At 35.3% G+C, this 119371-nt stretch overlaps 16 protein-coding genes across 30 annotated transcripts; 7 read left to right on the top strand and 9 right to left on the bottom strand.

The window, feature by feature from the left end:
- Positions 1 to 1102: 1102 nt before the first annotated feature.
- On the top strand, positions 1103 to 1543 carry LOC109158916. Its single transcript, XM_019306831.1, has one exon. The coding sequence runs from the start codon at positions 1103 to 1105 to the stop codon at positions 1541 to 1543; it is 441 nt and encodes a 146-aa protein (XP_019162376.1).
- A 14730-nt stretch (positions 1544 to 16273) lies between these two features.
- Positions 16274 to 17620, top strand: LOC109158908. The gene has a single exon (XM_019306821.1). The coding sequence runs from the start codon at positions 16274 to 16276 to the stop codon at positions 17618 to 17620; it is 1347 nt and encodes a 448-aa protein (XP_019162366.1).
- A 2459-nt stretch (positions 17621 to 20079) lies between these two features.
- Positions 20080 to 20922, top strand: LOC109162868 (transcription repressor OFP1-like). The gene has a single exon (XM_019311588.1). It carries the CDS (start codon positions 20177 to 20179, stop codon positions 20891 to 20893), a length of 717 nt encoding a protein of 238 aa, XP_019167133.1. The 5' UTR covers positions 20080 to 20176; the 3' UTR covers positions 20894 to 20922.
- A 1275-nt stretch (positions 20923 to 22197) lies between these two features.
- Positions 22198 to 24425, bottom strand: LOC109162876 (40S ribosomal protein S26-1-like). The gene is made up of 5 exons (XM_019311598.1): positions 24336 to 24425; positions 24151 to 24243; positions 23480 to 23564; positions 23256 to 23389; positions 22198 to 22471 (listed from the first exon to the last, which is right to left on the bottom strand). The coding sequence occupies exons 1-5, from the start codon at positions 24336 to 24338 to the stop codon at positions 22406 to 22408; spliced, it is 381 nt and encodes a 126-aa protein (XP_019167143.1). The 5' UTR covers positions 24339 to 24425; the 3' UTR covers positions 22198 to 22405.
- A 2988-nt stretch (positions 24426 to 27413) lies between these two features.
- On the top strand, positions 27414 to 28301 carry LOC109159265 (RING-H2 finger protein ATL73-like). The gene is made up of 2 exons (XM_019307368.1): positions 27414 to 28095; positions 28209 to 28301. The coding sequence occupies exons 1-2, from the start codon at positions 27648 to 27650 to the stop codon at positions 28217 to 28219; spliced, it is 459 nt and encodes a 152-aa protein (XP_019162913.1). The 5' UTR covers positions 27414 to 27647; the 3' UTR covers positions 28220 to 28301.
- A 412-nt stretch (positions 28302 to 28713) lies between these two features.
- LOC109159439 lies at positions 28714 to 30233 on the bottom strand. Its single transcript, XM_019307552.1, has 3 exons — positions 29667 to 30233; positions 29153 to 29256; positions 28714 to 29066 (listed from the first exon to the last, which is right to left on the bottom strand). Exons 1-3 carry the CDS (start codon positions 30147 to 30149, stop codon positions 28826 to 28828), a joined length of 828 nt encoding a protein of 275 aa, XP_019163097.1. The 5' UTR covers positions 30150 to 30233; the 3' UTR covers positions 28714 to 28825.
- A 1116-nt stretch (positions 30234 to 31349) lies between these two features.
- LOC109159421 (B3 domain-containing transcription repressor VAL1-like) lies at positions 31350 to 35658 on the bottom strand. The gene is made up of 10 exons (XM_019307537.1): positions 35543 to 35658; positions 34495 to 34576; positions 34301 to 34417; positions 33667 to 34163; positions 33476 to 33572; positions 33222 to 33396; positions 32885 to 33015; positions 32527 to 32793; positions 32353 to 32440; positions 31350 to 32164 (listed from the first exon to the last, which is right to left on the bottom strand). The coding sequence occupies exons 1-10, from the start codon at positions 35656 to 35658 to the stop codon at positions 31656 to 31658; spliced, it is 2079 nt and encodes a 692-aa protein (XP_019163082.1). The 3' UTR covers positions 31350 to 31655.
- A 3133-nt stretch (positions 35659 to 38791) lies between these two features.
- LOC109159347 (two-component response regulator ARR17-like) lies at positions 38792 to 40149 on the top strand. 2 transcript variants are annotated; one of them, XM_019307474.1, is made up of 5 exons: positions 38792 to 39179; positions 39267 to 39339; positions 39427 to 39501; positions 39572 to 39642; positions 39723 to 40149. In XM_019307474.1, the coding sequence occupies exons 2-5, from the start codon at positions 39325 to 39327 to the stop codon at positions 39847 to 39849; spliced, it is 288 nt and encodes a 95-aa protein (XP_019163019.1). In that variant the 5' UTR covers positions 38792 to 39179; positions 39267 to 39324; the 3' UTR covers positions 39850 to 40149. The 2 variants fall into 2 exon arrangements, with proteins under 2 accessions (XP_019163019.1, XP_019163017.1); XM_019307472.1 differs by having other exon boundaries at positions 39424 to 39501.
- Positions 40150 to 41213: 1064 nt separating this feature from the next.
- Positions 41214 to 42574, top strand: LOC109162842 (CST complex subunit STN1). Of its 3 annotated transcripts, none has more exons than XM_019311547.1 (2): positions 41214 to 41304; positions 41847 to 42574. In XM_019311547.1, exon 2 carries the CDS (start codon positions 41991 to 41993, stop codon positions 42504 to 42506), a length of 516 nt encoding a protein of 171 aa, XP_019167092.1. In that variant the 5' UTR covers positions 41214 to 41304; positions 41847 to 41990; the 3' UTR covers positions 42507 to 42574. The 3 variants fall into 3 exon arrangements, with proteins under 3 accessions (XP_019167092.1, XP_019167108.1, XP_019167101.1); XM_019311563.1 differs by having other exon boundaries at positions 41250 to 41927; positions 41958 to 42574; XM_019311556.1 differs by having other exon boundaries at positions 41286 to 41304; positions 41398 to 42574.
- Positions 42575 to 43345: 771 nt separating this feature from the next.
- LOC109162834 (trans-cinnamate 4-monooxygenase) lies at positions 43346 to 45960 on the bottom strand. Its single transcript, XM_019311538.1, has 3 exons — positions 45176 to 45960; positions 44464 to 44597; positions 43346 to 44001 (listed from the first exon to the last, which is right to left on the bottom strand). Exons 1-3 carry the CDS (start codon positions 45958 to 45960, stop codon positions 43403 to 43405), a joined length of 1518 nt encoding a protein of 505 aa, XP_019167083.1. The 3' UTR covers positions 43346 to 43402.
- A 10841-nt stretch (positions 45961 to 56801) lies between these two features.
- Positions 56802 to 61815, bottom strand: LOC109162804 (protein NETWORKED 4B). Of its 5 annotated transcripts, none has more exons than XM_019311511.1 (6): positions 61568 to 61815; positions 61420 to 61481; positions 60928 to 61122; positions 60156 to 60228; positions 59752 to 59863; positions 56802 to 58782 (listed from the first exon to the last, which is right to left on the bottom strand). In XM_019311511.1, the coding sequence occupies exons 4-6, from the start codon at positions 60168 to 60170 to the stop codon at positions 57062 to 57064; spliced, it is 1848 nt and encodes a 615-aa protein (XP_019167056.1). In that variant the 5' UTR covers positions 60171 to 60228; positions 60928 to 61122; positions 61420 to 61481; positions 61568 to 61815; the 3' UTR covers positions 56802 to 57061. The 5 variants fall into 5 exon arrangements, with proteins under 5 accessions (XP_019167056.1, XP_019167042.1, XP_019167049.1 ...); XM_019311497.1 differs by having other exon boundaries at positions 60156 to 60247; positions 60952 to 61122; XM_019311504.1 differs by lacking the exon at positions 60928 to 61122 and having other exon boundaries at positions 60156 to 60247.
- Positions 61816 to 76248: 14433 nt separating this feature from the next.
- LOC109164142 lies at positions 76249 to 77481 on the top strand. Its single transcript, XM_019312932.1, has 4 exons — positions 76249 to 76548; positions 76639 to 76715; positions 76812 to 77034; positions 77174 to 77481. Exons 1-4 carry the CDS (start codon positions 76470 to 76472, stop codon positions 77215 to 77217), a joined length of 423 nt encoding a protein of 140 aa, XP_019168477.1. The 5' UTR covers positions 76249 to 76469; the 3' UTR covers positions 77218 to 77481.
- Positions 77482 to 77930: 449 nt separating this feature from the next.
- LOC109164104 (eukaryotic translation initiation factor 2 subunit beta-like) lies at positions 77931 to 90095 on the bottom strand. Of its 8 annotated transcripts, none has more exons than XM_019312869.1 (10): positions 89991 to 90095; positions 89679 to 89737; positions 89073 to 89181; positions 88857 to 88909; positions 88705 to 88759; positions 79072 to 79160; positions 78849 to 78994; positions 78572 to 78726; positions 78386 to 78471; positions 77931 to 78170 (listed from the first exon to the last, which is right to left on the bottom strand). In XM_019312869.1, exons 2-10 carry the CDS (start codon positions 89727 to 89729, stop codon positions 78093 to 78095), a joined length of 822 nt encoding a protein of 273 aa, XP_019168414.1. In that variant the 5' UTR covers positions 89730 to 89737; positions 89991 to 90095; the 3' UTR covers positions 77931 to 78092. The 8 variants fall into 8 exon arrangements, with proteins under 8 accessions (XP_019168414.1, XP_019168423.1, XP_019168406.1 ...); XM_019312878.1 differs by having other exon boundaries at positions 89679 to 89745; positions 89999 to 90095; XM_019312861.1 differs by having other exon boundaries at positions 89679 to 89745; positions 89976 to 90088.
- A 10014-nt stretch (positions 90096 to 100109) lies between these two features.
- On the bottom strand, positions 100110 to 101391 carry LOC109162860 (pathogenesis-related genes transcriptional activator PTI6-like). Its single transcript, XM_019311575.1, has one exon. The coding sequence runs from the start codon at positions 101268 to 101270 to the stop codon at positions 100317 to 100319; it is 954 nt and encodes a 317-aa protein (XP_019167120.1). The 5' UTR covers positions 101271 to 101391; the 3' UTR covers positions 100110 to 100316.
- A 6354-nt stretch (positions 101392 to 107745) lies between these two features.
- LOC109162795 (ubiquitin-conjugating enzyme E2 28-like) lies at positions 107746 to 110675 on the bottom strand. The gene is made up of 5 exons (XM_019311485.1): positions 110546 to 110675; positions 110171 to 110266; positions 109006 to 109133; positions 108599 to 108703; positions 107746 to 108197 (listed from the first exon to the last, which is right to left on the bottom strand). The coding sequence occupies exons 2-5, from the start codon at positions 110238 to 110240 to the stop codon at positions 108054 to 108056; spliced, it is 447 nt and encodes a 148-aa protein (XP_019167030.1). The 5' UTR covers positions 110241 to 110266; positions 110546 to 110675; the 3' UTR covers positions 107746 to 108053.
- Positions 110676 to 115371: 4696 nt separating this feature from the next.
- Positions 115372 to 118415, bottom strand: LOC109162788 (root phototropism protein 2). The gene is made up of 5 exons (XM_019311474.1): positions 118213 to 118415; positions 118050 to 118119; positions 117578 to 117955; positions 116780 to 117511; positions 115372 to 116019 (listed from the first exon to the last, which is right to left on the bottom strand). Exons 1-5 carry the CDS (start codon positions 118275 to 118277, stop codon positions 115522 to 115524), a joined length of 1743 nt encoding a protein of 580 aa, XP_019167019.1. The 5' UTR covers positions 118278 to 118415; the 3' UTR covers positions 115372 to 115521.
- Positions 118416 to 119371: the final 956 nt, after the last annotated feature.

The raw sequence follows: 119371 nt of genomic DNA, 5'->3' as shown, positions 1-119371 counted from the left end.
GGAGCATTTGCTGAGCTACCAGGCTAAGATGCAGGTTTTGGGGGTACGAGATCCGGTCATGTGCCGCACTTTCTTACCCACGTTGAAAGGGTCAGCACAAAGGTGGCTAGTGGCGCAGCCCTCGGGGTCGATTCACAACTTTGAAGAGCTGGCAGACCGCTTCATGAGCCATTATGCCGCTAATATCAAACCACAAAAGGACCTAACACACTTGGGCGACATTCGTCAGGATGAAGGCGAGTCCTTGAAAACCTATCTGGCCCGCTGGCAGAAAGAAATCCAGTCCATAGAGGAGGTCGAGGACCAGACGGCGCTCACCTTCTTCATCGAGTCCTTGCGGTCCGGCCAGCTATACCGAGACCTGAGGGACAATCGCCCAGCCACCTACGCAGAAGCCATTCATATGGCCAACAAGAGGGCCAACACAGAGCAGGCTATGAAGTATAAGAGGCAGCGCGAAGTCGGCGGATCCACCAGCGGGAAGAGGACGCGAGCTGAAACCAAGGAAAGGCGCCCGGACGTAACTCGGCGACCCGAGGTCAGACGGCCGTACGACAGACCCGTCGTCCACGCCTATCGACCGATTCCCGAACATCCGGTCCACGAGATACAAGCGGTTGCCCCGCCTCCGCCTCCGCCGACCGACGATCGCGCGACGAACAAAGAGATGGGTAAGACCTCTAAGTATTGTCGTTATCATAAATCTTATACTCACAGCACGGAGGAATGCTTCTACCTGAAGAAGATCATGGAGGGTATCATTCAGCAAGGAACCCCGCCTCCTAATCAGTGGAGGCAGAGATCGGTCAATCGAGGGGATGAGGATCCCGCCGCCGTTGCCGAAAACAGTCGAGGCAAGCAGCCGGCTCCCGAAGAGGAGGAGGCTCAGTGGCGTCAAAAGCCGGTTATCAACATGATAGTCGGCGGGCCGGAAGGTGGTGACTCAACGAACACCAGAAAAGCCTGGGCCCGCCAGTTGTACGTCGGAACGGTGTACGGACGCGAGGAGAACCCTAAAAAGGTGTGCCGAGAGCCCATCGTGTTTACCGACCGAGATTTACCAGCCGGGGAAATACCGCATCGAGAGGCGTTGGTTATAGCCATGGACATCAATGGCGTTGTCGTTCGACGAATCCTGGTAGACACCGGAAGCAGCGTCAATGTGCTATACCTAGAAACTTTCATCAAAATGGGAATGACTCGAGAACAGCTGAGTCCTGTCAAAACTCCCCTCGCCGGTTTCACAGGGGACTCGGTGGAGGCGGAAGGATCGATCACACTTCCAGTTGAGGTCGGCAGTTACCCAGATGTACAGAAACTCAGCATGAAGTTCATTGTGGTGAACCTGGCCTATTCGCATAACGCTATACTCGGCCGACCGGGTCTCGAGGATCTAGGAGCTCTGATTTCGATCGAGCATCTTTGTTTAAAATTCCGCACGCCAAACGGAATAGGCACGGTGCGCTGTGACCGTAATGTTGCCCGCGACTGCTATCTACAGGCATGCCAGGGGGATGGGAAAACGCGAGATACAGGTCCATGAGATCACCGAGAGGCCCCAAAAAAAAACGATAATACTACGTCTAGAGCCTGCCGTCGAGTTGGAAGAAGTCGAGATCGACTCCACACAGCCGGACCGACGGGTCCGAATTGGAGTCGGCCTCCCCGAGGAAGTAAAGGAAGAAATTATAAAGGTGCCCCGGGAACACCGGATGGTCTTCGCCTGGTGCCCGGAGGACATGCCGGGCGTCGACCGATCGATCATATCGCACAGACTCGCCGTGGATCCCGGGCATCGACCGGTTGTGCAGAAGAAGCGATACCTGGCCAACGACCGAAGAGAATTTGTGAAGAAGGAAGTGAGCACGCTACTAGCAGCCGGACACGTCCGCGAAGTTAAGTACCCAGAGTGGTTGGCGAATGTGGTCCTTGTACCCAAGCCCCCGGCGTGGCGGATGTGCGTGGACTACACCGACCTTAATAAGGCCTGCCCAAAAGACCCGTTTCCCTTACCTCGGATCGATCAACTGGTCGACGAGACGGCGGGGTCGGCACTGTTGAGCTTTATGGACGCCTTTAGAGGGTACCATCAGATATTCATGCACTCGGCGGACGAAGAAAAGATCGCGTTTTTGACACCGGACGGAGTTTATTGTTACCGAGTCATGCCCTTCGGGCTCAAGAACGCCAGAGCCACATATACCCGAATGGTGGCCTGATTGTTTCAGCACCTGCTGGGAAAATCGATGGCCGCGTACGTCGACGACACGCTCGTCAAGAGCCGAGAGGAGAGCAAACACGCAGAAGATTTGGCCGACTGCTTCAAAGTGATGATAAGGTACAACCTCCGGCTGAACCCTAAGAAATGCGCGTTCGCCGTGCAAGGTGGAAAGTTCCTGGGCTACATGGTCACCAAGCGAGGTATCGAGCCTAACCCTGAGAAAGTACAGGCCATCGTCGACATGCAGCCTCCCAGCACTATAAAAGACCTGCAACGGCTGACCGGCCGATTGGCCTCCCTTAGCCGCTTCCTAAGCAAGGCGGCAGATAAGACCGTGCCTTTCTTCGAAGCCATGAAGAAGAAGGAAGGATTCGCTTGGACCCCGGAGTGCCAGCAGTCGTTTGAAGAATTGAAACAATACCTCTCGACGCCCCCGGTATTGTCTACCCCCCAGGCGGGCGAGCCCTTATTTCTGTACTTAGCCGCCTCCTGCAAAGCGGTGAGTTCGGTGTTGGTCCGAGAGGAAAAGCGAGTCCAGCACCCGGTTTATTACATGAGCCGGTCTCTGAAGGCTGCCGAGTCAAGGTATACCGCCTTGGAAAAGATCGTATACGCGTTGGTGATCACCGTGCGCAAGTTGGCACCCTACTTCCAAGCCCACACCGTCCGAGTACTGACGGACCAACCACTCGGAAGCGTTTTGCGAAACCCATCGTCGTCCGGCCGCCTGGTAAAATGGGCCGTAGAACTAACCCAGTATGGGATTGAGTACCAGCCCCGGCCTTCATAAAAGGGCAAGCCTTAGCCGACTTCTTGGTCGAATGCACGGCGAGCGAGGAAGAAAAGGAACACGCCACGGAGAACTGCTTAGGCGAGTGGTGGGAAATGCATGCGGACGGAGCATCAAGTCGACAGCACCGTGGAGGTGGTGTTGTGCTTATCACTCCCGAAGGATTCCGACTGTATTATGCCCTGAGCTACCTGTTCCAAGCCTCCAACATCGAGGCCGAGTACGAAGCTGTGTTAAACGGCCTCCGACTCGCCAGGGCCCTAGGGGTCGAGAGGTTACGAGTCAAGACTGACTCTAGGTTAGTAGTCGGGCAGATCTCAGGCACGAGCGAGGCCAAGAATGCCCGGATGACTTTATATAGAGAGCGCGCAGTCGAGATGTTAAAAGAGTTCGAAGCCTACGAAATAGAGTATATATCCCGGACGAATAACATAGAGGCGGACATATTATCCAAGATTGCCTTGGAGGGAGTACCGGACCACTTGGCAAAAATCTGTCAGAGGGAGGAGCTAAGTCGACCAAGCGTTGAAGAAACACCGTTAAGGATCCAGCAAGTGACCGGCGAAGAATGGAACCGAGAGAAAAACCCCGAGATGTTCTGGATAGAGGACATCCGGCGATTCATAGAAAAAGGCGAGTTACCGCTAGACCCGGGAGTCGCCGCAAGGGTTCGACGAAAGGCCCCCTCTTTCCAAATCATTGATGGGCAACTATATAAACGATCATTCGGATGACCTTTGTTAAAATGTTTGCTAAGGCCCGAGGCCGAGAAAATAATGGACGAAGCCCATAGAGGCATTTGTGCCGCGCACCAAGGCGCCCACACGCTTGCTCGGAAGTTGGTTGTCCAAGGATATTATTGGCCAACCATGATGCGAGACTGTATTGAATGGATATCCAAGTGCAGCGTTTGTCAGGCATTCGCCAAGAAAGACACTCGGCCAGCTACTTTTTACACGCCGGTCACCACCGCTATCCCATTTGCCAAGTGGGGGATTGATTTGCTGGGCCCATTACCAGTCGCCCCCGGAGGCTTAAAGTTCTGTGTCGTAGCTATCGACTACTTCACCAAGTGGGTTGAGGCGGAACCACTGGCTACCATAACCGAGTACCAATGCCGACACTTTTTGTGGAAAAGGGTGATTTGCCGCTTCGGCCTGCCCGAGCACATTGTCAGCGACAACGGGCGACAGTTCGATTGTCAGGCATTCGCTGACTTCTGCCGCCGGCATGATATCCGCCACACTAAAGTGTCGGTAGCATACCCGCAGGCCAACGGACAAGTCGAGAACGTGAACCGAACGCTGGTGGATGGGATTCGGAAGAAATTGGAAGATATTCGAGGGAATTGGGCGGATGAGCTTGACTGAGTCCTATGGGCTTATCGCACTACCCAACGACGAGCAACGGGAGAGAGTCCGTTCTCCCTCGCGTACGGCTTTGAGGCCAAGGTCCCAATTGAGGTGGTCGAGCCCACTCACCGGGTCCGTACCTATTCAGACACGGAGAACGAAGAGAGTCTTCGAATTGAGAAAAATTTCTTAGAAGAAAAGAGGGAAGTCGCGAGTGCGCGAATGATTGAATACCAACAGGCGGTAAAAAGATATCGCGATCGAAGGATTCGTCCGCGATCCTTCCAGGTCGGCGACCTCGTACTACGGGATCGACAGGCCAGTCAACCCACCGAAGGGGGCAAGCTTGCGGTTAAGTGGGAGGGACCATACCGCATCACCGCGGTTGTCCAAGCTGGAACCTACAAATTGGAAACCATGGAGGGCAAGCCCGTGGACCGGATTTGGAACGTTATCCACCTGAAGAAGTTCTACCAATAGAAAGGGACAAAACATGTATGGGCCCAAGGGTCCTGAAAGACTTGAATAAAAGTACAAGTTACAGTTAATCACTCCATGGACTCGGCGAGAAAGAGTTAGGAAACAAGGGCCCAGACCCTTAGTCGTTTCCGTGAAAAAGCCAAGAGGAGTCGCCTCGACTGAGGTACTCGGCGAGTATATAAAGAAACAACGGGGCACTGACCCTAAATCATTTCTGAGAAAGAAAAAGCCTAAGGAGTCGCCTCGACTGAGGGACTCGGCGAGAAAGAGTTAGGAAACAAGGGCCCAGACCCTTAGTCGTTTCCATGAAAAAGCCAAGAGGAGTCGCCTCGACTGAGGTACTCGGCGAGTATATAAAGAAACAACGGGGCACTGACCCTAAATCGTTTCTGAGAAAGAAAAAGCCTAAGGAGTCGCCTCGACTGAGGGACTCGGCGAGAAAGAGTTAGGAAACAAGGGCCCAGACCCTTAGTCGTTTCCGTGAAAAAGCCAAGAGGAGTCGCCTCGACTGAGGGACTCGGCGAGTATATAAAGAAACAATGGGGCACTGACCCTAAATCGTTTCTAAGAAAGAAAAAGCCTAAGGAGTCGCCTCGACTGAGGGATTCGGCGAGAAAGAGTTAGGAAACAAGGGCCCAGACCCTTAGTCGTTTCCGTGAAAAAGCCAAGAGGAGTCGCCTCGACTGAGGGACTCGGCGAGTATATAAAGAAACAACGGGGCACTGACCCTAAATCGTTTCTGAGAAAGAAAAAGCCTAAGGAGTCGCCTCGACTGAGGGACTCGGCGAGAAAGAGTTAGGAAACAAGGGCCCAGACCCTTAGTCGTTTCAGTGAAAAAGCCAAGAGGAGTCGCCTCGACTGAGGGACTCGGCGAGTATATAAAGAAACAACGGGGCACTGACCCTAAATCGTTTCTGAGAAAGAAAAAGCCTAAGGAGTCGCCTCGACTGAGGGACTCGTCGAGAAAGAGTTGGGAAACAAGGGCCCAGACCCTTAGTCGTTTCCGTGAAAAAAGCCATGAAGAGTCGCCTCGGCTGAGGGACTCGGTGAGCAGTTAAAGAAACAAGGTTAAAGAAAAAGCGTCGAGCTCAAGATAATACGAAAAGGAAGAGAAAACGGGAATTTTATTAAAGTTAAAAAAGGCCCGAGAAGGAGGCCAGCCTTTACAAAAGGGACTATCCCAAAAGAATAGCCCTAAACTACTGGGGAGGGGGTGTCAACATCAATCCCTTCGACTTGAGCCCCTGCCGTTGGTCCAGTCAGGGGAACAGAAGAAGGGTCCTCAGCCTGAAGAGAGGACTCGGCGAGCTCAGAAGGTGTTGCTAAAGGAAGAGTCGCCGGATCAGAGGCTGCCGGAAGAGCTGCCGGGTCCACAGTTGCCGACGGTCCTTCAGTCGCCGGAAGAGCATCTATCACGGGCTTGAGGCCCCAGCCCTCGGGAGTGAAAGAGGAGTCGCGAACCAGCAAGGCAGAATGGATTTCTATCTGCGCCTCGCGAAAGCCAAGGCGATAGTCACGCTCGCCCAAGTCCAGGAGGAACTCGTCACCATCCGGCGTTGACAGCCACTCCTTAGCAATTTCTTTTTGGCGAGCCTCTATCGCCGCCTTCACCTCCGCCTCGAAGGCGGCCGACTTCTTGTACTCCTCAACAGAGGTCGCAGCAATCGTCGCCACCTTGTCCCGCTCCTCCTCCCACTGACGGGTGACCCTCAGCATCTCGGAATTATGCACTTCCACCACCTTGAGTTGCTTCGCCTGCTCTTCCAGAAAGGCCTCCTCCGTCTGGCGCAGCTTGAGGGTCATAGACCGCATCTCGGTCCTGTAATTCTGCAACCGCTTGCTCATCTCCATCTGGAAGGTGAGGTTCTGCGAGACAGTAGCGAGTTAGATAATAAGACAAAAGAACGAACGAAAGGAATTAAGTCGGGAACACTTACGCGGTACGACTCGCGCAACGAGGCCTCGATAATGTACTCATCCCCCCAGAGCGTGAGTCGCCGACACGTCCTTAGGCAGGAGGACGTTAGCACACCACTTGCGGACGGAGGAGGCGCCCATCCAGATCTGGGCATCCTCCTCTACTTCATGGCACAGCCGGATTCTTTTCGGAGCCGGCTCATCAGTTTGACCGGCCGGGCGCTTAGAGCTTGGACTATCTGTCTGAGGAGGAGGCGGCTGGCGAGTGGGCGACACAACGGGCGACGGAGTCAAATCCACCACATTGCGAGGTAGTGGGGGAGTCGACCTGGGGGCAGGAGACGGTTGGGAGGAAGAGGCGGCAGCAGTGCCAGAAGTGCGCTGGGTCAGCCGACGCCTCATCTTTTCGGCTTTATCCGCCATCTCTGGAGTCGGTTCAGCCGCTTCGTCGGAGTTGGAGGAGTCGGAGTCGTACGGACCTGCGAAAGGGAGGAAAGTCATAAGTGTTCCGAGTCGAAATGTGACAAGATAAGAAAAGAAGAGGAACGAGGGGTAACGAAGACTACCTACGGTGGCCGCACCCTCCGGCAGCAAGCCACGCTTAGCCATGGCCCGGACTCGGGACTAGTACTTGACGGAGTACGGCCCAAAGCCCTTCAAGAACTCGCCGCCCAGGACCGCATCATCGGAAGGGACGGCACGCCGATAGCAAGGCTTGAATAGAGCAGCCGGCCACAAGGTCGGAAAGGTGAAGAAAGAGAAAGCAAGGCGGACGAAGTAGTAGAGGAGTTTCCAATCCTTAATGGAATCGGACAGCCCCTCGAAAAGCTGTCGCCCCGGGCGAGCGGCAACTTGAACAAAGCCCGGCGAGTGCGAGCCGACCTTGTTCACGGTGAAAAGATACCGGAACAGGTTTAGGTCCGGCTCGCACAACCACCAGTGGCAGAGGTTGACGAAGCAGGTGAGGAGTCGGTGAGAATTGAGCACTAATTGGCCCGGAACTAAGTTATAATGGCGGTAAAAAAGGGAAAGGAAAGGACACGGAGGAACTCGGAAGCCAAAGGCAACCGAGTGCAGGTGAATGCCGACACAACCCTCGGGGGGGTCGTAAATTTGCCGGCCCTCCGGGGCGAGGACTACGGCTGAAGGCCCAAGAAGGTATTGGGCCATTTCCAGGTCCACCGCATTAACGACGGACGGTGGCTCGGAAGGGCGGACGATGGAATCGAACTTGCCCCGCGGCCGTCCGATGCCACCCGGCAGAGCCGCCACCGTCGTTAAAGGAGCGGGGCTCAGCGGAGTAATCGCCCCGAAGAAGAGGGGGTCGGAGGAAGAGAAGACGTCGATGGAACGTCCGCCGGAAGTTCCATACGACGAAGAGAGGACGTCGATGGAACGTCCGCCGGGAGTTCCATATGACGGGGAGGAGAAGAAGAAGACGAAGAAGGAGAAGAAGAAGAGGGAGAGGTCGCCTCCGGGTTATCAACCGAGTAACGACGGGAAGAATAAGAATGTGAGGAAGAAGACATTACCTAAGTCAGGAGAGAGATCGGAGGAAGTACAGAGTGGCCGGAGAAGCTCAAAGTTGAAGTTGAAAGGAAAGACTGGAGAAGAGAATGGAAAGAGAGACGAAATGGTTATTTAAAGGGGAGGAATTTCAAAGGACGGCCACGTGCCACCTTCTCGTTGGAGGAAGTGGAGGTGACGGGATGTGAAGGGACGCCGCATTTAATGCCTCAAAAGGCGGGGCGACGGTTCAGGCCTAGGGTTAGCCCACAGACGGCGCGTCTGCCCTAGGCTAGGGTCGAACGTCAGTGACCCGGCCTGCTAAGCCGGAAGCCCGTAGTGGGCCATGACCTCTGAGCCCACGAGATACGAGCTGGAAGCTTCTAGAACGACCCAGTAGAACCCGGCTCATCGAATGACATCGGCCGAGTTCACGAAGAGACTCCGGTCGCCAGGTCGGCAATCAGACCCAGCGACTCCCTCACCAGGAGGGTCTCGCCATAGCGAGACTAGGAGTCAGTCCCATGGACCCGAGGTCGGGCGACAAAATAATAAGAAAATGTGGGGTCGGACAGAAAAACACACAGTTTATTTAATTAGTACGAAGATTACAAGGCCCAGAACTCGGCCGATGCAAATTTCAAGAGAAAAACGGGTCAAGGCTTGGCTTCTTTCTCTGTCGACGGGCGAGCAGTCGGAGAGCCTTCCAGGAGATACTGAGAGCGGAAAGGCAGAGGACTCGGCTCAGGCTCAGGCATTTCGTCCAGATACACGGCGGGCTTCCCGTCATCGATCATTTGCAAGGGACTCTCCAAGGCGCTCGGCGACATGGCAACACCAAAGATGGGAGGAGCCTCCCACTTCTCTTCCACCATCGGTTCTGGATCCTCCACCACAGGCTCCATCTCCACGTCGATAGGCTCCCTACACATCAGGTCCAGCATGTCTGGAGGCACCACAATGGGGTCTGAAGCCGAGTCGCCCACCAAACGACCTCCGTTAGCCAACCTCTTCTGCCTCAACTGCTCCAGACGAGCATGCTCCTTGTTACGAATGGACCAGCGGCGATCACCATCCCTGTAACTCATAGCGCCGTACCTTCGCAAAGTAGAGAGTGTTGCGATTTGCATCAACTATGAGGGGCCTTTATATAGCCCAGCGGAGGCAAATATCTAGGCGATAATCGCGGAGGAGATTATAACTGACATAACTGAGCCGGATTAGACGGATGACGCGAATCTCTGTCAGAGATTAGTTCCATCAGATTCGCTCGGGAAGAGCGAGATTCGCACGCCAACGCAGAGAAGATTGGATTCGCCCAAGATACGGGGAATCTTGCAGGTGTCAGACTGAAAAGATTCTGATGACGTGACCGACTCCTTGACCAGTCGTCCGGATGAATACGCAATAGAACACAACAAAACATAAGGCAAGGCGAAAATAACATTTCTTATTATTATTATTGTAAAAAGGAGGATACAAATGGCAAGGAGCTTATTACAATAAGGAATATGAAAATGCTCCTAAAAGAAATTCCTCCGAACTATGGCCGACTCCGATACATACGATCACTCGCCAGGCGAGGAGGAGTCGCCCCCAAAGAACCCACCCGATGGTCCAGGCGGGGATGGACAGAACGAGTCCCAGAAAGCTGGCATGAGTGGTGGCGCAATTGGCTCCTCATCATCCGGATACACCTCCAGGTAGCGGGCGTAATCCTCATCATTCATCAGGCCCGTAACCGGCCCGTCCAGGTCGTCCAGCGGAATTGAGAAGGTCATTCTGAAAGTAAGTTGCTCTGGAACCGCCACCTCAACAAAGGATCCATCTTGAGAAGTCACTCGGGCAGTTGTGGGAGTAGGCGGATGGCGTGAAGGCGGAGCGACCTCGCGTCGAGTAGGAGTCGGCGGCTGAGAAGCTGAAGACGTAGCGCCGGCAGGAGACCTCTGAGGGGCTGGGCGAGGAGTCTTCTTTTTGTGTTCCCGTTCAGGCCGAGTCCGCTTGGAGGGCAGCGGACGCCAAGGAGACCCGAAGTCAATCCGTTTTCCTTTCAGAGGAGAACGACCCATGATGGACTTGTGAAGGTAAGAGAGAAGGGAGGATGCCATTTATAGGTGCCAAGTTTAGACAGAAGAATCCAAACGGCCCCGCGAGATCCGGAGAGAATGGCTGAGGATCTGGACGTTACCGAAGGCTATTCAAGGCGTGGATACAGTGATTGAAGGATATGGACAGTTGCTACTTTTCCAAACCCAGGCTAGCGTACCGGGTATGAAAAAGTGAGGGACTAGTTGATGGGGTAAGGACCCCGGCCCAAGAGATAGGGGCCCAAAGGAAATGGTTCAAGACAGGAGAGGTGGGCCAGCGTATGAGGAGCCCGAAGAGCAATTGGGCTGAGTCCTGGAGTCGGCCCAAGCCCAAGCACGGGGCCCGGATCAGAACTGCTAAAGAGGAGCCCAGTGGGAGCTCAGGCTAAGACGAGGAGTCGACCAATGCCCAAGCCCAGGAGAAGACTCGGTTCAAGGAGCCGTTGAGAGCATTGAAGAGGCTTGTTTAAAAGGGAGCCGTTAGGGCATTGAAAGCAGGACCCGGTCAGGCTGTTACAAACCTGGAAGAGCTGTTGGTCAACCGAGTAATGGCATCCAACGGCTCCATATTTTAATTAGTCTTGAAGTTGGCCATTAAGGGCCTTCAAGTCGGTAGAGGAGGAGTCGCTATATAAAGGCTCCTCCATTCTTGTAAATGGGGACAACTGAACACCCAGGGAGGGGAGAATACCAAAAAGATTCCGAGTATTAGCATTATCTCCGAGAGAGGCATACATTTTTACTGAAAGGTGCGCCCTCCAGCCAAAGGTTGTGTTGGACCTCCTTGGGCCTGAAAACCCTAAAACCATCAAAGTGCATCCTCAATAGCAATAGTTTTGTGTATGGTTTTTTAGGTGCCAATTATGAGAGAGAGGAGGGAAAGAGAGTAAGGAAAAAGAGGGAAAAAAAGATGTTTGCTAGACCAAGAAAAAAAAAAAAAAAAAAAGAAGGCAAGCTACGGTAACGTGTCCGACTAGGTTTTATATTGGAGTTAATTCTCAAAATGTTCTTCCGACTACGGTCTTTTATCAAATTGGTTCTTTGACTTTTAATTGCATCCAATGTGGTCCTCCGACTATTGAAATTTAAGTCAAAATGATCCTCCGTTAGTTTTGGTGTTAAGTGAGCGTTAAAATGAGGGGTAAAACTGGTAATTTTGGATTTTCACTATAGTCAAACGACTATTTTGGGTGCAATTAAAAGTCAAATGACCAATTTGAACTATCTAGTAAATATTTTAAAAGAAAATTTCATTTTATGAACTATCTAGTAATATAATCTAAAAGTTTCAATTGTGTATTATCGTATTTAAATTAATATAAAATACTTAGAGTTGATCTAATTAAATTAAAAAATATTTATGAATATAATATTAATAGCGATGATATACAATTTATTCCAACCATTTCATATTTTATTATAAATATTCTTTTATCGCGTTTTGAAGTTTTTTTTTTTTTAAAAAAAAATTCGCCTCCACTGACCAACATTTTTTGTATGCCCCTATAAACTAATATTGTATTTTTGTAATAGACAATGATTTTTTTTTAATCTTTCTTATCCGTTTGTATTTAACTGTTGTCTTTTTATTTTTTAATTTTTTTTAAAGCAATGGTTTATGTGTGTTGTCCATTTGGTTGTAATTTTTCACAATAGTATAAGTTTTGTCATTATATGTGATGAGGTGCGGTCCCAATGGGCCTAGGGCTCGAAGAAGAAAGAAGATAAGAAGGGATGAAGATTGGGCCCATGAAAGATCAGGCCCCAACAAAAGGGAAGGAAAGCCCAGAGATAGATTTAGCCGAGTCCGGGAGGTCGGCATGAGCAGAGGTCGGCCCAGCAAAATAGCCGTTGTCATTTAACAGTCCCTTCAATGCTTGGTCAAACAAGCCGTTGGGAGACCCAGTAACGGCCGCCCAACGGTCCCTAGGTTTAATAAGCCTCATTATGACACTTCAATGTATGCATTTAAATTAGCAAGGGCACTTAACTATAAAAGGGGCCCTTGGAAAATGTAAAGGAGGCAGCCAAGTTGAGATTGCTCAAGAGTTATACAAGAAAAATACTAAGATTGATAGCCATTTTCCTTAAAAGAATTCATAGCTTTGTTTGAAAAGGTGAATCCACCTACCACAGGGTCCACGGTTGTGTTGGACCATCCTGGGCCCAAAAATCCTAAAACCAACAATATGTATGCCTATTTATGATTATAGAAAATCAAAATCCAAAAATACATCATGTCAAACATTTATGAATAATAAAGAGTTAATCCAAAGTTAATGTTAGTTTGTACAACTATATATAAGTACTGACAAATAATCAAAATTATTATTCTAAATTATTTTTTAAAAAAAATTTATAGCTAACAATTAAAGTAAAATGATTGTTTATTTAGAAAATGAAAATAAGTACAAGATCAACCATTTTTTAATCAAAATGAGTACAAATTATGTTTGAACTGCTAGGACTATGTGGTCTAATGGTATCCGGGTTGGACTTCCATTTGGAAGAATATGAGTTCGAGCCTCAGTGGAGGCGTTATTGGTTTTTTGTGTTTCAGTAGGTTGAGAAAGTATATGAACTGTAATAGGGCCAGCAACATTCAAAGAAAAAAAAAATTATGTTTGAACTATGACTTTTTCTCAAATTGATCCTTTGACTTTTAATTGCACCAAAGTAGTCCTTTGACTATAGTGAAAATCCTAACTTACCAGTTTACTCCTCATTTTAACACCCACTTAACACCAAAACTAACGGATGACCATTTTGGTTTAAAATTCAATAGTCGAAGGATCACTTTGGGTGCAATTAAAAGTCAAGGAACCAATTTGAGAAAAGACCATAGTCGGAGAATCATTTTGGGAATGAACTTTTTTATATTACAACTCATGCGAGGACAGTACATCTGCTTTTCAATTTTGGTGGGGCCCATGTCAGAGGCCAAAACCACTCTTTGCATTAGGCTGTCACATCTTTCTTCCTTACTTTTTTTTTTTTTTTTTTCTTCACTTCAGCTATAAATTCGTTAAAAACTTAGCAAAAATTATAGAGGATGATGCTTTATGAAAAATTGAGGGATAATCCTAGTCTTACGTTTTCAGTGTTGCATACATAACTTGACAAATCTTTTATAAAAGATTGGATTTACTATTTGAATGATAGACCCGCTAAAATGTATTGTAACAAGTGAGTATTATCCATGTCACAAAATCTTTTTGGGAGGGACGGTGTAGCATTTTTAATCACAATTGGTGCTTCAAAAAGCTCTAATGCCCAAATAGAAAAAGGAACTTTATTGTTATAATTATTTAAAAAAAAAAAAACTTTTACTACTTTTTCTCTTTATTTGTTCACTTTGGATTGGATGGGGTTGAAGAGCAGCGACAACAATGGCAGAAAATTGCAAACTTTTAGTTCCCGTGCCAATTTTTGGAAATTCAAAATGCACTTTGCTTTTCAGGGAAGTAGTTTTCTTTTGCAGCTTTTGTACTACTAAAAAAAATAAAAAAGGGTTTACTGAGTAAATTAAATATAATTTTTATATTAAAATTTTATAACTTTGATTTTGATTAATACTATTTGAGTTGAATCCTTTAAACAAGTTATTCATAGTATGTTAGTACTCTTTATTTTTATTGTGTGATTTCTGGGATGAGCACATCACACTAATTTTTTTTTAGTGCAATTTATATTTCTTATGTGGTTTACGTGTCATTGCATATGAGTGAGCAGTTTATTCAATAAGAAAAATAAAAATAAAATATAACAAGACTAATGTTGAATATAAATTAATTAAAAATTAAACTATATAAAACATAAATTTAACAATAGTTAAATATCAAAAAGTGACAACGCTGAAAAAATTATTTTGTTTTTTTTTTTAGAATAAAAAAAATTATTTTGATTTAAAAAGTAAAAAAAAAATAATTGGAAAAGTGTTGCTCTACACTTTGAGAATAGTGTTACTCTACATTTAATTTTGTATGTTACTCCTAATTTTTCTCTATGTAATAAAGAGGATAATTTTTAAATTATTATTTTTTGAAAGTTTGAAGTTCCATCGGATTTTAAAAAATATATATATCTTATTCTTAAATTGTTTTCTTTTTTTAAAAATATTCTTAAATTGTTTTTAATTAATAGAGTAGCATGAATATTCTTGGTTATTGCGGGGATTTCGAAAATTAATAAAATATGATATGAGTTTAGGTAGGAACAATACAGTCCAAACTCCCAAGATTAAAATTTTGCATTCTGCAGCGCATCCAAGAATTATCTCGGTGGGGCCCCACTGACAGAGAAGGTACTCGAATCTCCATTGCTAACTTTTGAAATTTATACATTTGCCCCAAAAATAATTTTATCCTTTCCACTTAGAGATTCTATCCCATTTTATGTATTCGATTTGATTAATAAAAATTTACTCAAGTTAGTTATAAATTAATTTATAATATTTATATCGTTAAATGTAATATTAGTAATTATATTAAAAGTATTACGGAGTAGTATTAAGCATAAAAAATTAAATTTACATTTAAAAAAAAAAATAGTGATGAAAATAGAGTTAATTTGATCAATAAATAATAAACAGGTAATGAGGTAAATAAGACAGATGGAATAGTTGTTTTCTAAACGCATAATTTTACCCAAAAAAAAAAACACACACGCAATGAAAAGTGTAATACATGTTCTAATCCCCTTAATGATAAATTTAAAAATTAAAGAATAATTTATTTGTTGTCTGACCATAAATTTTTTCAATTCAAGATATACTAAGATTCACATATTGAGACTAGTCATGTTTGGTAGGACTTCAAAGAATAATGAATTAAAATATTTTTTGATTAGTTTTAAGGTTGTTGCATTCACACAACTTTGCAAGAGATCTTTTGTTAAGATTTAAGATTCACACCGCCTCATTTACACCCTGGGTCAGAAATAATAGTTGATATAGAATTTTTTGGGTGAAATCAATGATGCTGGGAAATCATATGGGAAGAATTTGTATTTTTGAAATTTATAGGGATCTTTTATAAATAATTCAAAATCTGTGTCTCCTCTGTCCTCCCTCTCTTGCTCTGTGTCAGAATAGTAGGCAGTACACCCTCCTAAAAAAGATTCCCTCAATTTTATTTCTTCCATTTTTTTTTTTCAAATTTTTGGTGTAATTTTTAACTTTTTTTTTTGGGGTGCTGTTCTTCTTGTGATCGTTATCTCCTCCCTTGATTAACTCTCTGTTTAGCCGTAGCTGAACAGAAAGCTCGAGAACGGTAATGTGACAGGCCCGGATACCCAAACCTGAAGAAATCCTGAAACAGCCCATTCCCTTTCTATTCTCCTGGACTTTTCTGATTGGGACTTCTTTATTTGATCCTTTTTTGCTTCAAAGTTCAGAGCTTTAGCTCAATCTCCTTTGCTCTGCACTGTGGGTTTGGGTGTTCTTGCTCAGTTTCAAGCATTTTTCATCCCTGAAGTAAGCTTTTCCACCCTTTAAGTGTACACAAATCTTTGCCTTTTCTGTTTTGGTTTCGTGTTTAAAAGGTGTAGAACCCTAGATCTGCTGTGGTTGTTGAATATTGGGGATTTGGGGTTTAAGCATTTGAGTTGGTAAAGCCGTAAAGGAATAGTTTTTTGTGTTGTTTTATTATTTTTAAATCTGGGTGTTTCACTGTTAGGATGTTAATCGGACATTGAGCCCTTAAACCTCGGGGGGTTTGGTGAAGCCCAACGTAAGGTCATTTGTTTAAGGTTATCTCAGCGGGAATCATGGCTGTTCTTTCCCCAATGTAGTAACCAACAGGTTTCAAGATTAAACCCCAAAGTTTGATATTATTTTGAATTCTTTAGCCTGCATATCAGAATCAAAGTCAGTGGTTTAGGTGTGGGGTTAGTGGCTAGATCCTTAGTTTTAGATATTCAAATGGGTTTGGATCTACAGAATCAGGGAATGGAATGTCCAGTGAAGATCTCTAAGCCCCAGTCCAACAATATTTCAGAAATTGTTTCCAAATTTGCCAAAGCTTGTAGATATAGGTCCATTGGGGTGTTTAGCTCTGAAAACCCTAACTTGAATTACCATGGTCTATCATATGGTCCCTTGGTAACTGAGGAGAGTGGTAGTGATGCAACTGAGGAAGGTGAATTGAATGCGGTTAAAGTTCATCCCGAGCCCGTTGGGGTTCGGGGTGAAGTGAAGAGTAGCGGTGACGGGGAGATCTTGAAGGTGTTTGATGCGGTTTCTGCGTTGAAATTGGCTTATGTTCAGCTCCAGCAGGCTCACGTGCCTTATGATCCCGATAAAATCCGGGCTGCAGATGAGGCTATTGTGTCTCAGCTCGAATCGCTGTGCAGGATTAAGCAAGCTTACAAAGGGAGGCAGATGAAGGGGTCGAAATCTGCCTCTGCTTGTTCGACGCTTTTACATGGAGAAGAAATCCGGGTTCGAGAGAAGCTTTTGAATGAATTGAAGTTCGGGGTCAAAGAAAAGGAGTCTAAGGTGGTTGCTTTGCAGCAGGAGCTTCGGGATTCAGTGTCGAGGAATAAGAAGTTGGGTGAGGAGCTTAGGAATAGAGAGGAGGATGTTAAGGTTTTGAGTTTCTCGTACGTGGAGGAAATTGTAGGAGCGGTGTCGAAGGCTATACACGACTTCGCCAAGCCATTAATCACCTTGATGAAGGTCTCGGGCTGGGATTTAGACCAAGCAGCTAACTCGATTCAAGGCTCGGTTGTTTACTCCAAGAGGTCCCATAAAAAATATGCATTCGAAGCCTATATTGCTCGGAGAATGTTTCATAGATTCTCATTCCAATCGTCAAGTCTTGATACTCCGAAGAAGTATGACGACCCAATTGATGCCCTAATCGAAGATCCAAACTCAAGTTTCGCCACATATTGCCGAGAAAAGTATCTATCAATAGTTCATCCCGCAATGGAACTAGCCTTCTTTGGCAATCTCGACCATCGCACATTTGTGAGCAACGGATTTCATCCACCAACGCCTTTCTATGCAGCATTCGTCAAAATGGCCCGATCTGTTTGGATTCTTCAAGGCACCGCTGCATCGGTGCAACCAAGTTGTGACATATTTAGAGTAGAGCGAGGGCGCGAGTTCTCGAATCTTTACATGGAGTATGTGGAGGAAATAAGCGAAGATAACGTTCCATCAAACAAGGAGCAAGAAAGGCTCAAAGTCGAATTCATGGTCATGCCCGGATTCATAATTGGTGACAACATTATCAAGTCTCGGGTTTATCTATCAAAAACATGACTTTTTGTGCTGAAAAAACATCCTTTGACGAAACCGGTAAGTGCCCTATTGCCAATATATGCAATTTTGCGGTTTTGAAATATATGAAAGCTGGCATAGATCGGGTAAATGCATTGATCTTATTGTAGTTGTTGGAACTTGTTTCTTCAAGGTAACGCTTTCATGTAACGAGCAATATGTTGCTTTTCCCATTGTAAATAAATATATATATCTTAACTAATACTCCATAGTAAATTTCGTAGTTATTTCGTGTTCCCCATTACTCATCATTGTCCTTTGTTACCTTGTTTATCACATTACAACCTGTGCATAGAATGTTTGTAAAAACTATAAATCGATTCGAAGATTTGAAATCCTTTGTAGGAACGAAAAGTATTATTGCTGTTGTGTAGAATCCCGGGGAAACAGATCCTTGCATAGCTCGCCATAGAATCTCGACACGAGATCAATGAAAACGGGAGACTTGAGGCTCTTCCAGCAGCGAAGAAGCTCTTCTACATCGACCAAGTCTCCCGTTTTCCCTTCCTCCAGGATCATCTCGACCAAGTAGTTCTCGAACCTCCTGCACGCGTCTTCTGTGTCATCCCGAGCAAAACCCTCCCCCCTTATTGTAGCCTCTGTGCTCATTCTTGATTGTGAGATTGTGTTATCGGTTTTTTTTTTTTTTTTTTTCCTGTTTTGGATGTTGAGGAAGTTGAAGCCTTCTTATAAAAGGAGGGGCTTGGAGGCTTCAACTTCATCTGTGGAACATTTAGGGATTGAGAATGAGAGAGTGTTGATGAAGGAAAGGGAGATGGTGGAGAATGATTGTTGGGTATATATGTTGCTTTCAGTATCGTTAACAATGGGAAGAGTTGGTTGGTGTGTTTGGGTATTTGATTAGTTTAAGGAATACAAAGTATAATTGATGGAATAAAAATGTTACTTATAATTTATATATATATATATATATATATATATATATATATATATATATATATATATATATATATATATATATAGGCGGGTTCAGGTGCGGCAGTGTCTTACGGTGCGGTTATTTCTTACGGTGCGGCAACACCAATAGTTCACCAAATATGCACCATCAACGTTAGGAAATACACCACACAAAATAGAGTAAACAGAGCCCTGCATCACCAAACACACACCATTAGGTGTGAGTAAAAACACCATACACTGTTCGGAAATACACCATTGGGGGTGGTGAGTTATATGGTGTGTTTTTTTGAGTCTGTGGTGTATTTTGTGATGTTTTATTACATTTCATTGGGATGTGTTTTTATTACACTGTTGGTGCATATTGTTAACACTGTTGGTGTATTCTGAAATTTGACCGCACCGCCGCACCGTAAGACCCCGCCGCATATGAGGTATATATATATATATATATATATATATATATATATATATATATATAAAGAATAGCAAGAATAATTGGAAGGAAAATATGGCCTAAGATTGGAATAGTCATGGTAGTTCATAATTGTGTAGTGTAGCAGTACGAGGTCTACGTTTGAGTAGAACAAAAATTACTTGTCGCTTTACACATTACACATTAGGCTTATAGCCTACTCCTCTATTTTGAATAAAGAATTTTACATCATGTCACTTTATATCTCTCCAATTATAAATAAATGTTATATATATTTTGTGAACAATACTACATTTCTTCCTTATTTTACCTTCTTACCTGATAATATTGGATGATTAGTTTTTATTCAATATCTTATCCGCGTAAGGAGAAATTCCTCACACTAAGGAACTTACACTCTGACCGTAATAAGATGATAGATGGATAATTACAGACACATTCAACAGTCTCTTAAATGGGAGAAACCGTGCCTAATTTAGATTCGATCAGATAGCTTTTGTGGAGCTTTAATTCTTCTTTAAGTGAAAGTGTAACTCAAAACTCTTTAACATGACATATTTTTTACCCAAATTGAATTTACTATGGCCCTGTTTGGTAAAAAATTGGCCTATAGACCAATTTTAGCTTATTTGATCACTATAAATTGTTTGATTTAGTTAAAATATCAATATAAATGTTTGGTTAATTAGTTTTTTGCAACTCCAAAAGGTTAAAATTAAAAAAGCTACTCCTAGCAACTTTTTCAATTAGCTTTTTGAGAAAAGAAATTATACCAAACAGCTATTAGCTAACAGCTAATTTACCAAACACTTTTCTACAATCAACTAATGTTATCAACTATTTATACCCTCTAATTAACACAATCAGCTAACAGCTAACAGCCATTTTACCAAACAGGGCCTATATAATCTTGCAATTTAACGGTTCAGACTGGATGAGCCAACCCATTTACAAATAGTCAATAAATATAATGAGTTTTATAACACTTATGAGAGTGTTGATATATAATATATTCGAGTCTCTTTCAACTTAACCAAAACTATTGAATTTGAGTGGAGTGACCCTATTGATTAGAACATATAACAAAAGGTTTACTCCAGCAAAGTCATCATTTTTCATACTATAAATTTCCCCTTTCAACTTCAGTATCAGATATAGAGAGAAAAGCACAAGGAATCTGTGAAATGGGCAATCACAGGTTTAGATTATCAGATATGATCCCAAACGCCTGGTTCTACAAGCTCAGAGATATGAACACTACAAGAACTAGAAACTCTCACCCCAAGAAGAAACACGCGCCGCCGTCCTCCTCCCCCACCTCCACCGCCACCACCACCTTCTACCACCTCTCTTCTCCTCCACACTCTTACTACCACACCACCGCCTATAACCCCTTCTCTGATCCACCCAAGAGGAAAACAGTATACAAACCTTCTGAAATTCAAATTGCTCAGACTGGCAATACGAGTAGTTCCGATGAAGATGATGATGATGATGATGATAGTTCTACATTGCCGGAGCTGATCGGATTGGAGGAAAGCGTTGATTTCAGACCGAGAAAACCGCCTGTTTCCAAGGTCACCGGAGTGAGGCTGCGAGGCAACAGTAGTAGTAGTTCTCCGAGAATTGCGGTCAGGAAGATCCGGAGAAGCTCGCCGCGGGCGGAGAAGATGGAGTTGCCGGAGAGCGGCGGCGTTGCGATGGTGAAGGCGTCGGTTGATCCGCAGAAGGATTTCAAGGAATCAATGATGGAGATGATCGAGGAGAATGAGATGAAATGTTCTAGGGATTTGGAAGAACTTCTTGCTTGTTATCTTTCTTTGAATCCAGAAGAATATCACCACCTCATTATCAAGGCGTTTGAACAAATATGGTTTGAACTGCCTCATCTCGACTTGTAAGTCTAGCTAAAATCTCCTTTCATTTTCAACCTACATTTAGTCCCATGCATTGTAATCTGTTACTTTTTTATTTAATATCAATTGTATAATATTATTATGAAAATTTTCTATTGCATATGGCCTCCAATATTCCCACAAAATGTAAAATTAATTCTGATTCAGGTCAGGTCATATTTACAAAATTTGACTCCTATTTAAGAAAAAATCTGATGCAAAGATGCCAACCTTATAATTACATTAATAGTTTACTAGGTGATGCACTATTATTTACATCAAAAATTAAATTGACCGTAACGCTAAAAGACATGATAATGGAATTGTAGTAGAATTGAAGCTAATGAGTAGCGTTTGAGTTTGGGTTGTCGTGGATTGAAAGCAAGGGTTTGTCATGGGAAAGTTAAAAGATACTTTTTTACATGAAAGATGATGATGGTGAGGTGCAATATTTGGTATTTTGGGGTAGTTTTTAGGTAAGATTAAAGTTGATATTATAGTGAAGCAGGTTAATGATTAGGTTGGATGAATTCTTGGTTTTTAAGATAAGCGTTGTTTGTACCGTTGGAAAAGTGCAAATTTGAGTGGCATATAATAACAACCAAATTAAATCTTTTTTTGTAATGACACCAATTTTTGATTTCATATGAAACTAAATCATTTGTCCCATGAATCCATCTTAAGTGATGTTAAGTCCATGAAGAGACCAAACTCTTAATGTTCAAGTGCATAAAATTGAACTCTCACTGAAAATAAGTATTAATTTTAAGGTGTTCGTATATACTAGATTAATGCTCGGACTAATGAACTAAATCTTTGATTAAAACTGTTTGTTGATAAATTGGGTCAGCATCAATCACTTCCCGAATAGTTGCTAATAATTAGGTTGCATGTGAAGTTACGACTCTATGCTAGCATTGTCGGGTTAATGGCATTTGCCTGTCATTCTAGCCAATTTGCAAGTCAAGCCAAACACAGCCCTGAAGTTTCGGGCTGAAGGGACTCTAATCCTGGGAAGCTGTAATCAACTCATCCCAAAAGTATAATAATAATAACTTAATAAGAGTTCAGACTATTACACAAAAACAGTCACATTTTCTGTGCAATATATAACTTAGATAGTAATTACAGATTCCCTCATCATCTAAAAGATAGACGAGTTTAAAATAAGGATAAGGGTATGATTCAAGTAGCGCAATCAATCATGATTTCCAATAATTTCACTTTTAAAGATTAACAAAAGAATTTGGAAAACATTTTTTTATAGAAATATATATGAATAGAAAATGAGTCCTTAAAATAAGCACCACTTGAACAAAATGGAAAGAAACCACTATGGAAATTGACAAAATTCATAGAACTGTAATCTTTGTTGTGTCACCAACATAGAGGAACAATGTGACATTTAGTCCAAAACCTTAACAGACAAACATCAAAACCAACATATATTAACTCCATAGCTTCCCCTTGAGAGTAAAAAGAAACAGTCTAGTGAGAACAAAATAACACAAGGGGCGTCTAGGTACGGGCAGCAGTTGGTGGTCCTGCGGGTCGTGGGGCTTGACCTGGCTTTGGCTGATCATCCTGCAAAGTCAAAATTTTATTATAGAATTTTCAGTGCTAACTTGAACAGATTAAAAAGTACAATCAACATTTTATGAAAATATTTTTTTAACAACGTTTTTCAAATGTCAACTTTGGAATACCTTATCCCACCCCTTAATCCCCTTCCACAACAATCCACCCTCCTTGCATGTAACCTATACCCTACTGCATATAACTAACCCCATTCACCATATACCCTATACCCACCAACACACCCAGCTGAAACGGCTGAAAGCAAAACCCTACCTCAAGTCCCCACTCCCCACCAATAATATATATGAAATTATGAATACCTATGTACACAAACAAATGCACAAAGATTTGGAAGAACCAATTGTGGAAGAAGAATTGGTTTAGAAGGATATCTGCCATTTGCTAAGCTGTAGTGTTTCACTATTTTGCTTTCCTCATAACCTTTTACCCAAGTTTTTCAAAGGAAGGAAATGATAGTTAATGTAACACATGTGGATAGAGAATTTAAGCCTAGCTCAAAAACAACACATATCATTAGTTTCATCCAATATAAAAGTTTAAATAAAATATGTAATCTTACTATATAAAAGAGAACACAATTACAGACAGTATAGCACAATCATTACATGATGGCAAAAGTTCAATGCATAAGCAGAATAGATAAACAGCTTTAAACATGAATGCAAAAGGAAAATGGATTAAATATTTAAAAAGACAGATAAACTAGGTGAAGTATTCGTATTTCAAATGTAAAAGCTCAAAGGTGAAAATAAAGAGAAAATAAAAATACCCTTGGGCGCCTGAAACGCTGTGGAGGCTCACGGACCCTTCTATCAGTTACTGAACGAACCCTAACCACCTTGGAGTGAATTGCACAAGACACACAGTATTGCATTTTCACATACAGCTTGGGAAGTGTGTACGCTAATCAGATAGCAAAGCAAATGTCAACTTTTTATCAAAAACTGAAAACAATAGAGTGCAATTGTATGGTATATTACAGAAGAATCATACAATCAAAGGCACAAGCCTCCTGGACATCCCTGACAGCAGCCTGTTCAACAATATTCCTGACAAGGAATCTCTTTATGGCCTTATCCTGAAGGAATAATTTTAGTTAGAAAATACGATATGATGTTTATTGCCTCCTCACAAACAAGGAAGATTAATCAAAAAGAGCCTGTCTCGTGAATTTGAAACTATACTGCAATAATGTACATGACTGCCTAGGCTTGTTTAATATGGCACTGAGATTATAGATAGAAGCTTTTACAAGTTAAGCAAAGATTACTTAAAATATATTATAAATTTTAAAACAATTTTGCCTTATTTAAATCTAATGTGCCATATGTATGAGCTAATAATGGATTAATTATAATTAATTAACACAATCAACAAGAATATGCAACGACAAACATGATCAAGATAATGATACTCTCAACTTTCATTCTCTATATCTTAGTTATAAACAAATCCACAGATCATGTGAAGCATTACAAATCAGATGACTAGTATCAATGGTTGAGCTGAATAAAAATTGATCTAACATCTAATAGATAAGCATGAATTTCAATCCGAATGAACCTCACTACAACCATACATAAGCTAGCATGCGCAGAAATCATATACGAAAAGTACAGACAACGGAACAACTTTTTTTCAATAGGGGAGGGGGGTTTACGGACCTTCGGGCAACATTTGCCGCAGTTGGAGCAGCGGATGAAGTTGACATGGCCACGGCCGTGCTTGTTGCGGCCTCCGTTCCTTCGCTTGAAAGTCTGCAAAATCAGAAGAAATACAAAATCAGAAATTGCCGATTCGTGACCAACGAGAATTGAAAGAAGAACACGCTAAGTGTTATCCATATCACCATTTTTCTGGAGAATAGAGCTTCGGGAACTCCTCGCGGCTCTGCTCAGACAGGGTTTCTCCAGCAAACAAATACGTGCAAAATGGCTATGCCAAGTATATATACGCTCCTTCAAAACCCTAAGAACCGGGCCCAACATATGTGTTATTGGGCCGACAATAATAGCTTAGCACATGGCCCAATGGATTAATGGACAGGCTAGTAGGTTTGGGTTCAACATATTGGGCAAACAGATAAGTGTTAATGGGCTAACAAGTAGTGATCAATGGATTCATTTTTAGTGACTTTGGTTCATGGCAAATTATGCCCTGGATCCGTGTCCACAATGCCCAAAACGACGTCGTTTTTCAAAAAAAAATGCGTCATTTAGTTATAAAAAAAAAAATCGCGCGTGTTTTGCCATTAACGGCGTTATTTTTTTTGGATTATGAATGTACAGTTATGCCGTTATGAATGTACAGTTATGCAATTATGAAATTATTAACACAGAGCTCTAACATTATGAACTTACAATTATGAACATATAGTGATAAAATTATGACCATGGAGCTTTAAAATTGTGAATATAGAACTTCGAAGATTATGAATGTACATTTATGGAATTATGAATCTACAGTTATGGAGTTATGAATCTACAGTTATAGAATTATGAATGTACAGTTATTGATCGAATTATGAACAAAGAGCTCTGACATTATGAACTTACAATTATGGACATGTAGTGATAAAATTATGAACATAGAGCTCTAAAATTGTGAACATAGAGCTTCGAAAATTATGAATGTACAATTATGGAGTTATGAATGTACAGTTATGGAGTTATGAATGTACAGTTATGGAGTTATGAATGTACATTTATAGAGTTATGAACGTACAGTTATGGAGTTATGAATGTACAGTTATTAACATATAGTAATAAAAGTATGAACATATACTCCTATAACGAAGCGGTCTGAAATTTAAAAAAAAAAAAAAAAAAAAAAAAAAAAAAAAAAAAAAAAAAAAAAAAAGGAGATAACAGTGCCTAACGGCACTGTTACACGGGTCTATACCATAATGATTGGGTTCACACAAGGGAATTGGAATTGGGATTGGAATGGAATCAAATACTTGAAAAAGGTAATGTGTTTTGGTAAAGTAATTTGCAAGTTTGGCATGTAATTTTAATAATTACTAAAATTGATGTTTAGTTGTGTATGACCCTATAATGTAAATAAATACTTTAAAAATACAAACAGCAAAAAATTAAGACAATTGATTTTAATATAACTCCATCCCAAGCATCAATATGAACAAAAAAATCAAAACAAAAATCTAAAATTACTCATACAAACCTAAATATTAGATTACCAATAAGATGGAATGATACCCCTTTTTAATTAGGGAATATAATTTTTAATTAAATGGGTAATTAAAATTCATAGTTGTGTTTTAAAAAGTTATCAACAAAACATTAACTGTGATTTTGATTCTCATTCCTAATGTGTAAACACGTCAACCAAACACGCCATAAATGTTATTTTTTAAATGTCTATGTTTTGTATATTGAAAGTTCATTTTTAAATATATTACATAAAAATGCATATTTATCTATGATCCACAATATAATTTGCCATTGTCACCCATGACAAAATGAACAAAATGATGTGTATGTCAGTGACTCAGTGTGAACGATCTATTTATTTTTCTTATAAAGCGAGTTAATTATAAACAATTTATGATAATTTACCTCCTTATATATTATTTACTAATTAAAGTCACCAAACATAATTTATTCAATATACATTTTTACTTATAGAAAGGAAGTTAATTATAAACAATTTATGATAATTATATTTACCTCCTTATATATTTTATTTATTCAATATTTTTACTGCCGAACTGTGGGACCTAAGGGAGAGTTTACAGATGTGTAGAGAAAGGGGTTTTCAAAGATTTCGGATTGAGCTTGACTCTGAGGCGGTCGTTGAGATTATGAATGAGAACTGTCAACAGGGAGATCTAACTTCCTCTCTCGTTTTGGATTGTAAGTTCCTTGTCAAAACCTTTCACCGTGTGATATTTACTCATGTGTTGAGGGAAGGGAACAAGTGTTCAGATTATCTATCTAATCTTGGACAAATAACTACTTAGAGGACTTATAAGATCTTGGAAGACACTCCTAAAGAGATGAGCGATATCCTCCCAGTAGATGCAGGAGGAACTAGATTTAAAAAGATTATATAGTCGCTGCACCACCACGGTATCGTTTCTCACCCAAAAAAAAAAAAAAAAATAGTGATTGAATTTTGCTGGTCACTCGCTTTAAATGATGTGCACGAGAGTGACAAAAGAAGGGAAACATAACCATTTGTCTGGTATGACCTATATATGTGCTTAGCCACGCATACATCGCATGCATGCTGACAACCTACGCTCCATCTGCAACACTGTTAATATTCACTGCCGTTTGGCACAGATTCATATTTATGAGGCAAATCTTAGGCACACTTTTCCATTGCCTTTGCCATCATTGGATGAATGGATGTATACCTAAGTTGGCCACCACCAAACTCTTCTTTAATAAGTCTTAATGGAGTATTAATTAGTTGTTAATGATATTGTGATTTAATAACACGAAGTCACTCTCCCAAATTAAATGATTTGAGCCTCAATTAAGCAGATAATACATTGTAACATGATTCAATAGTACTAAAAAATGATATAAATATATATATTATATGCTTGATAGAGATAATATTTGAGATTGATTTGAGTTGTTATCATTTTGAGTAAGATGAGATTTTTATTGTGTTTTTTTTGTTGCAAACTTGATAGTGATGGAGAAAATGAAAGCTTACCAATCTCACTTTGTATTTTTCTTACCCTCCAACACATGTCTCTCGCTGGACCAATAGCATAGTACGTTTTACTTCTCAATTTCCCCAAATTCCATGGTCCCAAAAATTTCTGTTTTTGAGAGAAAACGAAATGAAAACATTAAATAAATTTTGATCAAATCGTACTAGGATCTGCACCGACTTAGTTCACTGAGAGAAAAGAGATTAATGTTCTTAGAAGTCTGAAGATTATGTTCAAAGTGAACAGATCACTTATATGCATAACGATATTTGACTTATTTATTGAGTCATTAAATTATCGTGATTTAAAGATAGTGAGGAGGGGCAATTGAAATTAGCAAAAGGGGAAGGCCAATATTCAGTCGGACCAAAACCCCCTTTCACCCTCTTATCCTTGCGGCAATTCAAACCACTAGTTGTTGCTTTCTCCTATGTTTCTGTCCTGCCGGGATTTCTTATTCGCCGGAACACCATGAGGGTAACGCCGTTACCGACCACGAACATGACGGCTCTAAACTACTCCGACGATCCCAAGCTGGACAGAGCCATGGTGGTGGTTCTTGCGTCTCTGCTAGCCGCGCTGCTGCTTGTGCTCGCTGTGAATGCCATCGTCCGCTGCATTATCCGGCGCATTAGACGGCTTAGCCCCCGGGTTCCGGTGCCCTCCGCCGCCCCTCTGCCGCCGCCGACGGCGGCGGGGCTGAAGGAGGATGCTCTAGAGCAGATTCCGGTGGTGGTTTACAAGTCCGAGGTGGGTATCTTCGGTACGGAATGTCCGATTTGCCTCACGGAGTTTAATGAAGGACAGAATTTGAGGCTGCTGCCGAGGTGCAGCCATGGCTTCCATTTGAAGTGTATTGATCTGTGGCTTCTGTCTCACTCGTCTTGCCCAACTTGTAGGCGGCCATTGCTTGATGATACTCCATAAATCTGTTTGTAGTTCAATGGTACAGTAGGCAGTACTGAAGAGTAGAGATCAAGGTTCGAATTTCGACGATAATAATGCTCTGAAGATTCAACCTTTTGGGAGAAAATACTCCATAAATCTCCTCTTTTACTTCCATTCAATTCTATTCAATCTTTTGTTTAGTCATGATTCAATGTTTCTTTTAGAATGTCTCTTTAACTTGTGGTGTCCTATGATGTTTTTTTAATTCATTTTGAAGCAAATGCTTCTAATAATACATACACGAATCAATACATACACTAGTTTATGATGATTGGTAACCCCAATACATGTTTTGTCAAGAATTTTAATTACTTTATTGTGAAACCAAAAAGTGTGTTATTTTCAGGTAACACTCTATCACGAAGTAAATTATAAGATACTTGACATACAAAGTTAAGAAGGTAAATAAATAGTCCTGTGGGTAGTCAAGGGCAACATCATCTGAGTTGGTCGGATTGTTGGTTTGTTAACCACAAAGTTCCAAGTACGATTACCAATGAGTTTACCTCATTGTAGTCTTTTGCTGGTTAGTAAGGGTCATAATGCGTGTTTCATCTAGAGTACATCTTCGAATAGTGATTGTAAATAGTTTTCGTAAATCAAAGTCACATGAGTAGTTGAATTCAAAATCTCCCAATTATTAAGTTAATTGTCTGATCAATTTGGTTGGAATTGCCTAGAAAGAAGGGTACTTAGGTTAGCTAGAAAGGCAATGGATATTGGTGAGTGGGGGTGTAAGGTGAGTAAGGGGTGTTTTGGACAAATGAAGAAGAATTGCTGACATGTGAATGGGCCATTGTTGGGCTTTTTGAGGTGATACTCCGACAAGATCGATTCATTGACTTCACTCTAGGCCCTTTCTCGGCCCACTTAAGTTCTTGTTGTTTAACTGTGGTGGAGTAGCCCATCCAACAACCTGTTTGCCCCGCAGTTTGTATGTACCTGTCACATAATAACAAAACATTATTATAAATCCAATCATTCGATTCTCATATACTAATACAAGGTTTGGATCTATCAAATGTTACCTGGGACTGAATCTTCTGCCCAAACAATTGACACATTTCCTGCCTTCGGCCATGTCTCCCATGCCAATCCGCATGCAGTGTCTACAATACACTCTTCCACAAACCTGTTCAATTCCATCCATCACCAAACTAAACATGACAAACATACTTATATATCACCAACAATTACACACTAATTACTATTTATATTGGGGTGTTTGACTGTTTGGTAAATAACTGTTAGTTGTTAGCTAATTGGATTAGTGAGTTTGAGTAGTTAATAGTATTAGCTGATTGTAGAAAGATGATTGGTAAATTAGCTGTTAATTAATAGTTAATTACATGTAAAATAATTTTTTAAAAAAGTTAAAAGTAAAAAACTGTTTTGAACAGTTTTTTGAATTTTGGAACAATAAACAATTACAAAAAATTAATTAATTAACAATTGCTTATGTGAAATGTTTAATCAAGTCAAACAGTTAATAGTGGTCCAGTTAACTAATAAATTAATTATGTTACCAAAAAATGTGATTACCAGGCAGCGGTGACGGAAAAGGTAGATATAGGTTGTGCAGAGGGTACAGATATTGGAGTGCGGAACCCCCGGGCGCCGCCGCCGTCCGGCGGACATGGACACCCCGCTCACATAACTCATATCCTCCTTCTCATACTTCTTGCCCACAATAATACTTCTTTCCACTAACCCGACAGCCCTCCTGGAACCGCGGTCAGGAGTAGCATGATAATGGCGGCCATGGCCGGTGAGCTTGTCGGCCGCCGGCGCTGCGTTAACGTGGCGATTATCTGGAGGATTATTAGGGGGTTCTGGTCGGGCTGGGTTTAAGTCGAGGATTGGCTCTTCGGAATGATTAGAAGAGCTGGAGGTCGCCGGCGGCTGTTGCTGTGTGGTGGCCTGAACTAAGTGTTGAAAGGTGAGGTTGACGGATTCATCAGGGACGCCGAGATATAAGTCTTCTAACTGTTTTCTTGCCTTCTCCAGACTTGCCAAATCCGCCATTGAAGTATGGCGATCGAGCTAGCTACTGTTTGTGGGAAGTGAGAAAATGATAAGATTTGCAATGGAACGATAGATGATGATTGAGTGTTTAGAATGAAATGGGTTTCTATTATTTGTTGTAAAGTTGTAGTATTTGTAGTAAGGGGATGGAGAATGGAAAAAGGCCAAGCTCTGCGGACCACACGAGGCCAGCCATGCAAACATATATATATACCAACATTAATTGTCATTTTCCACTAATCTAGCTAGCATTTGTTTGATTTACTACCAATTCCTCCATCGTTATTTGAATGTGTGAAACTTGTACAAAGAAATTAACCAAATAATTGATAGGCTGAAATATTATTTGTGTACTGAATGTACATTACACAAATAATGTATTTTCTATGAATACAATGTACATTTTTAATATATTAAAAGTACATTATTAGTATATTAAATGTACATTATTTGATAATATGGTCTACACAGTTGATTGGTGGATACTCAGCGCAGTATATCACCAATCTAGTGAGATATTACCCAAAAATAGTGTAAAGTAGACGCAAAAATATCAGACCGGCAAGGCCACAAACAAGACAACCAAAGGCGGAGTCTTTAATTTCATTGCTGATGGAGTAGGTATACACACAACAATCTTTTATTGGGTTAAATCTTGTCCTTAATGCTTGGTCGCCGACCATAGCATCCTCGTACCGCAAACAATGCCATCAAATCATATGATATATAAACATATAAACAATATAATAATAATGCCAGTGGTTATCTAGCTAGTTTCCATGCATGGCTGTTAAACACTCATATATCTTGTCTTTAACTCAGGGACTAGAGTGATAAACAGTACTGCAACCACTATTTATATGCTCGGGAACCTCTAACTTTCGATCCCAACTACCCGAACTACTATATCCAAATACATTACATAATACATATGAACACGTATAACCGAGTGAATTAACCACATCAGTTAGTTTGGTAATAGTAAGATCCAATCGACACCAATGAGTGTAGTCGATTGGCATTCTTGGGTTACCTAAGCTGGTTTACCTCATTGTGAGTTTTTGCTGACTAGAGTCACAATGTAGAGTTTACCCAGTGCACGTCACCAACAAAAAAAAAAAAAAGTGCAAAACAAATGTCTCCATTTTGACTGTATATATGCATAATTGCATAGTAATAATGTATAACACAAGGGTTGAAACCTGTAAACACTAAGCAGCAGAATATATAATTACTGTGCAAAATATATATAATTCCCATTTTGACTGTATATATGCATAGTGTCACCATTACTGTGCCTGTGCAAAATATATAATTCCCAGAGAAAACAATATAATGTCTTGGGCAAACCTCTGGGAAAAATTGCCCGTCATCAATCTGCACCCTTTTTCTGTAGCTGGATATCGATCAGCATATCTGTCATGCATAATGTTTATAGTCAGGCCAGGTGGTTTGCTACACCATTCTGCCTTGGATTGATCACGATTCAAAAGCTATCAAGCTCATTCAACCTCGATCTACCTCCACTTGCAAGTCATCTTCACAACTGGGATGGCAGTTGAGATCCAATTGTCCCTGACAGGATCTAACATCCATAGGAGGATAACGCTGTCTATTCAGATCGCGATCGTTTTCTGAATGATTCATATGTATAGCCCCCGGTTCATTTGCAGTATCCCTTTCTGATGGGGGTGGTGGTAGCTTGTCCTTTCCCACTGCAAGTTCTGTTTCATGGTCTGATTGCCTTTTCTTCTTACGCTGATTGAATGTATTGAGCCTACGCCTCAAAGTCGAGCAGATGGTGCAGTCACAATTGGGCTGATGCTTTCCCGTCCCACTTGGAGGCTGAATGCAGACAATGCAAGCACAGCCAGGGTGATGCCGAGGATGTTTTGTAGTGGCGCCAACTGAATGTTTTCCTAGGCCACCGGTGTTATCTTCTGTATTCAAGGCGTCTAAGCCAGAAGGCTCGTGATCATTGGTTTTTTCTATGGTAACTTTTTGCCTCTTTGAGCCTGGGAACAAAAACGTCGTTTTCATTAAAATGCTGTCATCAACTCATCCAAATCGGTTGTGTCAGCAACCATAGTAACTCTTTCTAACCAGAGACAGTAACGAAAAGGATAGCAATCTGAATCTCTATTTTAAGCTTTTATAACAAAAACGGAAGGGGAAAAAAGGAACTGTGTTATCTGATTCATACCTTTGGTAACTCTAAGAGAAGTGGCCGGTTGTGTTTGGTTAATCTCATCCGGGACAGAAATTGTTGCCTTCCCGAAAACTGGTGGTTCCTAGACAGCACTTTCATTTGATTAGAGCATGTCAATAAGGTACGAGAAGTAAACACAAGGAAGAAATATAAAGTAGGACTTATTACATTATACGCTTCAAATTCAATGTCCTCAATGGTAAGAATGGTCGGTTTAAGAGATGGGGGAGGACAGAACAAGTCCTGTGCTTCTTCCATTGTGATCCTCAGTTCAATTGCGTCTTCCACTTGCATCAGAAACCTCTTTCTTTTGGACCCGATATTCTGTGTCTTCTTCTGTGAAACCAAAATTTCACTTTGTGAGGAATTATCAGTTTTCAACCCGGGAATCATCCAACCATTGTTGGCGACAGATGCTGTGGGAAGTCGTTTGGTCTAGATTCATATATTCTTTATTGTTTTCCTTGTATCTTTTGTATAAAAACGATAAGAATACAAAACGAAAGCCAGCAGGAAGACCACTTACTGTATGGTTTTCAGAAACGCCACCAGCACCGGGAAGGTTTGAATGTTGAGAGCCCCGAGTGTCACCGTTATTTGTCCCCTTCCTGAAACTCATAACTAATTTTCCCCCGGGATCAATTCGACTGAATGTAACTGAAGGAAGCATAGCATAACGCAGTATTAGGTCTAGTGAAATCATAATAATGCATGATAAAAGTAAATAAACATCAAATAGAAGAAGAACTGTCAAAGTTCTACTCCATGTAAGATGACAAGAGCAGAAAATTATTTGAAAGATTGAATCTTGAAATTCGAAGAAATAAAAATCAAGGATGGAAATGGGAAAGGGAGAATGATACCAGTATCGCCAGCTTGTAATTGCAGACTCCTTATACAGGGGGTAACGCCCTCCAGAACATACATTCTGCTATTGTTATTGAGCCAAAATCTGAACAGAAATGTCCATTCTTTCCCCGTTAAATCCTGAATCTTTATTGGTAGACCTTCTGACTGATCGATAGGAGGAAAGTATGCCTGTTCACCATCTCTAAAGGTGAATAACTTGATGAACACCGAACCCATACTAGTATAAAATTCCAAAAGTTTAACTTACTTCAGCACACGCTTTGGGAAGGACAAGGCGACCAATTCTACCAGCATCACTTGCGGTGAGAACCTTATCGAACAGTGGAACAACAGTTGATTTCAAGCTTACAATGACAGTTAAGGTAGCAAAAAACTAAAGTCTCAAATTATTAGCACAGTGTTAAGCAACTACAAGAGTAATCAATGTGGAATGGATACTCTCCAGATATTTGCTGCAGTTCTTGATCCGTAATCTTAGATTGGTATCGAGGCAGTAACCGAGCCCGCCCCCCACGCCCTTCAGCAGGAGGCCTCACAATATTGGTTTGTGTTTTTGTTCCTCCCTTCGATTTCGAGTCATGGTTTTGGCTAGCTTTGGGTTGCTTGGGGAGCATATGGTGTACACTCTGCTGCCCTTGATGAAGTGGAGAAACCATGTTCTGTTCCCTTCCTCCATTAAACGAGCTTGAACAATTGACAGGAGTGTTCAACGAGAAATTCGATGGCTGATCAAAAGATTCACACACATTCAAATTTGGCAAGCACGTCTCCACTTGGCTACCAGACAGTTTGCGTTTTTCTTGTTTAATGTTGTTGTCATCATCCAAAGTTCCTAAGTGTTGCACAGATTCACAAGTCTCCATTGCATTGCTAAATTTCAGAAGCTTTCCCTTTGCAGAATTACTACCATCCACTCTATTTTCAACACCAATTGGCTGAAGATATGATAACATATGTAAAAACAACAGAATTATATGAATCCATTATTCAGTTTATCATTCCTAAATATCATATTAACAAATGACCAGTATAACTCTACTTATCAATATAACAACGACAACAATAGTAATACCTGTACAGATCTCAAGGCATGATTTCCCAAACGACTTACACAGCTTACACATCCTACGCCTCCATAGTCCATGTGTTCATACAAATATTTCGAAGCGATGCACCCACAGTGAATATGCTGCATATGACATTTAGGTAGAGTAAGGAAACCAGAGGACAAACGAAGTGGACAAACTTCAAACACGGCAATCATACCTTTCCACAAATTCTGCATTTGCGCCAACCGGATTCATCTAGGTGGAACATTTCACAGAATGCAACATTTTCATAAGCAGATCTGGACCACCACCAATACCATTTCTCAATTAACATTGACAATGAAAGAGTAGATTACAGAAGGATTCCCGGACATTGCACTATTTAAGATAGCAAAACAAGAACTAAAATGATAGCTCATTCTACAGCATACAACATCCAAGCAAGTAAGAACAGAATCATGGCGGAAGCAACCCAAGTCAAGTTGGTCAGACTGTTCATTCGGCAATCACAAGGTTATAAGTCCGACTCTCAGCAAGAGAGTCCCTATTGATCCTTCTTGGATTGAGCTGGTTAACTATATGCAACTTAAGTTGGTTTACCCCATTGATCCTTTGCTTACTAAGGTCACAAGTCGGGGTTTATCTAGTCCACACCCTTTGCGAGTTTCTCTCGTCACCCAAGGACTAAATCATGGCAAGAAACAGCGTTGGTGTGTACTGTTTCTTGGACAGGATCTCCCAAGGACAAAAACACTTAATGAGATGAATCTAGATACAATAATGTGACCTAACATTAGCTAAATACTATGATTAGTGGGTGAACAAGTGAGCTTTTGGTGTGTTAAGGTTAGTTATTTTATCTTAACATGCACCAGCCAGCCATGTCTGTTTAACTTCTGCCATCCTCCATACAAAACTCCAGGACAAAATTAAAGAAGCTTCTCTTATGTTTAACTGGTTTTGTCCAAAGATATTATTCCATTTGCAATCCTATTTCTCAGAGTGGACATACAGGAGAAATTCAGAGGTATTAGAAGAAGACCCACTTTGAATACACACATGAAATGGTCCAATTCCCAACTAATGATTTATCTTGGATTATCGTGTGAGGCACTAAGAGCGAGGAAATTTCACTTTTAGTGTACAAGAAAATGGTTCAATTTTTATTTTTATAAGCTGCCATTGCAGTATTGCACCAAAAAAAATCAAGGAAAAATAGAGCTCAAGAGCAAAAAATTCGGCCAAAATTGGGAAAAATAAATTACCCGCAGTTGTAGCAAAGCTTTGCAAATCCACCTGATTTCAAGCTCCATCCTCTCTTCCACTCAGACGACGACGTCGCGCCACGACAAAGCTCATTCATGCAAATCGTTGACTCCATTTCTCCCAAACCCAAACCTCCGACCCGGATCAACTATACAAGACCGGAAATTTCTCAAATCAATTTTTTTTTTAAACCCTAAACCCCCTTAAATCCTTAATGCCCAAAACTGATAAGATTACACAGCTGCCCTTGCTCCGTCACACCGAAAACAAGCCCCCCGCCGTGCCGTGACACGAAATCTCGAAGCAGAGGCGGCCGCGCGGTGGTTGGTGGGGATAAAGAAGGGTGCAAATACAATCCAAAAAACGACGAGTTTATAGATATACATATATAGTAATATAGTGAGAGAAAAGAGAGAGAGAGAGAACGCGAGAAAGAAGTGTAGTAGGGTGTGCATGCAAAGCAAAACGGAGCGGTGGACAAGAATGCATGCACGCCGCAGTTTTTCACAATTTTGAGCGTTTTTGTTTTTATTGTTATTTTTTTCTTCCTTTTAAAAAAAAATTAATTATTGTTTTGTGCCATTTTTTCCTTTTTACTGTTTTGTGATGAGCCGGCGGTTCCGTAGATTTGCATAGCCAAAGCTTTCAAATCAGATTTTCCTTTTACTCTATCATAACCTCAAGAGTCAACATTTCCTTTTATCAACAAAAACAATAATAATAATAATAATAATAATAATATATGTTTGTTGAGGTAATGCGTGAATGTAAAATTTAGTAGCGTTTAAATTACGTTATTTTATCTAAATAGATCATGTTGAATAGTCAGAAGAATGATAATAATGAGAATGTAAAATATTTTGTGGTGGCCTGACTATAATGTGGATGGACAACTTAGAATATCACCATCAATAATTTTTCAGAGTTTTTTATATTTTTTTACCATGTGAACGAGAGAGAAGATCAATGTCTCCTTATAAGTGCATGGTTTTGTTGGGACTTGTCGGAGAGAGAAGCACCAAAGCTAGGCGCAAAGGCGCACGTCTGCGGCACCGCCAACGCCCAACCGGGCGCGTGCACTCCCTCCGGCGCATTAACTTCCTAACTTGTTTTTTTTTTTTTCTTTTCTGTTTGTTTGCGTGCCAGATTCCTTTTTCTTCCTTTCTTTCCCCCCTCCTCTATCTCCTAATTGGATAATCAAAAATCGTGAAAAAAAAAAAAAAAAAAAACTAAAAATGGTGAGGATGTTCTTATAATATCTTCAATATTTGTAGTTTTTGAAGAGTTTTTGCATATGTACTATGAAAGAGAAGATTAAATGGAAGGCGACAAAAATAAAATAAATTAAACAAAACAAATCTAAAAAAAACTATAGATTAACGCGCCCGGTTGGGCACTATGTTGGACCTCACATGCCACAAAATGGTGATGTTGTTGCGCTGTGGTGGGGCCCACTTCACTGCAAAAAATCACATGCTTGAAGTGTGCACGCAAATCTTCTCCATCATCACCATCTATCTTCCACATGCATAAGCTTGACTTCCTTAAAAATCACACAAAAAACCACAACTGGAGATGTCCTTAGAGCATCTAGATTTTTCGTTTACTAAAAATAAAATTAGTGTGAGCAGGAGTTGCACGTACATGCTCAAGGAGCACGTATATTACACGTGTATGTTAGATATATTAAGCTGATCGCCAATTCGCAACTACTCTTTCTTCCTTTTGTTGGGTAATAATTCAAAAATATGCAACTGATTACATTTATGAAATGGGTACATGCATATTGGACGTGTCAACTCAAGCATATATACCTCATCCCAGTTTCCCAACTAATATTAGTATTGTGAATGGCGTTTCAATTACTTACTTGAGTTCTGCTCATATGTAGAATGACATAATATTTGGATCACCTACCATTATAAGAAGAATCCGGAAAATACTCAACTTTCAATTTTGATTTAGTTTTACTTCATGGTAAATTGAAGAGTTAACACCTAGTTTAATAATTTTTGAAGAACGTATATTTGTCGGGGTAAATAGTTTAAATAGCATAATTTAACAAATAAGTGCATAATGAACAAGTAAAGTCTAATTCAATTCTATAGACACTTTACACCGTCTGAAGACCTCATCCAGTTAATACTTATGTATAAAAAGTCTCGTATCATTTAAACAATGTTACATTATCTAATCATAAAAGCAAGTTAGGATAGATAACAATGTAAAATGCCGTTTAAACTATTTGGTGTAAGCAAATAATCCACGCTATAGATTCATGTTGATGACATAGTTGTGCGGTGATTTGAAGCATCCGTATAATAAATACAGAGTAATAGAATTATTTCCTCTCACTTTTACTCAGTACTCTATGCAGTATATCTGTGTATGAGTTGATTTGCGAGATTACTCAATAACCCTTTATACCTACATCTTATCAATGTAGATAACCAATTATCCTTAAAGTCACCTACTATTGATCAACCACTTTAATTTATTGTCTTGCTTTGATTGAGGTGCATAGTGCATCTTGGTTTTGGTCAGCCATTGATGGTCTCATCCTGATATGCGTTCGTCACCACAAATCCTTGTATGAGCCTGCTTGCAGCAGATGTCATGTGGTTTCTTAACCTATTCAAGAGAGAATTGATTGATTTATGAAATCCCATGGATTTCTCTAGATTTCCTTTGACAATGACTAATCACTCACATAATCCCACTAGTTTCTTCTTTGAAGTTACATAATCCTACTAGTTTGGATACTTTATCTTCTCATTCTTACCAAGATTTTGATCGACTCAAACTAAAATAGTCAATGCATTAAAAATTAATCCTGAAACATTATAGTTATCAATCAATTACTTTGATTGAGAACATAATTAAACTTGTTTTGATATCATGTTAAGAATTTAAAATTAGCACTATTAGATGATATGTACAGAATACTTACAAAGAAATAAACTCGATTAGATTATTTATAATTGATCGATTCAAACTAAGAAACTCTAGCCAACAAATGCCAAAAAGGTATTTTATTGCATGTAATATTCCCTCTGGCCAAATGGTTGTGCTGAACCACCACACCAACCATGTTGGTTTATAATCTGTTTATAACTAGGAACCTATAACTTTTCATTTGAGAGACTCAATTCATGCCACTGGATCATAATGTTATTTTTCGGGTGATAATTTAATTATAAGTCATAAAACATTGGTGAGAAAGTACACCGTATCTGCAGTATGCGTGACGAAAAGAAAAGGATAACATTAACAGGAACGGAGAGAGAGTATCTGCAAAGTGCAAGCTGTGTCTTCTGGGACTGCATATATCTTCTGCAAACTGCAATCGAATCCCAGTGACCCAAAAAGATCACGAAATATCTCTGACCCCGATTTTCTCAGGATTCCTTTCCACCCTCCCCTCTATATAATGCTTCCATAATAGCTAATACCTACCCCATCACTGTTCTTGCGACCTTCAAGATATGGCGTTGCTTTCATCATCATCACCTTCTTGTTCGTCATCAATGGCGGAGCCGCCGGAAGACGACGAGATGCCGCATGTGTTAGCTGTGGATGACAGCTCAGTAGACCGCAAACTCATCGAAAGACTACTCGCTAGCTCTTCCTGTAAAGGTATATGCATATCCCTCTCTCTCTTGATTGAAATAGAGCTTGAAGCTATGGAGTCTTGTGATTTCTTGAATTGGAATGTTATTGTAGTGACCACAGCGGAGAATGGGCAGAGGGCACTGGAATTTCTGGGGCTGGGAGAGGGCGCATGACCAGTAACAGGGTAATTAGATAAATATGTAAATAATATTGTTCTGATACCATGTAAGAAATATTGTTTTCATGGCCGATTTGTCTTGTATCTTTGCAGTCGAAGGTGAATTTGATCATAACAGACTACTGCATGCCGGGGATGACAGGATATGACCTGTTAAAAAGAGTGAAGGTAACCAATCAACCACAAACTCCATAGCTAATAACTTCAAAGATGATTGATTTGATTGTTGAACCGACAGGGATCATCTGACCTGAAAGAGATACCGGTAGTGATACTATCATCGGAGAATGTCCCAACAAGAATCAAGAAGTAAATAACACTCTCTGCTTTAGCATTATCCCAGGATTCATGTAAACACATATATGTTGACTGTTCTTGAACTGTAACAGGTGCCTGGAAGGAGGAGCCCAAGAATTCATGATAAAGCCGCTGAAACAATCAGATGTTAAGAAATTAAGATGCCATATGGCTAAGTTTAAGCAGCCCTGCAGTGGACGGTTATGCATTGGAAGATAAACAATGGATATTCCACAGAGAGAGAGAGAGAGAGAGAGAGAGAGAGAGAAAGAACATGTAGAAAAGAGTTCTAGAAGGTAGAGAGATATGGAGTATGGACTGGAGAAACTTCCAGAAATTTTGATCCTTTGTACCAACTGAGATTGTTAAAGTTTACAGCTTTTCCTTAGTAGCTCCAAGAATACAGTATTTTTTTTTTTCCACTAAGTATCCATGTCCAGTTAAGTTAGTGACATTAATCCAACCAAATATTTGATTGTCCCGAACATTTGTGACCTTGTGTATATATAGGGATGATTGTTTGAAAGATAAATGTTATTTAATTGTTAGTGTTACTGGAAGATTGTCTGATGAGGAGATAAAAATCTTAAAAGGGGTGACCAAGTGAATGAAGTATGATTTTCGTACTTAGTGTTACAAATTGTTTTTCTTGACTGTGTTAAGACTCAATGAATAAATGAGCCAACTTGTTAAGCTTGCCAAATGGGTATACGGGGGCGTTAAGAGTTGTTCTGCTTTAGACACTAAGGTCTAGCCGAGTCAGCCATGCTGACCTAGTTAAGTTTGAAGAGCTTGTTGTTGGTTTTGGACTTGATTATGAAGGAAATCGATGCAATTCAAATGTTTGAATTGGTTGGGAGCTATTGTCGTTCCCCTTATGAATCTATGGTAGAGTGAAACTAGTTTGACACGTATGCGGATAAGGCTGGTCCGCGGGGTATGAAGAACCTCGGGACAGCGCAGGGGCGTTGTGTGTTGCGTCGGACTGTATGCTTATAACATTAATCATGGTTTACAAGTTTAGTCATTGTTAACGGTCTTCTAGTCAAACTTGTCACATACCTTTTTTTTTTTTTTTTTTTAAGTGTTGTTTGCACGTCATTGTACATGAGGATGATTTTCCAATTTTATACTTTAATTACTAATTACGAGTTTCCCCTGTCAAACAAATAAAAAAAGAAAAGAAAATAAGGAGATACCAAATATCACATATAAAAAAAAGTTATTATCCTCAATTCATTGTCAAAATATGTTATCTTGAACCCTAGCAATTATATTGTCAAGCATAGTTCATATTTACAAAGTGTAACACATATAAATATTTATTTTTAATGTACTATATTTCATTTTTAAGTTACAAAAATAACTTTAATAACTTTAATACAATAAAAATCAATATATGATATATTAAAAATTAACATAATTATGTGAGTAGCTTACCTTGCAATGTGAATTATGGCTTACGGTATAATTTTTTTTTTTTAAAAAAAAAAATAATTAATTGGGCTGCAAAAGCATTCCAATGTGGGCATCAGGCTCAAATGAAACTGGCCCATCAAAGAAACTAGGCCCCTTCAAAACCCTAGCAGTCCTCTGAACCTTTTATATAGATCGAGCCATTGATGAGCTTAGCATCTTCCATAGTTTCCTCTCATTGTGTTCCTGCGCTTCTAGGTATCATTTTGCCTGCTTATCTGATTGTTTCTGTAGTTTTCTTGTTTAATCTTACTTAGAAGATAGTTATATGAGTTGAAATTAACTCTGCAGTAGTCTGTCAATGGATCCGTGTACAATAAGCCGATGCTCTGGATTCATATAATGAAGGAAGCATGGTAATGTGCACGGAGATTGAATCCTTGAGTCGTCATGTCTGCTCTCTCTGACGCCCTTCTAGGGTTTATGATTAGCGGGCCTGGATTAGACTCACATTTCATCTTCTCGAACTCATCTGCAGAGTATTTCTAATTTAGTGTAAAATGTTGATATTTAACCTAGTTTCTGGCAAGATCGATTGATCGGCATAACATTAATTTCTTGAATTTGATTGATGTTCATTCATATATTCTGCATTTTAATGTGTTAAGTCTTAAATTTATGGATCTAAATAGGATTAAATGTTAGCTTTTAAACAATATCGGAGTTAGAGCGTGGCTTGCATAACTGATTTGATTTTTTAGAATTAATTTGTTGGAAGTTTGTTTTTCAATTCTGTTCAGGAGTAGACTGGATCAAATTTGTTGTGTATAATGTCATATTGCGACGTTTCAACCAAAATTTTATGTTCAATGCGCTTATTGGTTGGAAAATGGTGCCAACAATATCCTCAGTTTGAATCATGATTTTGCGGCGGTGATGGAGAGATGGACGCTCCGGCATCCCTATTCAACACCCACGTGAAGCTGTTAGCCTTTGATCTGCTCACTCTCGTGCCGAATTCTGTAGACCAAACCTCATTCTCCCGCAATGGCGTTCGCCTCTGTTGGGCGGAGGCTGTGGGCGTGGTCGTAAGCCGGGAGTTCAAGCCAGGAAGGTTTTTGAAATTCTCCATTGATGACACCACTGGTTGCATCCCCTGCGTGCTTTGGCTCAACCAGTTGAGCTCTCCGTATTTCTCTCGCAGAAGCCCACCAGATGTTCGAGCAATTGCCGAAATGGCTGTCAAGTTTGCCTCCGAAGCTCAACTCGGCGTCCTCGCTAGAGTCCGGGGAAAGATCACCGGCTACCGCGGATCCGTACAGATAACTGTGTCTGACGTCATCGTCGAGAGAGATCCTAATTTTGAGATCCTCCATTGGCTAGATTGCATTAAGCTATCTCGTAATTGTTACAATGTTAGTACAACCACTGTGGAAACATCTAGAGACCAGAAATGTTAGGCGTGTACGTTGCCACGTACTATGTACTTGAATTTGGTTTTGTTAACTGGCAAACAGATCAACAAAAATAGAGTCGTATTACATCTACTCCCAAATTTTAGTCCCTGAAATAAATATTTATATTTACTCTCTAAATATCCTTGACCCCAGTAAATGTGTGAACAGATCAACAAAAATAGAGTCGTATTACATTTACTCCCAAATTTTAGTCCCTGAAATAAATATTTATATTTACTCTCTAAATATCCTTGACCCCAGTAAATGTGTGTGGACATCAAAATTTTAACATTTAAGTGTAAAATAGAAATTGAAAGTATAAAAGACATCAAAATTTTCAGATTTAAGTGAAATAAAATTTGAAAGTATAAAATGGGAGTTTGAGAAGTTAAACACGTCTTGGCCGACGTTTGCCTTGTACCGCTTGAGTTGTATTTCCCTTTTTGGTAAACCTATAATGATGGAACAACTCGGGTGGCACAATCTTAGTGGGACTTTATAACAAATCATATGTTGTTTTTTTTTTTTTGTAATTTTCGTTTTCAAAACACCTGAGACCATTTTGCAACCACACATTTCAACTACTTAACAGATGATCATTTGGTGAGAAATCGATATGGATTGGCACCTAATTCATCATTTGAAATAATTTCGTAGTCTTGATGATGAGTAATACTCGAGATGTTGATATATACTATATATAATTGTATTGGATAACTGGTGAAGAAGTATGTATATAATTGTATTGTGTAATTGGTGTAGAGTTTTAGGGTTTACGTGAGGGTTTTAGGCATTTTGATTCAAGATGAAAGGCTTTACATATGACACGAAGAATGACACTATTGGCAAAAGAACAACCAAAGTTTGAATTATAAACCAGATTACATATAGCACACGTTTTAGAAAGTCCTAGGCTTCATGACAATGGTGGAGTGCTTCAAAATGTGAAGACTGAATTGCCCTCCTTTCTCAGAGGTGTCAACCTTAGATTGGCCGGGTGGCGGGAGGAGCTCGAAGTTCTGCACCAATCGTCCCAAAACGATGCCAAGGATGGGCAGGGCGAGGATAATTCCAGGGCAACTTCTCCTACCAACTCCGAACGGGAGGTACCTGAAGTCATTCCCGTTGGCTTCGACGTGCTTCTCCTCCTCGAGGAATCTCTCGGGCCTAAACTCTTCAGGTTTCTTCCAGTGAGCTGGGTTGTTCGCGAGCCACCAAGCATTGACCAAGATTTTGCTCTCGGCGGGGATGTCATACCCTCCAAGCTTGGCGTCGTGGAGGTTCATGTGGGGAACCAGCAAGGGAATAGCCATTCTCAAGCGAAGCGTCTCCTTGATCACGGCCTGCAAGTAGGGAAGTTTATGGGTGTCTGGCTCGGTGATTTGAACGCCCGGTCCAAGAACTGTATCAATCTCATCCCGGAGCTTCTTCTGGATGTGAGGGTTGTTAACCAGTTCAGCAATGCCCCATTCAATTGACCAGAGAGTGGTTTCAATTGCTGCAAACAACAAACAGTCATGGTACTAATAAATTAGCACAGGATCAAATGATTGTATATTCTCAAGACAAATCATCATGCCATATAATAGATGCCCCCTTCCACTAAATCAGGTTGTACTTTTATATGATACTTATCCATTAGAACCAACCAACTGCCAGTATATCATGATGTAAACCCAATACCTAATTTTGCTGACCACAAAAACAAAGTACAGACTATTTTATGAAAAAATTGATTTTGGGTGTCGAATGAAACCGAGCCTACAAAAGACTACAATGAGGTAAATTAGCCCAAGTGCTTTCAGGAGTTAAACTTGTAACCTTGTAATTATCAAATTACCAATCTGACTAACTTAGTCCGTAAATTAGCTGTTCGGTGTCAAACAGCTTCATTAGGGATTTCGGATTTGTTTCATTGCTATGCACTAAGTTCAAAATGCATATGTTTTTTTAATCTTACCAGCAACGTTGATGTTCTCAACAATGTAAAGAACATTATCCTCATTGATCTCTCCCTTCTGCTGGGCATCAAGAATGTGATCAATGGCACATTTCAGACTGTTGGTGTCCATGCTCTTTGTGCTTGAAAGCTTCCTGCAACAAAAAAAACCAACCAAGAATCTCAGAAACTAGAAAACAAAACAACCTTCTAAGTTCTAAGGCAGAGCAGTAAAGAATAGTGAATTTACTGCAACTATTCTCACATCTACTGTCCAAAATTTCATCTTGTCCAATAGATTTGAATTGTGTACTGTATTCAACTACATAAATCAAGGCAAAATTGAGTTGCATAAGAGACAACACCTTCCCTGTCTCTGCCGAATTATGCAGAATAAGAAATGAATACACTTCTGGGAATCCTATGTTCCTTTTTTTGGGTGAATCCTATGTTCTTTTTCTTTTCTTTAAACCAATCTATGTAAATGACTAAAATGAGGTAAATCAGTCTAACTTAAACTAAGAAAACTAAACTTGTAACCTTAAAATTACCGAGTCAAACCATTTCCAAGTTTCTCTTTTATGAAATGTTAGGGATTTCAATTTGTATTCAGAGATAAGTTCAATTTAAGGAAAAATCATTAATATCTATGAAGATTATAGATAAATTTCAAGAAGTAGCAAAAGCTATGGCGGAATTGATAGAAGATAGATGGAAAAGGTGAAGAGCTTACTTTCTTTCATCAACAAAGTAGTCCTTGAAGAGCTGCAACCTTCTGTCCTTAACCTCCTTGCAGATCTTCAAGTATCCTCTGAGGAAAGGCCTGAGAATGGGGATGAAATCGCCATAGTTATACTCAAAGCTCTGAGCCAATCTACTCCTCTCGCCGTTCAGCGCCTTGAGCTTGTTAAACAGCGGGTCGTCCTCGCTCTCGAACCTTCTGTCGAACATAATCCGGTACATGTTATTGTACATCAAGAGCTGGAGCCGCCGCCGCAGCACGGTGCCGGTGGTGGCCGCCTCGGGGTTGTTCTTCACGTCCTCCACCACGCTCGCGATCTCCTTCTCCCACCCCTCCCGGTACTGCTGCACCACCTTGTTGGTGAAGAACGGCACCGTCATGATCCGCCGCATCTTCCGCCAGTGCTCGCCGTAGACGGTGAACACCATGTCCTGTCCCTTCCCGGTGAAGATGTCGAACACCACGTTCCGAGTGCGGGACCCGAACTCCACCCCCTGCGTGTGGAGCACCTCCTTGGCCAGCTCCGGCGAGGAGACGACCACTAAATTCCTCTGCCCCATCCTCAGCATGAAAATGTCGCCGAATTTCTTCGCGTAGTCGGTGAGATTGCGGTGGTTCAAATCATCCCCGACCTGAAGCCAGTTCCCGAACACCGGCACCGGAATCGGCCCCGGCGGGAGCTTGTACTTCTTCCCGCGAAGCTTAGAGACAACAATGGCGACTATTATGGCTACGAAGAGCCCTAAAAGAGTCTTCTCTAGAAGGAGAAGATCCATCTTCAAGGGCAAAATTGGAAAGAAATCTGCAAAATATATTATCAGAAAGGCAGGCGGGTATGCGTGGCTTCCTGGCGGAAAAAGGGCGGAGAGTTGGAATTTATAGCAACGGGGAGGCGGTGGAAGATTGCGGTTAGGTGGAGGGGGCTAACGGCGTTAGAGTTAACGGTGACGGATTCAATGGTGGATTGGGGTAGGTGAGGTTGAATGGGGGTTGGTGAACCACGATCTTAAATGTCAACTGTTATTTTTATTCAACCGTCCAGGTGGCTGCCACGTGATCTCATTTTTTCTTCGACATGTACTCCACTATTCTCCCAGTTAGCTTATAAATCAATCAATTTTGATTTATTTGATATTATTTGCTGTTTGATTTGATTAAACAATTAATATATAAGTATTTGATTAATTAAATTTTTGTAACAGCTTATTGATTCAAAAAGAAAATCTTTTTGCATGTAATCAACTATAAGCTAACAACTAATTTACCAAACACTTTTCTACAATCAACTAAGTCAAATTCACTAACCAATTAGCTAACAACTATTTACCAAACACCCTTATAAACATTCATAAATCATAATATCACATTTCTAATTTCATCATAGAGTAAAATTTAATTTGTTGTCTTGTGACTATAGGGGTCATGTTAATTGCAGTTCACGACTTTCAAAAATATTAATTTAGTACCTTGACTATGAAATTTTTATCAATTTCTCCGGCCAAATTTTGCCAGAAAATATTAATTAGTAAAATAATGAGGATATTTTAATTACTCCACATCTCTTTTCATCTTCTCCGGCGAGTCCATCTTTTCCACCATGTTTCCGACGAATGCAATGAACTCAGATTTGTGGCAGCAGTTCGCGGCTCATCCTTTGGTGACACTCGCTCATGCTTTGCAACAAATTCAAACTCAAGATTGTCAGCAGATGAGTAGCAAAACGAGAATGTGCCTTTTGGATCACTCACCGGCTTGGCAGAGATTGCCTCTTGTACTATCGATTCAAAACTGGTGTATAAATCGGGCGTGAGAAAGGTAAGTGTCATTCCGGAACCAATGATGATGTTGCCTTCAACACTGGCCTGCTTGACGCCGCCAGCTCGCCGATGATGATCTCGACTGTCGGAGATTTAACCGTTAAGGATCTGCCGCCAACAGTGATGCGTTCAAACTTCAAAGTTGAGCCAGTAAAAAGTCGCTTGCTGGGGTTTTTTGATTAACGGCGTTAATGCCACGAACCACGGCGTCGGGGACGAATCTTATGTGGCTAGTGGGGTTCGCCTCCGGCGATAAGTAGTAGGGCGAAATTACCGCCGATTTGGTGGCCAACCTCAAATTCTCCACCTCTGTCACCTTCTTCTGGAACCCATCTCCATCATATGTTTCAGACTCAACTTCGGTCGTCGGAAAAATTGATAAAATTTGGTGTTCGATCGCCGGAAAATATGGACTCGCAAGAGAAAAAGAAAATAAGAGTGAAATGAATAAAATACCCTCATTATTTTACTTATTAATATTTCGGTGAAATTTGGCCAGCAATTTAGCCGGAGTGACCAAAATTGATAAAAATTGCATAGTCAAGGTAATAAATTAATATTTTTAAAAATCGTGGACTGCAATTAACAAGACCCCTATAGTCACAGGACCAAAATATAAATTTACTCTTTCATCATATTGTATTCTATAAATTTAATGAATTTGCTTAGAAAGAAGTAAATTTAACTTATATAACTTCTAGACGGAAAATTAAATTGTATATTTTTATTCACAAAAAATTCAATCCAAACTCAAATTCGAATCCTCAATATTCATAGTAAGAATCGAACTCCCGGTCTACGGTTAAAACCAAAGTCAAATTTTAAAAAATAAACTGAATAATTGTGGATTTAGCTTGTATCTCTCCAATAAGTGCTATTATTTTCAAATATTTATGATTTTCTTTCGTCTCTTTTTCTTTATATGTAAAAATAATATATACAAAATTTTTTGTATCGACTTATAAGAGCATCTCCAATTGTTATAGATTTGATGAGTTTTTTACAAGTGTGATTAAAAAAGGTAAGTGGAAGGGAAGAGACAAAGGAAAAAAATAAAAATTAAAAAAAAAATAATTAAAAATAAAAAGAAGAGAAAGTAATGATTTATGTGCTTGCGAGATTTGAGCCTCACGCGAGATAATTTTTTTTTTTCTTTCTTGATAAGTCTCACTATAGATACAAAAACAAGCTCTTTATGTTATGAAAAATCATCAAAAATTCACTCCCTTCATTTTTTAAAAACCAACTTCAAATTTTATTTTTTTTGAGAACAAATGCAAGACCAACTTCAAGTTTTTAGGTATTGAAAAATCACTTAAAATTCACCGTCATGGTCCATGAATGCCCCTAACAAATTGAAATACTTTTCAATATAAATGATGATAAATAAATAAATAAATAAGTTGTACTTCAGAATGTCAATGCGTCGACAGCCACATTGTCACATATATCATCATCTCTCTCCTCATTTGCCGTACTTCATTGTACTGGTGGTTTTTTTTTTTTTTTCCTTTATTATTATTATTATTATTATTATTATTATTATTATTATTATTATTATTATTATTATTATTGCGATAGTCATGGAAATATTCTATATTCTATATACAGTATAGAATTAGTCACATAAATAATGATGGATAAAGTACTTGATGATTGTAATAAATAATGAAATGTATGGTAATAAAAAGTAATATAATTTCTTGTATTTAAGCATACTTTTACAGCCAATTATACAATGACATTAATTAGATAAACTGATTTTCACTTGGAAAGAAGAAGAAGAAGAAGTCAACTATAAATGGAATAAGGGTCAAATAGGCCACTGAACTGCACACCAAAGTGCAATTAGGCCATCGAACTCAGAAACAATGCAATTAGGTGCCTGAACAACACAAAAATGTGCAATTAGGTCTAAAATAACCTGTTGACCTAAAATTATGCTGACGTGGCGGTTACTAATTTTAAAAATAAATTTTAAATATAATTTTAAATAAAATAATTAATTAAAATAAAATAAAAGAATTAAAAAAAAAAACTAAAACTAAAACTGCCGGAGACTAATCGTCTCCGGCAGTCTTCGTCTCCATGGCCGGAGACCATCCCTACGTCTCCAGCCATGGAGACGAAGAGAATATTGGTGAAATGGAGGGGTGATCGATGTGATAAATTTTGGCACTAAACAATAGTCGTGGATGAAAATTGATATACTAAAACAATAGTCGTAAATGAAAATTGATATGAATTAAACATATAGACTAAAACTGTCATTTTGCTAATACTCGTGGGACCAAAATTAGTATTTGCTCAATTAAAGAACATTTGTTATTATCATTAAAATTATACTATAAAATTGCTATAAAATTGTTGAAGTCATCTGTCATGAGACGACATGGAATCAAAGTTTATAAATTGCATAATGATTATAAATAAGATAAAAAAAATGTTATTTCAAAAAAAAATATATATATATATATATATATGTTATCATGCTGCCGCTGCTAGTGACATGCGATACTCCATTATTGAATATGAACTTGAATTAAATATCACATAAAGTTTTTTTTAATTAACATATCCAAAACGGCAAAAAAGATGAAAAATCATTTTTTTTTAGACACAAAGAGCCAATAGTCCGCCTCTACTAAAACTCAAACTCATAACATATCACATAGGAGAACAACTTAGTGCCAATCAACCACAAGGTCCTTAGCACTCCTTCCTCGAACTTGTTGAAATTTTTATTGGTGATAAATTTATTCATAATTTTTACTCTATGAAGGCATAAATAAAAGAAAGTTAAATATGTTTTTCAATGTAATTACGTTGTTTACATAATTAGTTCTCATTCATAAGAATTTGTTGTATCAAACTTTGATATTTGGTCTTCTCTAAAGAAATTAAAATTTATAATTTCATACCATGCATTTGTGTGTTTTAAATTTATAGATAGCATAATATGATGATCAATTATTTGACAAATTTATCCCTCCAACACAATCAAGATTAGAAGGTGTTAGACCGTCCTCATTCAAAAGTGTAGCAATTCTTGCAAAAGATTATATTGAATTCTTCTCTCTAGCTTATAGAGTTGTCGTCTTAAAATTTCTCTCCACATTTTTAGAGAAAATTTGTATTTTAAATTCCACAGATACATGCATCATGATATAATACATTTTTTGCACCAATGACCCAATAACTTTTGCCTTAAAATACATGTGGAAGGCTATTAATTTGCTCTTTTGCTTGTCTTTTTCTACATTTTTTAAAAACCTCAAAAGCAATAGTGGAAGAGGTGTTGGATTATTAGTATAATTTTCCACGGTCCAAATTGAAACAATATGGCATAACCTTGGAAAGTGGCGATAACTCTCATGTAGTCATGTGGCTTGGAAAAGTTGGTATGTCCTAGCTGTCATCTCAAAACATTGTATTAGGTTTACAAACTTTTGACAAACTAATCCTAAATTCTCTAAGTAAAAATAGTTATGAACATATACTACATTGTAACAGAGTTAATAGCACTAAAAAAAATTCTAAATTCTCATAATACTTATTTAAAAATTACTAAAAAAGGTAAATTATTAGTCATTTCATGACTATCCATAGAATCAATAGGGAGGTCTACAGACCACCGATCGTTAGTTCGAGTGAAATATATTTAAAAATAAATTATAAATATTTATGAAAAAACATTTTGTCAATTTTATAATTTAATTTCTTTAATTATATTTTATATTTTATTAATTATAATTAAGGGAATTATCTTCAAGTTCCCACCTTTGGGGCACAAAAAGAGTTTTCATAACCTCTTATCCGTCAAATCCTCCCAATGACCTCTAAGATTTTCATTGAAATTCGAAGTAATAAATTTATGTTTTTTTTTTTTGTCAAATTTATAAAATTCAAAGGAGAGAAACTACAAAAATTTCAAGGTGTTGATGACTACCATGATATAATTCACAAATCACAATCATTACTCAATGGTGTGCACAGAGTAAATTTCGATCTTGCAAGCCACATAAGAAAAAATATAAAAGAGATACTACTTTGTAATAGAGTTAATAGTATTCAAAAAAGAGAAGTAAATTTCGCTCTTGCAAGCTTTCATCCACTTGACTACATCTCTCCGGTCAATTTTTGATCATATTTGGTAACATTATTTGTTGCACCAATGCCGCACTAATTTTGGCCTGAAAATACAGATGGAAGGCTATTAATTTGTTGTTTTGCTTTAATTTCTCTTTGTAGCTAGTTTTTATCTAGACAAAAAAGCAATAGTGAAAGGGCTTTTGGATTATTACAATATATCATTATATTTTCCACATTGCAAATTGAAACATGTGGCAAAGGAAAAGTCGCTCTATCCTTTCCTGCATGTAGTGATCGATCTCAAACAGCAACCGTTGTTTTGCACGTGGGAACTATATCATCTCTAAGTCGCCCAGTGTCGGGCAATTTACAACCAAAATAATATTACTTTCTTCAATTTCGACTAAAAGTTATATTTTTGTGAAACCATTTTACAAATCTTTATTTGTGGGATAGGTCATATTAGGTCGGATTAACATATAAATGTCATACTTATATGTTTAAATGTAATACTAATTAAAAATAAAATGTTTGTTACTCATAAAGGAAGATGTAATACTTTTGAGAAAAAATATAATATTTCTATATTTTAATATAAAAGTATTATATTTTTCATCAAAAGTATTAAATTTTTTCCTAATAAGTATTGTTGGCTAAGTGTTTGTTACTTATAAAAGAAAATATAATACTTTTGAGAGAGCATGTAATACTTTTAAATCAAAATGTAAAAGTATTATTTTTTTTTTCTTAAAAGTATTACATTTTCCAATATAAGTAATAAATACTTTATTGCTAATTAGTATTTTATTTGTGCGTATACATTTATATTTTCATCTTGACTCGACTCGTCTGTGAGACAGTCTCACGCAAATTTTTACTTTAAATTAAAGTTTTTATAATAATAAATTTAGTATGTGTGTATATATATAAACCAGGGCCGGACCTAGCCATGTGCTGTCAAGGCGACGACACAGGGCTCTTGATTTTTGGAGGCCCAATTTTTTTAAAAAAATATTTTATAGATAATTATATAAAGATATTCAACAATTATTTTTAGTATAAGTGGTTTCAATATTGTTACATTAAGTGAAAGATCAAGGGTTCAAATCTTGTTTATAATAACATTTCAAAATATTAATACAATACTGAATTACACAACAAATTTGAAGGTGAGTGGAAATACAGATTATACACGTTTTAATAACGGATCAGTTGAAAATTCTTCAACCCAACCTATCTAAAATATGTGTTAAACAGGTAACATCACTCCTATACAATATTGAAGGATACACAATAGGTAAACATAGAAAATAGAAATAAACCACACCATTTTCAAAAAAAAAAAAAAAAAAAAAAGAGAAGAAAGAAGAAGAAATAAACTACACCATGATCTCTGATTACAGAATGTTAAATAGAAAAGGTCAACGTTGTGGTACTGTGTGGCAGGCAAGTAGCCTTTAAACAGGAGATTGCAGTCGTAAACGTCCGTTTAATCTATAACGGACTCTTCTTCCTCTGTTAACTTCTTCCGTTTTTGCTAAACCTTAATTGAGGATTCAAAACATCATAAAAATATTGCTTTCGTGATTGTCAGTTAATCAGTTTATTATTTTCTTTTAGGAATAAGGGTCAAATAGGTCACTGAACTGCACACGAGAATGCAATTAGGCCATTGAACTTAAAAAATCTACAATTGAGTCCCTAAACTAACCAATTTTATTCAATTTGTCCATTTTTTAAGTTTCTCAAGTTGTTAACAAGTTACCCCTCCACCTAGGATGCATATGTGGCATTTTTTTAAAAAATAATTTAATTTTTTTTAATATTTAATAAATAAAAACTAAAATAATTTATTTTTAAATTAGTTTTTTTAATGTTTAATAAATAAAAATTAAAATAATTTTTTTTTGAAAATAAAATAATTTGTTACAGGGCTTGGATTTTATTTTCCAAAAAAAAAACAAATTATTTTAGTTTTTATTTATTAAACATTAAAAAATTTTAATTTAAAAATAAATTATTTTAGTTTTTATTTATTAAACATTAAAAAAATTAATTTAAGGTTTTCAAAAAAAAAAAGTAATTAAAATTTTTTTTTAAATGCCACATATGCATCCTAGGTAAAGAGGTAACCTGTTAGCAACTTGAGAAACTTGAAAAATGGACAAATTGAATGAAATTGGTTAGTTTAGGGACCCAATTGTAGGTTTCTTAGGTTCAATGGCCTAATTGCATTCTTGTGTGCAGTTCAGTGGCCTATTTGACCCTTATTCCTTTCTTTTATATACATTAGCTTCACAATTTACATAAGATTAATCTTAAATCTTCCAAACCCTTGTCCAAAAATCGTTAAAAGATAAATAAAAATAAAAATAAAAATCTCCACACTTTCAAAGAAGCAGTGCTTTAGATGGTCAAATCAACTGAATTGCCCTACGGGACAATTAATCAATTATTCAATTTACATGTTCAATTTACCATAACCGATAGGACTTAACAAAAATTATTGATAATTTAATTTTTATTATCAAATAAAAATTATGTAAAAAAATTTGGTAAATTTTTTTAAAACAAAGTAAATTCAAAATAAAAATAAATAAAAATCAGAACCAATAAAATGAGATTGAAGAAATATTAAATGGTCACGCACACATAATGCTGACATAAAGAGATGAACAAATCGCCAAAATTTAAAATAAATAAATAAACGTAATGTGGTTTCCTGACATGGCAGGATTATAAAATTGATTAAAATAACAAGAGTCAAGAGGTGATATGAAACTTTCTTTTTTCTTCGGATACAAGGAATGATAAGGAAAATATTGCTCGTTTACTAAATGAAATTTTTTTCCAGTTTTCTAAAAATTTATTGAACAGAAACAAAAAATATTTTTATTAGCACAGTTTTTCAGTTTGCTAGAAAATCATTAAAAACTGTTTTTTTAAATAGAAAAATGTTGAACAATTAACGCATTCTTCTCGGTGGAAAGCATGATTTGATTATTTTCAATCAAGAACGCAATGAAAAGTGAAGGGAAGCATAGCACGACTTAATTGATAAAGACGGCAAAATAAGTGATTTCACGCATTTTCAAAAAAAAAAAAAAGTGATTTCACGCTTTTGAAAATAGTTAAAAACGGTGGGTGCAGTATGAAATTTATGATAATTCCGTGAAAAAAATCATTTCTCCATAAATGTATGGTTAAATACGTTTGTTGTCTTTGACATGAAACTAACTCTTTGATAAGCAATTAAATAAAATAGGAAAGATTGAAGAGGAAGAAGTCTTGAGCTCACCTACTACCCGGTATGAGGAAATGGTCCTTTAGCAACCTAACCCTATTAGTAGCCAAAAAAAAATCTAAAGGCCCAAAGTGAATACAAGTTGTCCACGTCATCAATAGTTATGGCAAATTATAATCCACATAATGTTATGTAGACCATAATAAAAAGTACATTTTTAATATACTAAATGTATATTATTTTTGTACTAAATGTACATTATATAATATAATGTACACTCAGTAAAAAAATAATGTACATCCCCTAAATACAATGTACATTATTTTTGTACTGAATATACATTATTTTTGTACTGAATATACATTATTTTACAGTATACAAAATATGGTCCACACAATAATGATTGCAATAGTTATTGTGTGGACCACAGTCCAAAAATAACATTATTTTGTATAATTTTTTGTATGCAATTCACTGCAACATACATTTTTATAATTCATAAAATATATTAATTTTTTTAAAAATTTCATTATTTTAACGCATAATGTACATTATTCTAACAGCTGTATGGAACGTTTGCACCACATAATTCTTTCAACCAACTTTGGGCCTACAGTCCTTTAATCTCCTAGCAAATAGGCACAAATTAGTTGGTGAACTTTTTTTTGGGGAGGGGAATTAGGTGGTGAACTTTTATCACATTCAATTTCAATTCTAATCACGCGTAAATTTAAATTCTAACGTTTAAACAAGGAAAAATGGCACTTTTTCCCCCTATGTTATATACTTATAGCACTTTTTCCCCCTCAATTATTTATGTAAGCACATTAGCCCCCTCAATTATTTTAAAAGTGGTGATTTTTCCCCCTAATATATTAAATTGACATTTCTACCCTTAAAGTAAACATTTTATTTATTTTACTTCTCCAACAAATTATTGCGTATATGTAGCGATTACCACGGTTCGGCTCGAACTAAACCAGACACTATAGCAATCGAATTAAAAGCTTTCAGTTATGATTCAGATCTAGAACCCAATATTTGGATTTCAATTTATTAAATTTAAGAATAAAAAAAACTGGATCATGAACCGGCAGTTCCGGATCCCGTTCGCGATTTTGAACTGTCTATATTTAAAAATTTTATTTTTTATTTTAAAATAATTTAAATTCAACAATAAATGTATTTTATTTTTTCAGTTCGGAACATGAACCGGACATTCCAGTTCGCGATTTTAATAAACTCTAAATATCGAGTTTTGATTATAAATTGTAATTGGAATATTTTGGTTTGGTTACTATAGTATCTGGTTTGAACCAAATTATAGTAATAATTTATTGGAGAATAAAAATAAATGAAATATTTATTTTAAGGGTAAATATGTCCATTTAACATTTCAGGGGGAAAAAGAGCCACTTAAATAATTGAGGGGGAAAAAGTGCTATAAGTATATAACATAGGGGGAAAAAGTGCCATTTTCCCTTTAAACAAATAGTTCAATTGTAAGGTTGTCCTCGTCCCTAAAATGATATCACTTGTAAAATGATGTGGTATACTTTTGTGTTAAATATATATATTTTTAATTTAATTTTATTGCTCAGGTGTCTAGCAAGCTTTCTATTTTAGAAAGCTGTCAAATGGCAGCTTTCATGTATTTTTTTTTTTACTTTTTCTATTTTTCTTAATATATATATATATATATATATATATATATATATATATATATATATATATCTGTTTATTTATTGAAATTCAAATCCATTTTTAAAGTGATAGGGAATTATAAAGATGTAAAATAAATAGAGAGAAATAATAAATTCGATGATGTGAAGGTGAGAGAGATTTGTAGGGATAAAAATAGTCTAAGTTCAAATACAACCGTACTAAAACTATATAGAATCAATAATTATTTTGTTTATAGTCACCGATATTATAAAATTTCTCAGATGTATTATTTTTAATTTGAATATTAATGTCTAAATAGTAAATTAATATTCTTTGAAATCTTACCTAACCGCAAACATGATTAGAGCATTCACAATGGTGAATTTTAAGTAGTTTTTGTAAGTTTTAATACACACGTGGAGGAGAGAGAAGAATTGAGGTTTTTATCAGGAGATATGATTTTTATCTCTACCGTGAGTCCCACCAAAATTAAAAAAAAAAAAATTTTGTTCCACGCGTGAGAAGCACTAAAAGCGCATTGCCGGGCGTGTGGTTTCCTTTGTTTTTTTTTTCTTTTTCTATCCATTTTCTCTCCTATTCATATATGCAAAAACCAATTAAAACCCCCAACTAATGAGAATACTCTTAATATCATAAATATTATTCTAGTTAATTGATTGATAAAACTTATGATCGAACTCAAAATATTATTGATTGAGAAAACTTATAAGACTAAAACATATGCTGAAACTGCACCTTAAAAGGGAAAAGTACTTCCTACCAAAAAGGGGGAAAAGGATAAACCCAAATAGTAACAAGGCTCAATCGAAGAATACAAGTTTATAAAGCACTTATACTCGACCAACTTCAAATCCAAACTTGAAGTTGCACCAGAACGTATACTTATAGTATGGAAGTCCCAAAAAAATAGAAGAAAACATGACAGTCTTGACAAAATACATGGGACTGAAAACAGTCAAAATACAAAAAATTTGGAAAGGGAAAGAGAGAGAAGGAAAGATGGAAGAGGTGACTGGGATGTGCTTTTTTGCCAATGATTCAGGATGCCATTACAGGTACCCTCTTGTTGCCCATGACAACTTCTCGAAGGCGATGGTAGCCGTTCCTGTAGTGCTCCAGCGAGAAACACAGCTGCCGGATGGCCTCCCGTTTCTCCTCTGCGCCTTCCTCGATCAGTTCATGTTGTCTCCTTATGTCGGTCTCGAGATCTTTAACCGTTGATCTCAGCTCCTCCACCAGTTTGCGTGCCCCGTCGTTTTCAGCGAGCAACTGAACGTGCTCCATATGCAGTTGATGCATATGCCTGTTCGTTTCATGGATGCGGTCGTCTCTAGAATCTAGGTCGGCAGAAAGTGCGACAACTCTCGCATTAAGCTCGTCCTTTTCGGCAGTCAGCAACTCGTTCTTTGATTTCAGTTCTTCGATGCATCGATTCAATTCTTCCACGCGATCATTGCTCTCTGAGATGCTTATTTTTAACAGCTCAATCTCGGATCCAAGCAATGCTTCCATTTCTGATTTTCCAGCTAAGACTCGTCTCGCCTCGTCCTCTAAACATTGGCAGCGTACATCCATTTCTTTGACGTTATCCTGCAAGTACGCCCGTTCTTTCAATAGTTTAGTAATTTCTTCTTGAAGCTGTGAGTTCTCCTCTGATAAAGCCTTGTTGGCGTTGGATATCGATTCCTTCAATCCCCGGATTTCCTGATCTCTTTCTGATAGATTGTTTTTGTACCTCATAATTCGATCCTGTAGCTTTGAGATCTCTCTTTTCTCCTTGTCGAGTTTGGTTGTCCAAGCAGAAGCATCTTTCTGTTTCGATCCGAGCTGATCCTGCAATTGTTTTATAGAACTTTCATTACGCTTAAGTTCCTGCCTTAAGCTTTTCACCTCCTCCTCGGAATTGTGCAACTTCTCTTTAGTGACCCTCAGCTCCTCTTCTAGAGCTTGAATCTTCTTAAATTCTGGATCCAGAATTTCGGCTTCTGGTTCAGCAATTCCGTGAAGTTCTGGCAATTCTTTTGCCTCCACCGCCAAGTTCTCTCCATTGTTCAGTGTATAAAACCCTGATTCATATTTCTGAAGCTCAATTCTCAACCTGACAATTTCTTCTTCTGACAGTAGGATTCTATCGTTTGCAATTCTCAGCTCTTCCTCGTACCCGGATACTCTAGCAAGAAGAATTTCAGGATTTCCATCTTGAGACCCTCTGAATGAACCTTCGGAAATCTCTTGCTGTTGTAAATGGAGCTTTTCTTTTACCTCGCGAAGCTCACTCTCCAATTCAAAAATCTTCCTGCGTAACCCATGGTCATCATCGTTGCTCAGCGTGGTTGAATAATTATTGATGGATGATGAATCATCAGATTCTGACTCAGAATCCAATGTTGACGATTCGTCTCCTTCCTTGTTGAAATCCGAGCTATGTCCACCCCCGAGAAAGAACTCGAATCCGGCGGCACGAGGGCCAGATTTTTGGCGAGTTGGCCTCAAATCAGGAGAAGGCATAGTAGAAGACGATTCAGAACCAAGACCAGAGATGCCTGAACCCTGTGATTGGAGATCAGAAGGAATGCTTTTCCGAAGTTCTCCCGTCACATTGTCATAACGTTCAGCCAACGACCTGTACATCCGGTAGAATTCCTCAACAAGATTGATCAACTCCGGCCTCTTCTGGTAATACATTTCAGCCTTCTTAGCAAACGAGTCACCATCCTCTTCCACGAGCTTCAGCATCCGTTTTATATTCTGGTCCATCTCTGAAACAAGTGATTTTTTGTTCATTTTCTGATTTGACATTTTCTCCATTGAAATCAGATTCCAGAGGTGAGACGACATCACATTGTATCACAATTCCATGGATTATATCAACAAACACTTTGAAGATTGAAACTAACTAGAAAAATTTGGAGAAATGACTGCAACACATTAACCCTCATTTCAAGGAATGGCTCAAAATGTCTACTCATACTTCCAGAGACTCACAATAAAAGCTAAATCTGTGTTGGTTCTTTATCCATATTTCTTGGTCAAGCATTTTGCAATGCAGTCAGCCCCACAAATTATTAAAATTGGAACCAAGTTTAGGAAGTAAATACATACATAGATATTATTATATCACATTCAATATATTTTTGCCAAGTGGGCGTTTAACTCTTCACACTTACAGGGCGTTTGGTTGGAGGGGGGAAATTATGTGGGAAAGGAATTGTAATTCCATGGGAATTGAATTACTGGGAATAAATTGGGAATTTAAATTCCAGTGTTTGGTTGACAGGAATAGAATTACTGGGAATTTCAATTCCAATGTTTGGTATACATGGGAATTGAAAGGGAATAAGTAGTATAAAGTCAAAAATGTCCATTATTGTTGTTAGACATTAATTTTAAGTTAAAAAAGGAGGGGGTAATGTTGACTCATCACTATCTTTTTTTCCGAGGAATTAAAATACGGGGGGGGGGGGGTGGGGGGGGGTGGGGGGGGGGACGACATGGGATTTTAATTCCATGAAAATGGGGGAATTGCAATTCAATTCCCTCCAAACAAACTATGGAATTTAATGGCCTTTGGAATTAGGTGGGAATTAAGTGGGAAGGGAATTTAAAATCCCTCCAACCAAACGCCCTGTTAGTTTATTTGGCAATCACATAATAAAGGAAATAAATTTGGTAGAGAACATATATTTTACTTAAAAATTATAATAGAGATTAGTGACTTTGTGACTTACTCTCGAGATTGTCTTGAAGCCACCTAGAGTTTTTGGGACTAATGTGGCTATCCCACCACCAGGAATGTGATTTTTTCGATTCTAACCTCCTCATGGCCTTGCTTGACTTTGCCTGAAAATGGAGAGAAACGTCAATCCAGTCACACTACTTAGGCGCGATTTTTGCAACACTGCTTAAAGCCATCCGATAAATCTGATGTAAAAACACAATCAAACACACCCAATGAGCGAATGGCACCCTCTTTTGATATAACACAAAAGGGGTTAAAACGATGTCCAACTCAAAAACATAACTAGACTAGAAGGAATGAAGGTAACACAAATACACAATTGTCACAGCAAAGACACACTCAGCTGAACTTGACCGCCCGACATGTTAAGATATTTTGATTTAGAGTTCTCACCAAGTCGGACGCCATTGAGCTGAACTTGCAATCTGACCAGAATTCTTGATTCAAAAGGGACGTATCAACAATCCTGCAGTGCTCGATCCAAACTGCCAGAAGTCAGACACAAACTATATTATTAATGAACAACATTCATAATTTCATACCCAAAAAATATTCAAAAAGGACAATAATCACACTGCAGCCAGGAATTACAATTTGAAACTTGCAGCATATATACCATTTCTAAATAATAGTCATTATTACTTCACAAAATTCCTATTTTTTGGTAAAATATATTCCTTCCTCAAGAGTTCAAGTTATGTATGTATACATAATGCGTAGATTCATACCCCCCCCCCCCCCCTTCCCCCCCTTCTTACAATACACATAGATACATTCTTCCAAAAGGCTGAACCCCAACCCTAAGGGAATACACATAGATACATACATATACATATATTTGTGAGTGTGTGAGAAGTAGCTTGTAGCTCAATGATACATCTGTTCTTCTCTCAAATGGAAGGTCACAGATTTAAACCCTAGTGGCTCAACAAATATTTGCGAGTGTGTCATCATCAATGGCTCATTAATTAATTTAAACAAGCATTAAAGTCCATTACACGAAACTTGCGTGCCGGCCCATAACTTAGACTCATAGCACGGTCCAATATATATTTTTATATAAATATATAATAAATAGATGCGTTGACAAAACTATATAAAATTCAATGCATCTTCAATTTACATGGGCCACCTAACAAGATAATATGTAGACACGTGTCACGACCTGGGATAGCGGCGAGAAACACGCACCTCAACCGAAACCTAACGTGCAGGCACGCGTAGAGGAAGGAGCGTGAAGATCCAGGGCGGGATTACAGTCCGCGGGAGAGAAGAAAATTTTCACAACTGTACTACCATATATTCCAGCTATATCCACGCGGCCTTGTTCCTCGATTTATAATTATTATATTTTTTCACACTAAAAGGAAACACCATTAAATTATTTTGCAAAAATTGGGGAATTAATGTAAAATATCTTATATTTCCTTTCTTTTACAAAATAATAATGCCAAAAATGAAAAAAAAATATATAAAAAAAAATACTCTGTATCCGTAACACAATCTGAGCTGAATAAAAATATATATAAGAAAATATTGCTGTATTTTTCCGGCACCGGCGAGGAGGGATTCGAAAAATCGCGCTATAGCATACGGAATTATCAAATTTTGAATTCAAATAACAGAAAAAACAGAAGTGAAACGGAACGATTCGAACCTGAGATCAGACGCGGGAGGCGAATCTCGGCGGAGAAATCTCAGGCCAAAGCTTCTGACAATCTGCAAAGAATTTGGAATAAAAATAGGGAAATAATCGAACAAACCAGCGGATAAAGCAGGGAGAAAGACGATAAAAGCTGTATTACCTTTTGGAATTGAAAGATTCTTGGTTGTATCACGGGGGTTTGAACTTTGAAGCTTGCAGTGAGGGCGAAGAGAGGTATAAGAAAGACAAAGAAAATGGGGATAACAATGGAGAATCTAAAACTTGGGTTTATATATAAATATTGTTTGGTTTGGAGTTATGTGAAATGTATGAATCTGAAGAGTGAGGGAAAGTGGAGAGCAGGAGAAGAAGGATACAAATGGGAAAAGACGGAAACCGACTTCACAACTACGGAGTATTTCTACGCTTTTTTTGCCATTTAAGTCAAACTTTATTTATTTAAAAACTTTTATAATATCACGAAATTAGGTATTTGTTACTATTTTTACAAATGTTTTGAAATATTACTATTTTTACTTATGTATTTGTTTCAATTCGAGATCTGATTGAAATTATTTATAATTTAATTTTTAATAATATTAAATTTAACGTTGGTATATAAAATTGATATATTTAAAAATTATATAAAATATTAAATTTAAAAATTATTAAAAAATAGTATAATTGATTAATAAATAGTAAATACTGAATAATTAAACGTGACAAGTAAATCACATAAAGATTCGTAAATTTAAATTCCTTTTAATAAAGATAATATATATTAGATTCTTAATTTATACAAAATTTTACAATAAAGTTAATTTCATTTTTGGTCCTAAATTTATAGGTAACAATTTACTTTTAGTCCTTTTTTATATAATCATCTGGTCATAGTATTATTGTGGCATGACCATATTTAGTCCTCCATCAACAAAATCGTTGAAATATCATTAAATATAAATACATTACAATCTTATTTTATACAAAGCAGTTTGAACCGCTATATTTTTTTATATATATAGATTTTTTAACATCCATAATTGAGGAACAAAATATCATTGTATTTAACAATATTTAGACTGTTTTGTTGATAAATGACAAAAAATGATCATACCACAATAATACTAAGACTAACAGTGGATGCTTTAATAAAAAACAACTAAAATAAACTATCACCTATAAATCTATGACTGAAATGAAATTAAATCTTTTACAATATTATACACCATAACATCATAACAAAAACAATATTAAAACTAAAATTTTAGCAATGAGAAGATTAAAATGCCAATTAACACCAAGTATAAGTCAGACAATTTTGAAGGTTGTATCACATAATGGGTATCAAAGTTAATAAAACATGATTCTCGTACTTAAATGTTATAAATTTAATTATTGCAAACACCTTCCAAATGGATGAAGCATAATTCTTCCAAAAGGCTGAACCCCAACCCTAAGGGCCCCCCACACCCCGGCCCGACAGAACATTTGGGAGGATGTAAATCATGGTGACTCAACTGAACATGAACCATAGAGGCTAGACCGGTGCTCACTGCGCACAAGGAGTCCCCCTCACTTTGAGAGGTTGCTCACACACTGCCGCTGGTGAGACTCGATCCCTGGTCATAATTAACATAATTGAATGTTGTGCGGTGATATGTGGTGGGTCATCAAGTAATGACTACAAATTTTCATAATATTTTTTTTAAAAAAAAAATCATAACAATTTTTTTAAAAAATGTTAATTATACTTGGTATAATTGACACATTAAAAATTGTCTGACATATATATCCACTTAAATATTATCACTTATTTTATTGTGATTATTGTGACACAAACAATTTTATTTTACCTATACGATCTTTTTTAATAACACTATGTATTATCATTTTCTACTTGGTACTTAGGTGACCTACTCTAGTCCATTAATATATATATATATATATATATATATATATATGTGTGTGTGTGTGTGTGTGTGTGTGTGTGTACACATTTTTTTATTAATCTTTTTTCATTCCATCAATAAAATTATGCCACTTATAGAATTTAACTTTTTAAGGTTTATATATCATTTTTTTAGTACTACTAAATCTGTTACAATGTGGTATCTATTTATTAATACTTTCTCAATCAACTAAAACACAAAGAGTCAATACCGTCCTTATTAGGGATCAAACACACGACCTCCCATTTTAGTTTATATATACTTTTCTTTAAATAAAATAATAAAAATAAAAATAAAAATTAGTGGGTTATGTATAGTGGATGAGAAATATTATTTAAAATGTGTCACATATATTGAATATTTAGGTGCAAGATCAATTTATTGTATGTAAAAATGTATAATTTACTGTTGACTTTCAAAACTATATTAATTCGATGTAGGTCATCAATCATCATGAATCTGATATTGAATTCATGAAGTGTAGGGTATAATATACAACCTTAGGAGGAAATCCGTTTAAAAAAAATAAATAAAATGGACCACTTAAAGAGATGGATACTTGCTTGCACGATGTCATCCAACAATATTATATACACACATTTATATACAAAATTATTTCTCTTTCTTCTTCAACTATATTAAGAATATTATAATTGCCCCTGCAGAATTATGTATAGGAAACATGATCCACGCATGTGAAAAGAAAATAAAGATGGAAGGTAAGAGCATTCCATCAAAGTTTTTTTTTTTTTTTTTTTTTTTTGCACAATTAGAGGAGATAAAATAATTTGGAAGGGAGAAAAGAGAAGAAAAATAAATTAAGATTTTACACCAAGGTTAGTTTTTATGAGGTTCACAATGAAGAAGAAAAAAAAAACAATGATCACTTTCGTTTGGAGTGTACGTTCATAACGGCTGTCACGTTTAGTCACTTTAGTGACTGCACCGCATAAATAGTCTTTTTTAATAGAGTTAATACCTAAAATAGTCCCTCGACTATGTCGTAATTACTAATTTAGTTCTCGACTATCATTCTTACCCAATTAAGTCCTCAACTATACAATTTTTATCCAATTTAGTCCTTTGTCAATTTGACTGTTTGTTGACTGTCAAAAGTAGAAATAAAGTTGTAATTTTACAAGTTTTCTCCTTCCTCCTCATTTAGCAGCGCCAAACCATGTAGCAATAAGCTCCGGTTGGGTTCTAAACCTGTCAGTATCGAAGTAGTGGTTATGCATCGGATAGCCCATGAATTTGATTTCCAACGATTTTTTGACGATCGAAATCTGATCAGAGTGTATTGTTGCATGGTTTGGCGCTGCTAAATGGAAAGGAAGGAGAAATCTTGTAAAATTATAATTTTATCCCGACTTTTGACAGTCAACAAACAGTCAAATTAATACAGAGGACTAAATTGGGTAAGAATTGTATAGTTGGGGACTAAATTGGGTAAGAATTGTATAGTTGAGGACTTAATTGAGTAAAAGTTACATAGTTGAGGACTTAATTGGGTAAGAATGGTAGTTGATGACTAAATTGATAATTATAGCATAGTTGAGGGACCATTTTGGGTACTAACTCTTTTTAATATTTTCTTTTTTCTTGACAACTTTTTTTTATCTCTCTATTCTCACTCATGGTTGCCTTATCCCAAAAAGAAAAAAAAAAAAAAAAAAAAAAAAAAACTCTTTTCTCTTGAAGATGCTAGAAAAAAAAAATAAAAATTCTTGAAGTTTATGCTATTCAAATTTAACTCCCTGTAGTTTCACAATTTATACAAATGCCCAAAAATTATACATCTGTGTTTTGCAGTGTAAAACATGAAAATATAAAGGGTCAAAGATAATGATGAAAAAGAGGGGGACATGCGCTCCCCATATGTGGCGGCTGATTCAAATATTTTTTAAAGGGAAAATGGCACTTTTTCCCCCTATGTTATATATTTATAGCATTTTTTCCCCCTCAATTATTTAAATGGCTCTTTTTCTCTCTGAAATGTTAAATGGACATATTTACCCTTAAAATAAATATTTTATTTATTTTTATTCTCCAATAAATCATTACTATAATTTGGTTCAAACCAGATACTATAGTAACCAAACCAAAATATTCCAATTACAATTTATAATCAAAACACGATATTTAGAGTTTATTAAAATCGCGAACTGGAATGGCCGGTTCATGTTTCGAACTGAAAAAATAAAATACATTTATTGTTGAATTTAAACTATTTTAAAATAAAAAATAAAATTTTAAAATAAAGACGGTTCAAAATCGCGAACGGGAACCGGAACCGCCGGTTCATGATCCAGTTTTTTTTTTATTCTTAAATTTAATAAATTGAAATCCAAATATTGGGTTCTAGATCTGAATCATAACTGAAAACTTTTAATTCGATTGCTATAGTGTCTGGTTCAGTTCGAACCGAACCGTGGTAATCGCTACATATACGCAATAATTTGTTGGAGAAGTAAAATAAATAAAATGTTTATTTAAGGGTAGAAATGTCAATTTAATATATTAGGGGGGAAAACCACCACTTTTAAAATAATTGAGGGGGCTAATGTGCTTACATAAATAATTGAGGGGGAAAAAGTGCTATAAGTATATAACATAGGGGAAAAAAGTGCCATTTTCCCTTTTTTAAATATGTTGGGTTTAGTTTTGATATAGAAAAATACTTCTTATCCTTCTTAAATTTTCCCTCGTAATATGATTCTCAATTATTGGCTGACCATAAATATGATAATTAACCACTAATCAAAAAAGAAATTTAAATCAATCAAATGTTGTCAAAGTCAAAAAATAAAAAATATAAGAAAAATAAATCTATATCTATATCTATATATATATAAAAGTAAAATCCTCCTAACAAATTTTCCCCCCAAAACTTTTGTAGTAAAGTTTATTTGGTAAGTAAATGTCAAATGGAAATTAAATAAAATATATTAATTGTTATATTACATAATTGGTAATATTATGTATGGTATTATATTCTATAATATAATTGAAAATATTATTGTTCAAGTATAATAAAAATCTTATGAAATAATGTAAGCATAATAAAATAATAATAATAATAATAATAATATAAAAACGATATAAATTTTTTCCCAAAACTTAGCGGCATTTATATAATATCCTAATTTTCTAATTTAATTAATTATCAAAATATTGAAATTATATATTATATATTATTCATTTATGTGTAGACATACTTATTACTGTATATAAAGTAAATTAGGTAAATATATTCTTCAAACATAAATTAAGTATCTATATATAATTTTTTGGTAAGCAAATGTAAAATTGTAACTCTAATTTTAATTGGTAAATGGTAATTGGTAATTGGTAATATAATAAAAACCATAAATGTTACCCTTAATCATATCTAAACACCTATATATACATCACATTCTCTTCAATACAAACAGTACCAAGTTACGAAGAACCTAAGGGAATATTCTCTGCAACTGCATAGCAATGATGTAGAGAACAGGGACCTTCAAGAAGAGGAGGAACAAGACCCATATTCTCTGCGTATCCAGAAGAGCTGTTGCACTACACCTACACATTTGGTAAATCTCTGTGTCCTTTTTCTACTCTTTGTTTTTTTTTAATAAAGAATAGAAAATCATATATACCATTGGACTCTGGGCAAGATTAAATAATGCACTTTCATAGTGATAGAAAAAAAAAAAAACTGACCATCTGATTATTAGTGGACTCTGAGCAACTAGATCTGCAGGTCATTTGCATGAGAGGGGACATCATTGAATGAGTTTGGACTATTAATATTTTTTTTCCTGATGTGACAGTCCTTCCAACACCAATAAGAGTAACACAAGGATTTGGAGCCATGGCAATGTGTTGAGGATCATGAGTAGTGCTCCTTGACAAAAGCCTAAAGCAACAGCATATGAATATGATAGAGATTTAATTATTTTAATTTTTATTGATAAAGATTATTCTCTAACCAAACAATTAGTAATATTACGATTTATTGAACTAACCTTCATATTTTTTGTCAAATGAGTACACATGATGGAATATATGTTCACTGCACGGAATCTTAATATTTATTGAGTTTCCAAATCGTATATTGCATAAGAATTATTTTACCATAATATGAATTGTAACCAATTTAATAAATCTAAATATTAACAAGTATGTATGGTAATTTTATGTATGTTAATATTATTTCATATGGACGTAATACCATAATATGATTTATAACCAATTTAAGAAATCTATATTGATAACCAATTCAAGTATGTGTGGTAATTGTATGCATGGTATTAAAAATAATAATTACGTATGGTATTATGTATAGTAATATTATGTATGATATTATGTAATACGTAGTATTAATTAGGTTGTACATTTATTCTTTTCATATTCTCATATGGACGTAAATCCATAAAATGGTATATAACCAATAACCAATATGGTATATATATATATATATATATATATATATATATATATATATATATATATATATATATATATAAATTTTTCACTCCTTATTATAAAATATAAAATAATAATTCAATTAAAGTTTTATATAAGTAAATAATCTGTAATATTTATCTTAAGTATAATTTGTCAAATTAATCAATTTTAATTTGATAATGATTATTTTCTAACCAAACAATTGATAATATTTACGATTTATTGAACCAATTCATATATGTTTTTTATCATCCAGACTAATTATAATGGTCAAATTAATAATAAATTTTATTAGTTATTAATTAGCATAATATTAATTTATTATGCATAATTACTGTATAAAAATAAATTACCGTTCAAATGAGTACATAAGATGATATACATATTCATTGCACGAAATCTTAATATTAATTGAGTTGTCAAATCGTATATTGCATAAGAATTATTCTTACCTTACTATATAAAATTACAAATTTATTCCGAAATTCTAAAAATTAAATAAGTTAGAAATCTAATTTTAAGTATGTATTTCCTGTTTTTTCATTTTTAATTTATACAACTAATTTATTAATTTATATACACAATTTTTTGCTGCTTTTAATAAAATAATTCACTACATTTTTTTCAATAAGTAATTCCTCTTAAGCAAATAATCCGTAATATTCCCTGATATACTTTACACAATTTAATCATTTTTTATTTTTATAATTTCTAATTTATTATAATATATATATATATATATATATATATATATATATATATATATATATAAAATTTAATATAGATATAATTAGATAAAGCTTATTTTGTGACCAAACAATTGGTAATATTTATGATTTATTGAACCAATTCGTAAATGAGACAATCTATACTATAATTAAAAACAAAATCCTATTTACTTGATTTCCCACCCAAACAATAGTAAATAGTAAAGGTAAATTTTAAAAAAAGAATGAAAAAAAAGAACATAAATATTTCACAATAATATTCTACATCATCCGTTAAAAATGGAATGGAAATTAGGTAAATTGAAAAAATAACTTAATATTAATAATTGACTGAAAATTTAAAATGAAAAAAGGAACATAAATTAGGTTAATTGAAAAAGGAAATAAATATTTATAATTGACTAAAAATAAAAAATGATCCATAATTGACTAAAATGGAAAAGAGAAATGGTCAAATTATTACATTTTAATTTTTTACAATAATATTACACAATATAGTACATCAAACCATAATTATGTCATAAATCTTTCACAATTTTAAAAATGGAACAGAAATATTTCAATAATAATATTTTACATCATCAAGTAAACGTAAATTAAAAATGAAAAGGAAATATTTAAATAACAATATTCTACATCATCAATAATAAAGGCATATTCTAATCAATAATAAAGTTAAATTAAAAATGCAATGAAAATTAAAAATCAAACGGAAATATTTTAATAATAATATTCTACATCATCAATTAAAAATGGAACGAAAATTGGGTAAAATATCACTACATCTGATATTCTAATTGACCAATTGACTGAAAATAAAAAAGAATAATTGGCTGAAAATGAATATGATATTATTAATTAACTGAAAATATAAAATGAAATGAATATTAATAGTTGACTGCAAATAAAAATGATCTATAATTAACTAATATGAAAAAAATAAATGGGTAGATCATTGCATTTTAATTAAAAATTGATGGAAATTAAAATTTGACGGAAATATTTCAACAATAATATTCTACATCATAGATAATAAAGGCATATTTTAAACAATAATAAAGTTAAATTAAAAATGCAACGGAAATATTTCAATAATAATATTATACATAATCAATTAAAACTCGAACGAAAATTAGGTAAAAATATCATTGCATATGATATTCTAATTGACTAATTGATTAAAAATAAAAAAGAATAATTGGCTGAAAATGAATATGATATTACAAACTAACTTAAAATATAAAAAAATCTCTAATTGACTAATATTCTACCATTATATATTTTGACTCGAGTCACCCATCATGATGGGCTGAAGGTGTTAGCTATAGACGATGATGGACAAGATTGTGTTGCTACTACCAATGTCGAAAGATGTTTCAATAATTTGTACATACAATCGTTGATATTTTTTTAAAATGACAAATTTGCTATATATCTAGACAAAAATATATATATCTTCCATTCAAATGAATTAAGATAGTAATTCATTCCTATAACTGAGTTGCTTGAGAATGAGCACATTTGACTAATTTATATAAAAAAAAATACTAAACAATGATAAATAAAATTTCCAAAATTACAGCACCGCATGCGTACATCTACACATTAGCTATTAATTTGAGCAATCATTTGCTCAAATTTAAGCAATGATAACATCAAAACACATAGATAATCCAAACCATATGTTCAATTGCACTATATAATATTTGATGTTCTAATTTAAATAATTATATATTGATCCAAATATTCTTAATATATTACAACAAATTCATTCTGTGCATCGAACGGGTGAAAATACTATTATTCTAATAATTTTTCTTTCCTTCTTTCGTGTAATTACTATGCTAATGTATTTAAATATTGAAAGAGAATTCTATAAAAAGGATCCTTAACTCACTAAAATTCTATATTATTCTTAAAAACAAAACCCCCATTTCTTACTTACCCGCCCAAACAATAAAAAAAAAAATACCAATTAATAATACTAATAATAATTAGTAAAAAAGTTAGTAGTAAAATAGAAAAAAAGATCCTTAATTCACAAAAAATAGAAAAGGAAACGGGATTCACTAATTAATTAAAACTAACAATAATCAGTAAAAAAAGATGCTTAATTCACTAAAAATGAAAATATAAACGGAATTTACTGATTATGACTAATAATAATTGGTAAAATAGGAAAATAAAAAATGAGTCTTAATTCAATGAAAATGGAAAAAAGAAACGTAAGGGTGTGAAAAAAAAAAGGGTCATAATAAGGATAACAGTAAAAAAAGAAAATTCTACCAAAAATAAGAATAATAAAAAAAGTTTCTTAATTCACGAGAAATAGAAAAGGAAATGGAATTCACTAATCACTAATTAATTAATAGTAATAATAATCAGTCAGAAAATTAGCAGTAAAATATGAAGAAAAAAAAAGATCCTTACTTCACTAAAAATGGAAAAATAAACGAAATTTACTGACTAATACTAATAATAATCAGTAAAATTGAAAATAAAAAAGGATTCTTAATTTAATGAAAATGAAAGATTTTTTTTAAAAAAAGGGATCATAATAAAAATAACAGTAAAAGCAATCCTACAAAAAAATTGAAAAAAAAAAAGATTCATAATTTACGAAAAATAGAAAATGAAATGAAATTCACTGAATAATTAATACTAATAATAATCAGTAAAATTAAAAGTTAACATTAAAATAGAAAAATATAAAAGGATCCTTAATTCACTAAAAATAGAAAAAGAAACGAAAGTCACTGATTAATACTAATAATAATAAGTTAAATAGGAAAATATAAAAAGATTCTGAATCTATACCATTATTAAAAAGAAAATCCTTCTTCCTTACTTTCACACCCAAACAATAGAAAAAGAAAAAAAATTTATAATATAATTAAAAACAAAATTCTTTTTACTTGATTTATCGCCCAAACAATAGTAAATAGTAAAGGTAAATTAAAAAAAAAAGGATGAAAAAAAAAGAACAAAAATATTTCACAATAATATTCTATATTATCAATTAAAAATGGAATGAAAATTAGGTAAATAAATAAGTACTATATTATCAATTAAAAATGGAATGAAAATTAGGTAAATAAATAAGTATATGTTCAAACATATTTTCTTAACCAACACCTTCACTAAGGCTCAATCTCATGACTTCCCACATAAGAGAGGTCACTACATGCCATCTGAGCACAAGGTGCTTGGCAACAAACATTAGGTTAATTGAAAAAGGAAATGAATATTAACAATTGTTTGAAAATAAGAAAAAATTCATAATTGACTAAAATAGAAAAAAAAATGATCAGATCATTGCATTTTAATTTTTCACAATAATATTACACAGTATAATACATCAAATCACAAGTATGTCATAAATTTTACACAATTTTAAACAATAGAATGGAAATATTTCAATAATAATATTCTACACTATCAAGTAAAGGTAAATTAAAAATGAAAAGGAAATACTTCAATAATAATATTCTACATCATCAATACTAAAGACATATTTTAAACAATAGTAAAGGTAAATTAAAAATGTAGCGAAAATTAAAAATGAAATGAAAATATTTCAATAATAATATTCTAAATCATCAATTAAAAATGAAATGAAAATTTGGTAAAAATATCATTGCATTTGATATTTTAGTTTGCTAATTGATTAATTGACTAAAAATAAAAGAGAAGTAATTGGATGAAAATAAATATGATATTACTAATGGATTGAAAATTTAAAAGGAAATGAATATTAATAATTGACTGCAAATAAAAAATTATTCATAATTGACTAATATGAAAAAAATAAATGGTTAGATCATTGCATTTTAATTAAAATGGAAGGGAAACTAAAATTGAACGCCAATATTTCAATAATAATATTCTACATCATAAATAGTAAATGCATATTTTAAACAATAGTAAAGGTAAATTACAAATGGAACAGAAATATTTCAATAATAATATTATACATCCTCAATTAAAAATGGAACACAAATTAGGTAAAAATATCACTCCATGTAATATTCTAATTGACTAAAAATACAAAAAAATAATTAACTGAAAATGAATATGATATTACTAATTTATTTAAAATATAAAAGGATCGCTAATTGACTAATATTATACCATTATATATTTTCACCGAGTCACCCATCCTGATCAATTGAAGGTGTTAGCTCTAGACGATGATGGACAAGATTGTGTTGCTACTATCAATGTCGTCTACAAAGAGGTTTCAACAATGTGTAAATAAAATCGTTGATATTATATTTTTTAAATGACAAAATTGCTATATGTATAGACAAAAAAAATATCCTCCATACAAATGAATTAAGATAACAATTCATTCATATAACTGAGTTGCTAGAAAACGAACACATTTGTATAATTTATAAAAAAAAAAATACTTAACAATGATAAAAAAATCTCCAAAGTTATAACACTACATGCATACATCTACACATTAGCTATTAATTTGAGCAATTATTTGCTTGAATTCATACAATGATAATATAAAAACACATAAATGATCCAACCCGTATATTCAATTGAACTATATAATATTTGATGTTCTAACTTAAATAATTATATACCGATCCAAATATTCTTAATACATTACAACAAATCTATTCCGTGCATCGCACGGGCGCAAATACTAGTTAGGAATATATAGTATTACTCTTTGATATATATATATATATATATATATATATATATATATATATATATATATATATATATATATATATATATCACAAGGATCATATGAGACATATAAAAGGTACTAGTATTTTGTATGCGCGATGCGCAAAAAGTAGGTGTCTAATATTAATACATTATATTATAATTTTAAATTTATTTAGATTTTAGATATTTAAATTATTCTAAATAATAATAATAATAATGTAAATCATTTTTATAAATTTGATATTTATATTTATGTAATAATTAACATATAACTCAAATATTTAATGTGTATATATTATTATTGATGAAGAAGATAAGAAAATATATGGGGGATGCATGTGCATGGTAACAATAGTGGAAAAGATAACGGAAGTTATAACGATAGGGGTATGTTTGTCCAAAATATTTGAATGTACAACCTTTAAGCATAATGTACAAAAAAAAATTAACGGAAAAAACGGACATAAATCAGAGGTATAACTGTCATTCACACTTATTATGTTTTTAGATATATTAATTCATTTAGATTTTGGAGTGACTAAGCTACTAATTAATTATTATTTTTTAATGTGATAATATTTCTATAATTATGAAAGTAATAATAAATTTGAAAATAACTATCATGTACACAGACCTGTTTGGCAAAATTTAGTTTAGAGTTTATAGCTTTTTTATGTTAGAAATAAATTATAAACTTTGGTTGGTAAAACATATGAAGTTTAAAATAATATTTTCATTTGAAATACTACTTTAAATAGCGTTTCAAAATAAGATAGTAGCTACTAGCTTTTAAGCTTTCAACTTTAATTAAGCTAGCTTTGAAATTACGTATGCCAAACATAGTTGTGGTCTATAAATAGTGTACTCGTATGTGTGCACTATTAATTAATTATTCATAAATGTCAATATTAAAAGCAAAACAAAACTAGAAAAGATAAGTTAGCAACCATTGCAAGCTGTTGACAGAGATAACTCCATAACCGTATACCAAAACCAACAAGATTTATAATTCTTCAAGTGAAAGGAAGCTGGAATGACAATAACTGAGAACTGAGCTCAAATAGAAAATTGGTACACCAAAGCTTAGCAAGGGAAGAAAAACTAACCTATATTATTATTATTATTATTATTACAAATTTAGGTAATGAGAAATTATTTATATTCAAAATATAATACTCCGTAATCCATATGTCATTGACTTTGGAGTTTGTATTCAAACTAAAAAATGATTAGAAGCGGATAAACGTGAAATAGGTCGTCCTTGTAAAAATCGTTTGGGACACGTATACCAACTACCAAGAGTGAAATAGAGTGACGGATTTGTTAGCCAACTACTCTCTTATGAACAATTGTGGTTTACTTAACACCCTCCTTGCCTCTCCTTTCTCTAGTGACAAATTATTTTGTGGATCCAGGTCTACTTTGTAAGGTGGATCTATGTTCAAAATACACAGTTTATATTTTATATACTGAATATTGATTATTTTGTAAAAGGTAAATTGTAAATATAAGTATGTAAATTGTGAACATTAAATATGTAAATTGTAAATATTTAATATATAAATTGTGTATTTTAAATCTGAATCTATCTGATAGGTGAACCATAGTCCATATAATTCTTGTTCTCTAGTACTCTAGTAGAGTAGTAGAGTTGATGCAGAGTGTCCTACATAGTGTGATTTGTTTTTGAGGTGTCCCTTCACTTGCGGACCCACAAAAAAAAAAAAAAAAAAAAAAAGAAAGTGGGTCATGAGGTTTTTGATAGCAGAAATCAAATTAAACATTTTGAAGTAAAGTTATAAATGTTTACTGACTCAATTGATATGCTTTATAGCAATCGTTGAACAACGTCTATGTATTTGTAGTTCATTTTATTTAATTATACATGATCTTAAAATACATAATAAGTTAATTATAGATACATAATATGGACAAAAATTTATAATGCATATGATATGATGGATTTTGATCCACGATATAATTTGTGATTTTTTAGGACAAAATATATCATGGACCAGGGTGCATAATGCATTGTTCTTTCTGGTCCAAAATGACGTCGTTTTGTTTATATTCATTTATGTTTTTTTTTTTAAATTCCGTTTCCCATTTCTCCCTTTAACTTCTAAAAAAAAAAATTAATGTTTCGTATATACAAAATTGTATAGCAGAATACATATAAACTCCTAATATAATACACATAATCATAAGTATAAGAAATATCATTTCTGTATATTGAGGTACATAATTTAAATTCAAATATGTACATAATTATATAGTTGAATACATATAAACACTTAATAATATAATACACATAAACACAAGTCTAAGAAATATCATTTCTATCTAGCGAGGTATGAATTTAAATTCATAATGTACATAATTATATAATTGAATACATATAAACACAAGTTTTAGAAACATCATTTATATTGAGTGATGTATGGAATTGAAATTCATAATGTACATAATTATATAATTGAATAGATATAAACACAAGTTTTAGAAACATCATTTATATTTAGTGAGGTATAGAATTGAAATTCATAATGTACATAATTGTATAGTAGAATACACATAAATTCCTAACATAATACACATAATCATAAGTCTTAGTAATATCATTTCTGTGTACTGAGGTATGGAATTGAAATCCATAATGAATAGAACTTTATAGTTAAATACTTAAATACACATAAATTTTCAACTAAATACACATAAACACAAGTGTTAAAAAAAAAGCTGTAACGGGATTAGACGGACGGAAGTCAGTCGCTTCAACTCACTACCAATTCAATCAAAACGATGTCGTATTGGATCAGGGTCCACAGTGCACTGTGAACTCTAATCCACGATATAATGATCCACTTTCTAGATCTAGACCAATTGGGTTTGGTCTATGATATTGGGTTCTGTTGGGCTTGTCTGTCAAGCATACGGACCCAACAAGATTACCAGAACGATAATAGTAATGAATTAAGTCATTCTTAGCCTAGGTAGTTCCAACCTTGGAAGTTTCTGGTACTTTGTTCTTGTTTTTACCAATTCCATTGATGTATTCTTTAGCATATGCCGGATGCTGCTAGCAATAATCCAACCTAGTTTTCGTTGAAATGCTGTTTTTGTTCACACATTATTCTTTACACCGGAGTATATATATATATATTATATAATAGAATGCAAATGCAAACAATTCCGTCTCAAGCTCACAAACACATCTCCGATTCTCCGGCCGGAAAAAATGGAGAATTCTCGGACTCAGCTCCTCCTCCGCCTCTTCGGCTTCTTGCTTTTGCTCTGCAACGCCGCCAAAGCAGAATGTATGAGAAAAACATAATCAGATATAATACTGTATGTCTGTAATGATTTTTTTTTTCTTTTAAAGTTCATGTTTGGATGCTTTTTTTCAGTTAGAGAAAATCCGACCTGGAATCCAAATCTGACGCCGTTTGAGCAGTGGAGAAGTGCTTATTTCTGCTTGCTTAATGTAAAGTTGTCCGTAGCGCCATTGTACAGATGCTTTAATTTACTGCTTTGCTTCGCTATCATCGTCGTTTTTACTAATTCTTTTGTTTGTTTGTAGTTTAAGGCGAATACTACTTGCATACCAAAGTATGTGCTGAGCATGAAGGGATGGTTAAATGTAACGAAGAATGAAGGACCGGGGTTCTGTTCCAGTAAATGCGTTAAAGAAACCAGAAACGTGCTACATTGCATTAGCCACACCAAACGCGACTTCTGGTTCGCCAACAAGGCCACTGTTAATGATATCAATCAAACCATCATCGACGGATGCGGCCAGAAAGGTATATGCACTTTTCAGTGTTTTTTAGTCGTATATACAATTTATACAGTGTTTATTGGCCTTATTAGTTTGAGCCGATAGGATCATCTCCTAAATCAAAATGATTCTAATAGTTTACCATTTGGTGAATGTTGGTGCAGGTTTTACTGGAGTAAGTTACCACCCGGTTCCCAAAAAACATTAAAGCTAGCTAGCTCCTGGTGTGCCCCATATAATGTTCTATTTTGTGTTTGCTTTTTGTTAGTATCATTTCCCCCCCCTTCTTGTTGTTGTTGAATTGAAAAAGGATGGAATGTAAAAATAAAGAAAGGATGAATGCTACTTTAAATGTAACATCTGGGCTTCTCTATCCTTTCAAATTAAGTAGGTAGATTTATAATCCTTTAAAAATGAATCCTAGGAGAAATTGAAATAGACATCTCCCCCGTTGATTATAAGATATGACATACGGAGAGTGATTGCTATGGGTAGTTATGCTGTGCATGGTGCATACGGATGCAAAAACGACGTCGTTTTATTAAAAACACGCGACTCCCCTTAAAAAAAAATTCAGGTTCGATTCCCAGCAACATCATTATGTTGTTCATTCATTCTGGAATTTTAGTTCATAGATTATGGAATTGTAGTTCATTGATTCTGGAATTGTAGTTCATCGATTCTGAAATTTTAGTTCATTCATTCTAGAATTTTTAGTTCATAGATTAGATTCTGGAATTTTAGTTGATCGATTATGGAATTTTGGTTCATATATTGTTGCTGGAAATCGAACCTGAATTTTTTTTTTTAAGGGGAGACGCGCATTTTTAATAAAACGAAGTCGTTTTTGCATCCGTTTGCACAGCATAATTGGCCGATTGCTATCGCATTTTAGGAGACGATTAATCAACCTATTCAATATGGCCCTCAACAATCTCATTTTCATTTGATAGTAAGTCCAAATTAATACTTATTTCAACTATAATAAAGAGTCTGTCTGAACTTCAAAACTAAGTTGTGTAAACTTTAAAGGTCAACATAGAAGCAACAACACTAGACAATGTGAATAACAAAAATGTTGGCTTAGGCACCAGCCTTTCTACGTCCAACACGCGCAACGAAACCAGCTTTGATGGGGGCAACTGATCTTCCAGAACCACACTACATGAAATTAAACAATTAAAACAGTAAAAAAAAGTGATGAATGGGATAAAGACTGGAGATAAACGTGGATCATTAAGTTCCACAAAACAAGATAAGTTCACAAAAACAAGACAACAAATTAGAAAAGTCACTTTGAGAACAAATAAATGTTCTCACAATACCATTCACCATGTTTTCAAGAAATGACAAAGTTAATCAGAGGTGGACCGTACCTTCTCACATCTGAGGAAAAACAAACGGTTCTCCTTTGAAAGAATGGTATCTGGACTTTTGCAGCCGTTACAGATCACATACTCATCTTAGCAGAAAAACAATCAAAGTAAATCATAATGAGAGAACGAGAGATGGTACTAACATTAATGTCAGGCACAAGATATAAACTGGATATATGTACTTACTGACGTATCGTCGCAGAATGCCTTCAAAATTCTTTGGAGCAAATCTTCCCTTGACAACTAAACGTTGCTGCCCATCAGCGGATTCACTTGTCCGCATTTCGGTCCCCATTTCGGCCGACAAAAAAGCCATGACATGCTCTGGCTGCCTATGCATCCTATAGAGAGGGAAAACACAGTTATTATAATATATCATGACAAGGACAAATCCTTAAGAAAAAAATATGCCCACAAAATGAACGAAAAAGGGGAGGGAATGAAAAGGCTTTTAATATAGTACGTCTTGCAATGATCCATGAAGTTCACAAAAACAGTTTTCTTTGTTCCTTCACGAAGAACTTGAGGAGGGCTCAACACTATTCTGCGTCTATTCCCTGCAAGTTCTGGATTATTCTCACGAAGGATATTGTAAACGCATCCCAAAAGCTGTATGAAATTACATAAAAACGTTTAGATTCATTGACAGAAACAATTATGAATTTTATAAATCACTAAACACATACCTCCTCATATTCATAATCCCGGCCACTTCCTTCCCATGGGAGATGTTGGAGAACAATTCCTTCTCCTTCATCATCATCTTCAAAGTGATCTGAAATCATTTAGCCGTTAAAGCGGAGAAGGAAAAGTGTTAAGAAAATCTCGGTCACTATATCAATGTACCTGACAAGTTTTCAGTTTTCTCAACCAAGATATCAACAGAATCATCTGCGGCATCTACAATTGTAACCTTCTTCTTTTTCTTCTTTTTGGTAGGATCGAACGGAGCAATCTTCAATGTAATAATAGTATATTATACAAAACACAACATTGGAAAAAAGTGCATCAATTTCCCAGGAAAGAATTCAACCTTCAAGGCACTACTATCTAAATGGAGAGTAATATCTATCATCCTAACAACTCTTTCTAAGCACTGAAATCAAAATACAAGTAATTTCAAAAGCAGGAAACATATTATTCAGGATGTGTTAATATCATGCTGGACGCTAATCGGGCGCCCGGGCAGCGCCTAGCGCCTAAGCAGCCTAGTCGGTGCATAGGCGGAATCTAGGCGGCGCTAGGCGGTCGCGAAAAAAACAATAACAGACTTGCAATTTGACAATTTTAATGAGGCTGTTTTCAACATTCAATCAAATAACACATCCAAATAAATGACATAATGACAATTCTAAGTCATAACATCAAAAGAATATTAAAAAAAAAAAAAAAACTCAAATGAAATACCCAAATACTTCAATCATCCAAAGATTGAAAGTATCAAACTAGTCTACGAGTGTATATATGTCATATTATATGTATATGTCATATAAATGGAAAAAATTAGCAAGGTCGAGTCGGTCGGGTTAACTCGACTAACTCGACAGAAATTAACGAGTTAACTCGGCGTAATCGGACGAGTTAGACGCTAGGCGGCTGAATTAGGCGATAGGCGGACGCCTAGATGGCCGGTCTCCTAGGCGGGAGCCTAGGGCAGAAATCGTCACGGCCTATGGGCGCCTAGCGTAGGCGCCGATTACTCAGTGCCTAGGCGGCGGGCCGATTACTCGGTGCCTAGGCGGCGGGCCGATTACTCGGTGCCTAGGCGGCGGGCCGATTACTCGGTGCCTAGGCGGCGGGCCGATTACTCGGTGCCTAGGCGGGGCCGATTACTCGGTGCCTAGGCGGCGGGCCGATTACTCGGTGCCTAGGCGGCGGGCCGATTACTTGGTGCCTAGGCGGCGGGCCGATTACTCGGTGCCTAGGCGGCTAGGCGGGATTTTTACAACCCTGGTTAATATATATTTGCGAATAAAAATGCATAATTAGAGCAGTGCAGGACAAAATTAATTACATCCAATCTCAACAATGAACTAAGCCACCTCAAAGGTAGAATACATCAATCTTAAAAGCGGTAGCAAATGCATCAAAATTCATGGAAAAACTATGAGAACTTACAACTTCTCCCAGTTCGTCCTTCATCGCAATTTGATTTTCCTCTTCAGCCATGATTATACCTAAGACAATTCAATAAAAATAAAATAAAAATTATCGACTCTAGAAAAGACATCCAGAAACACTATAGCCTAAAAATAAATGTAGGCAAAGATCACGGACCACCACCAACAAATATTTTAATATAACAAATTCTTGGATACAAAGTTTCTGGCTACTACACAAGTTAAACATTCACAAATCATCAAATACAACAACTCTAGGCCAAATCTTCCATTATGTTCAATAAACCTAAAAAATAATATTAATTTGTACTTAAAATATTCAACCACGAGCTTGATGAAAAAAAAATACAAATAGTACAAAAATACTTACCTATTCTAACTTACAGAAAAATTGCAAAGAAATTGCGCCAAAGCTGCACTGTCGAAACACACTGTTCGTCGCCAAAAAACAAAAGGATGGAGGATGATGGAAAAACTTTGTTTTTCTTATATATATAATATAATTGGGACAAGGAATCGAAAAGGAAAATTGATTCCTATTCTAATATTATAAAAAATAGTAATAGAATTTCTAATAGAATATATTGTTCATACTCTCCTATTTGTATTATAATTTTATATCAAAATTCATATTCGTAATACAATAGGACAATCTATATCTATTCTATATATAATTAAAAGTAAAATTCTCCTTCTAGTATTTTTTCACCCAAATTTATTGTAATGGTCGAATTATTTAATTATGGTAAACTATGAAATAATTAATTATAGTAATAGAAATCCTAGAAAAATATAGAATACAAGAATATTTATTTATTGTTATATTATTATTGTGCCTCATGGTCATTATATACTAACAGAATTTGACATGAAAATAATAATAAAAATAAAATAATATAAGTGGTAATAATAATATCTAAAAGTAATCAAGTGTTAATAATAATAATAAAAATATTAATGTTGTCGAGTCGGGGTGTGGGGGCCCTTAGAGTTGGGGTTCAGTCTTTTTGGAAGAATAAAAATATTAATATAAGAATTATAACATAGAATAAAACGCAATTATATATATATATATATATATATATATATATATATATATATATATATATATATATATATATATATATATATATATATATATACTAGTTTTTTACGCGCATTGCGCGATTGAGATAATGCCCAATGTTTTTTTTTTAATAATACTTTAAAGTATATCAAGGCAAGATTATATTGAAATGTTCATGCATAGATAATAGAATGTTGAATTTGCGTATTTAAATAGGTAATTTTAAGTTTACAAATGCAAGATAATATAGTCAAGATTGTAATTGTCAATAAAATAATTGTATGGGTATCAAATACCGGACATAAGGGAGAGCAAATAAAAATTAGGGCATAAAATATTAAATATATACTAATATTGTTTGAGGACATTCCGGCAGTAGGATTTGTGATTAGAGTTCTATTAAGACTTTAATATTAGAATTAGATTAATGGTGTCCTTATAATTCTATATTAGACTTTAATATTAGAATTAGACTAACCGTGAATTAACGGTATTTAACGGAAAAGTTAACGGATAATCATATAATTAAGGATAAATTAAAAAATCTCAAAAAAAATTAAAATCTGCACAATCTAAACCATTCATTTGATTTAATAATTTGACGGTCATTTTTTACCCAATGCTTATAATTAAATAAATATTTGAAAGTATATCAATGCAAAATTATATATGATAAGTTTATACATAAGTAATTTAACGTCGAATTTGTTTATTTAAATATGTAACTCATAGTATATGAATACAATGTAATATAGGAGATTCATTATAATTGTTACTAAACTTTTTTTAAATAGTAACCAATTCAAGTATTTTTGTTACAAAGGGTTCTAATATATTTAATGAATGCACATATATACAAAATCAATGAATAAATTAACGGTACCAGTCCTTTAGATGTTTTGCTCAGTGTTCATTTAGTTTAACCATTATTGTCGAATAAATTATTATGGATAAAGAAATTCTAAATTTAAGGAATTTAGATGTATTAAAAAAGTAAAAATTTTAATTATAATGTAACCGAAAGATATTGGACGATTGGTAAATATGATATAACCCATTGATCAAAATGCTAAAGAAAGTGTTTGGTTATTCAACAGTTTGAAGCAACAATATGTTCCAAACCACTGAAAATATAAACATTGCAAGTTACAATATTTGCACTTAGCGTTTTTTAGAATGATTTTCTCAAAACACCTCTATATTTATATATATATATAAAGTTTACTGTTGAGTCATTTCGACTCATTGAATAACAAGAGCCGCTTGCTCATCAACGGATGGGCAAGCTTAATTTTAAATTGGAGCCTTAAAGCTCCTTTTATAGGAGCCTCAAGGCTCCCATGCCACTTTTCACCGATGTGCGAAAAGTGACAAAATTAATGGGAGCCGAACGTTCGGCTTCCCATTTGTTTTATTTTATTTTATTAAATTATTATTATTATTATTATTATTATTATTATTATTATTATTATTATTATTATTATTATTATTATTATTATTATTATTATGTATACCCTTAGGTCATTTTACATGTTAATCTAAACGGCTAATTTTTTCAAATATCTTTTTACTAACCGCTGATATAATTTGTTGGTCAAGTTCACTAATATAACGCTACCGGCTAACTGCTAACTGCTGATTGTCAAACAAGGACATTGTGATGTAGTTTCTCACTTTAATTTGTTGTATGATTTGAATACTTTATTTGTCAATAAATCCCCCAAGTAGTTAATATGATTGACTTTATTAATTATATATTTTTTAATTTTTTCATGGTATTAATAAAATACTTGGTAAATAAATATATAACATAATTTTTTATATTATAACTTTAATATTTAATTAAAAAATAGTGCACAAAAAAGATAACAGACAATGTAGTGAATATAATCAATTGATGAATTTGAATGTAAAGAATTTTTACATTGGAGAAAAATAAAGACAATATAACTAATAAAATTATTTCTCTTAGTTAATTTATTGATAATGAATATTTTTTTTTAATAAATACATTGTATGGATAATGTAGCGAATATAATCAATTGATGAATTTGAATGTAAAGAATTTTTATATTGGGAAAAAATAAAGACCATATAACTAATGAAATTATTTCTCTTATTTTATTTATTGATAATGAATAATTTTTTTTAATGCGCTATTCAAATTAAATCCAGATAGTTATGGACGTATGTGTTCAATCCAATGCTTTGGGAAAGGTTGATAGATGATTTAAGAAGTTAAAAGGCACTTATTTAAGAAATACTCTTATTTAAGAAGCCTTAGATGAATGACTTCTTATTTTAATTTTTTTTTCAAAAAATATTTTTCTTTTTAATGTTTGGCTGCGCTGCACAGCAGAAAATTGTCTAAAAGAAAAATTTATATTATTATGTAATAATAAAATAGAATTACAATAATAATAATAAAAACAAAACTATATACAAAATAAAATTAAAATTAAAATTTAAAAAAAAAAACAACAAAAAAAAAAAAAAAAAAAAAAAAACAAAGAGAGGCCCGTGACTCCCTTTTGTAAATGACATGGGATCATTTTGATCCCACATCAAAAATGTTTGGAAAGAGGAGCTCTTGACCTCCTCTATATATTGCTCCTCTTCCAAACATAACTGTTTGATTGCTTGCCCATCAACGTGGACAAGTACTGAAAAGCCAATAGACTCTTATTTTTAGAAGTCTTAGTTTAATGGCTTCTTATATTAGTTTTTTAAAAAAAATTATTTATTAGGGGTGTTTGGGAAATATTAACCCAAAATGTATGTGTTGTTTTAGTTTTTAACAGTTTGAAACAAATTGCTTAGTTATTAAAAATGGAATGAGAATTATGTAAATTGGAAAATGAAATGAATATTAATAATTGACTGAAAATTAAAAATGATTGGAAATTAGGTTAATTGAAAAAGGAAATGAGTGATAGTCTACCATTATATATTTTCACATGAGTAACCAGTCCCGATGGACTGAAGGTGTTAGCTCTAAATGAGGATGGACAAGATTGTGTTGCCAATACCATGTCTTCTACAAAGAGGTTTCAATTAATAATATGTAAATATAATCGGTGATATTATGTTTTTTTTTAAATAGAAAAATTGCTATATATCTAGACAAAAAATATATCTTCCACACAAATAAATTATGATAACAATTCATTTTTATAACTGAGTTGTTAGAGAACTAGCACATTTGTCTAATTTATAAGAATACTAAACAATGACATATAAAATCTTCAAAGTTAAAGCACCGCATGCGTACATCTAGACCTTAACTATTAATTTGAGCAATTATTTGCACAAATTCAAGTAATGATAACATCAAAATACATAAACGATCCAAATCATATCTTTAATTGTACTATATAATATATGATGTTCTAGTTTAAATAATTATATATCAATTCTAATATTTTTAATATATTACAACAAATCCATTCCGTGCATCACACGGGTGAAAATACTAGTATATTATATAATAATAATAATAATAATAATAATAATAATAATAATAATAATAATAATAATAATAATAATAATAATAATAATAATAATAATAATAATAATAATTAGGGCTCGATATATAGTGGATACAAATTGGTTTGGTCCAAACATGGACTATTAACACATAGGAGGGAAGTCCAACCCAACACAAAAATTATGGACATATAGTTCTATAATTATGAACATAGAGTTGTGAACATAATTATGAACATAAAGTTCTGTAATTATGAATATAGAGATTCAATAATTGTGAATATGAAGTTCAAAATTATGAATATATAGCTTTATAATTATAAACATATAGTTCAGTAATTATGAACATAGAGTTCTGTAATTGTGAATATAGAATTCAATAATTGTGAATATAGAGTTCAATAATTATGAATATAAAGTTCAAAAATTATGAATATAAAGTTCAAAAATTATGAATATATAGCTTTATAATTATGAATATATAGTTAAGTAATTATGACCATAGAACCGTGTTCACCTTGCAAGGTGGACATGGTTCCACAATATAATTATTGCTAATTTAGTGTACAAGTTTTCTCTCTATAAATATGTGTAACTTTTGCCTGTTAAGATCATGAGACGAGATTTTCTCAATACACACCTTTATATACTCTTACTTTTATTTGGGTGATTAAAGAAATCGACGACCTCTTTTGGCATCTTTGGACAGAGGTTATGGGGGCTTAGAATTGGTCTAATATAACTTAGAAAACATAATGTATAAAAAATATGCGGTGCATAAATCAACTATATATATATATATATATATATATATATATATATATATATATATATATATATATATTATATAATAATATGTAAACTACATAAAAAGCAATATTCTTATACCATTACTTTTCCAAAGCAGTGTATTTTGAGGATTATTAAGCATATATTAGGATATGTTTGGAAAACAGAAAAATGACTATTGAATAATGTTTTTTTTTTAATTAGTCATTTTTTAGAAAACATTTTCCTTTATAGTGTTTAGTTGCATTCCAGAAAACTGGTTGGTTTATTTTCAGTAAAATGAGCATAATTATTTTTAATTTTAAATTTTAAATATTTAAAATATACAATACTAGTGGTTAGTTGCGGCGACGCATGATTTGTTGCTCCTCTGCTACAAATGGAAAATGACTTTCCTAGAAAAACAAAAGGGAAAGTCATTTTCACATAAAAAATTTCAGAACTATGAGGGAGTAACTTGGTTCCATTTTTCAATCACTGCTTCCACCGAAATTTGAACCCACAACCTTGGGAGCAACTTGGTACCATTGGACCACAAGATCCTTGAATCGGTATGTCAAATACAAATACTAATATACCCTTACTTTTCCAAAGCTGTGTATTTTGAGGATTATTATATTAAGAATGTATTGGCCGGTAGCCGCCATTGTTTTGGATGCTTGTGGTGTAAGCCATGTATAGTAGAGGATGATGGAGAAGTAGACTAGCTCCACCACGCAAATAAATGAATTGAAACCGGGGGAGTGTAGTGTAGGGCTTCCCTGCGTTTATTATGACGTTAGCCAACGCTAAAAAATATCTCTCATCTGTGCTTGAATTCAATGCTTCAAGTATATATGTATCACATTTGGAGTATAGACCACATCAGGAAATATACTTGTTTCAAGGGAAATTATCCAGAAATAAAAATCGATCATTTTGAACAAAATTCTAGTAATTTGATCCATTTAAGCAAAGCCAATTGATCATGTGGTAATTAATTTGGTCGTCAACTGTGCATTTCAGTGGGGCTCTTGCTTAGTGGGCAAACAAGCAATCGGATTAGTGACTGTACATTGTACAACCTTAAAAACTGCTAACCTCAGTAGCCAATAGCCACTCCTAAGAATCCTATTCAATATGGCCCTAAACAATCTCATTTTCATAGGAAAGTATGTCCAAATTCATACGTCTATAAAGAGTCTGCTTGAAAATCAAACTAGGTTGTGTAAACTTTAAAGGTCAACATAGCACAAACTTACATAGAAGCAACACTAGACAATGTGAATAACAAAAATGTTGGCTTAGGTACCAGCCTTTCTACGTCCAACACGTGCAACGAAACCAGCTTTGATGGGGGCAACTGATCTTCCAGAACCACACTACATGAAATTAAACAATTAAAACAGTGGAAAAAAATGATGAATGGGATACAGACCAGAGATAAATGTGGATCATTAAGTTCCACTAAACAAGATTTCACCAGGGAAGAGAAACAAGACAACAAGTTAGAAAAGCCACTTTCAGAACAAATAAATGTTCTCACAATACCATTCACCATGTTTTCAAGAAATGACAAAGTTAAACAGAGGTGGACTGTACCTTCTCACATCTGAGGAAAAACAAACGGTTCTCCTTTGAAAGAATGGTATCTGGACTTTTGCAGCCGTTACAGATCACATACTCATCTTAGCACAAAAACAATCAAAGTAAATCATAATGAGAGAATGAGAGATGGTACTAACAGTCTTAACACTAGTGTCAAGCACAAGATGAATAGGGAGGATAGTAAGGCTTTTTTATGGGGGAAATAGAGGCATCAACAGAACATTATTTAAGTTAGCTCCAATTAGATAAAACTAAGGAAAATAACAAGCCTATCTAGCAGATGCCTACTTCAAGGTAAGATATGAACTGGATAAATGAACTTACTGACGTATCGTCGCAGGATCCCTTCAAAATTCTTTGGAGCAAATCTTCCCTTGACAACTACACGTTGCTGCCCATCAAGGGATCCACTTGTCCCCATTTCGGCCAACAAGAAAGCCATGACATGCTCTGGCTGCCTATGCATCCTATAGAGAGGGAAAACACAGTTATTATTATAATATATCATGTATAATGAGTTAACAATATATTTTTTTTAAATAAAATAGTGATTTTATCATGAAAATAAAGTTACTCTGAATTATATAGCCATGTAAAGCAAAGTACATAGACGGAAAATATAAATCCAAAGAAAACCATGACAAGACAAATCCTTAAGCAAAAAATATATCCACAAAATGAACAAAAACGGGGAGGGAGTGAAAAGGCTCTTAATATAGTACGTCTTGCAAAGATCCATGAAGTTCACAAAAACAGTTTTCTTTGTTCCTTCACGAAGAACTTGAGGAGGCCTCATCACTGTTCTGCGTCTATCCCCTGCAAGTTCTGGATTATTCTCACGAAGGATATTGAAAACTCGTCCCAAAAGCTGTATTAAATTACATAAAAACATTTAGATTCATTGACAGACAAACAATTGCAAAATTATGAATTTTCCACAAATCCTTTTGGAAAAGAATTTTCAAGTATAGAATATCTAGAAAAAAAATCTCATGGAAATGCATTTATAGCATTTAAATATAATATGCATCTTATTAAGATGACCATCAATACAAACCAGATGAGAATTTTATAAATCACTAAACAAATACCTCCTCATATTCATAATCCCTGTCACTTCCTTCCCATGGGAGTTGTTGGAGAACAATTCTTTCTGCTTCATCATCATCTTCAAAGTGATCTGAAATCATTTAGCTGTTAAAGGCGGGCTAGAGCACAGCTAGGATAACAGAAATTTAAAATTCTATCCTTGGCAAAATGTGTTGCATTACCATCCATATCTTCCCCTGCATTTTCCTGATCATCATTCAATAGATCACTGTGTACCTGGTAAAGTTCACAAGAATCAGCCGATGACATCTGCTTTTGTGAAAACTTTAGAAAAGGAATCATTATTTTCTACATCATATACAGATTAACTTACCTGCTTCTTCTTCTTCTTCTTACCAGAAAATGTGGTCTCAAGACCCTCTGAAACTGCAAATTATAACTCATACTTCAAGTGCGACATAGATGTTAAGAAAAGCTTTTCGTTTTTGTTTGCTTGTTTGTGTGGATGAACAGGGGGGGGGGGGGGGGGGGGAATGGAAAGCGGAGAAGGAAAAGTGTTAAGAAAATCTAGGTCACTATATCAATGTACCTGACAAGTTTTCAGTTTTCTCAGCCAAGCTATCAACAGAATCATCTGCGGCATCTACAATTGTAACCTTCTTCTTTTTCTTCTTTTTGGTAGGATCAAACGGAGCAATCTTCAATGTAATAGTATATTATACAAAACACAACATTGGAAAAAGTGCATCAATTTCCCAGGAAAGAATTCAACCTTCAAAGCACTACAATCAAAATGGAGAGTAATATCTATCATCCTAACAACTCTTTCTAAGCATTGAAATCAAAATACAAGTAATTTCAAAAGCAGGAAACATATTATTCAGGACAAAGTATTGTTTGTTTAATCATTAAATGTCCATGACAAAGGTTAAGACTGAAATAAAAACATTTGTTCAGTCAGAATGATGCACAAAGTATCAAAACAACCAAATCTTTCATAGGACTCTTGATGCCAGTACAACGCAATGTGTTAATATATATGTGCGAATAAAAATCCATAATTAGAGCAGTGCATGACAAAATTAATTACATCCAATCTCAACAATGAACTGAGCCATCCTCAAAGGTAGAATACATCGATCTTAAAAGAGGTAGCAAATGCATCAAAATTAATGGAAAAACTATGAGAACTTACAACTTCTCCCAGTTCGTCCTTCATCGCAGTTTGATTTTCCTCTTCAGCCATGATTATACCTAAGAGGCTAAGACAATTCAAAAATTTAAAAAAAAAAATTAAAAATTATCAACTCTAGAAAACCTTGCAGTGATACATTCAGAAAGACCTAAATGACTAAGAAAAACACTACACGGAATTTTTAAACAATAATCCAGTCAATAAATGCAAAACTGCTGCGAAGAGAAACACTAATCGAGAAAAACAACTCCATAAAGCAAAGTAAAGATATCTCTACGAAGTAATTAGAAATCTAACCCTAACAGACGATACCAGATTACCAGTCGAACACTTTAATCTGCGTTGAGACAGTTCTTCGCGGCCGGCGGACGATAAACACTCTCCTTCTACTCTGCGTCTCTGCTAGAAGAAGCTGGTATTCCCGTATTGGGCCTATATCAGGGATGGGCCGCAGCATAGAAATTGCCAACGGCTTGGGCCAATAGGGTTCTAATTGGGCTAAATAGAGTACAAGTTTTTTCTCAATAAATAATTATGTGCAACTTGTATTTTATCAATCATTGGTCCACACCCCATATTTTGTAAGCGTAAAATAATGTACATTCAATACAAAACTAATGCATATTGTATTCAGTGGATGTACATTATTTTTGTACTGAGTGTACATTATATTGTTTGCCTTCCTCCAAAATATACTGCAACGAGCTGCTCATCACAACGTCTAAGTTGATAATTGAATTGCGCGTAAATAAATGAGCAATAAAGCCGGAGAAAGAGAGACCGAATAATTACTAGACAAATGAAACTAACTCATCAAAAAATTAATCTAATAAATCAATACAACTCATCACCAACTTAATATCAAATGCATCCTTATCCAAAAATATCTCTGATTTGCAACAACTAACCATACTAGCAACTAGTTTATCATGTGGTACTTTGGTAGTCAACTATATATGCATTTCAGTTGATGGGTACAAAGATGGTGATCCGACAGATATATGGTGGGGCTCTTGCTTACTGTCCAAACAAGCCATCTGATTAGTGACTGTACAACGCTAAAGACTGCTAACCTCAGTACCCAATAGCCACGCCTACATAAGTGCTTAATTAATTTGATTAACATGTGTTTTTTTATTAAGGTTTGGCTTCATGCTAAGTGCAGTGGGGCCTAATCACTCCCTCATATTCCAATACTTCTCCCTTATCCACTCTCATTTCTTCAGTGGATGGCTACTCCCAGATCAAGAAAGCAACACCTGCTTCATATCACCTTCAAAATTAATGAAAAAATACAAAAATAAAAAGAGGAAGCTTTCGACCACAATTCAAGAGTTGCAATTTACCTCCTTTACCTAGACTCTAGAGTAGTAACGATTTATGTATTCACTCTGCCAAGATTTTAGTGTCACGATTTATTTCGACCAAAAATATTTCAAGATAACGATAAGTGAAGGGGGTTGTAATTTACTTCCCTACTAAGACTCTAGGGCAAATACAAGTGAAAACCGTCAATAGAAATTTATATTCAGTCTTTTCCTCATTAAAAAAAAAAATTGAAATAGTAAACTATATTCATTTGTTTTTATCTAATCATTTTCAACAGTAACTTTTACTTTAGTTTGATTTTTTTGACTGTGTGGGGTTAAACTGTGATGACAGTATCATGGCAATGAGACCTGCAGTATCTTCAACGCCAACGCTGTAGGGTGCAAAATCTCCAAAGGGAAATGATTTGCAGACAAAACCTTAGTATTAAAATTGCATAAATCCTTAAAGGCTGTGTCCTATTGGGTGCATGCCTATCTGCAGTTCTACTTTTTAATTATTTAATTTACAAGAAAACTGTATCCATTATTACAAAAAAAACTGCATCCGTGATTCCGTGATCCGTTATCACATACACTCTGTGCGAAGTTCGTCGGATTATTATAAAAAATTAAATTAATTTATATTATTCATAATTGATCGATTCAAATCAAGAAAGCAAATAAATAATCTATATCTATATGAAAGTTAAACTTGAAACCTTATTATTATTATTAAGTTAACTGTCATGCTGGTTTTTAGATTTTCGTGGTCCCATTTTTATAAATAAATGAAGCCCTATCAATTAATTAATGATTTTGTCATGGTCAATTAATTAGGTTCTAATTATTTGGAGAGAAAAGTGATTTGAGAAAAAATTATGAATTTTAAAATTAATTATAAAATTTTTTTTCTTAAGTAGCTAGGCCAAAAATAAATATTAGACCCTACACTGTTGTCTATTTTACACGATCTAAAATCCGATCATAGCAACTATTTGACAAACTTAACGAAATTCTTCAACTTTACTATTATATTCTTAGATTAGAAGGGTCCATACGGACCATACAGGTCATTATCTCAAGTCCCAATTGCATTAAGAAACTTTAACTTTAATTAATTACCATAATAAAGGTGTAATAATATAATAATGTATGTAATTAAGTGTGTATAAGTATGGGTTGGTCCAAATTAAATGTTTTTATAGAATAATTGGAGTGCTAGTGGAAGGCGGCTGTCCTGTGGAACATAGGGTGGGGTGTTGTAGCTTTCGTATCTGTTCGGTCACCAACCATGGGACCCACCGAATCCGATATTAGCTTACATTTGTCTCCTCTTATATGGACTCCTCTTTTCTTATTTGTCTTCATCTCATTCCGTAGCTGCCGCCTGCCGGTAACTTGATAATATTTACTCTTGATGTAACAATAATCATAAATTTTGTTAGCTAATTATGTAATGTGATGATATATTTATTACCAAATTAAAAGAGAGGTCATAAAGATCGAATCAAAATATAGAGTAGAAAGCATTACAAAATATAAAATATATACTACATTGTAAAAAATTATAAGTATTTAAAAAAAATAAACTTTTAAAAGGGTGTAGGAGAAGGGCTTGTGAGGAATCACTATTGAAAGAGATCGAATATGATCTCATTTGGTTTTGAATTGGTTGACAAGCAACAACTTGGGACTTCTCGATGTCATTTTTTCATTTTTATTAAAATATGTAAGCATAAGTTGAGGCACGATTGAAAGGTATTAGATGGTGCATAGCTATCGTGAGTGAAATCGTGTAACAAATTTTTGTGCATGTGTTTCCATCGAGCATGCATGTCTAATGACTTCAAGTGTTTGGCATGTATGTTCATGGGCGACCCCAATCAAAATAGTCAGACAATTAGGTCGATAACTAAAAGATTTTAAGTTTAACTCTCGATAAAAAATATCTATTGACTTTTTTTATTTAAGCTGGCTATCTATGAACAATCTAAGTTGATTTATCTCCTTTCACCATGTGGTCCATTTTCGACTAGAGTCACAACTCACAAGGCATGTTTCACTTCATGTGCACCTTTAAGTAGCAATTTTAGACTTTCCTATAAATCAAAGTGTTTGAGATGTCTCCATATCCGCTTCAAAGTATTGTTTGGAGAATAGTTTCGGTGTCTTTCAGCCTATAAGATTTCATTGTATTATATTGTGTAATATTATATATGCTCTTTCTCAGAATTTCTCACATCCTTTCCATAAAATTTAAAGAAAAAATATTTCATTTTCATGGGTTGCACAATATAATGCACATGAATTAGTCGATCAATCCTTTATATAATAAAGCTATATGGTTTGAGAAATAATTAATGTTACAATTAATGCCACAACATCCTTTATTATAAAATTTAAAAAAAAAAAACACAACATTTAAAAAATAAAATAGCTATATATTATATAATCATATAAAATATACTTTTGAAAAATAAAATAGCTATATATTATATAATCATATAAAAAAATGTGTTCAATTAGAGTTTAAATTTACACATACAAAATTTGAAATTTGCTTTCCAAATGTAATTATCTTAGTTATTATTTGTATTGTGAAAATTATAATATAGATGAAATACAATTAAGAATAAATCAATGTAATTATGTAAATTATCTCTATAAGTTTATTTGAATATGCACATAATTAGAGATTATATTAACCATACAAAATTATAATTTTAATTTTAATTGTAATTTTGTATTCTATAAAAATAATAAATACTTGACCAATGGAAGCTCAAAAATATTATTATATTAAATAATTTAAAATATTTTAGTTTTTCTATTATTTATTTATATATATAATAACATAATTTTTTTTCGTACATCGCGCGGGTGAATTACTAGTTATGGAAATAACCGAAAGTAGGCAAACAGAAAAGAATAAATAAATAAATAAATAAAACTGTAATAATAACATGCTAAGAATTAAATAGTGGAAAGTGTTTTTTTATTTATTTATAAATATGTAATATTAATTTTTGTGTGTGTGTAAATCACGAGGTGATCCGAATCTTTCTCCATCCATTTAACGAGCTAGGTTCACTCGACTAATTCTTGTTTGCTTTGAAAGGTATAGGAACTGGCCCAATGGGTATTATATTATCAGTTGTGCGAATCCAACCCAATATATCATATATGTCATCTTAATATGTTATTTTATGCGGAAAGCGCGGAATGGGGCGGTGCCGGATATTTACTTGCCGACACCGAAGAAGTTGATGGCCGTCACTGCCGCCGTGCATGCATGGTGTTGTGCCTAGCTAAACAGCAGCCGTCTGCCACCCTCGGAGCAATCTTCTTCGAGCCACACTGTCCCGCCCTTGCGAAGGTGCTTGGTCGACGCCGGGTATCACCCTTCAACAAATAGCGCCACGGTCAGGGTTGTCCTTTTCAGCAAGGACGGGAGCTATGTTGCGGCCATCAACAACAGACTCGTGGATTGTTTTTCCCCATTGATGGCCGAGGCCCTAGCATGCAAGGAGGCATTGTCTTGGCTAAAAGATCAAGGAGAGCAGATGATAGAGCTTCACACGAACTGTATGACCCTACAACATATATTACTTGGCCACGGCCTTAGGTTCCATTCGTTCTTACGCTGGCTATGCTATTGATAGTTACGTTGCAGATCCTATATTTTTACTTTCAGTCGTTGTTTAATCAAGTTTGTCCCTAGATCAGCTAATTTAATAGCACATACTCTTGCTTCTTCCGCTTTTGCTCAGACTATCGCTATGTAATGGGATTCTATTTCTCCTGACTCTATTTCTGGTTATCTTTAATATATGCCTTATTGGTTGCTTTAAAAAAAAAATATGTTATTTTATGCATGAGAAAGGACAATAACAAAATCATATCGGTCGTTAAATAAACATGAATTATTTATTAATTAGTGGTGTGATTGAATGGTTATTAACAAAAGAATTAATAATCAATAAATAAATTAATAATTACGTTTTAAATGAAAAGTTGAAAGAAACATAAAAACGTTGAGGCAGTTATTTATGTCGGGCTCTTTTGTTATCAAACTACTCATTCTTGCCATTGCCATAGTATACAACGTTTCCAAGCCATAGCGTCCATTTCATGATTATATAGGGTCGGTTTAAGGTGAGAATCTATGTTTGGGTGTGAACATGTGAATTTCTATCTATTGTTTAGATGAGAGATCAAATGTTTGAAATGTTTGGAGTGGTACAATGGTACATCCGATGCAATGTACAATAATACAATAATGTATATTAATCAGGTCAAAAAAATTATAAACCACATAATCAAGTAAGATTAACGGTGCAGTCAATGACCTTGTGATTTAGTGACATGATCTCAAATGAAAAGTCATGTGTTCAATATCCGCTAATTTATTATGATGGTTCATCGATAATTAAAGGTTTTAGTAAAAAAAAATTTGTCAATTTTAAATATAATTGTGAATTTATTATAAATAAACCACATTAAAGCTCTAGAAGCAGCATTATGGGGGATAACACCTGGTTGTCTCTTGAGGTCCATGTGCAAACTTTAAGGATAGTGTTGGAAAGAAGAAAAGAGGATAAATGATCATAATACTACCCTAATTTAAAATGGTAAAGAATAATACTTTTGTCTTTAAATAAAAATTGTAGTTGGTACAATATAAATCTAAAAGTGTGTATATATATATATATATATATATATATATATATATATATATATATATATATATTTGTTGAAACCCATCTAAAAGTATATATGTTAAGGTAATTTTAACTAAGAATGTTGAACATGTGGAAACATATTTTTTATTTATTCATAATTTTGAATATACATAGGTATAGAAAGATGCAAATTGACTTGATAACGAGGGTATTCCACTATCAATTTATACATTTTACATACATAAATTGTTAAAAACTAGAGCACTAATTAACATAATTTGCTCTCTTCGGAGGGCTTGTTCATGGCAACGAGGAATGGCAAGCTACAGGCATGTTTTTCATCATTTATGGCGGTGGCCCTGTCTTGTAAGGAGGCGCTATCATGGCTGATGGAAAGGAACGTCACAACGGTGAGTCTTCTGATCTCACGGATTGCTTGGTACTACGAAGTGTTTTATTACAGGAATCAACGACTATCTTGTCCTATGTTGGAGTCGTGGTGGATCAATGCAGGACTACTATGTCATTTTTTAATCGTTGCTCGTTATGTTATGTTTCTAGACAAGTTAATTTACATGCTCATACTCTAGCTTCGTTAGCTTTTACTCAGGACCATTCTATGTATTGTGATTTTATCCCTGTGACACTATTATTACTTTGATTCATTAATACAATCGTCTGGTTGGCTTTCAAAAGAAAAAAGAATTAACATAATTTCAAAAAAAAAAAAAAAAAAACAATTTTTAAGTAGTAGGGTGATAACTAACGTAACGTATGGATTATGGTGTAATGACCTTTACAATAATGGTTATAAAGTCCATTTTTCATTAAATGTTGACAAGGACGACAAATTATATTACAATAGTCAATTCCTTGTTGAGGGTGATAACATGAACTAAAATTGAATATTAAGAACAAGAACTGCTTCGAGATGAGGACTGAACCACATGTGAGGGAAACCTAACAAAAGGTCGGGTGCACGTTGGCTACGACTCCAAGGCCAAGACGATGTGCTTCTTTCCAAAATCAGAACCTTTTAGGTTACCGAAAATATATGACTGTGACTTTGAGTTCGATTATTGTCAATATCATTTTAGTCGAACGTGTTACACAAGGTATTCCTACTTCCTAGTATGATTTATCTCTCATGTCGTGATACTATTACACTGAAATTGTGTTAATTCATGCACACTTTCAAATAGTTGTTACGAGATTTAAAGATGAGGACTAAACAACATGCAAGAGAACCTAACATGTAGTCGTTGGCTGTGCCTCTAAGACTGACACAATATGCTTCTTTCCTAGACTCTATCGGAACCTTTCAGATTGACGACAATGACTAGGTTGAGAGTTATGCACACATTAATTGAATAATCAAAATGTTCACGTTTCAGTATCCTCTTGGTCAAACAAATTAAGGTTTGTGGCAAATGTTGTCAATTCATGATATCAATCAATCATACTCATCCGCCATGGGAGGCAATTGGAGCTCTCGTCCCGGCCCCCAGCATCAGTTTACGACCTTCTTCTCCAATTAGATGCGGACTGCTACCAAATTACATCACAATTCACAACACACTCTATTGACTCCTTCATTACCTATCACTATTCCCTTTCGACTGCGTCCAATGTTAGATTTACTAGAAAATGCATATTAAAAGTCTAATATTTCCGTAGAAATTTCGAAGGAACAAAACAAGTTTCTTTGTGTTAGTAGAGCAGTCAATTCATCTATGTTGAACACATGTACTTTAATAATAATAATAATAATAATAATAATAATAATAATAATAATAATAATAATAATAATAATAATAATAATAATAATAATAATAATTATTATTATTATTATTATTATTATTATTATTATTATTATTATTATTACTATTATTATTATTATGGGGGATGAGAAAAATTCGAAGTGTAAAATGAGTAAAATCAGCTCATGAGTAAAGTTTACAATAGGCTCGTTTAAGAGAGTGTTGACAATAAATTTTTTTGGTCAGGTCATAAGGTGTTTTGAGCAAGTCTGTATCATACTCAAACGTAATGCCTACTCGCACTGGACCAGCCCAATTAGTGTTGATAATAATTAATCTTGTAACATTCATATATGAGAATCATACTCCACCCGATCTACTCAACCATCTATTTCATGGTAATACACATATTTATTGGCTGCCATAATATATTAATATGAACCATTCAACCCGTAGGGTATTGGTCTAGTAGCTAGATATGAAATTTCATTTAAGACTTACCTCTAAAGATAGAACAATGATTCAATTAATTATTTATAGCTTAAAATAAGCTCTAAAATAATCTCTACCAAATAGAGTCCTTGTACGTAAAAATACACAATTGGTGTTGAATTATGGGCTTAATTGAAGACGAATTTATAGAGTTGAATATATATATATATATATATATATATATATATATATATATATATATATATATATATATATATATATTCGAGTTCAAGTGTGACGATATCTTCCCGTGCAGCGATTTTCAGAATACACCAATAGTTAAGCAAATATACACCATCAACGTTAGAAAATGCACCACAAAAATATACAAAAATTAGGTACGCATCACCAAAAACACACCATTAGGTGTGAGTGAAAGCACCATATAGTGTTCAGAAATACACCATTAGGGATGGTGAATTATATGATAATTTTTTTTGGATGTGTTGTATATTTTTTGGTGTATTTTGCATTTCATTGTGGTGTATTTCCCTTACACTGTTATTGCCTTTCGTTAACACTGTTGGTGTATTCTGAAACCCCGTCACACAGGAAGGTCCTGCGGCATTTTAACTTTTTCGTATATATATATATATAGTCCAACAAAATGGGTAAAATGGGTTATCAAAATAAGCACCATTCCGCTTCACACAATCGGCGACGACCTAAGACCTAGTTTAGTTTTGAGTGGTCGTAGGTAGGACATTTGCCCCAAAGTCACAAGAAATTAAACCTTTTAACTTGTCATATTTACATTGGTTTAAGACTTTTAAGTATTAAGTGTCATTAAGGATGACTAATTATTACATTATTTTCAATCACATTCATGTTGTGGCAAGTGGGGAGTCATCCAATCAATTCTCTCCTTGCCCACTTCATTATTAGTTTCTTCTTTTGTCTAGCTTTCTATATCATACTTAACGCGGATTAATTACATGTTAACATAAAAATTCAATAAAAAGTCGTTAATTAGTTCTAGTCTTCTAGAATTAATAACATAGTGTTAGTTTTTATTAACTTGAAGATCCTAACACAAAGCAGCATGAATAGAAAGAATTGGATTGTATTAAATGAAATGAATATGCAAAAATCCTCGATCATTATTTAAGGTGATTTGAGGTCATCGTCATTATAAGACTGTATAATAGTATATTATATTGTTATTGTATGATTAAATTAGTTTCAAAGCCCGACCAAGTGACTTCTTCAAATTCGATCTATTAACATATCCTAACTATTTGGATCATTAAGTATTTAAACTTAGCAATCTGGATGTGAGATAATTATCTTAACACATAATAACGTAAAGATTCAATCAAAAGACATTAATTTAAATAAAAAGATTTAAATTGTTTAAACATAAAATTAAGAGTCAAATATTCAATATTCACAACCCATTCCTACCTAAAAGATTTTAAAAATACAAATAAAGAATAAAATAGATTGCAGACCCACTGATATTATAGTGGTGGCTACTGGCAATCACATTCATCCATTTTCCAACTCAGAAAATAGCAAATAGACATTGATATTGCAAATATAAAAATCTCTTTTAACTTTTCAACGCTGTGGGCGTGATCTCCAAGAAATCATCAACAAACTCTTTCCACATACCACACTTTTACTTTCATTAAAAAAATAAAAAATTACTATCACTATTTAAATGTGAAACGCAAATTGTGATCTTAACCGACAAAAGTCTACCAAATGATGGGTTAGAGAACTCGAGTATGGTGCTGATCAGTTAGTACTCGATGGACCGGCTCGAGTTCAAGAGCGTAATTTGAGGGTTCTAATAAAGTAAATGCTATATGAATCTTGAGTTCGTTTTTAATTAATGAGACCTTAATAATGGAAGTTATATTCTTAAATTTATGTGGTGTAATTATGAGAATTTATGACTTTCATTAATGGGACCTTAATAATGTTTGCTCAGTTTTCTTTTTACTATTTTTCTATTTTTCTTATAATCTGAGTGGTTGTATTGGCATGTCCATAGCTATTTTAAAACGTAAAACTAATAAATGTAATTCAGTCTAAATTTAAATTGTCTATAATTAACCTACTAAAATAGAGAAAAATTAATTGAATTACCAAGCCACTTTTTGGATGTGTCTTTGATCTATTTTAAATTTAATAATTTTTTTTTCAAATAAATATATCATATATATAGTTGACCATAAAAAGTAAAAATACAAAAGATTTAAGAATATATATATATATATATCTCTCACAAAATCTGCGTAGGACAAGCCGACAACAACTACTATACTCGTGATGACTATACACACTACGTATTTCCCGCCTAATATGCCACGTCACGTTACATTTCCCGCGAAATGGCGCAAATTACTAATGAGCCCATGGTTTCTTTTCAAAATAACGGAATCCGCTTTATCTGACTTCGAGGGCGAAATCGTCAAAGTTGAACTCGCCGAATTCATCGGCGATGTGTTTGTCGAACCCCGGCGAATGGAATGAGAAGTCAAAGTCGAACCCGAAGGAATCTAAGTCTACAAGCGGAAGGTTGTCAAACGCCGTGAAACCGTCGAAACGGAGGACTGATGTCGGGGACAAAGCGGCGTCGTTTGCGCTGACGTCGCTGCTCTCCGGGATATCGTTTGTGCTGACGTCGCTCTTCGCCGAGGTGTCGTTTGTGCTGACGTCGATACTTGGTTGGCTGTTGGACGGCGTCACGTCGTCGAAACGGAAAACTGACGTGGGCGACAGAGCAGCGTCGACGACGTCCTTTGGACCCTCAACGGCCGTCTCCGGTACCGTTACTTTCGGGAAATTCGTAACGGCGTCAGCTCCTTTCAGCAACACAGCCGCCTTGTCGTACACGGCGGCAGCTTCTTCCGGCGTGTCGAAGGTTCCGAGCCAGACCCGTTTCCCGCGGGTCGGGTCGCGTATCTCAGCCGCCCAACGCCCCCACGGCCGCTGACGCACGCCTCTAAACTTCTTCCGGCTGCTAACATCACCTTCCGGCGGTGACGACAACACCCCATGATCCAACCCTCTCTTCTTCCCAACCTGAACCGGAGAACCCGCCTCCATCCTCGCCGCCGGCATAGCCGGAGGAACGAGGCTGATCTCCGTCACGTATCTCTTCACTCTCCTCCCAACCCTCTCCTCTTCATCATCAGAAGAATCCGTAGCATCGCCGTCAGTAACCACAATCCTGACTTTCCGCCGGATCCTCGCCGGAGACTCACCGATCTCTCGAACCTGCTTCTTCTTACTAGCGACCCAGTGCTCGGAGAACTTCACCGGAGCTCGTACGGTCACCGGAGAATCCGAAAACTCAACTCTCTCGGCTACCATGGCTAAGCAAGAGTGTCTATCCATATGACCCGCCGATCAAACAACCTAAAATCATGAAGAAATATTACAAACTGAAGCTTTGGCCGCCGGAAAACGACAGGGTACCTCCTCAGCTCTCCTGAAGCACCTCTGCCGAAGCCGAGATTAGGGGCTATATATAGATAGATATAGATAGAGAGAGAGAGAGAATGGAGTGGGAGTGTGGGGCACTAAGACTGTAGAGTAGAGTAGTAGAAAAGTAGTATACGTATAGACGACAGAGTTTTGGCGCGGGGAGGAAGAAACAGGAAACAGGTGGTACCTTAATGTTGTATCATATATCATATATATAATATATAATTAAAGGAAATATTCATGCCTGTGTTCTTCACTGTCGGAATTAACCGAAAATCTTACATGTGACACGTGGGTATTATATGGTCCTTGCAGCAAATTTACCTTCTAAAAATCTTACATGTAATGCGACACTAGAGAGCCTTTACAATAAACACAAGAAAAATGATAATTAAGGAGTACTCTGTAATCCATATATATATATGAAAAAGTTTACACGGGTGGCATGGACAATTCAGTTAGTTGTAAGAGTGAATTTTGATAAGAATGACAAGAGATCAAGTCTCACCAACTACAGTGTGGGGGCAACCTCTCAATCTAAGTGATGAGGGCAGGCTAGACGTTAGGGCAGACAAACGTCTAGCCTCTATGATTCAGCTGAATTACCATCATTTACATCCTCTCAAATGCTATGTAGGGTGGGGTGTGGGGGCCAAAGTTTACACCAGTGATCAATACTCATATCTTTTGTACTTCATCTGTCATATTTTATGTATTTAGTTTGATTATCGAGGACTTGTCCACTGACACCAAGTTGCTCCCTTATGTGGGAGGTTGGGTTCAAGCCTCAGTGGAGCTGACCTATTGGCTCTTTGTGCTTCAGGTAAAATGAGAGAGAGTTTTCCCTTTTGAAAAGGGATGACCATTGCTCATTCTCAATTTTGCATTTCAACTTTCAATTGCACCCAATGTGATCCCTTGACTTTTAAAAACTACTCCAAATTGGTTCTCCGTTAGATTCTAACGGATGACCAATTTGGGGTAGTTTTTAAAAATCAAGAAACTATATTGAGTGTAATTGAAAGTCGAAATGTAAAATTGAGAATGGGTAATAGTTGAGGGACCATTTTGGAAAAAAAAAAAAAAAAAAAAAAAAAAAAAAAAAAAAAAACTCTCTATATATATAACTTGATGTGCAAAACTGCAAATTATCTAACTATCGTACTCATTCATCATGTTTAAATTTTGAAACTTGAGGATTATTCTTGATAAATAACTGTGAGCATATATCCATTAACGTGCAATCCAACTATTAGCTTAGGCTTTTAGTTGAGATGGAGCACATGTTTCAATTTGGTATTAGAGCCAGACCAAAGGTCATGGATTCGAATTATAGCCAATTTTTAAAAATATGATAACATATATAGAGGTTTCAAGATTATAGAGGGTCATTGTTCTTCAATTGGTTATTTTGTCGTGTGTTCTATCTTTTTATCAACAATAAAAGTTTATATAATAAATCAATATAAAAAAGAGCTAATCTAGTAATGTTATATAAAGTAAACATTACTCCTTATAAGGTAATTTTATGAGAGAAATCTATCACAACTTTAAATATAAAAAGGGTGTATAATATACTTCTTTTTGATATATTTTATGAAACAATATGTAAGTAAACTGCAAACCTTAGCTGAATGTGTTTGATAGTTGGTTCAGTAACTATAAAGTTTTAACATCAATTTTTTGTAAAAGTTGTCAGTTAGCCATCTCAATTTGAATCGATAAGCTGTGAGAACTCATTTTTTAAACTTAAAAGTTACTCCGTATAATTTAAGAGTTGAAGATACTATAAAATAGTCCAAAGTTTCAAAATAATTTTGGCGTGCCCTATGGGCACGGTACACATGCTCAAGAAATTCCAAGAGCCTTCAATTATTGGGGATAGTCAAGTAATTAAGAAGTACCATTATCATTGCAATCCATGCTGTCAAACACTCCTAAAACACATCCATGTAACTCTAGCTTGCTTATTCAATGGTTCACATAGTGATGAAGAGTCTGTTTTTTGAATTTTTCCAGGTTTGGAAACTAGGTAAATATTTTCATTCCATGAGAAAATGATGAGGCTGATCCAACACCATGTTTAAGAAATGAAAATCTGAGAATTTGCTCCGAAACAGAACTTAATTGGTTGACTAATTCAAAAAAGAGTTACGAAGTAATAGTTTTGCTTCATCAGCAGTCACAAAGCTTAGGATTCTAGTTTAGTGAAAGTAATACAGGATTAGCTTTGTTATTTACATTTTTCCTGACATTAATTTGCAATATTTTCAAACTAGTCATGTTATGTACACTTTTAAAGAAATCGGTATGCAGTTCATTGAGACACATCATGAAGTTTCTAACATCGATTTGCAATATTTTTAAATAGGCCCATGTCATATACACTTTTAGAGTTTAGATAAACTTGTATACAGTTGTAACACATCATGTAGTTTCTAAGATCAATTGCAGTCTCTTAAAATCAGCCTCTTATTCATTTTTCAAAAATTTGTAAACTATTGAGACGCATCTTACAGTTTTTAATACCGATTACAGTTGTGACACATCAATGTACTTTCTAACATCAATTGCAATCTCTTAAAATTAGCATCTTGATCATTATTTTTGAAAAACGTAAGTCCTTAGGACACATCTTACAATTTCTAATACCGATTACAATCTTTTCAAATTCGCCATGCTATGGATGTATGAATGTATCCTTGCTATTAAAATACACCCCGTGATTTGTGATATTGATTATTTGAATAAAAATAGTAGGGTATGGTGGAAAATGTGCAGAACAAAAATGTTGTTGATTGGTGGATGAAGAAGATGTGTCATGTGAAACAAAATGGCATGGGAAGAGGTTCACGTTCAAGAAATTTCCAGCAAAGGCAAAAAGAAGGGAGGCCTATTTGTCGTTATCTACTGGCGTTTGTTGACATGTCAAAAGCTGCTTCTCCTTTTGAGAGTGAAGAAAATGATACATTTCTAACAGAACAAATCCCCTTTTAACATCACATATTTTAATCTTTTAATTTTTAAAAAAAAATATTTTGAAGTTAACAAATCATGTAAGATTTGTCTCCTTATAAATTACCATCAGATTTGATTCAATTTACATTGTCCGTTTTAATGTTTTTGGTGTTTCGAAATGGAATTCGAGTCATTGCATATGAAATCACACTTTTGCTTCCAAGAATGGAAAAACAAGGAAAATAGAAAGGAAAAAAGGAGGGAAAAAAAATTGATTCACACAATGACATGTTAAGTTTACTTTTACTAAAATTTATTTTAGGGAAAATGACACTTTTTTTCCCCTAAGTTATATACTTATAGCATTTTTTTCCCCTCAATTATTTATGTGAACACATTAGTCCCCTCAATTATTTTAAAAGTGGTGGTTTTTCCCCCTAATATATTAAATTGACATTTCTACCCTTGAAGTAAACATTTTATTTATTTTACTTCTCCAACAAATTATTGTGTATATGTAGCGATGACCACGGTTTGGTTCGAACTGAACCGGACACTATAGTAATCGAATTAAAAGTTTTCGGTTATGATTCAGATCTAAAAGCCAATATTTGGATTTCTATTTATTAAATTTATGAATAAAAAAAATTGGACCCTGAACCGTGAACCGGTGGTTCCGGATCCGGTTCGCGATTTTGAACCGTCTTTATTTTAAAATTTTATTTTTTATTTTAAAACAGTCTAAATTCAACAAAAAATGTATTTTATATTTTCAGTTCGGAACATGAATCGTTCATTCCGGCTCGCGATTTTAATAAACTCTAAATATCGCGTTTGATTCTAAATTGTAATTGGAATATTTTGGTTTGGTTGCTATAGTATCTCTTTGGTTTGAACCAAATTATAGTAATAATTTGTTAGAGAAGAAAAATAAATGAAATATTTATTTTAAATATTTATTTTAAGGGTAAATATGTCCATTTAATATTTCAGGGGGGAAAAGAGCCACTTAAATAATTCAGGGAGGAAAAATGATATAAGTATATAACTTATAGGGAAAAAGTACAATTTTCTCTTTATTTTAATTACTAAATATTTGATTCTAACATTCAAAGTTCCGCACCAAATGTCCCCTGAGTTTTACTTGTATGAAAAAATCTGAAGTCTCTTTATTACGGAGTATTATGTTTTCAATACAACCGAAAAACACTAACAATTACACAGATCGCAAAAAGTTATTCCAATTTCACCCTAAGAAAGCAAGCATCTAACCCCTCACGAAAGAACATCAAAATACTGAAACTCCAAAATTTGAGGTCTCGAGTTTCATTAATTATTTATTTTCAGTACTAACAATTGCAAAAATTGGGGAAAAAAATAAAAAAAAATTAGCCCAATCACATCATCAGGCAAACGTCGTCTAACCCCACCTTAAGAAACATCAAAATATGAAACCACAAAACCCCACTCTCGAGTATCTATCTTTATTTATTCTCACTTTCCAACTCCAATTAACCAATTGCCCATATTTTCAAATGTTTTGGTTTCATAGAATTATTGAAGTAAAGTGTGGGCTCACGCACTAAGTTCAACCAAAAAAAATGTCAGAAGAAATTGCTTGGAAGGTGGAGGAGAGGTTTCCGGCATTTTATAAGGATTCAAAGACTTTGAAACAGCCGCAGCGTGGCGTTGGGGTCCAGCACAAACGTGATCGCTGGCGAATTGCTGAAACAAGAAATTTTTATAGAATTCAAAATAAAAGATTTTAATTTATGAAAACACCCGCTAACTGAAAGCGAAGCTCGCCTTGTGAACCTATTTGGTAGAAAGAACACAAAAAGTTAAATTAGCCTAAATTTTTTTTAACCGACCAATTCAAACTAAGAAAGTTAATAGACAACTCTTGTAAAAAGTCGAATTTGAGACGTTGTAATTACAAAGCCAGTCGAATTTGAGACGTTTTAATTACAAGCCAACTATTCGACAAACTTTGTTGAGATTGCCAAACAAAAAAAAATTCAAGATCTTAAACAATTAAAATGTTGATGAATCAAGGTCGAATCATCAACGCACAACATCAAGTTTCACACGTAACTTAAACACCACCTTGACTGATATTGACACCAACAACATTGAATAAATCCATAGGGAGTATCCACCGATTGACTATATTGGTGGCCTTTATTCATCAACAATATACTTATTGAAAAATTAAAAAAAAAAATATTAAAGAGAGCGGTGTTGGACTATTGGTTGGATTGACCACATTACTTGAGGCAGGAAATTAAAATTTTAATTTCTCTTTTGACTATTGCCGTTCATATAATCAAAATATTTAAATATGTTATTTTATTAACAGGAAAAAAATGGAGAAAGGACTTAATTTCTCTTTTGACTATTGCCGTTCATATAATCAAAGACTATTAAATCGTATAGATTTTGGTCTACGACAAGGAATTAAAAAAAAATTAAAAATTAAAAATTAAAAATTAAAAATTAAAATCCGCCGGAGACTATCCAACACGGAATAGTACTTATTAGTTTATTACCGGCATGCTGTGTGACATCCATTTTGAGTCCCACAGGTCGGTAGAATTTGGTTACATTATGCATCGTATTAGGCAGTCCAAGTCGTGATTTTAGGAATCAATCAATTTATAAACCTAAAATACGACTCCACTCGACTCACTCTCACTCTGCTCAAGTACGGCAATGATTTGTGATTTGCCCACATGTCCTAGACATCAATTGCTACATCGTCGCAGACATAGTTTCATCAATATCACTGTTGTGGGCGTGTAGATTGGGTAGGAGACTAGGAGTTAAAAAGGAGGGAGGAAAAAAATGTACTTCGCTTGAAGAAGCAGCAACACTGGACGGCCACGCCACATGCACCACTATTATTAGACCACAAACATACTCGCTTCGCAACAAAGCGATGCCTAATTATTTCAATCTTTGATTTTCAACTCATTTAGAAAAAAACCAAAAAACACAAGCGTCACCGCGCTGCTGGCAACCATAAACGCGTTTTCAAGTATACCTGCTAACCCATTATACAAGGTTCAGCAGTTGTGCTGGGTGTAATAAAAAACCACCCACTTTCCAACCACGCACGCTCTGAGATCATGTGCAAAAACTCTACCAGTCAGTACCAACTACCAAGATGCTAGAGAAAAGAGGCTGGTGTTTACTTCATTTTTTTCTTAATAGTAATAATGACTCTATAACAATATAATATCTGTCCATACATATTTTCTCAACCTATTAAAGCACAAAGAGTCAATACCTCCACTGGGGTTCGAACCTGAGACCTCCCCCATATGGGAGAGCCACAAAGGTGCCGCGGTCTGAGATAATGTGCAAAAACTCTACCAGTACCAAGATGCTAGAGAAAAGAGACGGGTGTTTACTAGTAATAGTAAAATGCAATAATAAGAACATTTTGTTTCATTTCTTAGGCACTAGAAATGTCACAAGCAAATATCCAATAATGCAACAACACCTACAGATGTCTGAACCAAGAAAAACACAACCCCACTTAAATCAATGTTAACATCACATTAAACTTCTCCACCCCCCTTCACCAGTCCAAACCCATGATATTCACAAAAAAAAGATTCATGAAAATTGTTGCCTCAAATGAGGAGAACAAAATAGACTTAGTTCATTACCAACTTATTGCAATACTGGAGTTAACAGAATTTCGAGCATTCCAGACCAGCCTTTGCCTTATTAACCCATAGCATACTTCTGTGTCCAGCTACGAGCAGTGGCCTCATATTTGGCCCTATCAGTCTTGTACATGTGTGCAATTTCGGGGACAAGTGGATCATCAGGGTTAGGATCCGTCAAAAGAGAGCAGATGGACAACAGAACCTGAATGAATTATAGAAGTACAATGTAATTAAAGTCTTAAACAGCAAAATCTCCAAATAAAAGAAGGGAAGCAGAAGACAAGACAAAATAATTCAGACAATAAATAAGCACAGCTCCCATCAAATCAAGAATAACACAACAATAATAACAGACCACCCATCATCAATTTTTGTATGCTAGGTAAAAACACAAGGCATTATTATCAAGGACAAATGAAAGCAATTTCTCAACAAACTAAAGTGCATACATTAGGATATCAATAATTGTGTAGCATAAAGTGCATACATTACTGCAAGAGGAATTTTGTTTAATTATGCCAAACGTATTTCCTTCACGAATACACAGAGCAAACACTGATACAGAAACATCAAGTATAAACAGAAGGCAATTGTAGCTCAAACCTTGGATATGGTGAGTGCTGGACTCCACTGCTCTTTGAGAATATCTAGGCAGATACTTCCGTTGCTATTGATGTTTGGGTGAAAGACCTTAGTTCTAAATGCAACCTGAGACAATAAATTTTAACATTTTATTTAGGCCACTATTGCAAAATTTAAAAATTAGTGCCAAGGGTTTGTTTAGTTGATGAATATGGTTCCATTTTTCCTTTTTCCGATTGGAAAATTAGAAAACATGTTCATGAGTAGTAAACTTATGAATATTTTTCCAATTTAGAAAACATGCTTTAATTTGACTTATTTTCTTAATATAATGTACTCATAACCAATAGTGGTTGTGTTGGTGGTAGTGGGTGGTGAAGATCCGTGAGATATATCCAAAACTCATGTACCCTGGAGCAGTAGGTTACCTTAGGTGGCTTAAAAGGGTAATCAGGTGGGAAATGAATTGACACCAGAAAAACACCTCCAGTATATGGGCTATCAGATGGTCCCATAATAGTTGCCTGCCATTGGAACATATCTTCCGCCACAGGACCTACAACAAATGAATGTGCAATGAATTTCAGTATTGAAGATGATGACACCAAAAAAAGACACTGCCAAATAAGTGAGATAGGAATAGCAATAGCACAAAATCAATTGCCCTCTGCCCAAGGCTAAACAGCAAACATGGGGACAGGACTTGATACTCCCAACCTAAGTCCTGCATAATGTTTAATAATCTCAATACTTGTTGGATTTGCTTCCTATAAGAACATGTCTTACTACTGCTAGGCTCAAACCTGACAAGGTAAGATAACACATGTCCTACTTAAAGCACACTGCTTTTAGAGAAAGTTAATAATTTATTCATAGCATTGTTACTACAAATGAGTTATAAACATCTACCAAACCATAAGTGGCTAATAATATAGCTGCCTATGAGAAATTCAAAAATACTAATTCAGGAAAATAAATTAATAAATTGTTAACTATTGATCTATACCTTAAGTGTTACTACAAATGAGTTATAAGCATCTATTTAAAGTTCTAAACCATAAATGGCTAATAATCAAGATTCATAAATGATGTAGCTGCCTATGAGAAATTCAATAGGACTATAGCATGAAAAGAAAACCAATTACTAATTGAACAAACAGAGACTACATTTGCATTATTAATTGAACAAACAGAGACTACATTTGCATTATTAATTGAACGAATGTTGATGATATAAACTATGATACAGGAATATATGAATATTTAAAGCATGAAATCCTGAATCACAGGTTTTGGAAGAATTACTCAATGCAAAATTTTATCTGCAATCAAAGTCTGCTTTTCAAGCCAATGACAAATAAATTCAATTCCTACCAGTTGACAGATTCCTCTTAATACCATATAGAATGCAAATAAGATCGATTTATCCTAACTGATATATTACATGCCCAGTATTTTTACAAAAAAATGAATGAATTACAGTAAAGCACAAGTAAAACAGTGCTGATAGTTTAGCTTGTAGCAGAGGTGACAGTTTTTAATATATCAAAGTGATAAACTAAGCAAAGCACATGAGAAAACATCAAAACATACCAGCGCTGCATGATGTGGGAGGGTCCTTCTGCAGATCCTTGAGCTCCTTCAAAATGCGCTTCGACGCCATGAATTAATCCGAACAACTTAAAATCCCTACCAAATCCATTCACATTTCACACAGTTTATCAGCATTCAATCGCCACCAAATCGTTTATACAATCATAACAACAGTGATGAAATTCGGAAACTAGAGGAGCCTACGGGTCAACGAGACTCCGAATTTAAACCCTGACTAAGACCGTAATCCCTACCTCACACAAACAAAAACAAAACCCTAGATCACGATATCTCTACCAGATACACGGGCATCATACAGACATACATCACAGATACAGTCAGAATTTAAGGAGAACAAGCAGCCGAAAGAGGTACCTGAGGTCGGAAGACGGAGGAGACGAGCTGAAATGGCGACGACGCGCGGTGATTTCGACAAGGAAGAGAAAATTATGGGCGATTTAACGGAGGATTTTAGAATTTATATGACCAGGTGGGGCCCACAAACGTGTTCTAGAATCATCGTCTGAATTTGTAATTCGCGTACAATCAACGGCAACCTTACCGTTTTTAGGGTTTACCCAGTTCTCTATATGGATAATGGGTTTCTATTAGGGCTCGTTTGGTTCGCGGAAAATATTTTAAGAGAAGTGGAATTAGAATTTTATAAAAAATAATTATTAGGAAGATGAATTTCATTGTTTGGTTGGTGGAAAAAAGAATTACTAGGAATACTAATATTACAGGCCGTTTGGTTGGAGGGGTGAATTATGTGGGAAATGAATTGTAATTCCATGGGAGTTGAATTACTGGGAATAAAGTGAGAATTTAAATTCCAGTGTTTAGTTGACAGGAATAGAATTACTGGGAATTTCAATTCCAATGTTTGGTATACATGGGAATTGAAAGTGAATAAGTAGTATAAAGTCAAAAATGTCCATTATTGTTGTTAGACAATAATTTTAGGTTAAAAAGGGAAGGGGTAATTTTGACTCATCATTATATTTTTTTCCCGGGAATTAAAATCCTAGGGCGGACATGGGATTTTAATTCCATGGAATTGCAATTCTCTCCAACCAAACTACGGAGGTCTTTGGAATTATGTGAGAATTAAGTGGAAAGGGAATTTAAAATCCCTCCAACTAAACGCCTTGTTATTATTTGGTTAGATTTGGAATTGTAAGGAATAATAAGTATAGATCTATATGCCCCTACAAATTAATAAAAGTAATATAATTAAAAAAGAAAGCAAGGGTAAAATAGGTAACCTATTCACTTTTTCTCCCCATCTTTCATGAAAAACAAAATCATTGGTCCAACCAAGAATTTTGTTTTCCTCAAATTTGAGGAATTCATTTTCCAATGAAAAATGAATTCCATAAACCAAACACTAGAAAACAATATTTTCTTTTACTTTAAGGAAAATGTTTTCCAAAAGGAAAACATATTCCATGAACCAAACATCCCCTTATGGATCCGGTACGTATTTCAAGACTAAAAAAATGTTATTTGTATTCACTTTTTTCGATATATATTCATGATTTTTACAATTTAGTATCTCATTATATACTTTTGTATAAATAACGCGTGAAGTGTAAAAAGTAAGACAATAATTTTCTATATGAAGAAAATATCTATCTATGCAATAATTTTCTTAACTTATTAACTATTTACCTTATTATTTGGTATTTAAGTAGCGAATATGAATAAAATTAGAATATCTAGTAGTAATCTTTTTGAACTTCTCATACTAGAAAAAGTCCTCTCAATACTCCAAAGCCTACATCGAACATGTACCAAATTATTTTACGATGTTCTTAACTCAGCGCACGTACCATTTTATTAGGTGAACAACCTAACCCTTGGAAAATTTTACAACCCCAGGTGACGAAGAGCAGACATTGAGGTAACAAATTTTCTAATCCCAAAAAGATTAGCCTATTATACTTAGAATAAAATTATCTATTAAGCAACGGTCTTTTCATTCATATACTCATTTCTTCTGAGTCCAACTGCAATACTTATTTATAAGTGAATTTTTTTTCCTTTATATTAAAAATATATATATGGATTCTCACCAAATAAACAAGAACATAATGGGTTTGTTGGAACCCATTTACAATGGTAACGACTCTAACACGTTGCATGCACCAACTTGATATGAACAAGATGCTATTGTGATAATTAGCTCTTTGTATATAGATCACGTATTTAACAATGATTATATTCTCCATGCTTGATCAAATTAATTAAATACTTAATTCTATTAATGGTTCGAAATAAATGTATTGTGTACAAAGTAATGAAATTCTTGTAAAGTTTAACATAATGCTTTAAAAAGTAATCAAAACACGATGGGTTATGGATTGGTTATCATGGGCAGTCAAGGCGAGTTCGTGGTTAATTGCTAAAAATGGAATACTCACATAGGGCCGAGCTCATAGGGCCACTCTCTTTCGTGGAGGACTTCTCACAACGAAAAGAGTGGGGGACTCATGATGAATATATTATGACCGGAGCAAATCGTCTTAGGAAAGCGGAGCAAGCCACGAGGAATATAGGCCAAAGCTGGAATAAGTCTCGACCGCTATTGTGCTCGGTCAAGGTCAAGCGGAAGACCCGGGGCTCGGTCAACGCGGATCTAACCGACCCCGTTATTCTAGGAGGTGGTTAAGGGGCATGACTTTTGTAGACACAGAAAATTTAAAGCCGACAAGTGGACCGATTAAATCATTATCGAGCCCAATTTCGGGGTTGACCATTAGTCCAATTTAATTAATTGGGCTATGATAGTTAAATTAATTTAATGAGTCCAAGTAAATTTGATTTGAGTTATTGAATTAATTAATTAATTGGTCCAAACCCATTTCATAATTGAATTATGATTATAACTAGTAATTCACTCGCGCGATGCACGAGAAAAAACTATGTTATTATAAATATAAATAAAAAATAGAAAAACTAAAATATTTTAAATTATTTAATATAATAATATTTTTGAGCTTCCATTGGTCAAGAATTTATTATTTTTATAGAATACAAAATTACAATTAAAATTAAAATTAAAATTATAATTCAAATAAACTTATAGAGAGAATTTACATAATTACATTGATTTATTCTTAATTGTAATTCATCTATATTATAATTTTTACAATACGAATAATAACTAAGATAATTACATTTGGAAAGCAAATTTTAAATTTTGTATGTGTAAATTTAAACTCTAATTGAACACATTTTTATATGATTATATAATATATAACTATTTTATTTTTCAAAAGTATATTTTTTATATGGTTATATAATATATAGCTATTTTATTTTTTAAATGTTGTGCTTTTCTTTTTATATATTTAATAAAGGATGTTGTGGCATTAATTGTAACATTAATTATTTCCCAAACCATATAGCTTTATTATATAAAGGATTATAATTTAAATATAATATGATTTTATTATATTTGAATTAGATAATTATAATTTAATTTTAATTTGAATTTGAATTAGATGATAGAATATTGAACCTAAACTTGATTTTGGCAAGGTTCATTTTAGTAGATAATTAATTAATTTAATTAAATAAATATTAGTGGAGTTTGTCAAGGGATTTTAGTTACAAACTTCACTATAAATTGAGCCTCAATTTCATTCTTTAAATCACACCTTGAATATGTTGAAAACAACTCAGAAGACTTGAAGAATTGAAAGTTCCTTGAAGCAGCTTTGAAGATTTTGAAGCCATTGCAGGTACTGCAGGTACTTTGAAGCTTAAACGTAAAGAATCAGAGGACTACATAGAGATTTTGTACCTGCATCTTGAACTACACACTGTAAATAGATTTTGTGAATATATACAATTTCGATTTTTTTTTTTTGTGTTTACAACTTGTATAAATATCCCTCTTTTTGTCCTATCTAGACATCTTAATCACTGTTGTCCTAATCAACTGTTGTAATAGCGTGTTTACTATCATTTAGTATAATATACGGTATCTGCGACCTTATGACATCGTTTTGCCTATTTATCTATTTCCTATATACGTTCTTTATCGAGTTTAGTGATTCAGGTCCACCTCCGAGTAATTAAATCCAGCAATTTGGATTCGTGAATCACTGGAATTTTCTTCTAGACTAATGTACTTCAAATAAGTAACTAGACGACAAATTATTGTGTGGACCATGAATCACACAGTGTTTTGTGGATCATAACAAAATGTTCATTTTTAATATACTAAAAATACATTGAGTAAATACTCAAAATGGTCCCTCGACTATAGCTAAATTCACAAATTGGTCCTCGACTTTCAATTTCAACCAATTAAGTCCTTAACGTTGCAATTTTGACACGATTTGGTCCTCCATCTATTTGACCGTTTGTTGACCGTGATCTCCAGAAGAACCTTCAGCTCTCGTCGGAGCATGTAGAGGCCTCTAGGATGACGTTCCGGTTCGTAAACACGTCGTCGTCTTCGCTCTGGTTCGAACTCAAGTACATTGAATCCAAAGGGAGGATGAAGAAAGGTGACCGGATTTGGTAGATTGCTTTCGACAGTGGATTCAAATGTAACAGTGCGGTCTGGAAATGCAGCCGGAACCTTAAAAAATCGATGGTGGACCAAACAGTCGAATAGACAGAAGACCAAATTGTGTTAAAATTACAAAGTTAAGGACTTAATTGGTTGAAATTGAAAGTCGAGGACCAATTTGTGAATTTAGCTATAGTCGAGGGATCATTGTGAGTATTTACTCAAATACATTATTCATATATTAAATGTATATTATACAAAATAATGTATTTTCCTTAAATACAATATACATTTTTAATATATTAAAAGTACATTATTTATATACTGAAGGTACATTATTTCAAAGTATGACCCATATAGTTATGTAAACTTGTTGAACAAAACCATTGCTCCATTATCCATTCCAAATTCAAAATAAGGTATATTGGGCCAACACAACAGCCCAAGCATATTCAAGATAATAACAATAATTTGATTAATAGCCAGCATGTGTGGGAGTAATCTCTAAAAGTGAGGAATGAGAGACTAGTTCTTTGTACACAGTAAGTAAATGATCGAGTCTACCTCTCATAGTGTGGGAGACATCTTAATAAATATGTATTCAGCTGAGTTACCAAGATTTACATTCTCTCATATGCTCTATTGAATTTTTGGAGTTGGAGATTCAACATTTTGAGAACAACAATAATTTAATTAATAGTAAAAGTGTCACAATAAAATCCAATCCAATCCAAATGCAACAAATTAAAAAAATAATACTAACAAACCTCTGCACAACCTTAATCACACACCACAACCTAAGCAACTAACCATACATACATTTCAATTAAGAAATGGAGAATCTCCTTCTCCTAGGCTTGGTAATATCCACCTCACCATCATCCAAATTCGAAGTGTCCTTAGATCCGTGCTTGAAAGGATTCAACTTCCCCAACTTCTTAGACATAGACGAAAAGAACGTCGGCTTCCTCACAGCACTCGCACTACTCCCTTTAACCGAACTCCCTTGACTACTCCCCTTATTCTGCATATCGGCTATGAACATCTTCATCTGCAATAGCTCCGTTCGCAAAGCTTCGTTCTCCTTCACCAATGTTACGTCCGCCTGCAACTGGTTCCTCGTTGCAATGGCGTTTGGGGTGCTCTTTGGATCTTCCGCGCCGCTTCTGATTTTCAGCTGATCGTAGTATAGGGCGTGGAGGACTATCTGCACTGGTAAACGCTTGTTCTGGGAAGCATGAACCCTAGCTTCGTATGAGAGTTTTAGTGGATCCATTACGCTGCAAACCTTTTCTCTTTCGATCTCGTCGAGCTGGGGATGAGCCTGCAAATATAATGCAATCAACACCCATCTTATATATAATGTTAAGAAGTAATAAAAATGGCAACCTAGCTAAATTGGTCAGAAGATTGACTTATAAACCACATAAAGTTACAAGTTCAGCAGATCAGGCTTTCTAGGTTTGAGTTGGTAACTTATGTTGGTTTACTTTAAGTGGTCCAGCCAGGATCACAAGACAGGATTTACCAGAAGTTGCAAAAATCTCACCTAGGCGTCGATTAATTGGCGCTTATGCGCTAGGCGCCAGGCACCGGCCGACCGCCTAGTGTATCACCATAATCAGTGGTCTAAGCGGCTGACCAGCTAGACGACCGACTAGGCCGCCTAAGCGTCGCTAGGCTCTGATCGTGCCTAGGCGCTCGAGGATAGCCTAGCTATTTTTTCAACCATGTTTACTAGTGCATGATTTATCCCGTGCACACCTTTGAGTAGTGATTGCGGGATTTCTTAATCACTAAAAAAAGTAGAGCAACCACAACCCAATTGGTGTAATAATCACAAGTTTCAAATTTCAAATTTAACTCCTATAGGAGCTGCCTATTAGCGTTTTTAGTTAGAGTAGGTGAACAATTTATGTTAATTTATCTATGTCTATTAACGTTTTTCGTTTGAGCAGGTAAACAATTTAGACTAATTTACCTATATAGTCACAAGTACACTTTTGGGTGATTGGTGCTAGCTTTTCTTCAAATCAAAAGTAAGTATGTTTGAATGTGTGACTAATAATATGCTAGATTATTACCTTTAAGTAGATATCAATAGCTCTGTAGAGATCATCATCAACCTTTCTTGCACCCTTAGGGACTAAATTTGCAATTCCATTAAACTTGGAAATACTGAGCTCAACGTGGGTGGCAATCTCGCCGAGATAAGCATCGACGGTCTTGCCAACTCTCTGCATCGCCGTCGAGCAAACTTCTCTAAAGTCGCCGCCGTTAAACACCGCCACGCTCTTCTCTTTCTCCACAAACCCGGAGATAATCCTCCGCACGCTCTCCAAATCGAACAGCCTCTCGCCGTCGAAGGTGAACGACAACACCAGAAGGTCGTCCACCGTCACGTGCTCGAGGATCGTCGATATCCTCTTCTCCAGCTCGTTCTTGCAGCCGGTGGCGGTTCTGAGGAAGATGGCCGTTCTGAGGAGACAACACAGGAAGTTGATCGGAAACGCCGCTTTTTCCGACGGCAAGAGCGTCACGATCGACTCGAGAAGGTCCCGTTGCCGCGTTCTGACGTCGGAATCCTCCGCCTCCGGCACCATCGACTTCGTGCCGTTGCCGGAGTGGTCCCGTACGAGGTCCCGCAGCGACCGTTCCGCGTACGTTATTATCGCGCTTGCTAACGTCAACGGCTTCGCGGTGCGAGACCTCATCGTAGCGATAATTCTGGCGAAGAACGCGACGTCGAGAATCGTTAGCTCCTCCGTCCACCAATTCGGCGGCGACCTGCTCGGAAAATTCGCCTCCACGCACGCCTAAACCAAAACCAAACCTTAATCAGAACGAAACCTTAATCCACTCAAATCAAATCATCAAACTACCTTTGCACTCGCTAATTCCACGCATCTCTGCACGATTTTCAGATCTTCGGCCAGCGGGAGAAGCTCCTCGCAGGATTTAAGCACGACAAGCGCGCCGGAAAGGCTGGACAGGGCCACCTGCGACAGAAAATCCTCCGTCCGACCGGCGAGGTTGTTGTCGCAGTACTTGTCCGTCATCTGAAGATACTCGGCGGCGCAACGCAGAGCCGCCACGTTATGTACAGTGATCTCGAAGTTGACTCCATAGCAGAACTTCGCCGCCCTTTCGAAGATCTCAGGGCCGCCGGGAATCCCAGACAGATTTATCCTCGTTAAATCAGCTTCTTTACTGTCCATAATCAATTTCCTTATATAATTGCTCTTCGCCACAAGCATAAACTGCAAATAAAACACACAAAAATTCATCATTTTAACAACCAGTACAGTAATTCTCCATGCCAATTGCCATGCACGTACAGAATCTGATATATACCTTGTGAAGGGAAAAACTGGCTTCCCCGACTTCAACAATAACATCAGTGGGAATTTCTTGAGAGAAAACCCTGTAAAATAACAGAAAAAAACAATAAAAATTTAAATAATATTCTTGAATTGAAATTGCAGTTTTTTAAAATAAATAGTTTTAGTGAAAATACCATTGGCCGGTTCTCTCCATGGCAAGCGAAAGCCGGGTGGCGGCGGATTTCAGAGGGGAAGCCATATTTGAAGGCTTGAAGCTTTTGGGAGGGAGAGATTAGGATAAGATGCAGAAATCTGGTTTTGGGTTATATAGATAGAGAGATGTAACATTATTTGTCATGGTGTAACTTTTCTTTTTTCCTTTTTTTGGATGAAAAGGAAACCTGAGCTATTATCTAGAGAGCTTTTCCTTTTTGTACTCGAAAAAATTACATACACTCTCTCTGTGAGCATATAGCCATTAACGTGCAATCCAACTATCAACTTAGGCTTGTAGTTGAGATGGAATATGCTTCAATTTGGTATCAGAGCCAGACCTAGGCATATCAATTCAACTATCAGCTTAGGCTTTTAGGCAATTCTCTCATTTTTTACTCCTATGTAGTAGAACTCTTTGTACTCAATAAATTTCCTCCCAAAAGGTTGAATCGTCAACTCAAAGGGCCTCACAACCTGACCCGCATTTCCTATGTAGTAGAACTCTTACTCAATAAATTTCCTTCCAAAAAGTTGAATCGTCAACTCAAAGGGCCCCACAACCTGACCCGCATTTGGGAGGATGTAAATCGTAATAACTTAATGACTCAACCAATATTACCAAATGTCGGTGTGCACAATAAATTTGTCCACTTTAAACATAATCTCCACACCTCAAAATTCACAACAAATTAAAGAAGTAAATCAGTCCAGACTGTCCCATAATTAACTTATAACTCAAATCAATTAAAGTTAAAATCTTGTAATTACTAAATCAACACCTTTTAATACACGGTTACTTTTCTTTTTGATTTGTGCCAACAGTCAAACACATCACGTGCATGTGGGTAGCATGTTTAACTTTTTAAGGTGGTTTTCAATGCATTATGCATGCATGATTTCATTGTCGATTCTACCCTGATTCCATTAAGGGGTCGTTTGGTTCACGGAATGTCAGATTACCTAGGGAATGTTAGATTGCTGGGAATGTTAGATTACTGGGAATGTTAGATTCCTGTGTTTGGTTAAAATTGGGGTATGTAATATAATCATGTTTGGTTTAGGGTTATCTTTATTCACACACTATAATATTCTTAATATATTTTCATATATTTTAATAAATTTAAAAATTAAAATAAA

The sequence above is a fragment of the Ipomoea nil genome, unplaced genomic scaffold, assembly GCF_001879475.1.
Source record: "Ipomoea nil cultivar Tokyo-kokei standard unplaced genomic scaffold, Asagao_1.1 scaffold0302, whole genome shotgun sequence".
Lineage (NCBI taxonomy): Eukaryota > Viridiplantae > Streptophyta > Magnoliopsida > Solanales > Convolvulaceae > Ipomoea > Ipomoea nil.
The sequence above is the reverse complement of the archived record's forward strand: the minus strand, read 5'-3'. Positions and strand labels throughout refer to the sequence as shown.

Coding starts and splice junctions, on each gene's coding strand:
- LOC109164142 (XM_019312932.1), top strand. CDS start 76,470: ATGGAGAATTCTCGGACTCAGCTCCTCCTCCGCCTCTTCGGCTTCTTG. Junction 76,716..76,811: donor CTTATTTCTGCTTGCTTAAT/GTAAAGTTGTCC, acceptor GTTTGTTTGTAG/TTTAAGGCGAATACTACTTG. Junction 77,035..77,173: donor CGACGGATGCGGCCAGAAAG/GTATATGCACTT, acceptor ATGTTGGTGCAG/GTTTTACTGGAGTAAGTTAC.
- LOC109162834 (XM_019311538.1), bottom strand. CDS start 45,960: ATGGATCTTCTCCTTCTAGAGAAGACTCTTTTAGGGCTCTTCGTAGCC. Junction 44,598..45,175: donor TACTTTGTTGATGAAAGAAA/GTAAGCTCTTCA, acceptor TTTTTGTTGCAG/GAAGCTTTCAAGCACAAAGA. Junction 44,002..44,463: donor TGAGAACATCAACGTTGCTG/GTAAGATTAAAA, acceptor TGTTGTTTGCAG/CAATTGAAACCACTCTCTGG.
- LOC109159347 (XM_019307472.1), top strand. Junction 39,502..39,571: donor ACCTGTTAAAAAGAGTGAAG/GTAACCAATCAA, acceptor TTGAACCGACAG/GGATCATCTGACCTGAAAGA. Junction 39,643..39,722: donor GTCCCAACAAGAATCAAGAA/GTAAATAACACT, acceptor GAACTGTAACAG/GTGCCTGGAAGGAGGAGCCC.
- LOC109162876 (XM_019311598.1), bottom strand. Junction 23,390..23,479: donor GGAGGCTTGTGCCTTTGATT/GTATGATTCTTC, acceptor CTATCTGATTAG/CGTACACACTTCCCAAGCTG. Junction 22,472..23,255: donor AGCGTTTCAGGCGCCCAAGG/GTATTTTTATTT, acceptor TTGACTTTGCAG/GATGATCAGCCAAAGCCAGG.
- LOC109158908 (XM_019306821.1), top strand. CDS start 16,274: ATGGGTTTGGATCTACAGAATCAGGGAATGGAATGTCCAGTGAAGATC.
- LOC109162788 (XM_019311474.1), bottom strand. CDS start 118,277: ATGGCTTCCCCTCTGAAATCCGCCGCCACCCGGCTTTCGCTTGCCATG. Junction 117,956..118,049: donor CCAGTTTTTCCCTTCACAAG/GTATATATCAGA, acceptor TTTTATTTGCAG/TTTATGCTTGTGGCGAAGAG. Junction 116,020..116,779: donor CTATTGATATCTACTTAAAG/GTAATAATCTAG, acceptor TTATATTTGCAG/GCTCATCCCCAGCTCGACGA.
- LOC109162860 (XM_019311575.1), bottom strand. CDS start 101,270: ATGGATAGACACTCTTGCTTAGCCATGGTAGCCGAGAGAGTTGAGTTT.
- LOC109164104 (XM_019312869.1), bottom strand. CDS start 89,729: ATGGCTGAAGAGGAAAATCAAACTGCGATGAAGGACGAACTGGGAGAA. Junction 88,910..89,072: donor GAAAACTGAAAACTTGTCAG/GTACATTGATAT, acceptor TATAATTTGCAG/TTTCAGAGGGTCTTGAGACC. Junction 78,472..78,571: donor CATTCTGCGACGATACGTCA/GTAAGTACATAT, acceptor TTTTCTGCTAAG/ATGAGTATGTGATCTGTAAC.
- LOC109159439 (XM_019307552.1), bottom strand. CDS start 30,149: ATGGCGGATTTGGCAAGTCTGGAGAAGGCAAGAAAACAGTTAGAAGAC. Junction 29,257..29,666: donor TTTTCCGTCACCGCTGCCTG/GTAATCACATTT, acceptor GGAATTGAACAG/GTTTGTGGAAGAGTGTATTG. Junction 29,067..29,152: donor GGCAGAAGATTCAGTCCCAG/GTAACATTTGAT, acceptor ATTATGTGACAG/GTACATACAAACTGCGGGGC.
- LOC109162804 (XM_019311511.1), bottom strand. Junction 58,783..59,751: donor GCTTCAAGACAATCTCGAGA/GTAAGTCACAAA, acceptor CACTTGTTTCAG/AGATGGACCAGAATATAAAA.
- LOC109162868 (XM_019311588.1), top strand. CDS start 20,177: ATGGGCAATCACAGGTTTAGATTATCAGATATGATCCCAAACGCCTGG.
- LOC109162795 (XM_019311485.1), bottom strand. CDS start 110,240: ATGGCGTCGAAGCGCATTTTGAAGGAGCTCAAGGATCTGCAGAAGGAC. Junction 109,134..110,170: donor TCCCACATCATGCAGCGCTG/GTATGTTTTGAT, acceptor CATTTGTTGTAG/GTCCTGTGGCGGAAGATATG. Junction 108,704..109,005: donor ACCCTTTTAAGCCACCTAAG/GTAACCTACTGC, acceptor TTATTGTCTCAG/GTTGCATTTAGAACTAAGGT.
- LOC109159421 (XM_019307537.1), bottom strand. CDS start 35,658: ATGGAGTCAACGATTTGCATGAATGAGCTTTGTCGTGGCGCGACGTCG. Junction 34,577..35,542: donor AAGCTTTGCTACAACTGCGG/GTAATTTATTTT, acceptor GTGGTGGTCCAG/ATCTGCTTATGAAAATGTTG. Junction 32,794..32,884: donor GCGTTTCTGAAAACCATACA/GTAAGTGGTCTT, acceptor ATATGAATCTAG/ACCAAACGACTTCCCACAGC.
- LOC109162842 (XM_019311547.1), top strand. CDS start 41,991: ATGGACGCTCCGGCATCCCTATTCAACACCCACGTGAAGCTGTTAGCC.
- LOC109158916 (XM_019306831.1), top strand. CDS start 1,103: ATGGACATCAATGGCGTTGTCGTTCGACGAATCCTGGTAGACACCGGA.
- LOC109159265 (XM_019307368.1), top strand. CDS start 27,648: ATGAGGGTAACGCCGTTACCGACCACGAACATGACGGCTCTAAACTAC.